This window comes from Drosophila eugracilis, unplaced genomic scaffold (assembly GCF_018153835.1).
Source record: "Drosophila eugracilis isolate 14026-0451.02 unplaced genomic scaffold, ASM1815383v1 contig_1781, whole genome shotgun sequence".
In the NCBI taxonomy this organism is placed as follows: domain Eukaryota; kingdom Metazoa; phylum Arthropoda; class Insecta; order Diptera; family Drosophilidae; genus Drosophila; species Drosophila eugracilis.
This window is the reverse complement of record NW_024572623.1, coordinates 1,713-127,098: the sequence shown is the minus strand read 5'-3', so window position 1 is coordinate 127,098 and position 125,386 is coordinate 1,713. Positions and strand designations below refer to the sequence as shown.

Genomic DNA, 125,386 nt, shown 5'->3' with positions numbered 1-125,386 from the left:
GCAGCAGGACAGCTGACGCCAAGGGATCGCAGTTCTGAGGGTTGGTTCCGGGCATACCTACACTGAGAAACAATCCTGAAGAATGTACCTCCAAATGTGAGGGAAGAGCGTCAACACAACTTGTATAGGTAAGCCATGGATCGGGATATAAGTTGACTTTGAGACATTTTGGTATCAGCATTTTCTCGCAGTACAGGGATCTGTAAGATAAGCAGTGACAAGAGCTCCTCTGTGTGGGGATAATGATAATGCCCTGGCAGCTTAAACCTGCCGGGCTATCACTCTTCCGAGTGAAACGCGGAAGCTGGAGACCCAAGAAGAACTGGTACCGGCAGTCTGAGATCGGGGACAAGGAACCTGTGACAAAGTCAAGGCGGCCGTTTAGGGCCTTTATAGAGCCACATTTGGCCAATTAAGAGCAGCATTTCCATAAATGTCCAGCGGTTGTTTACTGATCTGCCCCAAGAATCCAAGGGACCGAGCCCATAAATGCGGCACTCAACGGGAAACCAACCAACTGGATCGAATCCAAGTGGCTGCGAAGGTCGCTGAACGACCTTGCTTGCGGTCGCCTTCTTTCCACCTGGTATGCCTCCTCGAAGCAGGCGAAGAAGCAGCTTCTTAGGCGTCTGCGTGTCGTCATTTGGCTGGTTTTATTGCCCCTCGGGGACTGGATGCCTATATATACATTGGACTGGAGAGTGGCCGGTAAAATTTCCACTAATGATTGCATGCGCCAGTGCCAGGTTGCAGTTGCAGATTCGGATTCAGTTTCAGGCCCCGGCTATTTTTAGATATGTAAGACAATCAGAGTTCGGGCTTTGGTATGCTGTCTTATCGCAAACCGGCAATCAGCCCAAGTTCGAGTCCCCCTTCCTGCGATTCTGACCCGGCTGCATCGGCAACGCGATCTGCGTGAAGAAATACAGCACATGACCATAAAAATCACGAAGGGAATGTGAGCATCCAACACCGAGGGTGAGATACTCTTGGAAATCAGTTTACCAAATCCGGTTCATGAATTACACCTCAAACTCCTTTACACTTTTCTACCAATCAGATTAATATAGAGTATATCCCTTTAAATGAATCAAAATACGTATGGTACGGTAATCTTATAGTAAACTTAAGACAAAGTGTGCCAAATTGTGATTAACTTTAATCTTCGTACAGAGAACTGCATACTTTGGTATATTATTCCCAAATAAAGGAAAGCAAAATCTCATTATTGTATTCCTTTGTAATCCTTCACAGCATTTTAAGTCTATTAACAATTACTATAACCCTATCCAAGGGTATGGGAAAAGAGAATGTGCCTGGGCAGTTGCAGATTTAATACGAAATGCCAGAGAGGCAGAGACAAAAGTGCTGGGAATGGGGATGGGGATTGGGATGTGGATGGAATGGGATGGGTTTGGAGCTATAGATGGGGACACGGCCGTGCCCTTTCTGCGGTCAGCTGCCTGATGGACATCTCCCGAGAGGAGGATCTGGCTTTCGAGTCTCAGATGGGTGAGGAACTGGTTATACCGTTGCGCTTAAGTGCGGCAATTACCAGGGGAAACAGTTCTCTTCACCTGGGCCTTTGCCTTTGCTGGAGTGAAAGAACTTAACTGAAATAAACCATGATGAATGCCAAGCGAACACGTTGCCATTCCATCGATGCACGGAAAAAAACTGTTCGGCTTTTCATGCTTTTACTCGTATATATATCACAGACATTTTCTTACATCTTTTAGTTTTATTTTTACCAATTATAAATCAATTTCCTGTTTTGTTGTATTTGCGAATAAATAAATTCATATCACTATGTTTTGCGGTGTGTACTTCTCGCCTTCGGGGGCGTAGAATTGCGTGTCGGCAATAAATTTGAAAACTACACGACCGCCGATCGTTATGACAGGTTGAACGGTGCCACGCCCCCGCCCCCATGTCCTGGTTAGTGGCTTTTTAATGCGGTGGGCGTGGCGCCGAAATGGGCATTCTGACAGCTTTCGAGGAGGCTGTCCACTGGCTTCATTAAAGCCCCCAATTTCGAGCTGTATCCGCATCCACATCCACATCCCCATCCACTTGGGATGTTCAGCTTCCTTTTACTTTTGCCTTGAGCGGCTGGCAAATTGCTGGCCCATTGATCTGGCTTACAAGAACCTGGACTTTTGTCTAGCCCAGAGAGTCCTGTTAATTATCTCGATCCCATGGAGCCAGCCATAGCTCCCTAATGAAGTCGCCCCCATGCAGGTGGAGACGGTGAGCAGGCATGTTTTCACAATTTACGATCCATTTTATTCAATATTCGAGTCGAGCGGGGATCGCTGATCGATCGCCGTTCGGAAATTTATGACATGGCATTATAATTGACCGATTTGTCATTATAATTAGCGTGTACACAGCCCAGACACTGCGATCGGGGATCCTAATTTATGCATATTGGGGGGATTATTTTTAGAGAGGGCATGTGGTGATAAAACACGAAACATTGTTGCAACGAGCGGAAGAGGTACTTCAGTTTATCATTTCGCCATTAAAATGAAACGATACTAAAGAAGAAATTAATTCGAAGGACTCGTTCTTCATAGGGTCTGAAAAGGGTGTTCTATATTTTCTTTGTTTCGGTTTTCTTTGATAGTGTTTTATAAATTTTATGCAAAAATTTAGTATTTTTAATCAACTAGATTGATATATATATTGGACATATCAAAAGTATTCAAGAATATTTTAATAAAGAATTTTATTAACTCTTATATTAAAACCAAACTTATGTTTAATATTAATTAATGTATTAAGCTAAATTTGTATTTTGATATCATATACCTTTAAAACTTACATATTTTATATCCAAATGTATTTTACACGCGTGCTGCACATTTATCTACATGCTGTTCTATGAGTTGTGCTTACAGAGTCTAACAGATTGTCTATGTCTAAAAGTATGCTTCATTTTTTCATTTTAGTCGCATGTTTCGGTACAGTGGAAGTTCCTAAATATAATGCATTTTATTTGTCAAATCTAACTATCTACCCATTTTTTGTATTATTTTATGTGGCGTGATATATAAAAAATAGATAAATATCAACCATAATTCAAAAATTCAAATTCAAATAAAAAGCCAAATCTACTATTTATTTCAGAATTTGTTCACCTGAAAATCAGTAAATATTGCATTATGGACATTTAACAATTTGTTAATCGATAAGGCCTATGAAGACAATACTTGTTGTGATGAAAGAAGGCAATTTTCCCCTTTAGCTAAAGTGGCATCTTCTTGAAAATATTATGAATCAAAGAAAACACTCTTAAACAGAAAAAGGTTAAGCAAAACGCCCACAAAAAAGTGCAACACCGGAAAGGAAGATTAAAATTACCAAAAGTCATGAATCAAGCTGAGAAGTTAATTCAACGGCTCGAGAAAAAATCGAAAAAGGACTGCCCCGAACACCGGTCCGATGCTCAGACAATGAAGAATGCAAATCATTGCAATGCCCATGTCCTGCGAATCCTGCCAGTCCTGCAGACTGCAATCGATTTGGAGCACAACTAATTATTCGCCGGCAATTAGCAGGAAAAGTATTCCGCACTCAACACTTTACTAATCTGCAAGTGTCAAGCGGCCGCAAATGATGGCGACGACAAAAGGAGTTGACAAGCAGGACATTCGGGGCAGGACTCCGGGCACGGGTGCGGGTCCCGGAGGGTTGAAGTGTGCGTTCTGGGTAAAAAAGAACCGAGGCAGCCGCACCGGCAGCATCGACCTCGAAATTCCCCCGAACTGCAAGGGTTGCTTCCCTGCCACACTCAAGAAAAGACGAGTTAGCGCTTCATGTTGCCTGTAAATTCTAAACTAATTTAGTCATATTTAATATTTATTAAATATTTACAGAAATATGTTCTTTTTATTATATTTGGATTTAATTTGATCAAAAGAATTTGTAATTCAGCATGGGGTATACTTTTTCTAAGTGCACTCACTGACTCAGACTTAAAGTGAAAAATGCGGACTCAGACGACAACAGGTCTCGACATCGAGGCACACAAAGGATGGCGCGGCCTCTACCTTTTCGCATAATGAAATTCAAGTACCGCTCGGTGCTCCTTTAACGTTTGATATCAAAGGACATTCGATCGGGCATGCAACATGCGCTCATTGTCCCGCCGTTGTTGTCAGTTTTCTTAAGCGTTTCTCGTATTTATGCCAAAGATTACATGTTGATCTCGCATATCTTTCATCTCGACGGACTGGGTTCCTTTATTCGAGCTCCGATCCTGGAATCCTGTGCGTGCTTCCCATGTCGCTGACACTCGATACTCGATGGCAGCCGAAATCAAAATGCCGTCAGTCAGTGGCCCAGTCATGATCCTGCATTAATTGGTAGACAAATCACAAAACAAGTTATCCTACATCGTTAGAGAAAATTAAATTAAAATATAGTAAAGCGACCGAGAGATACCTCCTACTTTCTGAAGTAAAATAATCTAAAAATTTTGCTGTGAGTTTTTAAAAACTCAAAAGAATGAATTCGAAACTTAGCCTTTTCTAGGAGTTAAATAGATAAAATTTTGTTCCAATTAAACAGACACTTGATTCCAATATACCTATCTTTTTTCGCAGGGTGTTATTATACAACTTTCACATTAATTCATGGAGAAAGAACATTTGGCCATCTATCTTCCATGGAAATCTCCCTTCGATGACAACTCACCCGCTTCTCTGGTAGTCCATTGTGGACTACATCTCTCCAGCTCCAACTCCACCTTCCTCAGATCCCATCGAATCGATAAGCCATGCCCAGGATTGCCCCTTTTCGGCTACCTCCAGTTAGCGATTTGATGAGGGTTTCCATAGGTTTCCCTGCTTCTGGATAGATAATAATTTTATGACTGAAACAAAAACATATTGCGCATGCTAGATTGATCGCCCACTTGTTCGAGTTCCTAAAAAAGGGCAAAGGAATTGAAATCCTTTCTTTCACTTTTTCTCCTATTTTTGCTACCCCTTTCTCTGCTCAATTCGTAGAAGTGGTTCCAGATTCGCTATTTATTCAAAGCCTGTCTTTCTTCACTACCATTTTTTGGGAAAAATATAGAATTTAAAATTTCCCGCATGGCTGGAAAACCGATTGTTGGATCTCGTTGGGAAATCTTAGGCCATCAGGTGCATTGTGCGTAATAATGGGCCCTGAATTGCCGGCATGCCGTATTCAATTTCAATCAGCCGTGGATCCTTGAGTGGGAGCTTACATCTCTCTTCCCACGGACCTGAAAAAGGCGACGATGTTTGTTATTCGATGATGACTAGAGGAGCCAAGTGTAAGTGGGAAGGTTGAAGGTTAATGATCTCCCCAGACCAACGAACTCGCATAATTACAATGGAATTGATGGTAGATGGGTAGATGGGTAGATGGGATAAAGAAACAACCTAAAGGGTTTATTTATGCAATAGCATAAGTCTAAGGACTGTGAAAATCTTATTTATTAACGAAACTCGATTTCTATTTAACAATAATCTCTTAAATGATGAATCACAAAGTTATTTTACTAATAACTAAATAATTATTAGAATATTCAGCTTCAGATCCATCCGATGGTTCCAGCTAAAGGTCTGCTGTTCAGGGTCCGTCCAGGGTCCATTCGGATCAATGCCTGTCCCAACGTGCTTCCTGAAATTGGTTAAAAACTCTAAGTACTGCTTTGCCGTGTCTAAAGATGTCGTAGTGCTTCTCTGGGGGGATGTACGAAGGAATGTTCTTTGGCAAATCAATTTGTTGCTGTTTCGAGCTCCACCAGAAAGTTACCGGCAAGTCCGGCTCCAAGTCCGAGGAGCTGTTGGCTCAGCCTGTCGATGACATGCGGCGCTGGTGCTCCCTCGGGCAGGGGATACGGATGCACGATAGTGACTCCCATACTTTCGGGTAATAAATTAAAAGTTAGTTTTTCATGAACTTCCGAAAGTTAAAGTGAGACCGAACTCTAAGTAACTGGCAGATACCAAGACAGCTGTAGGGAAATGTCATAAAGTCCTACTAATCAAATCAAAGAGAGTTGCCGCTTTTAACGCAACTATCTCTGGAGATCTGATAAGCACTTTTAGCCGGAAAAGTGGGACAGATTCGGTAAGACCTCGAAGATTGGCTCTGCTGATGGAAAAGTGAAAACATAAACACATTTCGCCTGCAGATTTTTGCAGGAAATGTGTATAATTTCTCGGCATATCGGGGAATGAAATCGGAAACTTTTGCCAACAGTTTCGGGCGTGAGAAATGTAACGCAGAGTACAAAGCCCAGATATTAGACTACTTCTATCTGCAAATGATCTGCGTATGACATAATCTTAGGGCTTAAAGATGCAAACGAGACGTGGCCTGGTTCTTGGCCCTCGACGTCTTCTCAAAAACAAAAGGCCAGCAGCGAACAGGACATCCTACTTAACAGCAGCGAGCTGGGACTCAATTGTAAAAAAGGCAAACAAAAAGTCCTTAAGTTATGTTGGCTGGCAAATGTTGAGCGCGAAACAAAGAGGCTCCTCTTCGCCAGGACCACAAAAGGTCCTCAAACTGAGACTCGAAACTAAGGTACTGGCACTTATGCAAGGTCCAACTAGTACACAAAGAAAAAATATTGGAAAATAAAAAAAATACACTTTACTTTGGTTTTTACTTTTCATTGAGAGGGAAATACAATTTCTCCCCGTGCAGGACACAACAATCAAAACTGAATTGGAAATGGAAGCAGCGACTTCATCACTTGTTTCCTCTCGCTCTCCTGTTGCATAAATAATCCCGGGGGCATTCAACAGCCTGAAATCGGAGAAGTTGGCGGAGAATCTCGCATCGGATATCGGGTTGTAGTGGTCCAAATCTTGGAGGTGTGTCCCATTGTCCTGGCCGCGTTTCCGTGGCAGCCACGAATATGAAACCTATCGGGATTCCAACGCTCATCTCTGGCCGGATTTGATTTTGCACGTGCAGGTCTGGGAACCTCGGAACCCCGAGAACCTGGTTGTCAAATCCCGACAAAAGTTGCTCAACTTTCTGCCGGCATCTCCTCCCGACTTGCGCAATTTCTTTCCAAAGACATTCGAGCACTTTAATTTCATGTTTGGGATTGTTCGCATGATTTCTCAAGATCAGATTGCTTATCTGTGATTCAATTTGCTGGTCGTGTACGAGTACGTTATTATTGCGCTTTTCCTAGGCTGTTTGTCCTCTTTAGGGTCTAATAGTCCACTTCCTGTCCTCGGGTATTCCTGGGGTTCCATTTGCACTTCAGTTTGACGTGATTTGCGAGTCGCTTCCTGTGGATCTCGTTCCCGGGGAAGGATATTCAGAGTTATCTCCTTCGCTCCCCTGTCTGTTTGCACTTTTCAGTTTGGGTTTGACATGCTTTTTGCTTTTATGAACTTTGCCGTCTCGCTCCGGCGGAAGTCGTTGTCAAAGGATTCCATTTCCGCACTTTCTGGGTGCATTTGCATATTATGAGCGCCAAAAAGTCTGATTGTTTGTCTTCTTGGCGCCAAAAAGGATAATTGCTAGTTGTCATAGGAGCATACGGTTACAGTTTGGGAAAGAGTTAAGCCCGCCAAAAAATTGAATTTATTATGATTTTCCGTGTTTCTTTTAATGGGTTTTCATATCTTGATTTTATCTCTACAAAATTATCAAATTTTTACAAAAACTATATTCATTTCATTTATTTTTTTATTTATCTATTTATCATACTATAAATTATGAGAAAAATTGCTTAAATTAATTAATAGAGTGTTCTTCGAAGGCAATGTTCTGATTTGAACTAAGCCTGATCCCGGGATATACAAGTCCATAGTCTATAATCGTGGACACCAATGGTTCTAAGGAGTTGGTAGGGATTAAAGTGGGTGTATTGGGAATTAATAAAGGCTAAGCCGAATATTTTTCTAGGATGCGAAAGCCTAAAAATTCCATATGACGACTGTCATGAATGTTCTTTTGCATTCCTAAGGACATGTGTAGAACTCGACCGACATACTCGGTGCACCAGATAGAGGCAAGCCATAAAACTGGAACAAAACAATCACCTAATGACATTTCGGGTCTTTCCCATCAAAAGTCTGGCGCGATTCATAATGACCGAAACGCAGGGCCAGGGGTAGAATATCTGGGGAAATAACCAAAGAACCATAGAAATAGGGTCGGTCATCCCTCCCAGAGTCTGTTGCTGAATGAATTCGGAGCGTCGGCGGCAACTTTTGGGCCGCATAAACGAGCAGCGGGAATTTTCCACCTCCAGCATGCAAATGAAGTGAATTTCCCAGCTATTTAACCCTTTCCCTTCGTTCGAACTGAGAAGTGCCATTAGCCGTGTGGCGTCTTAACCCTTTCCCTCGCCGTCGGCAATTCATAAAAACGCATCGAAAGTGGCATAAAAATCGAAGCCAACCCAACCGGTGGCTACCTGCATTCTTCGAAGACAAAAAGGTGCTAACTCCTCATTAAGACGAATAATCGCTACCTAAACCGAAACCCCTAAAACCCTTTCGCTTTTCGTCCTGAACGAGTATTGCTAAAAAGTCGCAAATTTTCCGGGAAATTTTTTATTCATTTTTATTCATTGCCGACCTTGAATGGCCGGGGGGTTGGCAGTGGGTGGCTACCTAGCCCAGGTACAACCCAAGAGTATATGGACTGCAATATTCCGACCTGCCGATGACTGCTGTTTCAATTCTTGTGGTGGATTTAGCGCTAATCCCCCGGATTAGCGACTCACCGGCGTCCCGAGTTCATTAAGTAAGGGAAATGATAGTCGGTCTCAATGAAAGAAAAGGGGAAATCACTTGAACTTCCTAAAGTCGTATACTAGATGAATGACCAATGTTTTATGGCCCCAATCTCAAGCAAACTTTATCTCAACAGGAATTAATAATCATTAGTTAGAATTCATTATGAACTTTCAAATTACAAAATTTATTCAAATCGTGGGAAGATCGGACAGATGCAGCCTCCTCATCTGAATATTCATGAGTTCCCACAATTAAGTTCTCCCGCTGCCCATTGAATGGTCAAGCCAATGTCAAAGAATTGACATGTCATCGTCATCTGGTTTAGTAGAGCATCCTCCCCGTTGAAAGTCCCGATAGTCGGACTAATGATCGGAATAGCAGCACACGCAAGCGAATTCCCATGCAGGCCACCTGAGTTCCAATTAACCACCCCCTACAAGGGCAGCATCATCCGCAGGGGTTGACGAGTCCAATTAGAACCCATAGCAACCCCCGGCGAGTGTTGATATCATGTCAAGCATTTTATTGATCAAGTTACGCATCCGAAATACGAATCGAAATATAATTGCTCTTTTTAAGTGTCTATCATATATCAAATGAGTTGCATTTGCATCTCCACCCTTCGGCTCTCGAGTTCTGGGCCAGGAGAAGAGTGTTCCCACGTTCCGTGTCCTGGATCAGGATCATATGGCCTTAGGCGTTGGTGAGTAATCGCACCAGACTTACAGGATCTTGCTTAACATTATTAAGTACTCGGCCGATGCTAGGACCTCGACACAATGTCTTTCTTTTGAATTCGCTGATCCCGGAGAGAAAAGCTTGATCTTGCAGCATCCCGATCAGCGAGCCTTTTCCAGGCAGCGGCACTCCTGCGATCTGAGATCCGTAATCTTCTTAAGCGGCAAGCTTAAGGCGAGGAATCGGTGGGTCCTCCGGGCCTTGCAGATTAGAGGCACTGGCCACTTGAGTACTAACGGCTCTCAAAAGGCAACCCCTAATCTGGCTTAGCCGAGGGAGCTACTCTGTCTATACAGAGGGCTCCCATTTTAGATTATTTTTAAGTTGGATTTTAAAATTAAGTTATTATTATTCAAGAAGATCAATAAAAATTACCAAGACAAGTGGAGTTAACTATCAGGACTATCCTCGGGAATAACTGCTTACTTTTAAATTAAGAGCGAGCATTTTCTTCCACTTCTATTGCTTGTTAATTCCGAATATTTTAAGTTAACAAAAAGATTTACATAGTAATATTATTTGAGTATGTAAAGTAGTGTGAAGAATAGCTTATATTCGTATGTTGAAACTACAAAAATTAAACGCCTTTCGAACTTCGATTTGAACTCTAAAATGTTGTCTATATTTTAATAAATTTGACTAAAATTAAGGACAAAATGACGTTGAGAAATGCATTTTCCATAGGTACAACAATGCTCATGGGAAACTATGCCTTTGAACAAGAAATAAGCAAGTGGTGTTAATAAAATCAAAAGCCCAGTTTGTGGACAGTAAAGAAATCAGAAAAGCTGTATCATAGTCAAACATTTGATTCAATTTAACTTCTATGTTTCAAAGGCGTTTAATTCAACGTTCCCCCAGAAACATTGCATAATAAAAACCTAATTACTGAATGGAAAACAATCAATAGTGCGCATTATTCAACCCCTGCTGCAGTCGCCACTCGAGAAGGACTCGCTTGGGAAGACTAGAGGCGAACCCACAGGTACTTCACACAAATCACAAAGCGGCAATAATGGCAGCGCCATAAAATACTCGGCCATGGATATGGAAGGATGTCCCCGCCGCTGTCTTCATTAACAACTGTCGCAGGACAGGCAGAGATTCTCTGCTCACAGAGAGAGAGAGAGAGGGTAGCAAAGGACTCTGGGAGAGCAGGTAGCGAGTGCTGCGGAAAAAGGCCATAAAACCCAAAGAGTTGAGAATGGGAATGAGCGACGGCTGCTGCGTTGCTTGCTCAATGAATTTTTCGCAATGGCAGCCTGCCGAAGGATCGAAGGATTCTCCGGGGGAGAGTGAGAGAGGATGTGCGAGAGAGCGTTAGAAGCAACCCTCACCCGAATTTCGACCAATGAACGCCGCGTTCCACTACCTAAGGGTGATCGACTGCTCGATGAATGGATTTGGCCGGCAGGACTATTAAAACGCCGCCGGTCCTCACAGCAGACAACACAACCCATCGTGATCTCAGCGAGTCCACATCGGAGTAACCAAGGATATATCGAATATATCACCAAAATACCACAAACCAATACCAATCTAATTCGAAAAGCATATAGTCCAAGGACATCCGTGCTTAGTGCCAAGTGCCTAGTGAATATAAATTTGTGAACAAGTTTTTATAAAATCGCCAAAATTACGCCCCACATCGGTATGCAGTCGCCATCGGAGGGTTCGCCAGACATGATGGATCAGAAATACAACAGCGTGCGTCTTTCGCCGGCGGCATCGAGTAAGTATACCCAAAAAAACTATAAAAAATACAATCAAAAAAGGAATTTATCTTCCTGATTTGCAAGTCCAAGAAAAACTCTTTACTTATACAATTTTCCTTCTTTCTTTGATTTTCCAGGCCGCATTCTGTACCATGTGCCCTGCAAGGTCTGCAGAGATCACAGCTCCGGCAAGCACTACGGCATCTATGCCTGTGATGGCTGCGCTGGATTCTTCAAGAGGAGCATTCGTCGTTCCCGGCAATATGTCTGCAAGTCCCAGAAACAGGGACTCTGCGTGGTGGACAAGACCCACAGGAACCAATGCCGGGCCTGCCGGTTGAGGAAGTGCTTCGAAGTGGGCATGAACAAGGATGCCGTTCAGCACGAGCGGGGACCTAGGAACTCCACTTTGCGTCGGCATATGGCCATGTACAAGGACGCCATGATGGGTGCCGGCGAGATGCCTCAAATACCCGCCGAGATCCTGATGAACACGGCTGCCTTGACTGGCTTCCCTGGAGTACCAATGCCCATGCCTGGATTGCCCCAGAGGCCCCATCATCCTGGCCATATGGCCGGCTTCCAGCCTCCGCCATCGGCTGCCGCTGTCTTGGATTTATCCGTGCCACGAGTACCACACCACCCGGTCCATCAGGGTCACCATGGTTTCTTCTCGCCCACCGCCGCCTACATGAACGCCCTGGCCACTCGGGCTCTGCCACCAACTCCTCCTCTGATGGCCGCTGAACACATCAAGGAAACCGCAGCGGAGCACCTCTTCAAGAACGTCAATTGGATAAAGAGCGTAAGGGCCTTCACCGAACTGCCCATGCCGGATCAGCTACTGTTGCTGGAGGAGTCCTGGAAGGAGTTCTTCATCCTGGCCATGGCCCAGTACCTCATGCCCATGAACTTCGCCCAGCTGCTGTTTGTCTACGAATCCGAGAATGCCAATCGTGACATCATGGGCATGGTCACCCGTGAGGTGCACGCCTTCCAGGATGTCTTGAACCAACTTTGCCACCTGAACATCGACAGCACCGAGTACGAATGCCTGAGGGCCATCTCACTCTTCCGGAAGTCCCCACCTTCGGCCAGTTCTACCGAGGACTTGGCCAACAGTTCGATACTGACTGGAAGTGGCAGCCCGAACTCCTCGGCTTCCGCTGAGTCCAAGGGTCTCCTGGAGTCCGGAAAGGTGGCGGCCATGCACAATGATGCCAGGAGTGCCCTGCATAACTACATCCAGCGCACCCATCCCGCCCAGCCCATGCGCTTCCAAACCCTCTTGGGAGTGGTGCAGCTCATGCACAAGGTCTCCAGCTTCACCATCGAGGAGCTCTTCTTCCGGAAGACCATCGGCGACATCACCATTGTGCGACTGATCTCCGACATGTACAGTCAGCGCAAGATCTGAGAAGCATATAGAGTAGATTAAACGCCGCACTCGAAGTGCCTTCCTAGTGCTGGGAACTGTGATAATCTCGGAAGAAGCGCTTTGGACAATATCGAATCAGTGAACTCAACGCTTACACATCTCCAGGAGTCGAGCCTTAAAAACATGTCAAAAAACAAAACTCACCTCATTACCTTACCGGATTTCAAAGTAATCTTAGCTAACGTCTCTTAGACCATCCAGATGTGTTTCAAATTGCATTCGCAAAAGTTTCAACTTTGCCTGCCAATCACGGAATAGTTATAAACATCTTAGCTTTAAGTGCATATCATTAGTTTTAAGATTTTTAAAGAGTTTTATTCAAAATAAACCTAAAGGTTTTCGAAATGAATATTTTTTGGTCTTCTTTGGGAGAGGGTTAAAGTTGGTATGGATATAGGAAACAGAGGAGTAATTTAAAACTAATACACTTTATAAGGTGTTAAGTAATATATATAATTTCAAATTTCAAATAGGTTTCAATATGCCATGTTGAACTACAAGTTCAAAAAGGATAAAAGTAAACATATACCCGTTTTGGTAGAAGATGTAACATCTTTTTCGACCTTAAACTTTTTATATAAATGATTTTCCGTTCAGCATTGAGAAGAGTAAAATCCTTAAAAACACAAAATGAAAACATCAAAGGTAACTTAATTATTTACCCAACCTCTGATATCTTCCCAATTACCACACGAAGCTGAAAGTGTTATGCCAAACATGGAATCATGAGATTACACACTGAATTATCGTACATTTATGGCCATTTCGTGATGCTTTTGGAATCTTTTGAGACGTCAAAAGCAACCGCACAGACCAACCCAGTTAATCACAAATGAATTATGCAAATACGGGAACAAAGAAATATTAGATCGCAGATGGAAACGGGAAAAATTAGCATAGTTTTTCCGCATGAGCAGACCAAAGTCGGGATTATTTTGGGCACCTGGAGGAAGGATTGCAATGGCCGCTTGATATCTCTTCTGCCTCCCGCCCTGAATTCGAAAAGTTAAAAAGCAAAAATTCACTTTTGTGACTTTGTCGAGCGGTGTTGGATCGTTGAATTGCTGCTAAGGATCGGGGTGCAGAGATCTGGGATCGGGGCCCGCTCTCCCGGAAGGACAATTGAATCCTTTCACAATGGCCAGCCAACGTGCAGCCGGAGGTAAATGAGTTTTCGCTGCGAAGGCTGAACAAACAGTTGCCAAATTGTTCGAATTGCGTTGGCCAAAGTAAACAGAGATGAGTGTATTCCACTGACACACATCCATCGTGGCCATGGCGATGAGGATGTGCAAAAACCTACCCTAACCGCTTCGAGTCCAACCACGGCACCCAGAACATCCTCCGGGGATTGGGATTGGGAATTAAGCATGCTTCGTTGGTGCTGCCATTTCGACTTTCGGCAAGGACCCTGTGTCCCGGCTTCCCGGTTCACTCGGATGCTGTTGAACCCGGGGTAACAAATTGTGATATTTCTATTTCCCTGCGCTGTTGAGCCCTTTTAAGTCCTAATGGCCCTTTATTATCTGCCTTTAGACTTTTAATAGACTCAGGCACTAGGACAGAAACAGAGGAAAACAGAGGAACAGCACCCAGGTCCTTTCAGTGGATGTGCGTTGGCCTAATCCTCATCATTCTGTCATCAGTGACGTTTTTCTGCACATTGTTGTTTGGCCATTGTTCGGGTCTTAATTTGCAGTTTTCTCTTCTAGTTTTTGCACTCTCGGCGAGCAAAGGATTTTCACATTTTTTCACTTTTTGATTTCTATAATGTCCCCTAAAGAAGGAGACCATCTTTGAGGTGTCTTGGACATTGGGTGTGATACAAACTTGAGGCTTAATTTAGGGGATTAAAGTAAGCTAAGTGACAACTTTAAAACTAAAATGTATATCTGAATTCGAATTAGAAATATGAAAAGTTCACTTTCTTTAATCAGAACACCCCAAAGAAAGTCAGGCGCAGCTTTAGCTTAGTCCCCAGTTTCATCGGAGATCAAGTCTTTAGTCCTTTTGGAATTAATCTGTACTCTGAGAGGCTTCTTCTGTTAGCTTAGACTTGGGCTGATCCATCTACAACTGGAAGCCGACTTGGACTAGGACTTGGACTATCTCGGGGGACTAACTTGTGCCTCACTTGAACTGCTTTAAATCCGCGAGCTTTACCTGGCGAAAGGAGGTGGGAACTGGCTCATCTGGGCGAGATCTCAAGTGGCCACCGATCTCGAAATTCTGGGGAATTTCGGAACAAGTAAGTTGGAATCTGTGGGATTTTGTATAACACGTTTAATTCATAGATCTTCGTTGATTAAGTAATCCCCGCGAAGGGCTCAATGGAGGCGACCGTCGGCCGATTAGCGCAGTTCGCGTAAGCGGGTTGTCCCGGTTTCGTACCCGAGGGCAGGTGTGGGCTAACAGGTTAAAGGTTTCGCAAGCTTAACCCACACAGCAGAGCTCTCGCTCCCTCCTGCTAGCTCCCTCCCGCTCTGATCCTTATCCAGGCGCAATTACCTAGCGAAACAAAAATATGAGTATGCAAATAGATTTTAATGGGCAGGATTACCCTTTTGCTAAATGCCCAAATCCTGGCCGGGCGGTCTGCTCACCGCAGCTCCTTTGTTTTCAAATGTAATGAGAATGTCTCTAAGCCAAAATATTAAACATCCGTTTGAGCCTGGCCAGAACACACATAGCTTGGTATATACGAGTATATTTGCAAATCCGGCTTCCGATTGTCCTCGTTGTTTGTACCTGAAGTCAGGACGTCTCTCCTCTCTCTCGTCCTGCGGCAAGCAAAAGTCAAAGCGGCGTTGTTTTTGTAAATTGAGTAGCTCGATTTATCGCCAGATCAATTTTCTATATCTGCCGCTCAGATAAGCGGGTATATAATTGTTTCTGTGGCTTACGCACTGCCAACTAAGCCTCCTCCTTGGACCTGCCTTAGGTTTTGGTTTTGGTTCTGGTCTTGGTCTGAGCCTTACTTAGTTCCCTTAAGTTCTGCTTAACTTACTTTAGTGGGCAAATGGCAAATTTTCGGTGGAAAATTCTCCGGAATTCTTTGTATTTGCATACACATCCGTGGCGGCATTGTCTTTGACGCTTAGTCGCATAATTTGGCAGACAAAGCGGTCAGAAAGGGAAAAGGAGGTTATGCACTGAGGGAAATATGTTATTGAAAAATACAGACATTCGTTATACATTTCTGAAATGGAATTGATATCTCCTTATTTTCACTAATATTCTGATTTCTTAGTCTTACTTAGTAATATTCTATAGTTAACTTGGTTCGATAAGAACTCTTCGATGGAAATCCGAGAAGCAAAGACGAATTAATCATCAGACAAAGTACTTCCAATAAACCAGCTGCTTTCATCAGAGAAAGGGGAAGTCCTTAGCAAATTCTCGTGGCTGTCTTAGATCATCAGAACTGATCAATGCTATCCAAAGCGATTAGGACAAGGACATCGCGTTGCAGGGTCACCGAAGCGTGGCCCAATCCAAAGTACTTTTTGCACTGGTCCCTCTATTGTGTCTGCCCTTTTTTTATGCCCCTAAGTACTTGATGCCCGAGTCTAAGTCCCTGGAAATCTTTGCACATCCTTTTGATTGTTGCCATCTGAGGACGGGACAATAGCCGTGGTTTTGCGACGAGTGGACCTCCTGGAGGTGAGAAAAATATTAAGGGCAAATCCGTTGAGCCGCCGAACCGACGATCCGCCGAGTCGTCGAACAAAGTCCTCAATAAATCTGAAGAGCAACTTGCGTTTAACCTCAAGAAAGTAGCAATTGCCCGCATTATTTCGATGATCGAAGGACTCCTTTGTTCCCGCGACGGAGTTCACTGGAAACTCCGCTTACATCGGCCATATCGACAGACTAACAAGTGTTATACGATCTGCGACAGTTTGCTTCGAGCTGAGGGCCTCGGTTCAAGGACTTGCAATCAAAAGCTGGACCACCGCGGCTGCTGCGTCTTGTGTGTTCTTGTGCGATCCTAAATTAAATAGGGGTTCGTCCTTGTCCTCTGAGAAACTTCTGCAGCAGCAGGAATCAACGGAGGATCTGTCTCCTGTGCTTCTCGTCCATCGGAAGTGGTGGAAGCTGCATCTGCGGAAGGAAATTTGCCTCCGGGGCGGAATCACTGCGCAGTCTGGTAATTGAATTTGTTGCCTTTCCATTTGATGTTTTCTTTGCATAACAAAGCAGACCGCTCGATGGCCTCCGGGGCCTCGGAAACCGATTGCGTAGATAGTTTCTCGACGGGGTTGTATCTTTCCAGGGAAAATGGCGGACAACTGGCATTTGAAGGCGTTGCCCATCATTTAATTAAGCTGTCGCACGAAGCTCTCCCACTTCCAGTTTTCCTGGTCGGAAAAGTTCGAAACTTTTCAACTTCCGGTCAAGAAAGCAGGTGGCCGGTCATCAGGTGCATCCCCGAATGAAGCCATTATTACGGGGTCACGCGACGTCCTAAGCCTAACGGTCCTGGGAACTTGGCAACTCTTCGGCTTCGAAGTTGACCAGCAACGGTGAAAAGTGAAAAGCCGTCGCGTCATCCTCGGCGATGGGAGGCCATATGTCATCATAACGAAGTCCGATCAACCCTGAATGGGCTACTGAACTAGCTATAGTGGCAATGATGCACATGGAGAAACTAAGTCTGACTAAAAAGTGACTAATAATAGATCTTAACTAATACTATTATGTTATTAAAATCATATCATAAAGTAACTACTTTTTTTTTATAAAAAATCGTTACATTTCTCACCACTTTTCCACACTACCGAGAGCTCCCTTGAAGCCTTCGATGTAGGTTTCTCAGTGTAGCCGAGACCCTTACAACCCTGCCCTCGCATTCCGCAACAGTTCGATGAGAGCTGGGCAAATATTGGAACAGCTCACAGGAAGGACCTGAGAGGAAGAGAACGGAGGCGAGGCAAAGGTCTCGCCACTCGAGAAATGTAACAAATCGACTTTGACAAAGCTTCGACCTCAACCTCGACCTGGGAAATCGCGAAGTCGCCGAACACAAACTGTCGCTTTCGATTTCTGGATTCGGGTTTGAGTTCTGGGCACTTGGAAAGTTGTCGAGTGGCCACTTAACACTCGAAATCGGGAACGAGCTTGCTACACGTCACTCACACCATCACCTCATTAGAGCTCACCGCGCTCCCAGGATGCAAGGATATGTGCGCAGGATGTGTGGAGCGCCTAAAACAAAAGGGGTAGTTAGCGATTTCAATTCGCCAGCGAAACTGCTACAAAAACCAAGTTCTGCGGCTCGAAACCGAAATCGGGATATTGGCAAACCAATTTTCGAGGGCTTTTGTTTCGCTGAACGACGCGAGTAAGCCACAAAGGATCAACAAGGCTCGAGAATTATTTTGTAGGACCAGCAATCGAGCCACTCGAGTGGGTCTGGAGTGTTGGACCCGGCGATTGTAAATTAATTTTCCACCAGCAAACTACTTTGTCATAAAAATATATTTGAAAAACAATACAGGAAATCTTTTGCGAAGGGAATGAAGCTGGGATACTCTTCCGGATCGATCTGGTAAGGGTAGACTTACAGATCTATACAAAAGTTACATTCGAATTTAAATTACAATTCTTTTGGCCTTCTTTGTCATCATCGAAGAAGTTGTTTTTATGAAACTTTTTTAAGGCTGGTCTGAATATGTTATTCCGCTTAGCTTAACACCCAATTAAACTTTCAGTTCAAAGCAAGAACAAACCACATTAACCATTCTATTTTTACAAAGAAAGGGCATTGAGATTTGGGCGACAATGATCGAGTGGTAGCCCGAATATTGGTTGGCTGTCCACATTTTTGACGCCAGCTGTCGACGGCAACGGCAATAGCAACAAAATCAACTTCAATTTCGTTTTCAATCTACTGAATTTCGGCTTTTTATCGAAGCCATTTTGTCAAATAAAAGGGATTTAGCCACTAATCCGAAAATGGGACAAGTCCGGGCCACGGAAAAGAGATGCAGAGGGCGATTCAATGTATCTGCGGCTGCCTAACGAGTCTGCCGCCCAATTGGTGTCGATAAAAAACGAAAACCGAAAAAAACCTAAATGAGACACAAAGCAGGGCGCGTGATTTCTGACATCGCAATTGACAACCAACAACCGAGAGGAACAACAGCTGCCGAGCGAGGGAGAAGGCGAAACGCTTTCCATTTGCTGCAGGAGATTAGGGCCGAGGACCAGCTAGAGCGGCAGGCACATCCACATTTAAGCGCTTACATGGGAACTAATTTCTGAAGTGCCCTCGAACACTTCATAAAATATTTGCATCGTCTGCGGCAAGCGGCTGGCGACAGCGACAACCCGCTGCGGGGATTATCACTAGCGCAAACATGGCGACAGTCAAAACCGAAGCCTATGAAGTCCGAAAAAGTATCTAGCGGATACGCTAGCTGTGACTGACTCGCCGTGGCTTGTCAGCTTCACTGGGATTGGGTGACAGTGGTTCTTACTGCTTACTTCTGTGGGATAATCATTTATTAATATCATTCTTTTTGCTATTTCTATATTAAATTTGTATATTAAATTCTTATATGGCTAAAATGTGTTGGTTAAAGTGAGGTGAAGGTCCCGAAGCAAGGGTACAAAATAACTGATATTTATAAAGAAGTAAGATTTAGTCATAAACAATATAAAACTGTAGTTTAACGATAGCTTCCATAGTCTTATCCCACTGTGCTTGCTGTGTCTTTGGCCTGCGCGTGCTGGGTTTCTCCTGAGCAGCTTAAAAAACGATAGACGGACGGACTCTGTTTACCCTGCGGATCACACTTGAGCCCCGGGTCCGTTGACAAAACGGTTAAGCCCGCGTTTCGAAAGCGCCGGTCCATGACATATTTCCAAAGGGGGAACAGGCGCGCGGGGGCTGGCAATTATAATGTGACAATGTCACGTGAACAGCGGCCACATCCTGATGTCCTGCAGCCGAGGAAAAGGACATATCGCTCATCCATATGAATAGCAAGCGGTAAAAGGGTGCCTAAATGTTCGGCAGAGCCGGAACCACTCTCTGTGCGCTGGCCTGTTCAATTTTAATGAGAGAGCGAGCGAGGATGAGCAATGAACTGTTGGCCAAAGTGCAACTGTTTCGACTGGTTATGTCGTAGGACTAGTTCCTCGAGGGGTGGGTCTGCCAACAACCCCTCCCCAACTCCTAGCTCAAACTCATTTGCACCCCGCGATTTGTTTTGCCGGCTATGTAAATTGTCACATTATTGTCATAATTCTCAGCCCTGGGAAATGGAAAAGCCATCAGCAGGAAAACGCCCATCGCATAATTTGTGCTTTGTTGTGGTTAATTGTCGTCCTCACATCCCAAAGGCGTGAGCGTATGCGTGAGATTAGTCCTGAATGGGCAATAATGCTCTAAAGTGCCGCAAAACACTCTCGCTACTGGTCAACTTAGGGTCTTAAAATATGGTTTGAAATTCATCAAAGTTGGGATAGGTTGGCTTAGATAATAATTTCGTTAATGGAAGAGGGATTACTTAGACAGTCCTTGTTTACTCACTTACTTAGGTTGCATCTAAGTATCATCCATGTTTTGATTAAGAAATTTATTTAGTTTCCCATAAAAACAATCTTAAGAACAGATCAAATTCAGCACAAATCCAATTTAACGCAGGCGAACCTGAGAAGTTTTTTGATTTCCTAAGAAAATACTTAAGAGTGCTACCATCATTGCCTGGAAAACCTACCATCAAGCATCTTTCATAACAGTTCGCCCCTATCGATGACGATCATCTTGAGTAACCGTCCGAGCCAATTAACTCGACGCCAATGATCTGTGAAATCGCGCAACGCAGAAGCCGCCGCCCGAAATACAGATCCAGATTCGGAATGCAGAGCCCTGATCCGTAAGATCCAGCAGAAGAACTCCGATCATCTGGGCGGATTCTGCGCTTTGGTCTCTGACCGAGACCCGGAATAATTGAAACCAATTAGCTTGGAAAAACCTTTTAATTGTGAGCTCAATGCCCGGGCTAAGTAAATATTTTCATGGGCGCAGGACAATGTGCGGATGTGAGAACATGGCAATGACCAAAATAATCCTGCTCGGCAGTAGGAGATATTGTAATGCATTTTCCGAGCGAGAGAAAGAGAGTGGTGAAAGAAAATTGCCAAATAATTGCCAGGAAAAAAGCAAGACAAAGGCAGCTGGGAATAAAAAGAATCAAGACAAAAAATCAACCGCAGGCATTGTCCGCCAAATAAAGAAAGAAACTGAAATTCTGGTCTTGTCTTCCTTTTTGGCCAACTGTCGATGGCTGTCAAAACTCGTGTGGGCTGCTGGATATATTGTTGCAAAATATTGCAGAGGCCCAGGAAATATTAACGGGGGATCTCTCTATTCTTGTTGATTTATTTGCTTTTTGATTCTCAGCGTCTTTGGCAGCAGTTAATTGGCCCGTTGTTGTGTCAGCCAGGCTAAGGATCAGCCTTAGAATAAACAAATTTACATCGGAGATTTGCAGACTCCAAATTGCGACAGTTTTATGTAATCAGGAAATGATTAGCCATGGGAATTCTCCTACACAAAAGCCAACGTTTTGAATGGTTTTTGTCTGCTGAGCTAATAAAAATGGCAAATTCCTCGGCTGTAATTAGCCAACTATTCGAAATGTTTCGGTTTCCAAATTCGCTGCTAATTCTACCTTAAATGAACCCAATGAGCTGATCCGCTCTACATGCTGCTTAAGCTTTGTGATTGGCATATCATTACCGCATGCCGATTTCGGTTTCCAATCCAGCTGAGTACACGAAGAGAAAAGCCTACTGAGTACTGATATTCCTGGAAATAATCTGTTTAAAATGAAAACTTATGCAAGCTTAAAGCAAACTTAATCTGTTATTGCAGTGAAGTTAATAGATTAATTATACTATAGATTGCATAAATTAGCCACTTAAAAATCTAATTAAACTATGATGTCATGCAGCTTTAAGCTACTTAAGCCTATTTTCTCAGTGCCTGGGTATTGGATTGTCTTGAAAACTCCGCAGCAAAAGTGGCAACAAAAACAGAGTAATAACAGAAAAACAAAAACAAAAAAAAAAGGTAGCAACAAACGGTAGGCTAATTAAGCACTTTGAGCCGCCGCCGCAGACGTGGCCAACATCTAATCACCTGTGAAAAAGGAGCCGAGACACTCGAGTCGAGTGGCCCGAAAGCGAGCTGAGTGGAGGTGAGGTCTAAATATCAAATCGATTACCAGTGAGCCCGTCAAGTGGACGTATTTTTCGATAATAATTTAGTGCCGTGTCATGAGAGCGGAACTGGGCCCCGTCCATGGTATTTGTTTTTTATTCGAGGCTCTGTTTGTTTATTGGCTGTCAAATTCTTGCACTTTGACGTTTGACATTGTCCCACAAACGGGGCACAATCAACCGGAATTCAATGGCCATTTTTCAGGGGATTGTTTGAGTGATTCCGATTTGTCGAAATGTCGCCGCTGCCAGTGCAATTAATCGCTCACTTGTTTGCATGCCGCTCCGAAAATGCCTTTGGATACTCGTACAAACCCCCTCTGATGTGACATTGAAACCGCGATTATGTATGGCTATCATAAATTGGTTAATAGCATTTTGTCAGCGCTGGTTATTAATGTGTAATGTGCGTTGAATCATGAATCATTTTCGCCAATGAATAGATGTCAACATCACTTTAATTGTCTCATTTGTGGGCTGACCTTCTCGCCTTCCAGTCACGTAGCTGCTGCTGGCTTACCAGATATCATATTCAAATTATTGCAGATTTTTCTTGGTCTTCGGATAAGTGTTGCCGTCTTGCCTGCAAGTGGAAAAGTTTTTGTGGTCGATTACTCCTTCCCCCCAAAAGTGACCAGTACATTCTTGGGCCCCATTATTTCAATCTTTCGGGTTCAATGCACCAACTCCTTCGACAAGGTCAACAATTTGGGCGGCTCCAAAACAACTTTCGAAAAGTGCAACTGTACAGTGGCATGCCACATTTCAAGGACAAGGGCAGGCAGTTAATTCACAAAAGTCACGGGAAGCAGAAAATTAATCTGTGATGAAGCTGGCAGGATAATGGTATCAAGATGAATTCTACTCAGCACAGAGTAAAAGTATGAGATTACGTTCAGAATGGACCATTAAGGAGTCATTTTAAAATTATTTCGCATAAATAAACAATTTGAATCCTTTGGATATACCGTTTTAAGTACAAAAGTCACCTTTCTTTCTCTCAGTGAGTGGTTTTCCGCTTCCTTTTCCACCTCACAAATATTTGACGTCACTCCCCATCCGATTTGCATATTCGCACACTGCGCAGACAGCCAAACCCAGTGATCATGCCCCCGAAATGCGGAAGACTGCGAATGCGAGTGCAGTGCGAAAACCGCTACGCATACGAAAACTCGTTTTCCACCGCCCCCTCGGCCGCCCCAAGAGAAATCACGCAATGATACAAGTCGAATGACCTTGATATTGCCAACGGGCCAATGCGTGTGTGTGCGTGTGGGGAAACTGGTCCAGTGGCGCTTTAAATGCCATAAACCACGTTAGTTATGCGACACTTAAATGGCTTAAATGGCGGCTGACAACTGATTTCTGATTTCTGGGCAAGGCTGCTAAGCCGGGGGAAAAGTCAAACGGTAAGCGAAACCTTGTTAAGGAAAATGAAAATGAAATTTCAGCAGATGCGCAATTAGCGGGCACTTACACGGAAGATGGGAATATATATCATGTTACACATTCATCAAGGATGAGCCATTGGAAGTCGGATTTGGATCGACAGTAGTTAGGAGAAATACAGAGGAAGAAATAATGGATATATTCCCTAACAAATTCCGGGTTTTTGAAGGGGGAAATGTTTCTGAAATGTTGAAATTTCTACAAAGAGAACTATAACTTGAACTGTTTTTCCAAGAACTCATTCTGCACAAGTACTCATAGAACTTATATCCTGTGAAATGTTCTCAATTTTCCGCAGTGCATTGGTAGTTGTCTGAGTGACTTTTGCCTAGGTTGTAGGGTCATCCATGAATCAGCTATCAAATCACCATCTCCCCATTTCAGACTCCTTATTCCGCTCACTCTCTCTCACATTTTTCCAGCAGGAATAAATGGATCGTATTTCCCAACAAGTTTAGCGAGTTTCGGTTTTGACTTCTGATGGAAATGGAGATGTAGATGGTGATGATGGCAGCGATAAGCATTTAGCATTAAATTTTTGTTAACCTTCCGCGCGGAGTTGACTCGCTCGATTTCAGAAAACGCTCGACTGCATCTTGAATTACAAATAATCGCAATTGTCTGCCCATCTATCTCCCAGCTCGTTTCGCTTTGTTCGGGTGGTAGTTTCCTACTCTGGAATCCTGACTCAGACTTTTGGGTTTTTGGGTTCGAAAAACTCTGGCAGCTGAAATAATTGAGAGACAACGTGGAATTATGGCAGCATGGCTGTGGACGTAGCAAATGCTCTGCTTTGCATGCATCCCCCTCCCTGAGGGCTGAACCCTCATTATTTGTTCGCCGATTGCGATTAACTCGGCCAAAGTGAAAGCCCGACAAACAAAACGCTGAATGGGACCTCTTGCGTCTCTTTCTGGCCAACGGAGACGGCGGCGCAATCAAAACAGAAATAACAACAACATCGACCTTCTGATATAACGCCCTCCCCCTGAAATCCTGGGTGGCAGTATCGTCGCATCAGGCAAACGCCTCGAAATCGAAATGGAAATCAAAAAGGCAGCAGCAGAGAGGCCAACGGATAAAGGACTCAGCGGCAGTACAGTGATCGCTCGAAATGGCAAATATTCATGTTACTTCACTTAGAAAACTGTTTATAAATGGTTTTTGTGTTTTAATGAGGAATAGAAAGTGTAAGATTCCCTAGAAAAACAATCATAAAACTTAACAAAGAAAGTAAATTTAAAATATATGAAAACCAAACCAATAGGTCAGACTAATATTAGTATACTTATAGATCTATGAACTTAGTAACAGATTAACCCTAAAAACCCTTATTTTAAGTATTAACAAATTATATCACAAAACTGTTTTCGAGTGATCACTGTAGCTGCACTGTTTCAACCCTCCGAAGGGCACACCCTCAAGCTAATCCGGCCATGCTCTGCTGCTCAACTTCACCTTGGATCCGCTGGTCTTGCTCTCGCCTCCTTGCCATGGCGTTCAGATATAGGTATGTATTCCCTGGCTATATGCTATAGCTGCTGTTCTTGTTGTTGTCGTTTGTCAACTGATTTAATTTCCTCCTCCTTTTCACCGCTCTCTGTTCTGATTGCCGCCTCCTGCTGCGAGAGGGCGTTCTCGGTTTTTGGCCACACAAACAAGCCCGCCGGATAATGACCATGGAAATGACGACGATGACGATGGCGACTTGCAAAAGGGCAAATAGCGGTGTAAATGAGAGTGTTGCTACTCGAGATCTACGACCACATGCGGCTGCTTTGTCGGCGAGAGTGTGCCAGTGTGTGGAAATCGCTCATTAAAATATGGAAAACCGATTTGCATACCTAAATGCTCTAATTCTGTTTACCTACTCTAACATGCTGAGAAAATGGACATGTAGCATGTGGGAAATTAAGAAAATATGTCAGAACCTATGTAAAAAAACTCGTTCCTTTTCCCTTAAATCCCAAGACCTCTTTAACTTACATTTATCAGTCTTTTGATATAATTTATTAAGAAATAAATAATAAAGTTCACGTGGCCCTGTCTTGGGGTTGCAGATCCGTTTCGATCGTTAGATCATAAATAATGCCAAAAGTTCTCTGCAAACATTATGCAAAGTGGGCGGCGGGGGCGTGGGAGAGGCGTGTAGCATGTGGGTGGCAGCCAACTGTTTTGTCCATAAACAAGCCCAAACAATGCCAGACATTTCAAACACAATAAATAATTGAAGCCAGCGCGGAGTCAACAAGTCAAACACATTGCAGAAACTCCGGCGATTGTTGCCAAGCGCTTTTGGCCACACCACAAAGTCCAGCTTTTCAGTGCGATCTAGATATAAATCAACGTGGCCATGCACATGCAGAATTCAAATGCAAATCCAGCTAAGAGCCAAGCAACGGCTTAACAACTTTGAGAGGGGAAGAAAACAACGCTCATTTGGCGAATTTCCCAAGATCTGGTGGATTTTCTGAAGAGGGCGACCGCCCAGATATTCATCACAATCGACAGTTTTTCACACTGGGAAAATTAAGCTGCTCTAACTGCTTCCAATTAGTTGTAAGTTTCAGATTTATACATAGCCTTAGCTTAAAACTAGTAAAAGAAAATGGTTATCAGAAGTATATATCTTCACTATTTTATGACTTTCGTGTTGCACCCATAAACATATTTCAGTGAAAACTAGCGAGTTTCTACTTCAGGGCAAGGTGGCTTACATAACTTTTTAGTTTTTTCTTTTCGGCAGAGAATGAATTTTAGGCTGCTATACTTATAATCTAATCTTTAGGGATTGTTTCTTTACTTTATTAAAATCTGCTTTTATAAATCTCTCTATATTTCGTTCTAAATATTTACTATTGAGACTAGAAAACGATATGCATCATAATCAAGAGATATTAAATAAACCCTCCCCTAATCCTCATTTGATTAATTTTTCCCAATTACTTTCCGGCATTTTCGCGTATTACCAAATTAAACTATTCCATCATTCCCAGCAGAACCAATTGATAATTCCTACTCTGCGATAGATCCCCCGCAGATGAGGGATACCTGGGCACCGGGTCGGAGCTGGAAAACTTTTGAAATAATTAAAAAATAGTTTCGTCTTGGGCTTGGGCCCGCTGCAGCCAGATAGTGAGTGCATGTAGTAGCATATATACGTATATATATATAGAAAGCAAAAGTTGGCGCTCCAAGCGAAAGAGATCGAAACTGGTAAAACGACTTGGCAACACGACCGCGATACCAATACTCGCCCAAAGTTGACTTATTGGAGCACTTAGCTCGATTCTTGTTATTGTTACGCCGAGTTGGCCGAGTTGTTGTTGCCGTTAACGCTATTAGTACCAACACAATTACATGGCTTGGAGTGCCTAGGCGGAGTCGATCGGCGATCCAGCGATCCAAGGTTCCCGCTCGGACTATAAAAAGCTTGGGCGGCGCCGTTGCGGAAGGCAGTTAACTCCACAAATCCGTTGCCGTCGGTCCCATTTCCCAAACAGCCGACTTGTAAGCGTAAAGGCGCGTGTGAATCCCCCTACGAGAAAGAGAGACCAATAGTGTGCAGTTTACGCTTGACAAGGATATTCCAAATTCGAAATACCAAAATGTTCAGATTTGTGAGTTGTGTTTCAAAGATTCGGAAAGTTAAGAAGGAACTAAGAGCAATGCTAGAAATTTCCTAAATTTCAAAAAAACTGTGCCAATGTTATCCTTTTTAAATAATATTCTTAAATAGTAATTAAAAAGTGAATGTCTCATCTATTAAAAGTTCTTTACAAAATATATTTCTAAAGTGACTTTTCTCTGGCCTTGCATTGGCCACTTTTCTAGAGAAAAGAATCTTATAATCCAATGATTTCCTAATTTATTTTTAATGATTGCCTTAAGATTCTGGACACGTAATAACTTGTGAATTCCCAACAGCTTGCATTGACCACCCTGGTGGCTTTGGCTTCCAGCCAGCATTACCACCAGGACCCCAAGACGGCGGCCATTATCAGTGAGCAGCGTTACCTCTCCGGAGATGGAAAGTTCGGAGCTGCCTATGAGCAGGAGGATGGCATCAACTTCAAGGAGGAGACAGATGCGGACGGTACACGTCATGGCAGCTACAGCTATGTGGATCCCTCTGGACAGAGGCGCACCATTTCCTATACAGCAGGCAAAAATGGGTAAGGATTGGCTTGAGTCGAAGTCATGCAGCAGAGATAAATTTGAAATATTTTTCTTAAATAGCTTCCAAGCTTCTGGAGATCATTTGCCGCAGGCACCACCTGCACCACCACAGCCCGTGCCCACGGCAGGATACCAGCCACAGCAGCAGTACCAGCCCCAGCAATACCAGGCTCCTGCTCCCCAGCCTCAGTCTTCCTTCCGCAGCAACGATTACGGAGATGACGGATCCTACGATCCCCGCTACAACGACCCCTCTTTCGGGCAGAACCAGCAGAGCTACCAGCAACCCGCTCCTCAGCCCCAGTACCGCCCTGCTCCCCAGCCCGCCTACAACCCGCAGCCCGTGCAGCCTCAACAGCAGTACCAGCCACAGTACCAGCAGCCACAGCCCCAGCAGGCGTACTACACCACCACCACCCCCAACCCACACCGCTTTTCGCCACCCGGAAAACTGTCCCTGAACCGCACGCCCGATGGCTTCACCTACTCCTTCAACAAGGTCTAAGGTCTAAGTCCCCCATCTCTAACCCAGACATGTTGCATCTCCTTCATTAGGGACCCTCTTTTCTTATATAACCTCCCCTATCACAACTAGATCCTCCCTTCTCTACTCTTTTCTCTTCTTGACTCCATCAAAACTCTTGTGTGATATGTTTAAGAGCAAATTGTAACTATGTATCGTACTTCCTATATGCGTACTGTTTGTTTGTAATTTATAATCCTACACAGAGAAATCAAACGCCGCTGCCGCTGGCTGTTGCCAATATAAATTTAAAGCTATATTCGAAATATCATTCGAATATTTTTGAAATATAAGAAAAATCTAAAGACATTTGGGCTTTTTCTCTGTGTTATTCCCTTACAACTACCAACTTCCCGTTTAATGTTTAGAGAAGCGAAGCCAATAAACTTCGAAGATGTTGATCCAGTTTCAAATTTAATTTATAACCTGTAGTATCTTGGGCCTTGGGACGACTGAGCAATTTGTATCATAGCTGTAAGTAAGAGCAATATATGTACGAAGGAAACCAAGTTCGTGTCCTGCAGTCTTTTGTTTTCGGCCAGTGGATTTTAATTGAATTTCCAGCAGATTTATCTAAACACCTCGGGCGGTGAACGCCCACTAAATGCTGCATTACACAACCGACTTTCGTACATGCAAAACGAGTTTCAGTTTCTGTTACGATTCTTTGTGGCCAACAAGGAAAGACCTCAAACGGGTTTCGCCTATTTGACAGTAATCTTGGCCAATTGTGCAAAATTCCAATGAAAATGAAATCAGCTCGGCGCCTGAGCCGGAAAACCATGTCCCAGTGGGGGTGGCTCTGGCTTAATAGGGGATTGGGGCACTAAATCAATGGTACCAATGCTATTGAGATCCGTCTGGCTCCAGTTGAGTTAGTGCAACTTAATTACGTCCAAATATTTAACTCACTTTTATGCTCCATCGAACGCAAGAATGCAGCTAATTCGCTGTTTCCTCTCACCTGTTGGGTTCTCAACGGAACCTATAGTTAAAGGTGTGTAATTACGAACAACTTAATCCGAGCACTTAATGGAAGAAGGAGCTCAATTTACACTTTAAGATTTCACAAACTGATATTTAATTATTCTTTTTTATATACAATCATTTTATAGTTCTTGAACAGGAGTCACTCATTATTGGAAATGCAAATTTCTTGTTTAATTAATCTACACCTGGAGAAATAATATTATATAATATAAAAACCCTTAATAAAATAATATTAAATATTTGAAAATGTACATTTTATTGGGTTTCTAGAAACCTATTAGTATTTTTTAAATGCATTACCACTAAGTAGGATAAGGTACGAAGTAGCATTGCTATTTTTCCCTCTGTACTTTCCACATCCACCGGTTGGCATTCTTTTTCACCACCAACAACGATTACATTAACAATATTAGCAACACTTTTCAGAGCTTAGCTTTCAAGGTCAGTTTTGTTGTGGACCCGAGAGTCCGGCTCGGAGTTTGAATTTCTGCCTTTGCTGGCTTTGGGGTCTGGCTTCTGTTGAAATTGCTCAGTCAATTAAGAAAATCAATTCGGTTTTGTTTCTCGCAGCTTATTGTTTTTTATGATTTCTTTCCCGCCTGCCTGTGTGCACCCACCTTTGTGGCATTCGCAATCGATGGAATTGGCTTGCTCAATTGCGGATTTTCGTTTGGTCTTGCGAAAGAGGTAAAAGTCAAGAATTTGCCTGGGACCTGGACAGGTGTATCATGGGTGTGTTGGTTCTGTTGGTTGCTTTATACGGCTATTTTTATGAATAACACAGGTTTATGATTGACTCGATTTATTTTTAAAATGGCAAACGCCGCCAGATTTTGTCGCGAGATCTGGGCTCCATTTATGGGCTGCGGGTGTGACGAACCCAGCATTCAATTAAATTGAAGAGTAATTAATACTCGTATATTTAATTAAACTGGCGGGTTGCCGCTTGAAAACAACAATTAAAGTATATTTGGCATTGGCTTAAGTGATTTCATATTATTTTAATATCGTAAGATTAGAGACTGAGTCTACTTAAGTGACGAATTCTATTCATCAGTCAGCAGAAAGTCAAGACACAAAAATATTAGCTAAGATCTGAACCGTTGGTGTTTAGGTCTTGCAGAAAACCGCTGGATGGCGCCTCTGTAGATTGTGTGGGATAATATATTTGTGCTGGGAAAGCATTAGATTTTAGCTTAAGCTAAAAGATCGATCCATATAGAAGAAGGAAAGATTTACTATTTACGATTACAAAAAAATATTCTATAATCAAATGCCACTATAAAACATAACGTATGGTATAATGATAATAAGAAAATTTACCAGCGTCATCTATTTCTCAGACTTCCCTAGTTCCCTAGTTCTGAGCGTTTATACAGAGAGACAGTCATGTCGGTCAGGTCCCCGATTATTTCAGTTTTCAATAGTACCGTAATGGAAATATAACTCTGGCAAAAATCTGGGCTTCAATTTAGTTCAAAAAATTTCAATTTTGAAAAGCTTAAAAATCCCTAATTTCCCTCGCCAAATCTCATGAATGATAAGGATGGCTATAAACAAATGACTAGATTTTACCGAATAAATAACGTAAATGGTCTTTTATTATTTACAAACTATGCTGTACAGTTAGACTAACCTACGTTTTCATATCTTTATATTTTAAAATTAAATTAGTAATTTAGTAACGACTAAGCGATCCTTCTCATACGTTGATGACGAGTGCCGTGGATCGGTACTTTCGTTTGGGTTTGATGATGGTCTTGGGCGGCCGGTTGAGATCTCCGCTTGGAGGGCGCCGACGAGATCGGGAACCCTTTGGCGGAGAAGGTGGCGGGTGCTCGATGTACTTGCCGCGCAGGTGTCCCGGACCGGAAAAGTTCGGAGGATACGCCTCGAAGTCCTCGATCTCAAGATCTGGCCGGGACTCACGCTCCTGTTCCTGCGCCTGAGCCTTGAGGAATTTCTGCAGCTTGGGATTGTTCAGCAGCTGGACTTTGATGGCCTCGTCAAGCAGTTTTTGCTGATCTTCCAGGTACGCCTCTATCTGCTTCTTGGAGGCAACATTCTTATAGCGATCGTGACTCTTGGGTCGATGCACAGGCACTACTTCGTAGTCATCGTGCTCGGGCTCATAAACACTGTATGAATTGCTGCTAGAGGCGACGGTTGCTTTGGGGGGAGGCACTAGGTGGAAGGGATCGGCTTCCGCTTCGTATTGCACTGGATTCCATTTTGATCTTTTTGGAGGGGGACCGACATCCTCACCAGATCCAATGTGAACATCAGATCCATAACCAGTGGCCTTATGAATATCCGATCCATAGCCCGAGGCCTTATACGGAATGGCAGTTACGTATTTTGGCTGTTTCTGGTAACCGGAATTACTGGACTTCTTGGGCACTGTGATGGGATGCTGGACTCTGATCTGGGTGCCAATGGTGTACTCCCGACTGTCCTGCACGGATGACTCCCCGGAATATTCGGCGGAATTGTAGCGCTCACCGGAGTATTCATCCTCTTCTTGCTAAAGGTATTTAGTTAGTCTTTTTTTAGTCTAGTCAAATTTAAGGTTGGCTTTCGATCCTCACTCACCGATCCATACGGTCTGTAATGACTCTTCTTGGGATACTTCTTGCTCAAGGGCCGGTGCTTGCTCTCATTGGTCTGCAGATCCGAACGCAGGTATCCAGCAGGTCCTAGTCTCACGGGTCCTGGCAAAGAACCCGAGCCATGCCCAGATCCCGGGGCCATTGCACTGAAATAGCTACGCCGATAATAAGACCTCGGCGGTCTCAGCCCAGAAGCGACCGTAATCAGCATTACCATCGCGGCAGCCAAGAACTGTAGGGTAAGAATCCATTTTAGTCTAATCGAAGATGTATTATTCCGGGGTAACAGCTTACATTCCAGCACGCTTTCATCTTGAGTGGGCTGTTTTCGGGGGGATTATGTCGCAATGAAAACTCTCTTCAACGGTATTAACCACCAGCGTGGCCCCAACGAAACTGAAAGTTCGGCCAACGGACGCAACAGTTTTATGCCAGCTTCCTCGAACCTGCTGCAACATGTTTTGCAATGGCAATCGCAATTGAAACCTGCCAGGTGAGCTAGTCAGTAGCAGATCGAAATCTCCGCTTCACGCATGGACTTGCTACTCACAACACGGAGTTAAAAAAAAGAGTTTACAACTCGCAAAGTGAGGCATCATTTGCATTTCCACTAGGAAATAGAGCGCCAACCCATCGGATGGGGCAGCTAGAAGGGGGCACGGGGCATAAATAAAATGTTTCTTTATGGCTGTAATTACACATAACGATGGCCATTTGCTACTCCGCAGATGTAACTGCGGCGGGGGTTTTGGCTTTGGTTTTCGTTTTAGTTTTAGTTTTGGTCTGTGACTTAATAGGAAAGTAAGCAAATTAGATATGCGATGAGGATGACAATAAAGTTAATGGGCACAGATTGATAGCTTTTTCATGTCGTGTAATTTACCACAAACTTGTAGATTTATTAAGAAGCTGCGTATAAAATTCAATAAGTTAATAGCTGCTGCTTTTAAAAATCAATTCAGTAGAGTAGTTGACTTTGGCATTAGAGAGTTTTAAAATAAAAAAGATTTCATAGTCATATCACATCCAATATAGTTTATTATATCCCAATAGGTTCGTTTCTCTGCAAGAGGTTTTTTATATTTTTTGGAATCTAAAAACCACAACATTCTTAATAGGAATGTGTGCTCTTTGAACTACGAGTTTCTTCAAGTGCATGAGGTCTACCGGCACGAGCCACACACCCACTAAAAAGCAGAAGAGTCGGCTTATCGACTTATTTGAATCAGTTTCGTCTGCAAACTGGTTTCCACGAGTATTACCCAATAAACGCTGCAATTTTCTTCTCTCCGCTTTTGGCCCGAAGTTCAGGTTCAGCCGGGGCCAAAACGAGCCAGGAAATGCTAGCCAGCTGGCTCAGCTTTTTGGCCTTTTCTGCTTTTTTGCCGGCACGCTTGGACTACTTTCTATCGGCCAGGATGCGCGATCGAAATGCGGAAGATATATACTATATGTACGAACATGAGCGGAGGCAGTTTGTCTTGTCCCGGAGCTGGTGGAAGTGGAAATGGAGTTGAAAATAAAAATGGAAATGGACAAAGAAACGACAATGGATATGGACAGGGCCTTGCGTAACATTTCACCACGCTTCATCTGCACAATTATTTGCCGCTTATCCTGTCTCTGGATTGTCAAATTGAGTTCCCATGGCGGCTTGAGCTTGGCCGGCAATTAAAGCGATGCCTTAATTAAATCTCCGACTAATGCCGCCTTGATTGAGCCCCTGGCATATGACGGATAATTGCTGCACTTGTTGCAATTCGCTGGACAGGCAATGGGTGGCACTCCACTCCCCGTTTTCAAGACAAGGTCAAGCTCAAGTTCAACACGCGTGACAATTGCCTCCACAATTGTTGCAACTTCAGCTCCGCATAATTTGGCTCTTCCTTGTGGAACGACTCAAAAGCCGACCGCCAACCACCGACCAGTCGCGACTTAAACTTGCACTTGGACTTAAACTTGACTTCGACGAGCTGGTTGAGTTTCCGCTGCCTCCTAACAATGCCACCAAAATGATTTTTTTTCCTAGCTATCTGCCCAAATGGCTGAAAGTTTTGTGAAAGGAGCTAGGGGCAGGGACCTGCGAATGGAAATAAAAATGGGCATGGCCAGGTGAGCCGCCCAGAGCAATGACTTGATTGGCCAGACCAGCAAATTGCTGGGGATCTGAATGAGCCGCTCGAAAGGGTGCCTTAAATTACATTAGTCCGGGATATTAATGTCCCGATCAGCCGATTTGCCACGCGATTAGATCTAGCTCTGAGTGCACACCAATTTCTTGTTATTCATAACATTTTGAAGTCGATTACAGACTTATCAATTGATTTGAGGCCCGAAAAGGTATATATTTACCGAGCACGTGATTTATGGCTTCATTTTATTGATTAAAGAGAGTGCCTTTCGAAGTTTCAGCAAATGGGGGAAACTCAAATAAAAAGCTACCATTCACCTGCTAACAATCACTTTTAAAACTAAAACTTCGAATTGTTTTCCGATTAAAAGTCTCTTTATTAGTTCAACGTCTTAGTCTATATATATATTCTAAGATTATGGCTTAATTGAAAGCTTCCAATTCGAAATTCATTTGGTTATGTATCAGTTTATTAGCATAAGTCTCTTATAGCAACTTTAGATTATTCTGCGTTGGCTTTAAAGCCTAAATTAATACATGATCGGCTTGCACAACAACAGCAGGCTCACAAGTTAGTCAAGATCAAGGTTTGTTTACGCTCACCCAACCGCACACAAATAACAAAAGCCGACTCATTCACTCGCATGTGGGAGAAGTCAAAGTTAAGCAGATGATCGCAAAAGTAAAACTAAGAAACTGGAAAACTTAAGCGGAGGGTGAGTCGCTGCCGTGCCTAGAAATGTTGCTGCTGTCGTTGGAAGTTGCTGTGGTGCTGATGCTGCTGCTGCTATGGCAATCGCAGTCGGCGTTTTACTTATCTGTTGCTTTCAATTAGCATTGCAAGTTGTTGCTGTCAGCTTAACTACACTGTGAAAAAATACTTCCTAATTGAGCAAATATTTCCAAAATAAATGTTGCTAATTAAAACTTGAAATTGCTCTTCACAGAATTACGGTTTTTCGTTGCTTACGATTTGTGTCTGCCCATGATGACAGCATTTCTCTCAGTGCAGGTGCATTGAAAAACATGTAACTCAGAGCTCTCAATCCGGCAGACCCACGCTGATTCTCTGTCCGGCGGAGCTGCGCCGCGCTTGCGCAGTCGACTGAGATGCCTTACCGCCCACCATCAAAGCGTCGCCGCTGAAGCAGAGGCTGCTGCGCAGGTGCTTGCGGGGGTCAGAGGGCAGGGGCTGGTCGTCGTCGACCATGTGTGTGTTTACCGCCGAGCTCTCTGGCAATTTTGGCAACATTTTCCTAGTGCTGGCGTTGGCCTGATAATTATTATTATTATTATTTAATGGCTTGGCCCGACTAGTTTCCATAAAAGAGCGTTGATGTTGCTGTTGGTTGTGATGTTGCTGCTGTGACTGTTGTTGTTGCTGCTGCTGTCGACTTCCTGTCGGCATATTTGGCTGCTGACGAGGGCGACTCTCGAAAGTGGGCTCCTCACGATCTTCCCGGTCATCGTAGTAGGCATATTCCGCGGCCTCTTCGTTGTAGGTCACATGTTTTTTGGGCAATCCAGGACTTCTGGTGAGTTGTAATCGCCTCACCCGGTTTTCCAGGTAATCATAGGCATCCTGATCTGGTGCCGATTGCTTTAGTATCTTTTTGGGCTGTGGCAGTGGCAGTGGGCGTGGTCGTCGCCATTCGGGGCTGTCATTGAGAGGCTTTTTGGTGACCTTGGGTTCTAGTTCGACACTGAAACTGCGCACATTTCTCTTGACCTGCAGCTTGGGACTGTTCTTGGAATTGAGTTCCACTTCTCGTTTGTCATTAAGGTCAATTTGTGGTCTCCTTGCATTATTTTGAGTGACATTATCGGCTTCATTCACATAATCGTAGAACTGGATCTTAGAGCTATAAGCCTGCTGGCGACGGCTGGAAGTATCCTCAGCTTTAGTATCCACTTCCTGGGGTCTTACTTCAGTTAGCTTGGGAGTCAATTCCCTGCGTAATCCCCTCCCTAAGGGTGGTCTTTTGCCAGGATTCGACTGAAGATTATCATAGAACTGTATGGATGAACTGGCGAACTCCTTGTGAAACATCCGCCGCGTGTCCACTTCGGTGGGGGAATCCTGAACGGAAGTAATCCTCTCCACAGGCTTTTCCAACTGCTGGCTGTTCCTTCGCTTCACTCGATTTTCCACTGCGGAATCCGCTCGAGAATCGTCTGGCCAGAAAAAGTGCGATTCTTGACGATTGCACACCTTCACCGCCTGGCGTTCCACCATCTTGGGCGGCAGACCCGTGTAGAATTTTCCGTTCAGCATGATCACTCAATCTTCACCGGATTGGTGGTCAACTCGACTGATCGGCGACTGCTCCGCAAACCGACTGACACAAAAAGAATCCGCCGGAGGTTGAGAGCAGAGATGTTGGCGTCGCCATCGGCGTTGTCATTTGTCGTAGGCGTTTGACTTCGAGTTCGAGTTTACTCAGGTGATCAACCAGGGCCCAGACTAATTTGCGATTCTTGCGAAAAACAACTCGAGAAGTGAGTAAAAACTAGGGGTTAGCAATGCCGCAACTATTAGATACTCTAACGTAAGAAAGCTTAGAAATATTCATGATTAATATGACTTATAAGAATCGTTTTAGAACCCTTTTTAGCAGCTGGGATTTATGAGCCATCATAAGAGGCTTGGTATACCCTATAGCTCTATTCATTCATATTTTTACCGTGAGATGTTGCAGGATCTTCGAAAGAACCATCTTACCCCATTGGAAACTCTTCGAGTGACTTGTGTTATTAACAACAAACGCAAACAGCATTTCGAGGCAGAAATTTATTTGCTGCCATTGCAGCGTGGACGTCGGCAGCGAAGTCGACGGCGCTGCGACAGAGACGAGTTTCCATCTAAGGTCAAATCGCTGAATTTTTCACTTTTGGAACAAAAAGTTGCTTTTCGTGAGCTCAGCGTTGACCAAATGTTTTGGTTTAACTTCGCTTTTGGCCAGTCTGTATGGACCAAAAAGCGAGAATGCCGCCAAAGTTGGCCAGCCAAGAATAATAAACGACAACAGCTGCCAATTATTGGGTGCTTTAATGGCTTCAATTCGTAGTGAGTGTCACTTGAATCATGCTTGGTATGGCTGACATTGCGTATACGTAACATTACATGATTTAAATGAGACAGGGACTCATTATTCTCTCACTGTCGCTAGCTGATATGATAAAAACGAAATAAATTACAGACTTTAAGGTGTAATAAATATATGTATTAAAGTCAATGTACCTACCATAACTCAAACCCATACGTTTAATAAAATTCCTTTAATTTTATTTAATTAAATTAAATTTATTTTCGCTTGATCTTTACATGGTTTGCCATTGGAATCGAGTGGGAGATGTGTGGGGAGCTTTGCTGATCGACACTACTACTGCTACTTTTGTTTTTCATTTCATAATTATTTTGGTTTTTGGTTTTTTGGTTTACCTCCCAAGTTGCGTTTAGTCGAAGACGTAATTGGAGTACGTAATTAGCTTAATGTACAAACAATGCCATAGAAACACATACAATATCATACACGCTCGGTTGAATATGGGTCTATGTGGGATGCTACTGCTGGGGGTCTGAAAACTGCATCGGAATGGCATATATATCTCAGTGTGGTGGCTGCCTTATGTAGATGGGTACTATATACTTGCTGCGGGGATATGTTAGGTTGCTTAGACTACGTTTGATTTCGAGTTGACTTCGCTGACACGGGGGATCTATGCATTATGTATATCTGACATTTACAAACTTTGGTTTTGCTGGGTAGTGTTAAACATATACTTAGGTTCGCTCTCGGCTGCTTAAGACTTTATTTACAAATTGTATTTATAGCTGATAGGCATCGAAGCCTTTCTCTTCGATGGTGTTTACTGCTGTTGCTGCTGTTGTTGTTGCTGCTGCTGCGGCTGTTGCTGCTGCTGCTGAGGGGGCAGCAATTGCATCGGCGACATTACTATGATGTTGGTGGCTCCACCGGCTGCATGGCCGTAGTCCAGAGGCTTCTGCATCGCCTCCACATCCAGATCCGGGGCCCTGGTGATCACGCAGTACTGATTCCCATTGTAAGTGACAATGGGCATGCCGTGTTGCATGTTGCTGGCGCTGGCGTGCTCGCTCAACTGAGCCTGCATGTAGGTAGCGGCCGTTGGGGAATTGGCAATGATGTGCGACACCGGCACCGACACCTGGATTTGCAGGGAAAGGGGTAAACGGAAGGGTAACAGAATACAGAATGCGGAAATTGTGAATTTTCTACAGTTTTTGGTGTTCAATGTTGCTGTTGGCTGTTGGTGTTGCTGTGGTTTTCAGTTCATTTTTGGTCTTGTTTTTAATAGGTAGTTACTTCTTGGCTCTGGTTGTTGCCGTTGTGGTTGCTACTACTATTGTTATTGTACATAGGCGCACTGGACTGTTGCTGCTGCTGCTGTTGTTGTTGTTGCTGTAGATGTTGCTGGTGTTTTCTGGCGGCCTTCTTTCCATGGGCCACGTGTTGCTGCTGTTGCTGCTGCTGCTGCTGCTGTTGTTGGTGTTGCGCCTGCTGAGGATGTTGCTGCTGCTGCTGCTGCTGATGGCTGGCATTGAGTATCATCTGGTTTTGTATGATTATCTTCTGCTTGCGTGCTTGGGCCTCCATTTGAATTTGATTTTGATTAGCATCCATTTGGTAGCTGCGATTATTGTTGCTGTTGCTGCTGGTGGTCTTAGCAATGACTCCTGCCGCCGCTGCTGCTGCTGGTTTTGTTGACTCTGCGACTAGCCGTTCCGGCTGTCAATACTGTACATAAAAGAGAGAGAAAAAAGAAGGAGTTAAATCCACTCCAGATGCATCCATTAATCTCTCCTTGGCTTTACTTGGGCCAGGAGTGTCTACCGACATCTTCTCACCTCCAGATGACTCTTGGCGTGAATGGACCACTCGTCCCGACTCGAGAACATCCTGCCGCACAGTTCGCATGTCCAGGACAGCTGCTGTTGGTGGTGCGGTATGATGATACCGGGAATGGACGTCGGGGCTCCTTGAGCGGATTGCACTATAATATTCTGGGCGGCCACCTGGACAGCCTGTTGCTGTAGCTGAAGCTCCAGGCTCTGCTTATTGTCCTCTGGCGGAGGATCCGGCTGCTCCTTCTTCTTCACCATGTTGTTCAATCGCTTTCCGAGCGGTGCAATATTCGTGGGTGTCACGTGCTTGAACTTGTTCATGTGGATGACCAGTTTGTCCCGCCTTGCGAACGCCTTATTGCAAACCTGAAAAGAGGGATTTCAGAACGAGGGTTAGAGATTGACATAGGCTAGGGGTGCAGGGGCTCGAGGGCAGCTTATACTTCACAAATATAGGGCTTCTCGCCGGTGTGGATGCGCATGTGGATGGTCAGCTTGTCCTTGCGGGCGAGTCCTTTGCCGCAGACCGTGCACTCGAATGCCTTGTTGGTGGCTATAAAAGCAGAGAGATTATCGATTAAAATTTATACCACTTTTTATGTCTCATCCCAATCGATTGGACATTGGGTTAAGACCTCAATTTGGTGTAAATGAAAAACTTATTTTTAATGCTTTGTTAGTTCTAACTTTTTCGGAACAAGATGCACGGCTAAACCCATCTACCAAAACAAACGATCACTATCCTTTTCCGGTTGATTTCCAAAAATTAATTTATGATCGAACTTTTCATTTTTTGATAATATAATCTTATTTGCGAAAAATGGCAAAATCTGTATTTTTGGGGTTTAGATGCAGATTGACTCGGAATTAAAAAACAAGCTCAACATTCCATATTTGGACCAGTATTGGCTATGTTATGGGACAAATGCTGTTATTTTAAATGGAAAGTAAGGGAAACCGAATTTCGCATTTTCGACAAAGTCAAGTATACGTCGTTTAGAGCCCAGATTCTTGCAGTTTGTTAGCTCTAACTTTGTCAAAACAAGACGCATAGGTAAACCAGTGACTGTTTTTTGCAGCTCACAACCAAAACTTTAAGCCCCTATACTTGCTTTTGTCATTACTGTTCTGATTTTTTGTTGCGAGCTCTGATTTATTGGCTGAAAAATCAGGAAGCCTATTTTTAACAGAAATTTGCAATAGTGTGTTCGGTTTTAAGCTCTAGCTCGGTCAAAACAAGCCGTACATCCAAAAGAACAACTGTTTTGTACCGGTAACGACCACCACTTACCACCCCTATCACTCGATTTTCGATTTTGAGAAAATCAATTTTCGGCTAAATTTCGCATTTTTTATAAGGGGTACCATCATCAAAATTTTCGAAAAATGGCCGAAAATTAAGTTTTCCCGATTCGAGTGCAAATCGATTGGCAATCTTGGCAATCAAATTACAAGCCCTACGAGGTATTACATTCCATATTTGGACCATTTTTGGCTGTGCTATGGCTACAAAACTGATTTTTTGGGGCCCAAAGTCAAGTATACGTCGTTTAGAGCCCAGATTCTTGCCCTTTCTTAGCTCTAACTTTGTCAAAACAAGACTCACGGCTAAAAAAGTGACTGTTTTATGCAGCTAACAACCAAAACTTTAAACCCCTATACTTGCTTTAATAATAACTGGTCGGGTATTTTCTTGCTAGCTCCGGTTTAAGGGCCGAAAAATCAGGAAACCTATTTTTAAAGGAAATTTGCAATACTGTGTTCGGGTTTATAGCTCTAGATCGGTCAAAACATGTCGCACAGCCAAAAGAACGACTGTTTTGTGCTGCTAACGACCACCACTTACCACCCCTATCACTCGTTTTTCGATTTTGAGAAAATCAATTTTCGGCTAAATTTCGCATTTTTTATAAGGGGTACCATCATCAAAATTTTCGAAAAATGGCCGAAAATTAAGTTTTCCCGATTCGAGTGCAAATCGATTGGCAATCTTGGCAATCAAATTACAAGCCCTACGAGGTATTACATTCCATATTTGGACCATTTTTGGCTGTGCTATGGCTAAAAAACTGATTTTTTGGGGTCCAAAGTCAAGTACTCGTATACGACGTTTAGAGCCCAGATTCTTGCCCTTTCTTAGCTCTAAGTTTGTCAAAACAAGGCTCTCGGCTTAAAAAGTGACTGTTTTATGCAGCTAACAACCAAAACTTTAAACCCCTTTACTTGCTTTAATAATAACTGGTCGGGTATTTTCTTGCTAGCTCCGGTTTAAGGGCCGAAAAATCAGGAAACCTATTTTTAAAGGAAATTTGCAATACTGTGTTCGGGTTTATAGCTCTAGATCGGTCAAAACATGTCGCACAGCCAAAAGAACGACTGTTTTGTGCTGCTAACGACCACCACTTACCACCCCTATCACTCGTTTTTCGATTTTGGGAAAATCAATTTTCGGCTAAATTTCGCATTTTTTATAAGGGGTACCATCATCAAAATTTTCGAAAAATGGTCGAAAATTAAGTTTTCCCGATTCGAGTGCAAATCGATTGGCAATCATAGAAATTAAATTACAAGCACTACGAGGTATTACATTCCATATTTGGACCATTATTGGCTTACTTACGGGAACAATACTGTCGGATTGAGGGGAAAATAAGGGTAAACCGAAATTCGCATTTTCTACAAGGGGTAACATCATCAAAATTTGCAAAAAATGGCAAAAATCGTACATTTTAAACTGTGAATGCAGTTTAACTAGGAATTAGAAAATAAGCTCAACGAGGTATGGCATTCCATATTTGGACCATTGTTGGCTAAGTTATGGAAACCAAACTGTTGTACTGAGGAGAAAATAAGGATAAGCCGAAGAAATTCACGTATTTGTTAAAATTTTAAAATTGGCAAAGTATTAAAAAAAAATCACATTTTGAACTGTGAATGCAGTTCGACTAGGAATTCTGATCATTATTGGCTTTTCTATGATCATAATACTGATTGTTTTAGGCGTAGAAGTAGGAGAGACCAAATTTCACATATTTTTTAAGGGGAAGTACTCACACTTTGAGGGATTCGTCTTGCGCACCCCCGAGGATGCCTGCTGCACCTGTTGGAGTGCTTTAAGTCGACTGGCAGGGTGCATGGAGCCCCCCTCGACGTAGGGCTCTGTGAAGGGGATGAGGTTCGGCTTGGGGATGTTATAGGTCAGCTGCTCCGCCGCAGACCAAGTGCCCAGGCTTTGAAGGACCCTGACGCCTCCCTCGAAGCCCATCCCATCGTCCGGAACTGTGAAGGTGCTCTCTCCCGCCGCCGCAGCTGCCACACTCGAGGAACTGATCTGTGGCACCTTTATTGTGGCCGCATAGTGTTGCTGTTGTTGTTGTTGCTGCTGCTGTTGCTGCTGTTGTTGCTGTTGCTGCTGCTGTTGCATGTTGCCGTTGTTCTGGCTGTTGTTGTTGTTGTTGGTCGTGGGGGAGTTCTGCTGCTGGGATGTCTGTTGCTGCTTGAACTGAATGGCCGCCTGGGCCATCTGCTGCTGCACCGCCATGTGCGCCTCGAGATATGCGTTCTTCTGGGCAACCGTCATCTTGTCCATGTTAACGGCGCCGTTCTAGGAAGGTAACATACGTTTTTTAAGTTTATTTTTGAAAACACAAATAAACAAACTTAAATAATAAATCTTATTATATCTAAAGAGCTGCAAGGGTATTCCAAACTCCGTTAGTCTTGTCACTATCTTATCGTCCCAATCCCATTCCGTTCCTGAAACCGAAGCAATGCCACCCCTAACTGTAAATCGTGGGGGAGTGTGGTGTGCGATTGTGCGAGTGTTGCGAAATTTCGCCAGCACGCCGTCGACCGAGGCAGCGACTGAGGCGTCTGCCACCCTCTTTGCGGAAAAGCACTCGACTCGGTTCGACTCGGCCTGCCCTTGCGCAAAAATTTGTGACTTGAGCTTTTCCCAAACCAACTTTCGGTTTGCCACCCCCTTGTGGTTGTGTGTGTATGCCGGCCGCTTCTTCCTCTTCCGTTTCTTTGGGCTTCCTCTTCTGCTTCTTCAGCTTTTTGGCACCCAGGTTTGAGGCTTTTCCGTGTCTGCCCGGATTTATTTTTAAGCGCGCTATAATTTAGACACTACTTCTGAGTTTGAGTTTTTCCCACCTTTTCCCGCCGACACTGCACTATGTCACTTGACTATTTTTAGTTCTTGGGATTCAATTTGGTGCCCGTTTGTAGCTTATTTTAGCACTTCCTTAACCCACCACCGCCCCTTTTCTTTGGCCTGGCCATTGACATTTTCGTTCGCGTTTTCACTGCCAGTTGGTGGGGTTTTCTCACGTATTCACGTATTCGCTTTGACTTTCGTTGCGTTTTCCGCTTACCACACTTGAAAATCAATACGAAAATGGTCTCTGCTTTTCCGATTTTCCGCTTTTCCTCGACGCGAATTCGGTGGAAATGCTGAGCCGCCAAGGATTCGCCGTCGTCTACTTCCCAGAGCCTATTGTTTGTGTATGTATTGCGAAACCGAAACCGATTCACTTCTCTGCCACTTTTTTGACTCGACGTCGACGCAAAAGCTCCGCGGCCTCACACCCCTCAATTATTATTATTTTGAGTAATTATTTGTTATTTTGAAGGGAGACGGGACGCAGGACGCAGGATGTGGGATGCGAGCAGAGAAAAGGCAGACAGATACCGACTGTCGATTTGCTTTTGCTTTTTGGATGAAAAGCGGAAGCGGTACGGTACGCAAGGCGAAAAGCATTGCATACCTCACGGCGCCCGAGCGGAAGATAAAGCTTTTGCGCTCTCCCGCTCCCCCATTCCACTCCCACTGTTCCGGTGGTGGTTACTGGGAACAGTGGAACGAGGGAACGATCCGGCATTGAAACACAACTGCAGCAGCAACAACAACTGCAGCCCCAACAACCTTTTGCAATCCCAATTGCTGAGGTGGCTCAAAGGGACACAGTGGTAAGGTCACTGGCTAAAGTTGCCTAAAAAATGAAAAACGCAAGATCCGAATAAGAGTTACGAAAGAAACTTGAACTCATTTTCGAGGGCTTTTAATTAACCATATAGTATATATCCATTTAAAATATAGTTTTACTATAATTTTGCTTAATCTCTAAAATTGGAACCACTGTGCAGCTCATTAGTGAGCACTCTCCTGCGACAGGTAGATTATCACCTATGTTTTAAAGATGTACAGTTTAATTATAAGCTAAGATTCAGTTTATGCTTAGTATTATCTTAAGTGAAGTAAATAAATAAGCTTTAAAAATGCAACTACCATTTTTGATCAAAGTTAATAAAAGATCGATAAAACGCCAATTTATTGTAATTAACCCACGCAGTCTATAGTTATCCCTTTAATTGGGTTAATGGCAGCACCATTGCAGGGCATTTTGCACCGCGAAAAAGTGTGCCACATGCAACACCCACTTTTCCGCTGAAAGTTGGCCCATAAATTTATTTTGATTTCATTGTTTTATTGTTCTACGTTTTTTTATTGGCCACTTGAAAGGGAGAAAAAACAGTGCCATTTTGCTGCCGGAAAGTTGGAGGCTAAAAAGCTGTTGCTCCTGTTGATGTTGCTGCCGTGTGGGATGCACTTTCTGGGGGCAAAAAACTGCAGGGCCAGCATTTGGAACCCTCCTACCGAAATTCTGAGAGTGCGCAATTGCCATTCGAAGGTGGTTTCCACTGGTGCTGGTGCAGTTGTCGGTGTGGCAAAAATTGCGCGCTTTTCTGACCATTTTTTCTATGCTACAACAAACAAATATTGGGGCAACAGGTGTACTAGGAAACTGAATCTATTCGGCCTGTTCTTCGGCTGGAGGAGCTTCCTCAGCTGGAGGGGCTGCCTCTGCTGGAGGAGCTTCTGGAGCCGGAGGGGGAACTTCTGCAACTTCCGCAGGAGGAACCACTTCTGGAGCTGCGGCAGCTTCGACTGGCTCAGCGGCACCTTCCTCATCTGACTCCTCCTCTTTGGCTGGTGGTGGCGCTGCTTCATGAACACTCTTATCTGATTCGACATCCGAGACACCTGCCTCCCCTTCTTGCTCTTCATCCATGTCGAAAATGTGCGCCTCCTTGGACTCCTGCTCCTCCTCCGGCTGGATTTCCTCCAAAACCACCACCTCCTTCCACAGGATCTCCTCGTCTACGCAAACTTCTTCGGCATCATGCGGCTCCACTCGCTTATTCAGATCCAACTCCGAGATACAAGTCTCAGTCCTCTCGAATCCGCCACATGTGACACACGAAGAAGATGAGAGCAGCATCGAAGAGTGTGGTGATGTGGTGGACAATGGTGAACTGCTACTCTGGGTCTTTTTGGCACGTGGTTGAACACCCCTAGCACTGGGCTTGGGGGCATAGGTCATAGTGGTCTGCTGCGATTTGTCCTGGATGCCCACATCCGGCCTCTGTTGACACTGGTTGCTGATTTGCGGCATCTTTGGGTTGCTGCGCACCAGGTAATCCGACAAGCGCACCTTCCAGTTCTCCTGGCTGCAGTCTTCATTCTGCATTACATCGTAGATCTCCTGCATCAACGGCTTCAGCATCGGTCGATTGCAGAAGTTATTGTGGTCGAACATCTGATGGGGCTCATGAATATCTGAGCATGAGCCGATAAATTATACTCAGAACCGTAATTAGACGACTTTCTCATGCTAAAGATCGTACTTACAGTTGGGAAAAATAAAGTTTATCTCACGGGCAACGCTGAAACTATTCTTTGTAACGTGGATATTGCGTTCCAGATCTGATGCCGAACCACTAGCAGTACAACTCTGATATAGAAGGCACAATGCAATCGCAAAGTAAACTCACAAATAACAAATCATGATGTTGAGCAGGTCCTGAAAGCCGTTCTCCTTGGTAACTATGAATGCTTCAGAAACGCCCTTCGAAAGCAGAATGACCTCCAGCATAAAGCCCTTTTCATCGGCATAATCGGCATAAAACTCGGCCGCGGTTTCCGGGGAAAAGGCAATCCTTCGATTACCCTGAAGCTGGAATCCCTCAGACAGCAATTTCAAAAGCACCGGACGCCGCTTATGCAGATAGTCCGGCTTGATAATCAACAGTGAATTCTCGAACATATCGGATAGAAAATATATATACGGATCCAGGGACAATTCGGAATTTTCAATAAGGTGCTGCTTTGTCGGTTTATGTTTTCTTTATGATTTATAAGATCAATGTTCGTATTTTACACAGTTTTCTTTGATATCTTAAACTACACACACTGCTCAGCTGACTTCGGACAGATGGGGATATCGATACAAAGTTAGTGGCTGTGGATTTCGCTAATTCGTAAATTGAAAGTACTTTTAGGTTACTGCTTAGTGTAAGAGTTAGTTTTAGTTAAGTTTTACTTCTTTCAGCCGGGTTTGCGTGCGTATATAAAATCTGTTTCATCACAAATTCTCCTAACAAATTTAGAGCCAAAAACCGGGGAAACAGAAACGAAAAATAAGTAATTATGTTTCATTTACAGTAAATCGTTATAGAATGTAAACAGATATATGTAAAGATATATGCATATATAAAGCGTGGGATCGGCTCCCTACTTCTCCTCAACCTTCGGCTAATCCTGCTACTCCCTCTCGTCTTTCCCGCACATCACAATGCATCACTTAGGCTGTTGAAGATTGTATAGTTACATGGATATATTTAGACTTTGAAAGATTAAAGTTTACCTGAAATTCTGGCAAAGGCCAGCGAAGACTTCTCGCTATCGAAACACTTTCCGATTTCGGCGCAGATATGCGACTGATCCATATAGGATCGCTTGGACAGGTTCTTAATGCTGTTGCCATAGATGGAGATCATCTCAGAGCACTGTAAGTAAGAAAGACTTATAGCCTTTGTTATATAAACAAATATAATGGACTCTTACAATCTTGTAGTACTTGGCTGGCAAGGTCTCGCAAGCCGTCGATGTCATTTGCATGGCGGTTACGTCCTCGTCTTTCTTCTCTCGCAGGAAGGGCACCAGAGCCTGGGTAACTCCGTGGCACACACCGCACTCCACAACCTCATCGGTCACAGCCACGCTGAAGCAGAGTTGCAACTTCTGGCACACCTCTTTGGGTGGCACATCGCTTAGCAATTTCAGCACCGCGGAGGCATATCCGTCTACGAAGGCATCGCACTGTTTGCGAACAGTGGCTGGCAGACGGTTGCATACCGCCTCAATCGCTCTCTTAATGTCGTCTTGTTCGGTCTTGTTCTTCAGATCGGCCTCCAGTTTGGTCATGATGAACTCGCACAGGACGCAGGTGGGCGGCTCCTTAATGCTGGACATCTTGTCGTCCTGATGGGGCAGGGCAATCACATCGTACTTCAAAGCCTCATCCACTTCAACTGTGTTAAACAATTATTTTAGTTACTAAGAAAATAAAAACATAACAGAATACTCACGATCATACAGATCAGCCAGGATGCACATTCCCAATTCCGTGCAGATCAGCTTGGGGTCCATTTCCTTCAGTAGAAGGTCGGCGATCTGGTCTCCGAACTTGTCGATAACCTTGTGGCATTTTCCGGCGAGTGGCTTCTTCATCCTGTCACAGGACTCTTCCAAGATCTGCTTGATGCTGTCCTTAGTGGGGTGCTTGCCCATGCGCTTCTCTAGGGTCTTGACCAACTCTTCGCAAATTAGGCAATTTGGAGCAGCATTGAATCCTTCGTCGAAGGCCAGCTGAGGCGGTAGTTCTTCCAGGGAGTCAATATTGTTGGAGCTGATCTCCTCGCTGCTGGACTTGTCCTCACCATCGACGTCATCCTCCAGAGAAATACCCAAGTCGCTGAGAGCGTTTGTGGATTTCGGGCAGAGCTTGAGCTGCACACAGATTTCTTGTGGCTTGAAATCCGTGATCAGCATGTCGATCAGCTCGTTGGAATAGGTGTTAACGAAGTCCACGCACTCGACCTTCAGCTTGCTAGGTAGATGAGTGCAGAGGCCATCCAAAACCTTCTTGATATTGTCCTTGGACTTGTTGTCACGGATCTTGATCTGGGCCTGCTCGACGGCAAAGAGGCACAGTGGGCAAGTGGGCGAGTCCTGATCGTCGTCGACTGGTTGAGGACGGAACACTTCGACATCGTCTTTTTTGGGCAGATTCTTTGGGCACATCTGCATGATGGGGCACACATCCCGAGGATTCAGTCCCTGGACGAGCAGAGCAATCACAGCATCGCCATACATCTCCACAAAGTTACGGCACTGACCGGCGACTCCAGAAGGCAGTTTGGAGCAGATGTTCTCCACGCTGTGTTTTATTTCGTCATCAGTGGCTGGGGTGGCCAGAGTCTCCTGGATAAAGTGAAGCATGTACTCGCAGAGGGTGCAGAGCTCTCCGCCCTCGACCAAAGCTCCGGGATTGGCTGCGCCCATGAGGTGATCGATTGGCAGTTGCATGTCAAGGATTTCCTGTTGGCTGAATTTGGGCTCACTGGCACCCAGCTGCTTCTTTTCGTGTTTCTCCAGTTTCTCGATGGTAATCTTCACTTGGGCAGGCTCAATAACAGGCAGCAGGGGCATAATCGGTGCATCCTTCATCGAGGAGACGGAGTTCCTTTGACAAATTCCGATCATACAACAGGCTCCATTGGCATCCAGCTTGTTTACTAGAGTCTCATAGATTACATGGTAGTACTGGTCTACGATGCTGATGCACTCGTCCTTAAATCCGCGTGACTGTTTGCAGAATCCCTCCATAACCTGTTTGAACTCGGTTTCGGTGGTGTTGGCCACAAGGACATCACGGAGGTGCTTTACCAGCTGCTCGCACAGCTCGCAGGGAATATCATCACCGGCATCCAAAGCGATCAAGGTCTCCTCCGGCTGCTTATCCTCCTCGTGCTGGTGATATCTGGAGGCACACACTCCAGACACATGGCACACGGCGTCCGTGGTCAAGTGCTTGCTGACATGGTTGTAAATATCATTGAAATAGGTCAGCACAATGTTGGCACAGGCATCTGAGAAGCTGGAGAGGGATCCGCACATATGGAGCATCGTTTCCACCATGTCATCGCGGTCGACGGCCGCAAACTTGGATTGCATCAAGCGGGAAAGCAGATTGCAGTTGCCGCAGGAAAGTTTATTGGGCTGCCATGTAAGCTCGGTCTCCTCAGAGCTATCTTCATCCACGGCAGTTCCATCAAGGCCCGACTGAATGCCGGCCCTAAACATTTCATCGATGCGGGCACTGTTGCAGAGTCCGGCCACAGAACAAACTTGCTAGTGATTCAAAAAGAGAAAATCAATAAGATGTTGAAGAGGAAATGCAGTTTGCAAAAGATAAAAAACTCACGTCTGGATTCATTTGAGAGGCCAAGGCCTCGACCAACTCTGGCAGGAAGTCATCGGCAACCTTGATGCACTCCTTCTGGATCGGCTTGATCGGAATCAGCTTGCAGGAGCCCTCGAAGACCTCCTTCAGTTCCTCCTCGGTCTCGTTGCTTTTCAGTTGATCGCGGGCTTGCGTAACCATGTCCTTGCATATCTGGCAGATCGAGTCCGTGTCCACGGGAACTTTTTGGGTCTCCCAGACGGTTTGGATACAATGGCGGGTGGCATGACATTCCTTGGAGTTGCTGTAAAGGAAACCAGATATTACACATTTTTTCCTAAGTTAAAAGATAAACCCATATGAATAACAACAGCCGGACTGCAAGCTGAGCAAGCGGTTTCCGCCGCTTAGATCAAATGACCTGCATTCGAGTGACCAACTCGAAATCGACGAGTCAGCGAAGATCAGAGTCCACTGGAAAGGGAGCAGCCCTTGGCTATTTTACAAAGCACCCGCACCGCACATGATTATGTCTTTGGGGGGATTTCATTTGAGAACCATTCTTTTCGAACAAGTTGTGAATAACTAGAAAAGTACTTTACATTTGTTCTTACTTAATATATATCTTCTAGATTGTGCCTAAATAAATCATAAAAAGCCCACAAGTAATATTTTTGAATTGCCGAGATGGGACCGCTTGGTACCCAATCCTCTGTACCACAATCTCTGTATTTTGGTTCAACCCATGACATACAGTTTGAAAAAAAACCCGCAAAAAGCATTTACAGAAAGCGTTTAAAAAGAAGAGCAATATACCCGCCCTAGTAATGTTATTTATCCAATATCAATCGATTTGGTGATTCGATCAAAAAGTGCTAATTTGTATTAGCATTAAAAAGTGTGTGTGTTGGAATCAGCAGGAATACCAAACAAAAGCGTCTAGAAAGCAAGAAAAAAAAGCAGAGATAAGCACGGAAATAAACTGTTTGTATGTATGATATACCTGGAGGTATCCACGAATATATATTATATTGTTCGCTGGCTGCGCATTCACAGATATTGTTTTTTGAAATTTCAGCAGCAATGGCGACGTTTTTAATTTTCGCGGCTCTACAATTTTTCGCCGTTAATTGACAAACAAAGAAACAGTTAAGAGCCAGAAATGGCGGATTTTCCTTGGTATTTAAAAATAAATCAATCAATAAACAAAGGAATTATGACCAGCGATAAGCGATAGGTTCTTAACAAATATTTTCTCTTGCCTATGTATTGTTTTTATTTTAGTAATTAAGTAACCCCAGCAGAGGCTGTTTGTAAGTTGATCTCTGTGTTACATATGCACGTACAGTGTGGCTTCTGCAAACTGGCCAAATAGTCGACTAAAATTCTATCAAGCATCATGAATTGTAGTTTCTATTTTATTCTATTTTTAGAGCTCAGATAAGAACTTCGGAGGTCTGGTTTATTTCGGTGTAATATATTGACATGTTGCACTTTCCGATGTTCGCCTGTAAGCGTTATATGCCCGAGGGATTAGTCAGAATCAGTTGATAAGGAACAACTGTTGCTGCTTTCAACTCATTTAACGATGATAAATAAACCAATCATGTGGTTCATTCGTTTGTGAATGTGGAAAAGGGAAAGGGGTGTTCCTGAATAATCCCAACTTTGGGATTACTCATGCAGATAGTCGCGTCGATAAAGTTTTCCCCCAACGAGCGATTAACTTTGTTCGGCTGTCTGAAAAGTTTCGTCTGCATTTTGTTAATTTGATTTAAGGCGAATGCGAAAACAAAGAGAATGCAGAAGTACGGGAGGATATGTGGAAAAGAGGGAATTGCGAAAAATACACTCTGAGAAATAATTTGTTTATTTATAATAGTTTGCAGTTCCTCAGTTTGTTTAGATCGAACAACAAGGTATATATTTTCCCTTGCACATAATAAGTAAAATAAAGCCTAACAATATAAGATAGCTCTACTTTCTTAATGGCTACTAAAAAATAATGTCAGATTTGTTTTTCTAGCGGTATTCGAGTAAAAAAGAGGGCGCAATTGGAGCGGCGCTAGTGTTAAGTTTGCAATAACAGAGGTTATCAAGTTATAGTGCTATATAGAGCACAGTACGATTTGATTCGATTCGAGTGATAGTCTTATCGCCAGGAAGACAACAACAAAAGCGTCTGCAGTGCAAACAATGGGCAAATGGCAAACAGAGAATAACAATAACGCGATATGGAGAGGGGTTAAAAGGGGTTAGATGCGCCCCTTCGAGAACTTTTTCTACGCTGCCTTCGATGACCAAGCGATTTATCCGGTTTTTCCGTTGTTTTGGAACCACCCCATTTTCCACTCACCTGAAGTTTCCGCACCAATACGATGGTCCCCAGGTGCACTTGCTGGCTCCCAGAAGTTTTTGCTCGCCTCCAATGGGCGTGGCAGCGGCGAAGAAGCCTAGAAAACCGAAAACAAACAAAGAGGCGAACAGTTGAGACACACAGTACGAATACGCAATTAGCTATGACTAAACTATTATTGTAGTCCACTTTTTCGTCGCAATTCGCACTCACCGAAGGCGCAGAAAAGTGCCAAAACGGCCAAAAGGCCAGCTCTATCCATTTTCCCGGTTTTAAATTTACTGCTATAAAGTAGGGAAGTTTGTTCTTCTGTTTGCGATTACGGGTTTCTTTCTGAGCACAGATTGCAAATGCAATTGCAACGAAGTTGAATAAATTTTTTATTTGTCTGAAGTGTTACCAGATGGGAAAATGGCTTATATACTGAACGATAAAAATGCCATTGTAAAATGGTAACACTAAGTGTTAGTGTCTTAGAGAGATATCTCAGCAGAGCGCAAAACCATTTTACATTTGACAATCAAAAGTAAGCGAAGACTCGAACAATATAATCTCAATAACAGAGAGCTGAAGTTTCAAGCGAACTCGAACAATGTTTTTGAAGCGAATTCAAGGTAAGAGCTTAATAACTAACTCTACTTCATTTCATATCTTGCTAAATAAAACTTGAAATGCTGGCTAAAAACTTTAAAAAATTTTAAATAACTTGAAATACAATAAAGTTTCCTTCCATGACTAAAATGACACATTATTTCTATGTGTAAATTGAGTCCTTATAAAGAGTATAAAACTCCCTACTACATATAACTTTATATAAATTATTCACCCCTTTCCAAGTTGGTGGCAAAGAAGGAAATTATAGCTCTTAACCCATAACAATTTATGAAATCACTCACTCACTGACCAGGTGAAACCTTCGATACGCGCAAATGGCTTAAACGTATTTATAATCGATTGCAATCCGCAGATTTAATTACATATTGCCGCGGCGAAACTATGACAATAACCATCAGCGATGTTCTTGAACTTAGCGCGGTTATTAACACGCCCCCTTATGCCCAGCCCCATCGCTTAACCCCCTTTGCCCAGCAGCTCGACTCTGACTAGAAGGCACATGATTAAGTTCTATTGTAATTGTGGGTTAATTGGTGTGAGCCTGCCCAGATGTAAAGCCCGTATATCATGGCGAAAATGCATCCCTCTCGTAATTGTTATTCTCGCGATGCCTATCGGCATGTAATTCTCGATTTGAAGTGCGTATCAAAATCTGTGTGAGAAACATCTTGAAGACACATTGGAGAAGAATGCCAGACACATTCTCATGGCGATTGAAAGTCGAGGTCACCTGGTGGCCGTATCTCGGCGGTTTGGCCAACAAAATGCCAAATGCAAGCCCCAATCCGTCCAATACGGGTATAACTTGGCTATATCTGTGTCAAAACCAACGATTTGGCTGCTCAGGGGCTTAGAAGGAAACCTGAAACCTGTCGCGTTGACCGTGGATTGCAATGGCTGGCGTGCATTTCGGTTCTTGGACGGAGTTTAACCCCCTTAAATCCATCTTAAATTTAGAAGAGAATACATATAATCTATATGTAATCTATAAAGTAGTTGCTACGTGTATTTAATAAAATCACAGTGCTTAACTTACCATTACTTATTAATTATGATATTCTTGTCTTAACAGATACAAATCATTCGACCGCAGAGGGTTAATTTCAGCTAGGCACTGCACTTGACCATTGACAGTGAAGTCTGGCAACGAGACTGATGTTATGGCAATTAAGTGGACCGCCAAAGAACAATCAAGTTCAACTGTGAAGGGGAAATTTAGCAATTAACTCGCTTATAAGTAAGAGCCGTAAATCATTTGACTAACTTAAACTTGAGAGTAGTTAAGAGCGGGCTCATTCTCAGCTTTATATATCTTTTTTAATCTTTCATAAATTTGTTTAATTTCGAAGTTAACAACAAAATGATATACTGGTCTTACACAACGTTTTTCGTGCTCCTTAATTTAAAAACAAATAAAGTAAACAAACCCTTTTTCCAAACTTTCAACTTCAAAAATCAAGCCCGAAAAGAATAAAATCCATCCAAGAAAGTGAAATTTGAAGTTTCCGGCAATTCACACGCTGGCTGATAAAATCAAGGGGCAAAGGTAGACTCTGTTGCGTGACCCGCGGAGAGATTGCTACCAACTCTAATTGCCGCGATTGCAAAGTGCGTCACATAAAGCCCGTCTAATGGCTAATTGTTTTATGGCCACTCCAGCTGACCTCTTGGGCAACTTCCCTTCCCATTCCCATGCAATCTGGCCGCAACTCCAGTTACTCTGGGGTAGTAGGTAGGTAGCTAAGCTAACTACTGGAGCTACTAGCTCACCATGCGGAAATGAACTTGACCTTATCGAGGGGCTAAGAGACCGCTAGCCAAAGCCAAAGCCAAAGCCAAATGCGAGCTAATCAATTCAGCAACAACTGCTGGCCATAATTTGTGAGTCAAATACTGGCTATTGGCCATAATGGCAATAAACGAACGGAACACCGCACCACCAACAAAAGCAAAAGCAGAAACAGTTGAAGTTTAAGTTAAGATCTACAACTCTTTTATTGCTGGCTTTCGGCGAAGGCTTCTCGACTTCTTCTCCTCTTCCGCACGTAGTCCATCCAGCATCCAGATCAAGTTCAAGTATAGATATAGACATATAGATGGACTAAGTAACGCAACTAGAAGCGTTAGAGCCATCGAAACCATGCTAGCTTTGACCCATTGAACTGCTTTGCCTCAGCTAAGTCTCTGCTTTGATGCTTTTATTGAAAACAAAACACGTTTGGCACGCTTATTTCTATATGATAAAAAATTATAAAAAATGAATGAACAACACACGCAGGCAAAAGCCCGTAAAATGTCAACAACCGTTAACCTGTAATCAATATGTAATATGGAAATAAGGAAAAAAAAACAAGCCTCCTGCTAAGTAAATTTATTATTGCACTTAATTAGGAATTATTTATGCTCGTGCAGCACTGAGACTTTTGCTCATAGAAATCAGAGTTGGTCTCACCTAAGTGTTAGTGAGTAAATATTTTAGATAATTTTTATTGAAATTCATTATTTAGTTCGGGACGGCGCGAACGCCATTCCCGGCTACCAAAAATAACACGCACGAGTTACTCACATTAGGAATAATCGCAGAGGTCAACTCAACCGGGGTGCAATGGCCAAGTCTCACTCCGGAGGAACCGCCTTCGTGATCACGGTTGACCTCTACGCCAGGTAAGTATGCTTTCCTCTGGTCGGCTCTAGGGTGTCCATGAGGGAAGTGCTAGAACCAGTTGGGAATTGTTGTGAGCTCAGGCAAAGAAACAAAAACTACCCTGATTGCATCGGGGTACATTCTGGTGTAGATAAATCAGAACCTCTTGATTTTCGTCTTACAAATGATTGTTAGTTAACCGCTAACCCTCTAAAGATATGTCGTTACATAATTATGGAAATTTCTTGTTTGAAATTCTATTATTATCTCGGAATTCCAACCTTCTCTTCTTGTTTTCCTGCTCCATTTGAAACTTGCCGAGCAGGAAGATGAATGAATAAAAATATATAATGCCCTTGATCTTGAAAATGATCGAGGCAGAGGCCGGCTAACCTAGCCCTCCGCATAGAGTCATTCACGAAGCTCTCGCCTATTAGCACAGACATGCGAGATGCTCGGACTCAGATTCGGAGTTGGATATCGGATTTGGATCCGCTGCAGATCAGTCACGGATCAACTGCACGTAGGCATATTAACATGGACAACAAACATTCGCCATGAGAAGACCAAACAAAACAAAGAAGACCATCACAACAAGCAGCAAGCAGAGTCGAAGGGGAAGCCCCTGAGATACTTGGGTTTTTAAGAGCGATGTTCTCTGTGTTATGCTCTAATCTGCTGGGGAATTGCATGTCTATATAAAGTAAACAGAAATACGCAGAATTAGATGATAAAATGGTTAAATGAAAACAGAAGTGGTCTTGAGCAGTGACTCGGCACTTTGGCCAATCCGCTTTTTCCCCCCCCGAGAAGCTGTTAATTCTTCTTTAATTAAAGAACGAGTCGAGTCGCTCGGCGGTTTCTTCCACTTCCTAGACTTTATTTTCTGACTGACTTGTGGTATCGTAATCACTCGGTTTCCTAGCCGCAAATAGTCGATTGTAATGTTCCATTGATTCGCCATAGAATATTGTAACAGAAAAGGTTTCCTATGTGGTCGGTCCCTGACCTTTCGATGAACTCTTCGTCTGTTTGCTTCAATGATATGCAAAAGAGTGTTTAGAATTTCAGATTGGGGACTTTAAGTCCGGTTCTATAATTTATTTCACGTGCTTAAAAAACACTTCTTGATTTCTGGGATTATGTCACAAATCTCTGGAGAGGCCGGGAGTATTTAGTTATGCATCAGTAAGACAAGGTTCTATGGGTCTCCGAAGAACAGGTTCCGTGGCTTACAAAAAATAATAATAAAACGAAACCCAAAACGCAGACGGCGAAATAATATTAATTTTGTTAACTAAGAACCCCAAACGAGTTACGCTGGTTCCACCTCGATCATCGCCACCAAGAAGGGGCACGAGTTTGATCGGCGACGGGTACAAGGAAGCTTCCCCCTAACCTTGGGTTACATTTAGCACGCGGCAGACAATGAGATCTCGATCTGCGCCTCAACCGATCGCTAATTGTCTAAGAATCTTCTGACTTCTGACTAACGAAGGTTGCACTCCAGCTATAACTATGATCTGAAACCCTCGAATTAAACGCTCCCATTGTGAAGTGTCTGCCAGCGACTAGCTAGCGGACATGACAGTGCGTTATAGCTCGTTTTAATTGCACTCCCATAATGAGATCCGAACTTGCAGTAAACGAGCGGTCGTAGAATGGAGCGCTTTATCCCATTTGCAACCTTCTTGCCAAATCTTAGCCAAGGCTGTCTGGCTTGATCTGGGCGTAGCCTAACCTCCGATCTAGTCCTACAGCTTTGTGGAGTCGTCGAAAGGGTTGACATGTAGACGCCCCTTCGATTGACGGAATGTGAAGAGATCATTCAGCTTTGATGTTTGCCATTCAGGCACAAGGGCGCGCTATAAAAGCGCTATGTCGGAAATTATATGAATTAATAACTTTGACATGACGAAGATTAACTGCTCTGCAAATTCGTACCGCTTGTATGTAAATTTGAGCAGATTTTATGCATTCGATCGTAGGAGTATCATAGTAACTAGTCTATTAGGAAACTAGTAAAAGTTTAATTTATTATTTCTTTGTTTTTAACTTTAGTTTATATTGGCTTGGCAACTTAATATCTTCAAGATAAGACAGGTTTGCTCTATGATTTCATTCTAAAGAGATTAAACCTTCCGCTGAACAAGAACAGAATTGGTTCAAGTTCAATCTAAATGCTGCCATTTATTAGCATAGAAACCAGTCGAAAACATTAATGCATTTAAAAACCGGTATAACAAAACAATACATTTCCTCTTGTGATCATAGAGAGCTTTCTTTGACATAAATTAAATCCCTTCAATGAGCTGGAAAAGTACACAAACCCCACTTACTCGTAAACCCAACTGCATCGATTTGTAGGTCTCAAAAACCGCCGAACAGCCCAGTCATCTAGGCAACAATGCGACTGCATGTCGCTGTTTTGGCCACCTTTTTGCCTTCACTTTGCATGTGTGTGTCTATCACTATCACTATGGCCCACTACACACACATGCTAACCCGGCTAAGAGATCGAGATACTCACTAACACTGGCGCAGCCCCACAGCCTCAGATACAAAGCCGAGTTCGCGAGACGAGAGCTCGAAACCCGAAACGCTTGGCCCGAAATTTTTTAGCACTTCTTTTTAAATTTTTGTGCAATCTCGGATTTTCGGTTAGTTGTCTATCGGAGTTCGCAGCGTTTGAATCGCCAGTTAACCGGGTCCGGTTCGAATCTCCGTGCGATAAGGATATATCGTGTAGATCGAGAAGAGTGCTGTAGTAATAGACGAAAGACTGAAAGAGACTCTGTCGAGATGTCCTCGAAAGTGATAACCTCGTTGATGGCCGAGAGCATTCTGCTCTCGAAAGTGGGCCAAGTGATATCCGGTTACTCCCCGATCACGGTTTTCCTGATCGGGTCCATCGTAATATTCCTGGTGGTGTACAACAAGCGCAGGTCCCGGCTGGTGAAGTACATCGAAAAGATCCCGGGACCGGCGGCCATGCCTTTCCTGGGCAACGCCATCGAGATGAATGTGGACCACGACGGTGAGTTTGGGTTCCACAAGTTCTTACCTCCCTCTCGCGTTAGTGGGTGCTCCAGTTAGTGATAATGACCCTGAGTGACGGCGGGCTCTCTGATTGCTAGGGCAAACAGTCGCCGAGCAGGTGCTAATTTCTGTGATCAGCTCCCAATGAGGCATCCATCGAAGTGTTTTGGTGATCGAAATGCCCGCTCAAGCCCTAGTGTTAATGAACTTTACTTTCGGATCTTCACTTTCGTTGCAGAGGATAGTAGGCCAAAGATCTTGGCCAAGTTCGTGGTCCCATTAGAGCAGCCGCTAATTGATTTATAGAACAGCCTCGGCAAACATTTTGAAATGCAAAAACCTGTTGGAAATTGGATTGCAATAAGCGGGTGATTTATGCATTTCTGTTCGCCTTTGTTTCTTCGTTCGCTGATAATTTAACATAATTTAATTAACAAATTTTGTATTTGTTTGCGATACGCCACATCACGTCGGATGGAGGCAAACAAACGCGAAAAAGTCGCTGCCAATTGGCCGTGCAGCTTTGGCACAATTCTAATGAGTTTCGAGTACTGGAAAGTTTTTGAAAAGAGGCAACAGCCTTTGAACCCGTCCCAGATTAACTTGGCTAAAATAATATGCTTTTTAAATGCTTCGCTGGCTTGCAAAACAACCCTAAAACGCACAAATTATAGCCCGAATTAGGTATGATCTTGATATAAGGCCGGATCCGCCGACTTTCACCGCTCGAAACTCAAATTGACACGGCGTTTCACACGCAATGTACTCGAATTTGTTTTCCGAACTGAAAAACAATTACCAAATATGAAGAATCGACGGCGAAACAGCAGCCAGAAGCCGCTCATAAATCACTCACCGAACAAGCCCGACAAACACTTGACGAGTGATAAAAATAGCCATAAACTGTGATCAGACTTGGCTCAGACTTAAGGCCCAGAAAAAGAGGAAAAGGTCCAAAACGCAGACAATAGAAGCGGACTTGATCTTGACACTGAATGGCAGAGCTTCCATCATAATTGGACCCGGCTTAGAGGTTCTCAATCGATCGAGGCGCCTGATTAATTCGCATTCCGCGGATCCAGCGTTTTGCAACCTCCCCCCTCGAAGACAAAGCAAATTAGCATAAATTTAAATGCGGAAGCGCCAGATACAAGACACAAGATACAAATTCGGCTCTTGGAGATTGCAGTGGAATCGTATAGGAAATGGATTTGATAAACGTATGAAATATTGCTACTCACTCGCTGGGTGCTAAATCCCAATGGATTCGATTCGTTTCCGTTTCGAGTTCTTTGTCTTTCTAATTGACTTCGAGATCGTAAAGCCCAAATCAAGTTTTGGATGTTTATCGCTGGGTTCTTTGGGGTCTATTGAAGTCGCCCCATCTAGCCCAATTAGCATTTACATACGCAGGAGTTTCGTTGGGCATTTAAAAGATTTACAGCCTGTTTTAATAAGCCCAAGAAGAACCTTAGAAACCAGTTCCATCAAGCAGAGAAATGGCCTGCTAATTCGTGACATCTCCGTCCGAAATTCTGAGGTCGCCATATAATCAAATGACTTGCTCAAGAATATTTCTGCCAAGGCAATCCAGCAATCTGGCAAGCTGCATATAATTTATGGACCGATTAGCAGCCACTGGGTTTTATTAATTTTTTATAATTTAATTTAAGAACGAATCTCGAAATGGCCGCTCTGTGTTTGCCTGCGCAATTACGAGGCTTTTGTTAGATGCTAAAAACTGAAAATTAAAATGAAATATGATGTTGCAGCAACTCTGGCTGAAGGTCAAGCGGTTCTTGATCGTATATTTTCCAAGATACCTCGGGCTGTTGAAGAGGCAGCTCGCCAGCATTTGGAGTGGAATGATGTGGAGTGTTGCCAAGGCTCAAACGGGTTTCCAGTTCTGACTTTTCTAAGTTTTCTGAGTTCTATTGCCAACAAAACGGGGGTCATGGTTTTATTTTCCTAACCGTTGGTGGGTGTTTTTGGGTTTTCTGTCTCTCCATCTGGTAACTGCTTTTTAATCTCCACTACCAATGTCAGCCAAGAAAATTGTCATAGACGCAAATTATTTCAAATTGCCAGAGTAATTTTGAGTCTACGCCGCTGACGTATATCTGTGAATATTAGATGAAAAGGGAAACTTCCCTAGGCTGGGTAGCAGATATACACCTGGCGTAGAGTAAATAGTTTTGTTTTCATAACAGATACCACCTCTTTAGTATCAAATTGCACATTCTAAGGTGTGTCAGCTGGGCTAAGGTTTAGCCACACATTTTCAACGCTGATCTTTGTTCTGGACACAATAATATCACTTTCCTTTTCTACAAATAATTGTTCATGTCACCTACAAGCTAATAGCCTCAATAAATTAACATATAATTAAAGTAAATTTAATAGATAATTTGTTGTCTCTACGCTTAATAATAATTACCTAAAAGACTACTTGAATGACCGACAAATAGACCTGCCGAAATGGTAATGAAGGGACCCATCAACCGGCAAAAGAGATTGCATGAAAAGTGCTTTGTTTTGGTCAGCTCGCAGTTCGCTGGCAACTTCCATCTCCCAACTTCCGATGAAAGAGCGACGCTGGGCAGTCGAACTCAGCTGCGAAACGCCCCGCCTGAGAAATGAGAAGTGGTCGCGAAACTGCGATTCGCTTTTCGGGCGGTGGGGTTACATAAAATCATTATTAGAGATTGCTGAATGGCCGCGCATCGCTGTTTGCGTTGTGTGTTTCATCTTTTAATTAATGCAACACATACGGGCTGCGACACCTAAACATGTTTACATGGTTTTATCTATGAGTAACGTGCCTCCGGTCGGGTCTGTTTTGGCCAAAGTTTCAGCTTCGGTCTCGGACTCGGACTCGGCTGAGAAAAGCCCCGGCTTATTAACTGGGCCACGAAGAAAGCAATTGAGGCGACCTTCAAGGGGTCGGCGAAGGGGCAGCAGCGAAGCGAAAATAATTACCGCGATGTCTGGGAAATACGAAATAAAAAACGAATTTCCTTCAAATGAATGAAGCCAAAGTGATAACAGAAATGCTGACGCAAATCGTTCTCCCACCCATGTTGTTCGAACCATCCAATAAACTGGTTTTTGGCCAACTCCTATTATTTTTGCAGAGCTATTTAACCGCGTCATCGGCATGCAGAAATTGTGGGGCACGCGAATCGGAATCAATCGAGTTTGGCAGGGAACAGCGCCACGAGTGCTTCTCTTCGAGCCCGAAACCGTGGAGGTAAGTCTTTCCCTAGGTTTCCTTATGCTTATCAAGGCTGATTTAGTATCGTTTTAATTTAAGCCCATACTGAACAGCCAGAAGTTCGTGAACAAGAGCCACGACTACGACTATCTGCATCCGTGGCTGGGAGAGGGTCTGCTCACCAGCACCGACCGCAAGTGGCACTCCCGCAGGAAGGTGGGTATACAAGACTTAGATAAATAGAGTCCTTTTCCTAAAAACTTCTATTGCAGATCCTCACGCCCGCCTTCCACTTCAAAATCTTGGACGACTTCATTGATGTGTTCAACGAGCAGAGCGCAGTCTTGGCCAGAAAGTTGGCAGTGGAAGTGGGCAGCGAGGCGTTCAACCTGTTCCCCTACGTCACGCTCTGCACCTTGGACATTGTTTGTGGTGAGTGTCAATGCCGCCGAGATCGGGTATATGCTGCAGATCGGGTGACATTATTCGTGGCTAATTGCATACGTCATTCTGTTACAGAAACCGCCATGGGTCGCAAAATATTTGCCCAGAGCAATAGTGAATCGGAGTACGTGAAGGCGGTCTATGGGTAAGATATTATTTATTTCTTGAAAGTATAAGATAATACATTATTCTGAAATCAAAAGAACTTCCTGCCATTGATTGATATTGCTAAATGGTTTTGTTGTGATTGAAAATGTTGGCCATTACTTATAATCATTTTGCAGCCATTGGCTTTTCATCTTTTTCAAGCTGCCGCTAAGTGTGAAAGATTAGTTGATATGTTTTCGATTGCAGTCATGAAAGGCACATAAAAATAAATATCTGAGCAATATAATCATGCCTCTATTATATTTTTAATAGAAATTGGTTCAAATTGTTATTAGCCATTCAAAGCCATTTCCTTTTGTGTGTCTGATTGGTTAACAAATTGTTCGAATTACTTCTGCACTTCAAAATTAAATCACTGTCTGCTTTATAAAAATTGTTTATGAATATTTCGTGCAACACAAATGGCTTAAATGGCTATTGATTGAGTTTGAACCAAATTGTTAGTGATCTAGAGCAAAATTTCAATATGAATAGTTTCCCATAAAGCTATGGTAGACAGTAGTGCGTTTTACTTTTTTAAAGTTTTATTCAACTATTGAACTTGTTGCAAGTTGACATAAGTATTCGGTTTTGGGATTTAGCAAACTTAAAACTACTTAAACTGTTTTGTATATAAAATTCACAATTTGTCTATCAATCTACTTTATTACTGCAAGCCTAGAATTATGCAATAAAACATGTTAGAGCGGTTCAGTCATGTAACCGTTTTCGTTGCATACTTTTAAGAACTACGCTATATGTGAAATTCAGCTTCCTGAAATACAGAATACATCTCCTCTTTCTATAGTCTTATTGTTATCCAGATATATACCATTTGCTTTCCAATCGTGACCCATAACCCAGTAAATTTCTCTCTGTCTGCATTAATAAAATATATCATAAAACACGGCGACCACTGGGAATAATAACATCAATGGCAGACGCAACTCTTCCTCATTTGCCGAAGAGTTATCAGCGTTGTGGCAGCAGTTTAATATCGAGAGCTGTCAGAACAGCTGTCAGCTGAAGAGACACCCTTTAGATACACATGTCCTTCCACCTCATGAACCCATTTCCCCCCCATTTTCACCCACTTCCTGCCCTGTGCGTGAGCCAGTGGGTGGTGGTGCATCCAAGCGCAAAATATGCGAGATTAAGATGTCAATGGGACGCTTGAAGTGCTTCCAAGCTGATAACAGACAGCATCAGACCCACACTTCTACGCCAGCCACGCCCCATAGAACACACCCATTGAACAGTTGACTAACTTTCAATTTAACGCAACACTTTCCCATTTCACATACACTCTTTGACGAAAGTTAAATATTACTAAATATTTAATATAATACAAATATTGTGATTATATCCTTAGAATTGGATCGATTGTGCAGAGTCGTCAGGCGAAGATTTGGCTGCAGAGCGACTTCATTTTCAGCCTGACTGCGGACTACAAGCTCCACCAGAGTTACATAAGCACTCTGCATGGCTTCTCCAACATGGTGATCCGTGAAAGGAAAGCTGAGTTGGCCATTCTCCAGGAGAACAATAACAACAACAACAATAATGCCCCCGATGCCTACGACGATCTGGGTAAGAAGAAGCGTCTGGCTTTCCTTGACCTCCTGATCGACGCCTCTAAGGAAGGAACTGTGCTGTCGAATGTAAGAACTTGGGATTTCAGTTTTGAAATATATAACTTATATGGCACTTTCTTACCCTTCTTTAGGAGGACATTCGCGAGGAGGTTGACACTTTCATGTTCGAGGGCCATGACACCACCTCGGCGGCTATTTCCTGGACGCTTTTCTTGCTGGGCTGCCATCCAGAATATCAGGAGCGCGTGGTGGAGGAACTGGACTCGATCTTTGGGGACGACAAGGAGACACCGGCCACCATGAAGAACCTGCTGGATATGCGATACCTGGAGTGCTGCATCAAGGACTCGCTGCGCCTGTTTCCCAGTGTGCCGATGATGGCGAGGATGGTGGGCGAGGATGTGAATATTGGTAAGCAGGTTTTAGAAGAATTTGTGAAATTTGAAGCGAAATTTACATATTTTCTCGATTTTCCTGCTAAAACAGGTGGAAAAGTCGTTCCCGCTGGAACTCAGGCCATCATAATGACCTATGCCCTGCACCGCAACCCGAGAGTTTTCCCCAAGCCGGAGCAGTTCAACCCCGACAACTTCCTGCCGGAAAACTGTGCCGGACGCCACCCCTTCGCTTACATTCCCTTCAGCGCCGGACCGCGTAACTGCATTGGCCAGAAGTTCGCCATTCTGGAGGAGAAGGCCGTGATCTCCACGGTTCTGAGAAAATACAAGATTGAGGCCGTGGATCGCCGGGAGGATCTCACACTGCTGGGCGAACTAATCCTTCGGCCCAAGGACGGCCTTAGGGTCAAGATTACCCCAAGGGACTAAGGAGCTGCTTCCCTTGAAACGAAACTCCCCCAATCGCTTCGTTCCAAAGTACACTGTAAATAATTAGAGTTCGCCGGATTAGTAGGTCTAGAGATTAGTTTATGTTAAACTTTGTAACCCCTGCAATACTTCTTAGCCTAAGAATAAACCTCATCGAATAATTTTGTATATCCCAGAGTTTTATGTGATAAAAAGAAAACGTTTTCTAGTGCACCATTAGCCATTAGGTGATTGGATTATAATGAAAAGATCGCTTTACGGTAAGAAGATAATAAAGATCGATTATTTAGTAGGCCAGTCAGAGGCCATAATTCAGGAAAGTGTGTAAAAGAAGTCCACGGTGGCCCTGTTAACTCCGTATGCAAGCCAATCCGAGTGGAATTGGTAGTCGCCTTTGGGAAAGTTGAGCACGCCGGACATTTGCTGGTTCATAAAAGTGGTAGGGAGCTTATCAACAATGAGATCATGCTGGAAGTAAAGGAAGGTGTGTTACTGATCACAATAACTAAGTCTAAACTTACATCATAGGGGCAAGTGTGGTTCATGTTGGAGTGCTTATTAAAGAGTCCGTGAAAGAACCCAAAAACGGGATTCGACTTGGGGTACTTCAGGAGTTTGCAGGCATCGACAGTGATGTTGTAGAGGAAGGGCTTGTAGCCATTGAAACGCTTAAGCAAAGCAAAATTAACCTGGAAAAGATAAATAAATAAATGATTTATATATTGATTCAAATTAGTTTATTACAAACCATCACTTTCGTTATGGGAACTTTGTACAGCTTAACTTTCAGCGACAAGTACTTAAAGCTCCGATTCTGGGACTTCAGGTGGCAGTACTCAAAGTCATCAAAGTCCTTGTCCCAGGAAGTGCACTTGACATTCGTGAACACCACCAGTGGAGCGATCTTTAAAAGCAAATATGAGTGTCTTTTGGTATTTCTACTAACTATAGACTTTGCTTACTCCCTGGATCAAATATAGGATCAAAATGATTTGACACAGCCTTGTACTTGTATATTTGCACATTGTCAGAAGCTATAAAGTTGCTGGCTTCAAGAGATTCGATCAAGCACTGCCTAAATAAAGTGTTTTGATCATAGTAACATCCGATATAAATGTACAATAATGCCATTTTAATCTGACATGGTCTATTGGAGCTGGTGATGGGAAGCATTATGAACGAATATTTTGATATCATTTGCAGGGTAATTGCTATAGTTTATTTCTTGTTTTGATAAAAATATAAAAATGTAATGTTCTTGATGACCTGCAGTCATTCAGCCATTACACTAATAATACATTTATGAAAGTGTAAGATATACTTTGATATTAGCACGATTGATTCCATAAGCAATCCAGTTCGATTCGAAGAGGTAATCTCCGATGGGGAAGGGCAAGACGTCAGTAAGGTGGGTGTTTACGTAGCTGACCGAAAGTTTTTCAACCATTAAGTCATGCTGGGAGGACAGAAAACTAAAGTCAGATATAAAACTTAAGTTTACTTACATTAAAGGGACAAGAGTGGTTGAGATTGGAGTACTCCTTGAACATGTTATAGAAATACTGGGCAATGGGGCTAGACTTGGTGTTCCTCAGAAACCGACAGCCGTCCACAGTTACATTGTAGAGAAAGAGCTTATAGCCACTAAATCGCTTCTTCAATTCTAAGTTAACCTGAAACGAAATCAGCTTAAAACACACTCACATCAATCGAGCCTGTTAGTATACGAACTTCGGTTTTCGTAATAGGTTTTTTATGCATGATCGCTTTCACGGAAAAGTACTTATACGTGCGATTCACAGACTTCAGTCGACAGTACTCGAATTGGCAGAACTCTGGGTCCAAATCAGTGCAAACAATGTTGGTGAACTCCACCTTAGACGTGATCTGAAATATAGTTATTAGCATTTTATTCGTTTACAGGATCGTCACAACTCTTTAAATGTATACAGAAGAACTATGAGTTCTACCCAGCGAAGGCTTAAGCTCATGTTGTGCCTCGCAGTTAGGCTTTCAATGGATGTTTCGGTTCTAGGCTTGTAAATACAATAAACAAGCTGGGTCATTGATTTCAGAATTACATTTTTGATTTAGTCTATCTATGAGGATCAAATGAGGTTGCTCGTTAAATTGGAATTAGACGTCCGATCCACGTTTACTGGAAATGCCTTTATTGATTCCACGACTAACTTGTTAAAGTAATCAATAACATAAAAATGTTGGAATAAATAATGTTCATTCAGTAGATTGCAGTTATAAAGAGCGAATGTTACACAGAAGAACCCTTTCCGAAGAGTTAGTATTTCAATTGATTTGATTTTAAATTTGCATTTATTAAGGGGAGAATGTTTGGTGCTATCCCCATAACCACTCAGGTGCAATTAGCTGTTAAAAAATAATTAAAAACAATCTAGACTCGCCGTTATGTGAATATTACAATGATCTATACTCAATTTTAAAAATATTGATAGAACATTTCGAATTTGTGAATTTCGGGAATCCCGCGTAGTGGAGTATTATAGAGTCAAAAAATACTTCTTTCCGGTTCATGACTTTATCATAAGTATTAGTTTAGTCAGAACTATCCACATTAAAATTAACGATGATACTTTTCATAGTTTCTAGCCACCGAACATTTTAATTGTCTGACGAAAGAGTACCGTAGACCCCAACCTCTGCCCGAACTACATCATCCGCCATCCATTTGGAGTGGAAGAGGTAATCTCCGTTAGGAAACGGCAAAACCTTCGTGAATTTCGTGTTTACAAAGTCGGTGGAGAGCTTGTCCAAAATGATATCGTGCTGAAATGAAAAGTTTTCTGTTAATAGCGGAACTACTAGCTAGTGTTCCAAAGGGTTCCACTCACATCAAAGGGGCAGGTGTGGTTCATGTTGGAATGCTCTCGAAAGAGACTGTGAAAAAAGCCGAAGACTGGATTTGACTTTGGATATTTTAGAATTTTACAGGCGTCCACGGTGATGTTATATAGAAAGGGCTTGTATCCACTGAATCTCTTGAGCAAGGCAAAGTTAACCTGGAAGTGGACGCATTCAATGAGTAGGAACCTGCAGGCTGTGACCTTACCTTCACTTTGGCAATGGGGATCTTGAATAGTTTGACTTTAAGCGATATATATTTGTAAGTACGATTCACAGATTTAATGCGGCAATACTCGAAGTCAGCGAAATCCTTATCCAGGGAAGTGCATTTGATATTGGTGAATTCTATCTTGGCAGTGGCCTATGAAGATAAATTGCTTAACTAAAAATATTCCCTTCTGGATAACTACTCACACTTTTCACAAAGTAAAATATTAAAATGCATAAAAGAACACCCTTCGAGTACATTGTTACTAATGTTGCGAAATTTTATCAGTCAGACTGTGCCGGTTCGATGTCTGCCACAAAAGAGTTACCAGAAAACCAGAAATCAGCCAACTATCCAGCAGCAATTATGTACACGAAACTCTTATAAAGCATTTAAAACAATTTAGATTAGTTTGGGTGATATGACTCATTATTTTTATTCTGATATTAAGTTATTAAGTTGGGCCATCAAACACCTCATTGTGATGCACGAATTTATCCTTCATGGAGTCCTTCTTCCATCAGGATAATGTGGCATAAACCGATGCAGTTGCTCGAAGAATGCCATAGGCTATCCAGTGGGATCTGAAGCGGAATTCGCCTTCAGGAAATGGTAGGACCTCCGTCACATGTTTATTGATAAAATTGGTAGTGACCTTGTCCACCAAAAGATCGTGCTGCAATGAGACAAAATATATGGCTTTAACACCGAAAAAGAAGTTCAAAACTCACATCGTAAGGGCAAGTATGATTCATATTGGAATGGGCTCTGAAGAAGTCGTACATATACCCGATGACGGGGTTTGATTTCGGGTACTTTAAGAATCTGCAGGCATCCACGGTGATGTTGTAGAGAAAAGGATTATAGCCACTTGACTTCTTGGCCAAGGCTAAGTTCACCTGGAAGAAATCAGCTTTCTTAAGCCTTAATATATGACCACAGCTTTTATTTACGCACTTTGATATCGGTGATGGGAACTTTAAAGAGTTTCACTTTCAGTGACAAGTATTTGTAGCTCCTGTTGATCGACTTCAGAAGGCAGTACTCGAACCCTGCGAAGTCGGGGTCGTGGGAAATGCATTTAATGTTCGTTAACTCCAATTTTGAATGGACCTAAAGGGGGCAGATGTTAACGTGACTCTTAAAAGAGTTATTGGGATTCCTCTTACTGACGTTAGGGCGCCAAGGGCCACAATGACCTGCACCTGGAGAATAAAGCCAACTCGCATTTCGAGGGTCAGAGGCTAAACTTAACTGAAAAGCAAACATTTCATGGCTTATGGATGGTGGTTATTTCAAAAACAATTTAATGTTTTTATGAAAATTGTTTTTGATTAGATCCAAAATGACATTTAAACGGCGTATTAAAGCAATTAACTAAATTTTTAATTGGAGCGATCAGTGACCTGGAAATAAGCACTCTCAGTCTAATGGCCACGCAGTGGATATCATCGAATGGCGCCATTCGTCTGCGCTCCTTCCCTGCCTTTACGAACTATGTACGGACATCTATGCGAGTGCCTGTGCCCTTTTCCATAATTTCTATTTTCTTGTATCGGATTTTTCCTTTTTTGCGAAATGGAGCGGCGCCAGAGCTTAGAGGCAACTTAAGTGGCTCAGAGTTTGTAATGCACAAATAAATGCGACGGGCAAACAAATGGGTGGTGCGGTGGCCGGCCATTGGTGGTAGGTGTCTATATCTAAATGGATATTATGCGCATATTTCCCGGGTCGCCGTTAGATAACTCGAATCGGAGCAGGGAAAGATAGATAGCTGGCCAGATAGATAGTTCGATAGATAGACAGATAGCTAGATCGATAACCGGCGGTGATAAGCGACCAATGACGACTCCTCCGCCGGAATGGGAATGGGAATGGGAAGGGGCAAACAATCAATTAGAATGGCAAAATCTTCGCAAATGCAATCAAAATCCTCGGAACGCAAAAGGGCTTAAAAAGTAATTCCCGAGCTAGAAAACTGTGGCCAGGTAAAAGGGTGATCTACGCTGGCTGGGTGAAAACGGGCGGAGAAGTGGCCCTGAAATCGCGAGGATCCCTATCGAAGTCTGGCGAAAAAGTCACCCACTTACGAGGCGGGGCAATAAATCGATTGCCACTGCAACCGCACTTTTATACGCGGGTTTATGCATTTACAATGCCAGCGATTATTGTTTGCTTTAGTTTACGGCCGGACTTTAAAACCAATCGATCACAATTGGCCAATTGGCCAGTGACCGAGTCGGTTATGTGTGTCATGTGAACGGAAGTTTGGCCAGCCAACTATCCGGAGAGTCTTCCGTACGGCATATGCTATCCCAGCCCCTGGGTAATTATGCGTACTCCCCGTCCCTCTCCTTTCCGGATGTCACTTAACCGGATTGCGCCTGCGACATCAAAACAAATTGCACTCCCTCGTGGATAGCACACAAATCTGATTAGAAAAACATTTACAAACGCAAATCGCAAGTTAGCAACGACGTTATCCTGTCGCCAGAAGGGGGAGGTCCGACCCACCCTGACATAATTTGATGTGTGAACTTTGGCCGGCGCAGGACGCCCGGGGATGGGTCTAATTTGATTGACGTCAACGCGTCCGGAAATTGTGGGAAAAAGGGAAGGCCGATGCACTGGGAAAAATTGTGATCAACTTTAGAAGATGCTGAAAAGGATTCTGAATAGTTTGATAAAGAAAAAAAAGAAACGTCATATTTTTATTTTTTTTCTTTTTATTGAATCAATCAAAGTTATGATTACAGATCCTAAAACTAATATTTCAATGTTTGGGTTAGAGTCTCTCTTAATGAAGTAATTAATTTCTCCCAGTGCGGGCAAAGGAAAAGTTTCACCACGGACCACAAGTGGCAGAAGAGTCTATCCGCTTGTGTGGCAGGTAGAGTCCTGCTCCTGTTGCCGTTTCTTCTGCGAGTCCGTGTCCTGGCCAATGGAAATGATATCCAAACAAACTCAATTTGGTTTGCTGCCAGCGCCTTTGATAGATTAGCACACAAAGCGAAAGAGGCGCGACTGGAGCGGCACGTGACCACCAGTTTCGGGAGGAGGATGGAGAATGGAGGATGAACTAGTGGTGGTGCAAGGACACTGGCAAACTCGAATTCGTATTCCATTTGGGAGAGCATACAAAATTGATTTGGTTGTAGCACAAGCAAAATATTTGCCAGAGGCAGGCAGCCATTAAACAGCTGCCTCTGCTGGGTTGGCGAAACTCAGAAATTGGGAAATTCTGGCTCCTGGTTCTCCACCAAGGACACGTGCCGGGTGGTGATGGGCGGATGGGTGGTTGGTGCACTTGCCAACGCCGCTGTCACGTGCCACAGGCGGCAAATTAAACAAGGCGCAACATGGGAAGCAAAAGTTTAACAATGCAGAAAATTGAAAAACAATCAAAAAACCCAGCCGCAGAGAGAGGAGAGCAGTGAAAGTTAAGTGCCGGCATGCATCCGAGGACACAGGATCCAGGATACAGGAAACAGGACATGGGATTGAGGATACGGATACAGTCTCCTGTTTGCTCAGAGCGCGCGCTGCGTTTCGTCTCACTTTATTTGGCCATAATTAGCTTAATGCGCGCAACAAACAAACCGGAAAAGGCCAGGGTGGTTGGGGAGCGGAAGAGGAAGTGCCCGTCGTGTTGCCATCCAAAAGCGAGCTGGCCATGCATGTCCTTGCCTGGCATTTAGCCAGGCCAATGGCAATGGCAAAGCAAACAAATGTCCCAGCAACATGAACCAAAACCAGTCCACAGAGTGCCAGAAAAAATAGCCCAAATTGGCTGCCTGAAGGTCGATGGGGCTAATACCCTGCTGAGCGCAGTAATATTTAAATCGACTTCAAATGCGCTTTTACAACATGCTTTTCCCTTTATCTGTTTGATAAGTTTCAATCATTTCTTAGCTTTATTTTTGATTTAATTACTAGTTCATTTCTGCCATTGACTACTAGTTCTAAAACTTGTTTAGGCGGACTACTTTCAGTAATCAGAAAGGTAAACTTTATTTTATAATTTTAATAATTATACATTACATCATAGCTTCAACTATGTTAAGAGCTCAGAAGGGTACAACAACAATCTTAAGTATTTATTTCTACTCTCTCAACCTACTCCAATCTTTTTTCTCAAAGTCAACCGCCAAGTTGATACGCCCCGAGGGAGGAAAATTGTCAGAAAAACGGAAACAAGGCAAACAGAATGCACGGAAAAAATTAAAATCATTAATCCCCTTAAAAGGTTCTTAATCTGCGGCTGCTGCTGCTGAATTTTGTTGCTTCATTTGCCGTCGTCGTTGAGTTTTTGCCAGCCATTTGTGGATCGCTGCTTCTGCATTACTCATACGCAGCGTTGCCAAGTTGGGCACCCCTCCCTGGCTATCTGCATGGTTTCTCCAAGTTTTTTTTCCTATAAATATATTGTTCTTTTTGCTGTCAATGAGGTGGCCGTTGGCTGTCATCGCCCTGCGACATCATCATATGACTCTGAGTCAGCCGACAATCAGCTGCCAATTTTGATTAGTTCTCCGGTTAAGTGAGATTATGTTCGATCTTCGGCCAGCAACGACCCTGGTCGGTTTGGAGCCACATGCAACAGTTGTCGATTGCCACCTCCGTCAGCGACTGCGATCGTAAATTGAGCAAACATGTGTGGCTGTGCAATTGCATTGCAAGTTTTATGGCTCTCTCCAGGGCCCACTATACACATATATATATATATAGAGATATTTTGTCGCATATATACTTGTGCGATTTCGAGTACGAGGCGAGGGCAAACAGTTCGCTTTATGACTGGCAAACCCCCCAGCCGAGGGGCAATGCAAAACCCGGCGCAATCAGCAAAATGTAAATAATTTCACAGCAACCCAAAATCGAACAGAAAGCAGTTAGACTGGAAAACAGGAAAGCAGGAAAGCAGGCGGCAGCAGCAGGCAGCGGAGCGTCTGAAAAGTGGCAAAACAAAGTGGCAAACCTGACGCAAATAAAATAATAAATTTTATACAAAATTGACAAGCTGGCTTAGCCGCAGCCACAGTAACTGATAGCCGACCACTTTCGATGGAGCTTGCGGTCGGGGGAAAACTGAAGGGCAAAGGCGCTGTAGTGCTGGCTACTCACGGACAGCGCTGCAACGCTTCGACAAACAATAAACAATAAACTATTAAAAATTAACAATAACAGTTCAGCGAAATCCGTACAGTAGCCAGTTCGGTTGGTCGGCTTACTGTGGGCTGTAAAAGTTAAGCATTTAATGGCGAAATTAAAGGCAGGCGAAGGCTTGCGCTGGTCAGTGGTCACGGCTTTAAAGAACTTTCGAAAGTGGATAAAGATACTTAAGAAGCTTATCCAAATAGTAAATCAGGGCACATTTTTAGTTTAAATTATAGCATTTCCTAACACATAATTAGGGTTCCTTTCCTTTAAGAAATTCATAATTTGTTCGGCGTGGACTTAACCTCCCACTCCACCCTCGCGAAATCTAATTAATTTCACCACCCCAAAATTTTGACAGGGGAGGTTAGATAGGAAGATACATAGATGATGTGGTGCCGGGCCACCCTTGTTTGGCGACTGAAATCAGAGGGAAAACAAAGGGAAAACTTATGTTTCGCTTCCATCTACAACTGCACCTCCCGCCCGTCCTCACGCCCGCACGCAGTCAAAGAAAAACAAAGCTCTAAAAAAGAAAACAAAAATAAAATAACAAGAATTTAAATTGAAATTATTTATTTTTGCATTTCGAAAGCGTTCGCGCGTGTCAAGGATTTCTCACGCGCACCAGTCAGCCCGCGAAATGATGACAAACCCCGTGGCACGGAGTACAAGTACGATTTTGCCACCCCTCGACCTCACCTTCCCTCCCTCCGTTGGGCGGCAAAAATACAGCGCCGCGCGCCTTTGCTTTTTTAATTTGAAAATATAAAAATAACAAAGCGCTCACGCGTATTCAAATGTCAAAGTCTGCCGGAATCCCCTCCTTCACTTCTTTCCCCACCCGGAAAATATGTTTTTGCATTCCTGGCTTCGCGGCAAGTCTCTTGTAAATCAGTCACCGAACGGGGATCTTATCTGAAGAAGCCCCAATGATGGGAAACATTTATGGTGAGGCTTCACATTTTCATTGGCTTTTGCATAAGGTATCTTTAAAGGAGAAATTTGGTAAAAAATATTCCAATTTTGATAATATAAAAATGTCAAGGGATGGTTATTTTAATCAGATTAATTGGCTATTAGTCAAAGTCCATGTAACATTGCTACCTTCAGAGTGTGAGAAAGAACATGTAAATTGGGAAATAGAAAACCCTTCTTGTAGACCCTCATATTTCATACCCCTTTTCCGGTCAAGGTCTGAAGGTCAATGTCGCCCTGAGAACTTTTCCGAATCTATTTTCCGCGTGGATTATCACCTCCGTTATGTCAACAAGATAACCCCGAATCCCCTCGAAGCAACAGCTGATCAACGATGACAACATAGCTGCACATTGAGGTGGGTTATATTTCCGTGGGATACCAACCCCACTTCCTCCCCCGAAAGCGGCGACAAATGCAGTAGTTAGCCCAAGACATCATCTCTTAATCCTTAAGCACACGCAGGAAAAACTGGGAACCGAGTACCGCCGTGGGAAAGCCAGAGGAACCCGGCACCTGCCTGTCCAAATTATGGAATATGCAATATGGTAAATACCTCCCGAGTGTGATGGATAAATCTGTAATCACACATTCTTACCGCTCCGCTACATCAACGTCGGAACTTCGTCGGGGAAGCCGCCACTCTGATCCGCTGGCTTACGCCGTTGAACCACCGGACTAAGGCAGTCCAATAATTTCCACGTCCCCACGCAGCGGGCCAATGAGTCGGACATATGTATGGGCCGAGGAATATGAATCGGCGGAGGTGGGTGGAGTGCACTGGGAGAAATTTAACTGAACAGGAACAGAATGAAATTGGGAGGAAGTCAATCATGTCCTTAGGACTATAACTTTAGTCCTTCTGTAGTAAGAAGGCTTATTTCAAAGGGATATTTTATACTATTAATATCCTTAGATTTATTATTTAATGAAGTTTTCATGTTAATTTCACCTTGGAACTCCAAAGATATCGTACGCCCATTAATTCTACTCAGTTAGTTAGTCAGATCTACAAAAATTTCAACTATTTTAATATCAGCAAATTGTGCTATAAATTTCTTTGCGCTTTATCTGATGGTTAATGTCAGTTTCTCAGTGTACGAGTAGACTTCATGATCGCTGGAACCAAGCGACAGTCACATCGGAGTCGATGGGTGAGTGTATAGGTATATGTGGTGTAGTCAGCCCACTCTCACTCCTGCTGTCAGCCACTCCCACAGCCGAACACCACCCACCACCTACCGCCTACCGCCTAGCACCCCCACCATTGCCAGTGCGGCTGCTGTCTTTCGGGTGCTATAAATCATAAGCAAACATTTTGATATTGTAATCCCCATTTTAATCCGTGCGCATAAAAAGCCAAAAATCAAACTTTTCGACATGGGCGGCGGTGTCTGTGATGTGCCTTCTGCATTTGCTTTGTTAGTTTTTCTCGCTCGTTTGGTTCGTGTTTTTTTCGCTCGTTTCCCCAAAAAAATTGATGGATTACCTTGGCCCCCCATCCCGCCATCCCCCCGAGAACCAGGTGATAAGAATTCTTCAGCTTCTGCTCGCCGCTTTCCGCTGCCGGCGATGATGATGTGGCAACTGTTGCTTTTGTTGGCCGCCTTGATTTATTAATTAATTATGTGCGGACGGAAACTGCGTCATTACGCGGAGTGTCGGGGTGGCGGAGTGTCGATAAAATGGCTAATAGGGCGCGATAACTTCGATTCGGCGGGCGGCGGGAGATCATTGGTCGTCGGCCCTTTTCAAGCGGTGCGGCGGCAACAGTTGAAAGAGCCGTTGGTGGAGCCACCCACAGCCGCTCAGGGTCTTCCATGTTTGATGTGGAATTTTGGTAGTCTATTTTTGTGGGTGGCTCCATCGCCATTCCCAGATTCCTTTGAAGTCGTTCCGCCAAAAGGTTGAGCAATGCTAAATGGGTAAAAGAGCTACTAAAGTTAGAGGTAGAATTGGGTTAGTTGGTTTCTGACAGCTAGAAAGTTCCTAGTGATGTGTGGTTGAGGATTACTTAAGGAAAATAACAAACCATCGCCTTTTGAATCTTACAATTTGCACTGCCTTCAACATTCCCTTTACAGTTTAGTAATACGAACTAAGTTAAGTTTAAGTGCCTAGATGCTGTCTGCGTTTAACTTGAAATCAACTAATATATGCATTCCCGTTTCCGTTGATCCTTTGTGCCGGAAATGACAACCCATTTACATCATTTACCATTTCCCATTACATTTACGGCCACCAGCCGATTGATGTCTGTCCATCGGGGGATAACTGCACCCTTAATTGATTATGTCTAGCTTATTATCTCCCGAGTCCAATTTCCATCTCTCGTGGTTCAGAACTCTGCCCCCCGACACCTCCCCCTGCCCTTACCACTCAACTCAAGGTGTAATTACTATGGGGAACAGCTGATTCTCCTAGACAATGTCCCAAAATTGGTCCCAAAATCCCAAGGAAGTGCAACAGTCGAGAGGGGAAGTCCTTTCGCTCTCTTTCTCGATGTCCTGGGGAAATTGCGTAGCCGACCTGTGCGCATGTAACACATAGCACATACAGAGGCGACGCCCCCAGACTATGGCACGCCATCGGGGGGCGTGGCTAGTGAGCAGCGAGTACCCAGCGAGTAAGCCAATCGGAACGGAGTGAATAATCAGCGAGTTCTCGGCGAGTGGCTGGAGATAAGCGCGCGGGGAGGGAAATACAATATCCGGAGTCAGGAGTCCGGAGTACGGAGCGAAATGTGCGTGAGTTTTCCGCTCCTTTTTTCCACTCCTTGCTTTCCGTTCTCGGCATTTTCCGCTCCTTTTTCCACGTGCCGTGCATAAATCGGCCAGCAATCGATGTAACTTGCGCCCAGGAGGAGTTCCGAACAGATGTCATCATATTTTTCTGCAGGTTCCGAAATTATGCGGCTCCTTTGGTGTCGCTTAATTTGTTTTTCCCACCCTGCCGTTCCCTTTTCCTCCCCTCCCCTCCACCCACCTTTTTTCCAGCTTCCTTTTTTTCGACGTGTGCCAGCGACTTGGTTACAAGTACTTTACGGTAATGGAGGATTTTCGCTTGAGCATCCTCTAACAGAAATTAATTTAAATCGATATGCGGCCAGAGTGGCGCTGTCTACGTGGCCATGGGTGTGCCAAGGGGGCGGTGGGTGGTGAGTGGTGGGTGTGCGTGGCATCCTGGCCTTTATTAATTAGCATCGTAATTTATTTTGGCGGTTTGATTGAGCTGAGGTGGCTGAAACTTCCCGGCGATGCGGATATTCCGTGTATCTCTGGCATTTCCAATGGCAATGTCAACAAGGACATGCCACGCAAACTAATGCACTGAACACACACACACTGACGCACTTTTTTCGAGGATGAGAAAACCCTTGCCATGTTTGCAGAGAAAGAAATGAGTGATGATCAGTCTAAGCCTTCATAAACCAGAAATATTCCCCAAAACTTCTAGTCTACGACTGCTAGTTTGAAGTTAAATTTGATCTCAGAGTTCTTCCACTGAAAGGGCATCTATAGTTTCCAATATCTTCAAAAGTAAACCTATTTTTCCAGTCCCACATCTCAGTTTTTCTCGCAGTGCACGTGTGTTTGTATAGTTTATTGACTGCTTGAAGGGAAGTGCTTTCCATAGAGAAACGGAGAGATTTTTCGCTAAGGAATGTAAGACTGGCCGCAAATCCTGAAAATTGACTTCGTCCTCAAGGACAGCGGGGGATGTTCGTGAGCTGGGTGGGGGTTGAATAGGGAGAGGGGCAAAGGGGCCAAGGGGGACCTGGGGGTAAACAGGAAAGGGAAATCAATGCCGCCATTTTGCGAAAGAGTTGCCAGAGAAGCCGCTCGCTACCCGCGTGGTTTTCCACCATCATCATAAGGCATACAAAATTAGTTCAGTCGGCTGGGGATTTGTGAGCTGGGAAATGGGCAGTGAAGTGGGGAAATGGGGATGTGGATGCGAGTGTGAGTGCGAGTGTGGATGTGGAAATGGGAAAGTGAGCCCGCGTCTTTGTTGCTGTTGTTGTCGCATCTCCCTACGCACCATCGTATTTCATTTCGTCATGTTTCGGGATTAGGCCGGATTAGTTTGGCGACTGAGCAATGGCTCCGAAATGCTCTGAACTTTTCAACTGCGCTGCCTGTGAACTTTTCGGTAGTTGCTTAAAAAAAGCAGAAGGAAGGCGGCCGGGGGAAGGTCGGAAAATGTGACGACGCGAATGTGTGTGGATGTAAATCTGAAAGGGGGAAGCCCATTTCTCCGGATCTCTGACACTTTTGCGCGCCTTGGCATTTCAATTTCTTGAGGTGCGTGCGACTGCTCGAATGTTCGGCATTAAGTTTTCCTGTTGCCAGCATCAAAGGATGATGAGTTTTCCCCCGCGCCGCCTGCAATCCGACACTTAAGAGATCCCCCCAAATGGCAGACACACTCCCCGGCACGTAGTCCCCATTTGGGTAAAAAAAGAACGCCATTTTCTTTTGGGTTCGCTAGATAACAGTAGATACCGCGAAAATACTCCCCTTCCCTGTTCGATATCGGGAAGTCTAAAGTCTAATTTCGGTTGCCCCTCTAATTGAAATTCGACCTGCCAAATTCCCACAGCTCTGGACTGGAAATAGTCATCAATGTAAAAGTGAGGAGATTAGGCCAAAGGACACAGAGAAGGATGTGTAATTACGTCGTCATAAACTCAATTCCCAGGGGGCTGAGAACCCTTTCAGCGGGCAGCAGTGAAAGTCGGACCTTGCACCACAGGTGGAGATTGGAGAACCCTTTCCTTAATCATTACATTGGGCCATGTCATCGTCACTCAGGTGAATTTCTCCCCTTTGAGTGGGCGGATCGCTGGAGTGCCGCCCTTCTAACATTGTGCCACATTTATGTAACCCCGCGAGTGCTGGACGGTGAGTTCAAAGCGCCTTCACCGCCGCAGCAACTCGAGGAGGTCTGACCAACTCGAGTGGCTTTTGTTTTTCGAGGGCCTCCGCTCAAGGCGATTATAAGCTGAAGTCTATCTGCAATCTGGGTTATGCCAGTCTGAAAGGCAACGGAATGTATTGATAATATGGTGTGAATTGGTTTCCAAAGAGGGAAGTTCTTCTAAGATTTATTTTTATTTAACATATCTAAATCGAATTATAACATATATAAGTACTTATACAAAAAGCAGTTGAAATGTCTAAATTCTGCAAAGACAACACATTAACTTTCTCAGTTAACTTTCCGAGCTTCCCAGAGACTTTGAGTTATGACTTCCATGACCATTGGGAATGATGTCTGATTAGTTTAGTGGCAGATCAGTTGCGGAATAAAAGGCCATAAAGCTAGCATCATTTACATCCGTTGGCCTATCCCCCGTCCCCCAACTCCTTCCTTCCGACTTTTCTTTTCCCCTTTTTCCCAGCTAAACCCATTCCCACTCCAGCACTCGAGGCAGAAGATAAAACTGCCGGGAAAGGCAGGCAAATGCGAAATAAAAACGAAAATTATGAACTGCACAAAAGCTGTTGTGAATTTTAATAAATGCTGCCCTCTGCCTGCCTGGTTCTGCTGCTGTTTCTGTTTCCGTTTCTGTTTCTGCTGCCTTTGAAAGTATCTTTGTATCTGCGGCTGTGTTTCTGGGCCGCTGGCAGAGCGAACAAATCAAAAAGGGGAAGTCCCAGGGAGGAGGCACAAACGCAAGGATACGTCAAAAGGAGCAGTTATTTATTTATTTGCGAGGGGGGTGCAGGGGTTTGAGGGCTTCGCTTCCAGGGGTTCCATGGGCTTCAGGGGGTTAAACAGGAACAACAATGGCGGGCTAACGCAGAATAATGGGATAACAAAACGCCCTTGACACCCAGTAAAAAGACAGCCAGCCCTCAAAAGTGGGCAAAAGTAGCCTTATTATTATGAACACAGCACGTAGCAATTGTCCAGGGGCGGAGGGGAGGGACGATGCGAGAGGGGGCACCGAAGGGGGTTCGGGACAAAGGACAAAGAACCAGAACCAGAACCCCGAAAGTACAAATCAAACCCTCGAGAGCAGCCAAATAATAATATAGCGTCGAAGAGCGAGAGTGAGAGCGAGAGGAAGAGTGGCGCGAGAGGGAGAGCACAGCAATGGCGCAGTGCAGGCTCGAGGGTGTGAGTGAGAGAGAGCGAGAGAAGCGACATTCGGGGTGTGTCTTGCAGATACTCAGGGCTATCGCACCTCTCTGTCGCACTGCCGACGCTCAACGAGCTCTCGCTACTCGCCGGACGCAGACCATCTCCCTCACACCCTCTCGCTGGCGCACGGGGAAAAAAGAGAGATAAGATAGCTGCCAAAGAACGGGGCTCCTGCGCTCGAAATTCCGAGGTATTGCGTTCAGTAGCCGCGAGTTCTCGTCGCCAGCACCACGTTTACCGTTAGCACTGGCCCACCCACCCCGGGCACCCGTGCACCCCGCAGCGACCGTACAACCACCCAGAAGCACTCGCTGCAAGCGATACCCACGATATACACGCATCCAACAGATACTTTTCCGAATTCGTTTTCAATCCAGCTACGTCCTGTTACGGATGCAGACGCGTCGCCTCCGTTGTGATACCAGAAAAACCAAACGATACCAGGAGCCGAGCAGCAGATACCCAAGATTCGAGTGCCACAGATACTTAGCCTAATTACGCCGCGGATTAAATTATTAAGACTCTTAAATCCGCCAGGATTTGCCGATCAAATCACATCGAGCGAATCGAATCGAATCGAATCGCATCGCATCGCATCCAATCGAATTGAATCCAAATCATATCACAGAAAGTGCCGCGAGTGGCTGTGTGCGCGTGTGTGTGCTTTTGTGGAAACGGCAGCGAGATTAAAAACATATCCCCGAGTTACTTAAAATTAATCACTAACATAATCACTGTGATTTTTATTATTTGATCTGCGACGTCAACAACGCGTGTGCGAAAACTGTTTAAAGCTTAACGTTTTGGGCTCCATTAAAAGCCGTTTCGCATTTGATTAGCAATCTGTTGCAACATCAGCACAAACCTACATCGGTATCCCCGAGATTTATAGCCCACGCTGCCCACGCGATATATCCGAAAGAATTTCCGAGATTTTCCCAGATCTCCTGCGATTGAAATGCTGGCAATTTGATTTATTGACGGCCCACGACTTCTGCTCCGGTGGAAGAGCCATCAAAGTTCGCCTTTGACATTCCGGATCGACGGAACCAGCGGAGCCAGCGGAACCGACGGAAGTTCGTTCCCACCACCTAGTGGATTAATCTAAATTTCTCTCCCATCATTCAGAGGTGAGCTTAGATTTCAATACCTTGATCTTTAACTTTTTATATAATGAGTTTTAATCAGCTGAAAGTGTCGGTCGTAACTTTGAGAGGTGAATGATAAACAGGCCAATATATCAGAAGTTTCTTTTATGAATTCCCAAACAATAAGTTTAAGAAATTGCCTCTAATAAATATATCATCTCTAATCCAATCATTTGCATAACTCAGAAACATGTTGTTTAAAATACTATAAAAATTTAAGGAATTCAGTTAGATCGTCCAAAAAATCAAATTTATAAATAATTAATAGCAAATCCCTCAGCATTCCGTCTTGATCTTTTAAAAACGAAAGTAAAGCTGCCCCAAATAACACTAAACGCTAAGTGTTAGGTCACCGCAAACAGAAGTTTCCCCGTAAACACCGTCCTAGGAACTTAAGACCTCCTTAATGACAAAGTCAATTCGGCTGATGCTAAGGGAAATAGGCTAGCTTTCCAGGGAAGATCACCGAAGCTTCCCATTGAGAGCCTAGAGCTCCGCCAATAAACCGCTTGTTGGTCAACGAATTAAGTTTACGGGGCACTCTCACGCCGCGCATAAATCACGGCGGAGTGAGACCTGGACCCGGATTGCCGGATTGCGGCCATAAAGGCGAGATCTCGGCCATCTCGTACGGGGGCCTCTGGGCTTCTGGGCAGGTATTCTGGCATTATGAATACTGCCAAAAAAAAGCGGAGGAGAACCCGGCCATTGACGTCACCTGATTAGCAATTAGCAAACAAGGCATGGAAAAAACCTAAGTACACAGTGCTGGGATCGCCGGGCAGCCGCTAAACTCGAATTAGAATAAAATAATAAAATTAAATAGAAATGAAAACATGTGGAAAGCCTTGGCAAAACATCGGAATCTTGCCACCTTCGCGACGAAGAGGCCGTAAACCCACGAGATCCGTGCGGCCATAAAGTGGCATAAAATAATTCTGGCATTCTTTGTCTTAGGGAATCATTATGTAAATAAATTCTCACTTCTGAAATAAAATGACGAGGCAGAAAAGTGAAAAGTTGAAAAGCTGAAATGCTGAAAAGCTGAAAACACACGAAATAGAGCGAAGAATATTCTTTGGTGGAATGGAAGCAATGGCTGGCACTTTGAACTGGCAAGCGGGCAAACTGAGAAACGGGCAACGAATTATTTATTAGACGCTGCGGCAGATAATTTAGCCAGAAATCGAGACAACTGCGGCAAAAGCTGGGCAAATAACAGTATTATAAATATCGCCATAACGACAATAAATGCAGAAACTTTTCATTTCAACGGCTGGCCATCACTGCCATGGTGACCCATCAAAGTGCGGCCCATAAATTGGCTTCAAGTGAAATTATGTTTATCACGAAGGCTGCCTATTATTGCTGTTGAACAACCGCAAATGGATTTAATATTACAGCCGCACTAATCCACTGGGGATCAAGTGGAGATCAAGCGGCATTACTATCAACGGGCATGAATTATCAACGAAACCGAAAGTGACAACTCAAGCCAAAGCATTCCAATTAAATTTAATTAAATTCACTTCACTGCGAATTTATGCTGCCCGCCCGCTAGATTTATGAAATTCGAATTCGTATTCGTATTTGATTTCGTTCTCGGTCTCGTTCCGAATGCCTTTGAATGCCTTTAGTTTGTTGTGATTGAGATTAGATAACCATTTATTGCAACGTTTCGTTCTGTTTCTGTTTCTGTTTCGTTTCGTTTGCTCAGATAGCGGTGGTATAACATACATATATACGCCGGGCTCTCCCGATATCGGGCAAAGGGGCCTAGGAACCTGGAGAGGCGTTCCCTCCCTTTTCGCTAATTGATTTACGATCGTTTATGGCTATTTTCGTGCTACTGTCAGTGGGCTGTTTTTTATTTTTAACGAATTTATTGGACGCCCCTGACACAGTTTATCGCTCCACTAGCTGTCAGTTGCTGCTAGTTAGCCTTTCTACTAGCCAACCAACCGCCTTTCCCCAATTTCGATTTGCCAAAACCTCCCAGTGCCCAGAGTACGTGCAATCATAACAATAACAGCGGAGAAATGCTCGCAGAAATGTAAATATTTTACATCGATAAGGTTGTTATCACCCGGAGCCTCCCTCTCCGCCGCTCGCCAGTCTGCTGATAGCGGTGTAGGTGGCTGGGTGGTTCGGCGGTACGGTTGTCAGCCTGTTTGCCCCGCGCCCCACAAGATCCCCCCGAAGAGCTACAGCTCCAGCGCTCAGCCATCCCCACAATTTACGACGCCAAGCGAGCCAGTCCCGCTCTTCCACTCCGTTTGCCGGCGGCTCCAGCATCCGTGGTATTAACCCCTTGACGTGTTTGGTGTTAACTTGCCATTCGGCTGGTGTTTGGGTTAAGCTCCCTGTTTGCCTTCGCCGTTGAGGCGATAAAAAGCTCCACCAGTTGACTTGCCTACCAGGTAGCCAAACGCTAATTAAGTCTCAGTAGGAATGAACTCGTATGAGTAACTTAAACACAGGAGATATCTGGAAACTACCAAAGAATCTGTATAATCTATAAATAGAGAGGATCAAGTTAAATAAATACATAAACTTTATATAGATTTCATCTTTCTTTTGGTTTTCCTACCTTACAGATCTAAACTAAAGGCTTACGAGGTATTAATTATGTTTTTAAATCACTTAAAGGAATATATAAGATCATTTTCTCTGACTAATCAGATACTAAGCGATACCTACTCATAACCTACCCCATTCTCTTCCAGCTTTTCGGGCTCTGGCAACGGCTGCATCTTGGATTTGCTTTCACCACAGTTGGAAGATACCGGCCTCAAGACGACGACTTTCCTGCAGCACTTCAAGGACGTCGTCACGACGAAGTTCACGGGGAGGGACCACCACCTGCCGCCGCTCCACCCCGCCCACCCCGCTCACCCGGCGCACCAGCAGTCGGCGCTGCATCACCACCACCACCAGCAGCAGAGCTTCTCCACCATTTTTCCCACGTATCTTGGTATGGACCGCTCCTCCGCCGTCGGCGGTTGCGGCGGGGGCGGCGGTCTAGGAGTGGGCGTGGTCACTAGTTCGGCCACGGCCCTGGGACCGGGTGGTCTGACCAACGGAGGCGGTGGAGTGGTCAGCGGAGCACTAAACGGACTGGAGGCCATGTCGGCCGAGTCCACGGGCCTTTGCCTGCAAGATCTGGTGAGTGCTGGGACAGCAAACGGAGCAGGATCCGCAGGATCGGCAGAGAGTGCCACCACCACTAGCACGGCACTGAGCAGCGGCAGCACCGGAAGCTCCACGGTGAATGGAGGCGGAAGCAGTGCCTCCGGAACGGAGCACCTGCACAGCCACCACAGCCTGCACGACTCCAGCTCGTCGGTCAGCATCTCACCCGCCATCTCGAGCCTGATGCCCATCAGCAGCCTGACCCACTTGCACCACTCTGCGGGCCAGGACCTGGTCGGTGGCTACTCGCAGCATCCGCACCACACGGTGGTGCCGCCGCACACGCCCAAGCACGAGCCGCTCGAGAAACTCAGAAGTAAGTATCGAATAATGCAGGGGGGATTTTGAAAGAATAATAAGTTAAGATGAGTGATTATTTTCCATATCTTTTAGTTTAATATCTTTAAGAGGTTTTCAAAGAGATTCTAAAATGTTTCGACGAAAGACTGAAAACTGTTTGAGGCAAAGACTTCTTCTGATCAGAGCCATTTTGAGGAGACTTTCCCCACGTCCAAACGTATTTTTTTAGTAGTATAATGGGAGACTATTTCGTGGGCAATTTGTAGTGAAATTTGTGAGGGACATCTCAGGCATTGACAGCTAATTAGTGGGCTCATAACTCAGAGTAGAAGACAGTCCTCCCTACCAAGAAGATCCCATTCGATCCGAGCCATCAACAAGTGTCCACATTCTCATTGCTATTCATACCCAAGGCACTTTGCGGGCTTCTATTTCTTGCCTCTGTCAGAGGCAGCTGTTGTCATTTCAATATGCGATTCGTTTTGGCCATCATTCACGCTCCGTGCCAAAAGCTCGCTCCCTGGGCCACTTGTCGCTGCGCCCTTCCACGTCCCTCATGCATATTCATAATCATTGTGCAATCATTAGCGGATAATCTCCTCAGCAGCGTTACAAAGGGAGCAGCCAAAAAACAAGGAGGCTGCAGATGGAGTGGGAAATATCTAAACAAATTTCAATTTTGTGCGCATGTCACGGCTAATTGAGCACCCTTCTGGCGTAGTGCCGAAAGCAACTCTCTACCCTGCTCCCTGCTGCCACTTCCCTTTGGGTGATTCGTCCCCTGGAAACTCGATATGTGCATTGTAGTCAAGTGTTTGTTGTTCCGATTGCTCTAATTGTTATGGGAATTTGAACTCGGAGGAGGATGTGGCATCGGAATGGAGATGGCGATGTGAGCAGTGCCTCGGACTCAAGTGCCCGATATGCCAAGTCAATTGGTTCTGGGGAAGATTTTGGGTAGAAGTCAGGGCACTCCAGATGGGCACAGGGAACCTGTTGGACTGGGAAATATATCAAGATATCCATATCTCTTTCATATATCCAGATTCTGTCAAGGCAGAGGTAGATGTTCTTTAGAAAGCTTTAAAAGAAGAAGGGATCTGAGAGAGATACTTCCTGCGCATATGAACAAAACTTATATGAAAATGTGTGAAAAGAAGTTATGTAAGATTCGTGGCAAAGTTTGGTTGCCCCCCGAAAAGCAGTTCCCTACGAGTTTTCCACTTTTCCATTTGCATAAGAGATTTGTCTGCCCTCGCCTAGAGATTTGTTGGCTGTCGCCCTGTCAACTCAACTCTGCCCCTTCGGGGTTAACAGCCCCGGCAAACTTTGCACTTGTCTGCATCCCGGAATGCCTGGCGTGCCTGGCATCCCCAGAATGCCCGAAAAGAACCTCAGTGAACCCATGGCCACAGATGTCCTGCCATTTATTTGCGTGCCAAAACAATTTAGCACGAAAATGGCGAGCATTTAAAATATGCACGACTGCAGTTATCCTTTGACACCCGTACAAACACGTAGCTATTGGGAGCTGCAGGTGCGGGCCACGTTAACAGCTCGGAGCCACAAATTTCCACTCCTGTCCGCCAGTTTTCCCCTGTTTTCCCCCATTTCCTCTGCCAGTTGTTGTCGTTATTGTTTACGCTCTTGTTTAAATAATGGCCACGCAACGTGATTCTGGCCCTGCTGCCGGCAGGATTTTCATCAGACTCCTCCAGAACTGCAGCGCTGCAATCGGATTTTCAATTATTGGCCAATTTAATGGTCAGCCTGCAAACACCCACACGCAACCCGTTCTGCTATAGATACTCGTATTTATTTATGTGTATTTATATGTGCGGCGGAGGTAATAATTTTTTACGATTGCACTTTTTTATGGGCCGGGCCGTGTTCCACCTTTTAGTTTGGAGTCGCCTCTTTGGTTTTATTTTCGGTAGATCATTTTATGGCTTCGGTGCGTGTTTTTATTTCGCTGGCGGTGCTCAAAGGATTTCAAGTTCACGTTCTACACTAATTTGGCCCAGCGGAGAAAGACTTTTATTGTTAGGATGTGTAACTCTTTAATAGCTCGGGATTGTCGCCTAAATTATGTTGTCAGCAGCTGCGGGGCTGGCAGTGGGGCTGGCTCCGACCGACCTTGTCCCTTCGACTCTGCATTTCATATTTCACCATCGCGGCAATTAGGCAATTATCTCGGCTGTATCAGTGACTATATCAACACATATCCACTGGCATCTGTTTGCCCTGGGCAAACCAAACAGAACCCGAAACGAAACCGAAACCAAAACCAAAACCAAAACCAAATCAGAGCAGTTTACATTTCTTTTTTGGTTACTCGGCAAATAATAGAATGTTTTCCTATTCCTAGTTCTTTTTGTTTCTGTTTTTTATGGCCAGCTAGCTAGTCCTTTGCTTGTTTGCCAAGTCGTTGCCACAGATACGAGATGGAGAACTACGAGTATTTGCCCATGACGATGTTTGTGGCTGATGCCGTTGATAAAATTATGAAATTACTGGGCTTCAGTTCGGGTTTCTGGTGAAATCGTGCTGTTATCTGCTGTGTCTACACACGAATGTATCTGCCCATCTTCCCGCTAAGTGTTAATGGCACGTGCAGCCAGCTCTAAAATGAAAACACAGAAACACAGCAGAACAACAGAACAACATAAACAAAAGCCCAGACGAAGACCCCGCCTTGGGAGATATCCTCCAGATACACACCTAATGTGCTGGAGGAGGAGGGGTCCTTCAGGACTCCAGGACACCCGTACCTTGGCTACTTTAAATTCCGCACCAACGCTTGTATTTGTCAGGCCTGGTCTTTATGAATATAAATACCTTTTATCGATTTTCCGCTCGGCTCCCTGTTTCGCCGCTTAAAGCCTTAAAGGATATCCTCCTGCGGTCTGCGAACAGTGCATTGACCGCAAATCTCTGCGAAATTGCTCGCATATGTCATCGGGCACTGGCAAAAACAAGGATCACATACGAATGGGAAATGCAGTCACCCCGAGTGCCACATAAATTGCATTTGCTGACCGCTCAGGACAGCCTGCACTGTGGCACAGTGGTTAATGAAGAAGACTTAAAAAATGCTAATAAATATTAGAAATTCTTATCTAAGTGAAGTTAATTCAAATGCTGCTATGAATTATACTCAGGAAATATTTTTAAAGTTCAAGATATCTTCCTGCTTTTCCACCTGTTTTGCCCCACTGTGCCCTATAAAAGACTGTAACTACCGCAGAAGTTGCCATTTATCAATCCATCTGCACAGCTCTATCTCTCGCTTGCTCCTGGCTGGCACTGATTTCGTTTATATAAATTATAATGTCATTATGGCAACCAGCCACAGAATCCTCAACCCTCAATCACCATCCCCAATCCTCGCCGCTCCCCATTTCCTCGAGGCAATTACCTCGTTGCAGAAGTTCGTCGGGAAAACTTCATTCCCTATCCTTTTCCGCCTCTTTTCTCATTATCCGGGCATCGTGCAATTTCGTAAAAATGTCGCATTAGAGATTATCTGAGGAAACAAACTTGTCCGCCGGACAGGACTCGCAGGTCCTCCGGTCTGGTCCTTTGGCCAGCTTTTTGTTGGCTGACCCAATGGCAGGGAAGGAATTGGAGCTGACAGTCGGGCAAATTACTGGCCAAAGTCATTGCAGTGGAAAACTACAAGCCAGATAGAAGGGGGAAATCTAGTCTGGACAGAAAAACAAAAGCCCTGCCCTTTTTTGGGGTCCTTCTCCCTTTTGTCTTATCTGCAGCCTCGACTAATGAGTCGGGGTTTTTGGCCAGGACTCTCTATCTGGCTGTGGCCATTTGGCCATTTGGCCAAGGGTTGTACTCCATTCTTGGGACATGTCAATGTGATTCCCGAGATTTTTATGCGACTGCTCTCCAGTTGGCCAAGCTGGTCGAGGTGGTCAAGTGCCTGGAGCTCATTATAGGGCCATAACATACGGCCAGGGCCATTGTCTCGGCCAAAGGATTAGTCCTGCGAGACATAAAAGTTAAGTTGCACAGCCGTTGGCTAATTTTCATGACTCCGAATTGGGCTAATTTGCAGCGGGGGTTGCTTACGGGATTTTGCGGCACATGGCCAGCACTTTCCACGGACATCAACACCTCGAAAGCAAATGTGGCATGAAATTGGAAAAATATTTTCATTTGCGGTGGAGGGAGCAGCGCAAGTGTTTAACCCTTTGGTTGCCCGGCGAGTGGTTTACCATGAAAGCAACTCTCCTTCGGTCCCATTTCCGAATCCAATCTCAATTCCAATCCCAAAGCCCAGAACCCAAAACCAATCCCCTTTCAACTGTCACATTAATCGTTTGTTTTTGGTCACCAACTAAACGTTGCTTATGCTTGACATTTTCCTTTAACCATTTCCCTCCCTTGCCCGGGCATGTCCTTTGTTGGCTCGTCCTTTTATTTTTGTTTGTTTTGGTCTGCTGAGGCTTTCCCTCCGCTCCGACTGCTGAGGTTTTCCTCTGACAGTCTCCGTCTGCGTCTCCTGCTCCGGATAATTTATTGCCCCGGCTGCCGTGTCGTGTGTCAAAAGTTTTTATGTGGAAATCTGTCTATGAATGAGCCGTATGTGTGCAGGATGCTCCAGGAGACTGAAGGAGAGAAAAAAATACGAATCATTTTCGAATTTTTGTGCAGTTTCACTCGGGCGGGCAACCCTCGCTTGATTAATTGAGCCCGCCCCTCCTCGGGGAGTGTTTGCCTTTGACTTTTGTTTAGGATCATCACAATAGTCGCCAAGTCAAATAAATTTCACATTTACCATTTACCATTTACCATTGCTCATTTGTTTGCTCAGCGGCTAAATGCCGCTGCCGCTGCCACTGCTACTGCCACTGCAAAATGGCTGCCGTAGAATTTGGAAATGAAAATGTGAAATGTGAAATCGAGGAAAGCAAAAGTGACGCCGACACTTGCTGTCAGAAAACACAGAACTCTTGACATGTGCAAAATGCTCCCGACAAGCAACGCCCACCTCTATTGACACTTGCCACTCACCCGATCCCGATACCCACTCGAAAACCTTGAAAACATTGTAAAACTCGGGCGACAACTGGCCGACAAATGTCACCGCCAGCTGACAGACGGCGACAATTTTTCCGACCTGTCACAGGCGGGAAAACAAAACACCAATACCAGCATGAGCAGCACCAGCCACAGCATCAGGAAAATCAAAATCAAACTCAAATTAGTCGCTGGCCAAAATGCTCGGAAATATTTACACAAATAAAAATCGCCGTGCTACGTGATTTTCGCTGCGTTTTTTCGAATTCTCCGTATTTTTTCACGGTTTGTGTTTTTAGAGCGTGTCGTTAGGAAAATATTTTTACGATACCTAGAATGGGCGATGACGACCCATTTAGCTCAGGTCGGAAATCGGATTTGGGAATGGGAATCTGGGAGTCTGAGAGTCTGGGAGCAGCGGCTATCTATTAAGACTCATTCAGCTGTGTCTTCCAAATCAAAGGTTCCAACGAGGCGTTCAATAAAAAATGAAAGTGGAAATGAGGATGCAGTGGAATTGGTGCGGAAAGAGTCGTCTCATATAGCAAACTAACTTAATTTGTTAATATCTGAAAAAGATTTTCAAGCAGATTCGATTTTTGGAGGTTTGTGTTTATACGGCTGGTCACTGATTGGGTATATAGTGGACTTATCTGAAAGTTATAAAGTTAAATCCTTTGATCAAACTGCTATTTATCTGCCACCTTGTTTGTTTAGAAAATTTCCGCCCAACATCCGAGGCGCTCATAATAAAGCAATGAAATTTTAATTACCCCAAAACGCACTCATTAGAGGCCATAAAAATACTTTCCACGGAGACATTTTCTGGGAGAATTTTCCAACGGCATGTGAGGCTGCTTTCAGCGGCATAAATTATGCAACTGGCAATAAACTAATTGAGCCATGGGCCACCTCCAAAGGGGATGACATTTGTGACTCCTAGAGGTACCCAGGCCCCCACTTCCCCCGCCCCAAGAAGTACCAGACTAATTGTTTCAAATGTCTCCGCGGGTGTTTCCTCACTTTAAAAACCACATTAAAGTGACAGCATGTGAGAAAGCCATAAATTACCAGCGGTATGCAAAGGAAGTGGCCAAGAATACTTCGGAGGAAGTCGGGACACTGGGACCCTGGGACCATATGGGAGCACACCTTCTCCTTCGCTGGAAAACCCCTCGGAAATCAATTGCCAGGCCCATAAATCTGTGATGAAATCGGTTCGGGGTGAACCATGTCAATAGCTGACTAATTAATATCGAAATAGCCGTGACTAACTGCGGCAATTATTATGTGGCGAGGCAGCAAATTACTTGACTCATTTGGCGCCGCTAGATTTATGGGGCCAACAGTCCGGCCAGGGCGTTCCCCCTGATTAACCTTCCCCTTGGCAACTCTTTGAGCACGAACTGAAGTTCCTACAATCCTGCCCTGGAAACAATTAAGTTGGCCTCCTCCAGGAGCAATCCGCTTTTTAATCGGACTAACCAAGAGCCCATTTCAGGCTGCGGTGTCATAAATCGTTTTATGAGCTCTTTTACGGGCTCTTCCCTTCTCGTCTGGGAAATTGCCGAGAGGGGAAAGTTTTTCAATGGCTTGAGGCTTTTCACGGGGGTGAGATAGCTCTTAGCCTTTTAAAAGTGGCTTACCTTTTGTGTTAAGTTAGTCAGAATTACCATTAAGTTTGTAGTTGGAAACATAACTTAATTTCCGATATGATTTAAGAGTGAGTCAGGATTAGGATTAGGGACTATAAACATATATATTTTCTATAACATTGGTAAAACATAAATTTTTTTGTAATTTTCTCTTGCCTGCGCTGGCTTGTTCTTTTCAGTTTGGGCCGAAACCGGCGATTTCCGTGATAGTCATAGCTCCATGACCGCCGTAGCAAATAGTTTGGACAGCACCCACTTGAACAACTTTCAGACGTCATCGACATCTTCGTTATCGAACCGGAGTCGGGATCGCAAAGATGGTGAGTAGAAGTAGGAGTAGCTGGTACATCCGTAACCCCTGCCCAGAAATGAGTATTCCCAGCCCGTAGCCGCTATCTGCGGGCCGCCATCGATAAGGAACATAATTTATAATAATTTCGGAAAGCGTGGCCAACGATTCCACCTTTGTCGGCGAAATTTACTCGACCGGGTCCGTTTAGTTTTCGATTAGACTGCCTTTGATTTGCGACCTCACGACGACAGCGACAGAACCAGAAGCAGAAGCAGAATCGAAACCGAACGGAATGATATTTCACAGGGGCAGTAATTTAGTTTATTTGATTAAGTTTTCGGCAGTTTCGGTTGTGGTCTCGCTTCCCGGGCCCTACAGCACACTGGAAAGCACAAAAAGCACGCCGCATGATCGATGACATTCGGGAACATACATTAACTGGTTATAAATCTGTTTGCCGGCGGCCTGCCTTTGAAGTTTTCGGGGGTGGTGGGTGGCTAATGGCTGGTGTTTGCTGGCGACGCCTGAAGGTTGCATGGCAATTAGTAACGGTGCTCCGCTGACGCCAGAAACCAGAAGCCGTTCAGGAGACCTTTCCCTTTCTAGCTGCTTATCTAACTGCTTACTGCTTATGGCTGGCTACTAGCTGCTAACCCAGGCAAACCCAGACAGTGGCCGTAAAACAGCTTAGCTCATGCAACATGCATGGCAAAACATATTAGACAACCGATCTTCAGATTCTATATTCAAAGGGGGGAAGTGAGATAAGCTTATATATAAGTTTTAAGTGACGGAGTAATAAAGATCACCTTGGCTTCGCGTAATATTAAGAAGGAATTAGGTAATATATACTTTATATTTTTACTAATCCTACGATACCCTTCTTCCCCTCAGGCAATCGCAGTGTGAACGAGACCACGATCAAGACAGAGAACATATCAAGTTCAGGACACGATGAGCCGATGACCACCAGTGGCGAGGAGCCAAAGAACGACAAGAAGAACAAGAGGCAGAGGCGTCAGAGGACGCACTTCACCTCGCAGCAACTCCAGGAGCTGGAGCACACCTTCAGCCGGAACAGGTATCCGGACATGTCCACCCGCGAGGAGATCGCCATGTGGACCAATCTTACAGAGGCTCGCGTCAGGGTGAGTAAAGTTTTTACATATTTAAACTAATTAGAAAGGGGAAGTTCTTAAATATTTTTAAAATAATTTGAAATTGAAAAATGAGAAGAAGAGAAGAAGTTTAGCCAAGGTTTCAGTTCGAATCATTTCCATTCTCCTGAACCTGTTCCTTGCCTCAGACTTCACACCGACATTACCGCGCTGATGCTCGAATTAATTGCCGGCCAAGCCGCAAACGGCAAACAAACGCGGACCCGGCAGGCCGGCCACATTATGCGGCTATTATAGTCCGGGCCCCAATTATATTACGGACCGCAGGAGTCGCGACCGCAATGCAGCCGCACAGACTCGTAAATATGTCGCCTCGTTTGGCGTTGGCTTAAACCCAATATGGCCAATACGGCCGTACGGACAATATGGCCAACACTCGTCCCAAAAAGAACAGCCGATTTCCCTGCGCCACCGGGGATTTATGGGCGGCATTGGGGGTGAGGCAGGTCGGGGTGTTGCCATAAATTGCCGCAGCTAAAACTGCAGTTGGCAGCGTTTGCAGCATTTGCTGTTTGTAAACCGCGGGCTTATCGAACGGGCGACCTCAACTGAACCGAACTGCATCGCCTGGCGCGGAATCGGAGTGTTTGCTCAATATCCGTTCTATTGACACGGCCCGGGGCATTTGTCCACGTCGAGATACAATGGTAGTGGATGGTATTTGGTTAGCAAGGTATGTTATGTGGTTTCTATCTCAGAGAAGTTGGCTTAAAAATAGTCAAACTGCGAAATACTCTTTGCTGACAACCATAACCATAACCTTTGGTCATGATAGGATACTTTATAATTAAGGCAAGCTTGATCTCTAAGATTATAAAGAACACCAAAATCTAAACCCGATCTCTCACAAAAAGACTACTACCTATGTAAGGTAACCTCAACACCCAACTTCTTCGAATGAGAGTGCGTAACCTGGAAGAAGAACCAACAACAGGGGCCGGGAGCTGTCCAAGATATCTTGGCCACACAACAGTTGTAATTGTTTGTAAACACGATAGTTAGTTGGGCAAACAATTGGAGTTGTGGCGCCAAGCGGCAAATACTCCCTGATATCGGAGGTATCTGTAGCTGTATCTATTTCCATTTCCATTTCCACTTCCATTTCCATGCGCCGTGGACGTCAGGACGGAAAGACAATCAGCAGACAGCCGGCAGATATGATAGACAAATGATCGATGATCGCCGGTGATTGCTGATGGTGATCGGGTTTGTGATCATTGTCATTGGACGTATGGCGACATCAGCGTGGCATTAATTGTACAGCTAGAAGTGGTTGAGCCGAGGGCAATGGGAGCTATCAGCGGAATGCAATTAGCCGGGAAAAGGAGACCATCTGCGAGGAAAGGCCAACACTTCATGGTTTTCCTATGCAAATTTCCAAATACCCGCGCATATGCGCAGAAAATCCTTCGTTCGCCGAGTCCCCCGTGCACTTGACAACATTTATTAAGAAATTAGCTGCGGCCCAGAATGACAGGAGAATGGCAGGGGAGCCGGGAACGATGTCAATCTAAACATGTGTTCCTCGCATAAAGCAGCTAAACGCATAAAATATTGATACAGTTTGTTTTATGGTCCATTATATGATGATGACAAAACGTTCGGTTCGGCTAGCTCACTTTTCCGACTTTTCCACCCCTCCAAAAATGCAAAACAATGCCCGGACTATTTGTCATCGCGCTCCGAGCGAGGGTTGTTTAATGAATTAGAAAACCGCACACGAATTAATGATGATCGCGATCATGCCTCTGCGCCTGTCTGAGGGGTGGCTCACATTTGACTTTGACTCCGGATGCCCATTGTAATAGCGGAGGCAATAAAATTTATCAAATATACAAAAGGATTACGGGCCAGTGCAGCTACGTACCGGGATGGGCCGTATAAATCTGGCCGGGCTTTAAACTGTCAAAAAAGAGCAGCCCCGTCTGAAGGGAAGTTTCTGTTTCAGTTTCTTCTTCTTCTCGGCCCTGATAGCTACTAATCCGGGGATTTACATGCGCCGGCAATTATGGCAATATGTTCGCCCCGTCTGTCCCATTGTCTCCTCCCCCCTCTCTCCATTATCCTCCTTCCTATCCACTTTTTAATGTGTCAAATAGAACTCACTTTTTAATTCAATTACCAGCCAAAAACAAGGCCCATAAAAGCATTTGTCGCTGCCCTCAATCGGAAACAGAATGCCAGTAGAGATGGAGATGGAGTCGGTCCATGGGGTTGTATCGACTGGTTTTTGCGAGTTCCTTTTTATGGTCAGGTGTCGCCAATGGCCCGGAAATGGGAACAGCATTTGCCAATCGCTGAAAGTGTATAAAAAAGCCATTGAAAGTGGCCACAAAGGAGCCACAATATGCTGGCATGATTGCAGTTCGATTGGTTCGATGTGGTGGATAGATGCGAGGGGATGTAACTGAAAAGTTGAGAGGAAACATTGCTTTTTATGGGTTTAAAGAATCGAACTTATAGATGTGGAACTTGAGATATGAAGTTCCAAATAGCTAACGGCAAACTATAATGACCTCTTCAACCTTTTGACTTTATTTGCGCTTGTAATGGCCGTGATTAGGCTACCTTTTTGTTCACATATGTCCGTTTATCTGCCGCCGTAGTTGAGCATCGGACCAATTAATGCCGGCGATACTCCGGCCGGAGTGTAGCGATATATCTGTGAGGCTTTACAGGCAGTTGAGCACACAAAGAGACAGCGCCGCGTGGAGTAGTTCACGTATCGATGTTATCTGGTAATTTTCACTTGGACTCAGCTATCAGCCGGAGAGAAGAACCCCGGAAACGAGAAACGAGGAACGAGAACCCGTCCTATATCACAAATAAAAAACGTATTTAGCTGCAATTTGCGGCCATCAATCATGAGAGCCCGCACAAAAAATGAGGCCCTAACTTCTGCCACATGGCCACTTTTGGCCACTCATAAGCGACGTCGTTTGCTTTTTACTTTTGTGTCCACAATTTACCTGATGAAGCGTTGCAAGAATGGCAGGAGTGGCAGGAGTTGCCGTCGAGTGTCATTGATGCTTTCATCAAAACCAATTAGGATTTTCCACAGGACTCTGTGCCGTTGGGCGGAAAATTGCGCCGTTTTTTCCACTCTCTCATATTTCACTTTTTCACTTTTGCGCAGAGTCGCCAGTTTTCCCTTTTTTTCCTGCAGGCACATCAATTTGCCATCAGCATTTTCCATTTTTCCATTTTCCGTCTCCCTGAATCCTGTGTTTTTTGCAACTTTGCCAACTTGCTAAATGATACGTGAAAATGACAGCTGACGAGATCGATGACGTTAGTTTTGCATCCTTGATGATGCAGGAGATCCTTGAGCTCCTGATACCTACACCGATGATGATGATGATGACGATGGGGCTGAGCGATGTACCTTGACAAATTGACACATTGCCTTCGGCCAGGGGATTTGATTTAGGTCCTGGGAAAGCTGAGAAAATGGGAAACTCTCACTTTCGCCTGTGCTGGCAACCAGCTCATGCGATTTCAATTAACTGCCGCGACTAATTAGATTAAGGCAATTGCCGCGCTAAATTTGCTTGGCTGGCACGCGGCCATAGTTTTCCACTTGTTAGTGGGCTCGGAATGTCTCAATTTGAGTTTTCCCAGGCGAACAAACAAACACTTTTTGCATAGATCAACGCGTGTCGTACTTTAGTCACGGCTGTTACGGGGTTGGGGCAGTTTACAGGACGCAGGACATCCAGGATGTGCAGGAGGAAAGTGTGTGAGGAGAGGGTGCATTGGTGAGGAGACCTGCATTGGCCATAAATCTGCAACCCCGCAAACTGGAAACCAACGACCAACGCGTTGATTTAGGGACAATGTGGCAATGCGGCAACAAGCCATGAAATTCGAGTTTGCCGCTTTAATTGCCCCGACCAAATTGTATCTCTATCTGTGAGAACCTTTTGTGCCTCGAATGTATCTTAAAGCCCGCCGATCCGAGAGCAAGAAACCCATCAAAATGCTGCCAACGTCTGCGCAGCTCTTTGTCATTTGTATCTGTATCTGTAGCTGTATCTGGGCACGGGCGCAGTATCTTTGTCCGCCCCCAGCATCCGTATCTGTGCAAACTTCAGCCATAAATTACAAAGTTGCCATTTTGTTTTTATCTTCTTGGAGCGCTTTTTCTCTGCACTTTCTGTGTGCAAAATAATTTTGATTTATTTTTGCGCCCTCGCAACTTTTTCCCCAACACTCCCAGCCCCTCACCCGCTCAACCCCTCAGCTCCTCAGACTTTTCGGTGGTGGCAAGCCGAGTTTATTTATATAAAGCTCTCCATTAAAAAAGGCAGCCACGGGCTGACTGCGACTGTGAGTGGGACTGGGATTGGGACTGGGAGTATTTATGTATATATTTGTATATTTATAATTACTGCACATGCGTATTGCGGGGAGCGCCTTTTGGGGGAAGTTTCGCTCGTCGGCGCAGATACATAAATTTTCAAGTAATAAATTATAAAAGAAAATGGCCGTCTGAGGAGCTAAAAACTGCGAGAAAGTTGCATTTGGAACTTAGAATTAAAGTTTATAATTGATATTTTATTTAAAGAACTTTCACCTATTAGGAGAGACTTCCAATATAATAACTTCTTACTTTACCTTAAGGACCCTTTAAGTATCCAGAAAACTAATCAGTATCGCCTTCTCTTTTATCCCCAGGTGTGGTTCAAGAACCGACGGGCCAAGTGGCGCAAGCGGGAGCGCAACGCGATGAACGCGGCGGTGGCGGCGGCGGACTTCAAGTCCGGATTCGGGACGCAGTTCATGCAGCCATTTGCGGACGACTCGCTGTACAGCTCGTATCCGTACAACAACTGGACCAAGGTGCCGTCTCCACTCGGAACCAAGCCCTTCCCGTGGCCAGTCAATCCACTGGGATCCATGGTGGCTGGGAATCATCACCAGAACTCGGTGAACTGCTTCAACACGGGCGCCAGCGGAGTGGCGGTGAGCATGAACAACGCCTCGATGCTGCCGGGATCGATGGGCTCGTCCTTGAGCAACACATCTAATGTGGGGGCGGTGGGCGCTCCCTGTCCGTATACAACTCCCGCCAACCCGTACATGTACCGCTCCGCTGCCGAGCCCTGCATGAGCAGCAGCATGAGCTCGAGCATCGCCACCCTGCGGCTGAAGGCCAAGCAGCACGCCTCCGCCGGATTCGGCAGCCCCTACTCCGCCCCCTCGCCAGTCTCCCGGTCCAACTCCGCCGGACTGTCCGCCTGCCAGTACACCGGAGTGGGCGTCACGGACGTGGTCTGAGAAAACGCCCTCGGTGCACTGCTCAACCAGCACCAGCACCACTTGCAGCACTTCTCGGGCGGATCGGTGGGCTCCGGCGTGTCCAACGGGATGCACGGACAGCACGGCGGCAACATGTTGCAGCACAACAGCAATGCCAGCAGCCTCCTCCTGGACCACTCCGACTTGGGACTGGTCGGCGGAGTGGCGCCCAATCACCCCGACGAGGGCAACCACAGTCTGGAGGGCAGCAACAAATCCCCCATGGAGGCGCCTCTGGCCAACAACAGCAACAACAACAACAACAACAACAACAACGACAACGACGACGAGGACGTCATCGATTGAAAGCCCTAACTTAAATCCAACTAGCAGGCAGCCTAGCCCTAAGCATTCATAACTAATTTTAGATGTTTGCCTAACTAAAGATACATAATACGGATGAAGACAGTAGCGAGGAGGAGTCCCTATCCAAAGATACAATTTTTTGAAGAACAATAACTAAATTTATTTGCATTGAGATTAATGCCAACTTCGTTCGATCGATCCCTAACCAGGAATTAAGTGTTTTTGTAAATAAAAGCAAATACGTAGATGTAAGGAGCGGAACCCTAACTAATCAAGCCAAATAGCCAGCCCAAAGAACATATAGTCACTCCTAGTTCCACTTTCAGTTCCCCGTCGTATATATCGTATATATATATATAAACCAGAAACGTATCAGATTGTAAACAGCTAAGGCCGCGCCACTAAGGAAGGCCAAACTAAAGGAAAACCAAAACGAAAACTATATCAAGATGTAGCAGTTTTTAAGGAGTTGTCTAGTCGTATAGAGATCCCCATATGGCATATACTACCGTCTGTATATGTACATGTAATCCCCACTAAAGAGCCCGTATAAATATAAACTATTTAATAATTGTACACTTAATATTACTAGTTATAGAAATTGAATCAAAAGAACAATAAAAATATGGAAAAAAAGCACCCACACCGCGGCACAATGAATTACGAGGGCAAATTGCGGTCAACCGCTGGGATAACGGATGGCTTTTTCCCCGCTGGGAAAGCGGCGGAGTGGGAAATGGAAAAATTAAAAAATCAAATTGTAATTTACAGCCACCGGGGGGCAGGGCGGGCGATACATGCCAATCGCTTTTTTTCGGAAGGGGGGAACTTAATTTAAAGCAGCTTTTCCTCCCCCCAAAAAGGAGCCCTGCTCTCCCGCTTCCAGCTCTTTCGGGTGGTGGTGGTGGGCAAGTGCTTAATTCCAAGGTGGACCTGGTGCAAAAAGATCCATCCATCAATTTATTCATTACAGCGAAATTATGTCGCATTTATATGCACCCCGCCGACCACCGCCTAAGTGACAACCCCCCGGAAAATCACCGCACAATAAAAATAATAATAAAAGGACATCCGCGTCGAGGGGTTGGTTTTTGCTCGCTCCTGGTTCGAGGCATCAAATTTGAATTTCATATGCTGCCCGCCTTGATTGAAGGCGGCTAATAAAGTGCCCGAAGAGGGAAAATCGGGGGAAATGGGATTTCCCGCAGCGTTAAGCGTCCATTTAGGGGGAGGTGAAGGGGGCCAAACTGCGACCCGGCGACCATTTGATTTATTTTATTCCCCTTTGCCCGCTGTTAATGTTTTAATAAGATTGATTTTATTGCCGCCTCCGAGCGTGGGTGGATTTGGCCTGCTGGGGAGTCAAAGGGTTAATAAGTTGCTCTCCAGCTGTTTTAGTAACTCTATTATTGTCTCTATTCCGGCTTCTGCCTTTCAATTTGGTTTGAAATTGGCAGATCTTCTGGCCAAATTAAAGACATTGGTGGAGTTTTCGCTTCGTCCTCGCTATCAGCATTTATGTTTCGGCACACACACATACTCGCGTAATTAACTTTTCGGCGTAATTAATGCCGAGCCTAATTATTGTTAATCAAGCTCAGCCCGTCAACCAGGCAGGGCAGACCAAACAGGCCGCATAATGGATGAGCCGCAATTAAAATCAACTTCCTATATATGTTTATATATATATGAGAGTATATATATATCTTTGGATGTGGGTGCGGGGAAGCACAGCGATAGCAACGTGAGTCACGCAGAGGAGTATTGTTAAGAAAAACGAAATGATGTGCTGTGATGGGAAACATATAAATGCCTAAAGTCTGTTCATAACCAACTAATGTTTTGGATACAAAATTCTAGCTGAGACTTACCACTTTGAGGTAGTACCAGTAAAACCTTAAAACCTATCCTAAGAAGTTACAATTTCAGATAAATTTGTTGAATGATATCTTGCCTTCTTCTTATTTTTATAGCCTGCTTAGTAAGTACACGAATTAGAAAGTGTTTCATCTTGAGATCTTTTGGCATCTCTGAAACTTGTTGTTGGCAAAAGAAACGCCATCTTGAAACAGTCTTAAGACACGACGCATGCTGTCAGCCATTATTTGCCTATCCCACCCCCTGGATCTTGTATCCCTCAGCCATTTGGAGCCCCCTCACTTCGCATAGAGACAATCAGAGAACCAGTCGAGCAACCAGGCAAGTTCTGCTCTTGTTTTACTCGGAGCCCCAGCTCTTGGCTGATTCCCCATCATTTACTTTGTCAGTATGCGGCAGCTTCATCATTATTATTGCTGGCCCGCTTCTTTGTTTGCAACATACAAACTCGTCATCGTAATCATCTCCATCTCCATCGCCATCCAGCCAGCGTCATCATCATCATCATGGTCTCCATCTTGGGGCTGCTGTATTTTTCCCTTAGGTACTTGTCTTTCTTAACTCATTGCGTTGGCAATAAATCTTCGACGCTCTTATCTGCCAGGCACACAGTTTGGGTTCGGATTTGCCCCCCAGCCCCCAGCCCCCAACCCCCTGTCCCTGGATATCCCCATTAACTGACTTTCACTTGGGCCATATGTCAGGTCTTATTGCCCGTCTCCTCGAGAAGGATCTGTGTCTGTGGCACCTGCTTAGACAAAGGGTTTTCGGCTTAATGAGTCGACGACTATTTAAATTTCAATTGCTGAGCCGCTTTTACGGCAGCAGCTTTGGGCCTCATTAAATCGGCTGAAATATTAACTAGGGAAAGCTGAATAATTGTTCTCTCTCTCTCAATAAACAAGGCCCAGAAACGAAGATAATAACACTGAATGTCCCAGCTGCTGGCAAAAAATGATGGCCATAAAACTCGTCTCATATTTGACTGGCCTTTATTTATTTATTTCAAATTTACTTGTTGGCCATTTTATGATGCCAAATTTTGACCTAAATATCATAAAAATTGTAATCAAAATGTTTGCCCAGTTTATGGCTGACAAGAAGAAGGTCAGATGGGATGCTGGGTCAGGAGGGGAGCGAGGGATTCTAATAACGTCTAAACGCGAGTCCGGCCAAAAGGAAAGAGCCGGAAGGAAAGAGAAAACTGAGGCCGAGGGCTCAACGCTTATGGCTTTTTAATGGTGCCGTGTGTCGGTTTTGTGGCAAATAAAATGGCGCACATTAAAAGCGGGCCACCAGGAGGAGCTGCCCCGCCAATTGCAGTGGCTCCCGCATCCTGAACACCGACCTCTGGTCCCCCAGTCGCATATTGGGGTCATGCATGGCAGCCCCGGGTAAATAAAAAATACATAAAAATATTTTACGAGGCCCGAGGCCCGGGAATAGAAGGAATAGCTGGAGCCCAAGGAGCTGAAAATTATAGGATAGGATAGTCCACGGCAGAGGGGCAGGGCAGCAGATTGCAATAAAAATGGCGGCAAATAAAATTGACAATATTGTCATGCGCGCGATTTGATTTTGATGCCAGTGTGTGGGGGCTTTGGCAATCCTTGGACTTGGCAACAAAATGAGTAAATTTTAATTTACTTAAAAGGCATAAATAGCTCAGGGGAAGAACAGGCCTTTTGTGAGGCTGTTTAATGATGGCTTGTCCTTGCTTAAAATATGATATGATAATCAAGAAACCCATCAATAATATTCAAATAAATGATTATAAGAAAGTAAAAAGAAACTTTGTTAGATAGAACTCGAGAGAAACTGCCTATAAACACTCGGTAATAAACGCCTCTTTGGTTTTCTAAACCCTATAGTTATTTCCCATTTAATAAACTTAGTCGCGAGTCCTTACTTTTGTTTTATCTGCGATACTAACTTTTTATAGAGCAGCCTTGGTGTGGCTGGAATGTGCAGCAAGTTGTGCGCAAGAGCCGGCGGCAAAACGCTGAAAGGTTTGCCCCTTATCAGGGTGCCCCATTCGGGGAGTCCCCTGCCACGCTCGGAACCCCACCCCCTTTGTATCTTCGAGAGTGTGGAGCCAATGATTATTCCGGTTTTGTCATTTCAATTCGCATTATCCTTTGCACTTATTTACTACTTTGTGCGCTTCTGTTTTCCCCTGCCCTCCTCCCTTTTCGTGCCCTTTTCCTTTTTCCCAACTGTAACTGTAATTGTGCGCTGGTGTGGGTGGCTGGCAGGGCAGGGCAAAGAAAGAGGGTGTGTTTGTGTAATGGCGGGTTGCGGGTGTCCTTCCCCGCCCTCTCTCATCCTGCCGAGCAACTCGTATTGTCATTGTGCAAATAAAATATGTCACGAATCGCCCACTCCTCTCGCCGCATTGTGCTTTTTCGGTCCACCCCAGAAAAACCGAAACACGCCCCCTGCTATGTGTGTGTATCTAACCTTTGTGCCCATTGTAGTCCTTTGTGCAGGACTCACAGGACTGGCACAATGGGGGCAAATGTTTTGGTTGCTTACGAGCATCAAGAAATGAGAATCGCTTTTATATAAACTTGGCTGAATGAGGATGGGTGGTTGATGTGGTTAAGAGGAGTCAGCCAGCCTTGATTCTGCCTCGTGCACAGGGAGAAACACTTTGAGGAAACTCTTAAGTAAACGTTGGTCTTAGCTTGGAATAATAACAAGTGTCTGAAGAGGTTTCTGTGATAAGTACTTGCACGTTCCTAGAGTTTTCTATATATATAATGTACTAAATTTAGTTTTATCTAATCAAAGGATTCCTGTTACAAGGTATTTAAATTTCACTGCTACCAAATACCAAATTCTTTCACTTTGTTTCCCCTTTCCCCGCAAATTCATTCAAACGCTTTTCACTTGACAAGCCAGGGAAATAAACAAACTACACAGAAAGCCAATGCCAAAGCCAAATCCAAATCCATGATTTCAGCTGCCAAATCCTTTTCAAAGCTGCAGCCAGGTGAAAAATAACGAAATATTGTATTTTTCATACATTTTTATCAAATATAAATACACATACGTGTGGGAGGTGGCTGAGTCTGCCGTAGTGTGTGTGGGCCACCAACTACACAAGTTTATAAAAGACACTCGCTCGTCTGCCCTTTCGTTTTGTGTCTTTGTGTTGAGTGCTTTTTGGCTAAATGCGAAATCGATTGGAAAACAATTTCCAATTTTTAAAGAATTATCGCCGCCATATTCGCGCATGCTGTACTAAATCACACATAAGCAACCTCTAAATCTGCTACCCAGGACCTCTCGCCCGCTCCCTTCCCGCTACACACATGGGCAACCTTTTCGCAAAGCTTTTCCTTTTTGGCTCGTTTATTTCCTTTTTATTTTCCCTTTTCCCAGCTCCGACAATATTTTCCATTTCATTTTCTGCGCGGTTGGCAGCGCGTTTAGCTTTGGCTGCATGCCTGACTGACTTTCAGTTATGCTAAAAATATATACAGTTATACAGCGGAGGGCATAGAAATAGATACAGATGGATATTTAGGTATCTTAGGGGTTAAGTGCATCTATCCACCAAATACAACTTTATAGTTATGTGATTTGATTTCAATTTTCAACTTAACACCAAATTAAGTTCTGAAATTGTCGCTGCTATATGCATGTCATACAGGTGTACCCTTATGTGTGTTATCTCCACCGCAATAGCAACTGAGTGCGAAGAGGAGGGAGCTGGGAAGGACTGCCAACCCGCAGCCATTTAGTTTTATGTGCCCCCTTGGTTGGGTTATTGCACCTTTGACTCGACTCCAGCGCCATCTGAACGCCACTCCACCTTCGACTGGAGGTGTCACCCTGGAGGGCACATCCACAAAGCATTCCGCATGTGAGAGCCATTTATTATTATTTGCTTTCGGCAAATGTGAGCCGAACTCGGCCGCAAGTATTTCCTAATCAGGTTTTAACTACTAATAGGATTTCCGAGGTGGCGAATCGTAATTTACATGGCTTTGGCCCGAGATACCCAAAGAATTGAATTGGAATCCAGAGCAAAGCTGCCGCTAATGTATTGCAGATTATGCCAAATCCCTCGGGCACTTCCCAGCCCAGCTTCCACATCCTTGAAGTCCTGGGGCTCACACGTGCCCTAGCACTGAGTGGATCCAATCGAGACTCCACTCAGGTCCCTGAAGCGCCTGAACCGCTCGGCTCTCCTCTGGCGGAAGTAGCGCCTTAACTCAAACCCCACATTGCACACCACCAGGCCCATCATTACAGCAAGGATAATCCCGGCGAAGATCATCAGGAACCAGTGGAAGTAGCAGCTCATGGTCACCGGCTTCCGTAGCCAGGCGCTCCACGACGCGGTGCACTGCTCCTCCACACATCTTCCACGCAGATTCCGCACACATCCCTTGGCACAGCATCCGTTCGGACTGAAGCGGCCGCAGGCCGTGATTTCGGTGAAGGGATTGGAGCAGTTGACCGTCCCATTCTCCGCCGATATTCCCAGGATGAACTGGGCCAACAGGCAGCCCAGGGTCAACATATTGGCCAGCATATTGTAAGACATTCGAAAGTCATGTCTCAAACTCTATAGAATTTTGAAAATAATCAGCAAAGTTTGAAGAATTAGCCAAGGCTGACTGGATTTTCAAAATGTGTTTAATTTAAGATCGTTCATGGATTTTGAAGATATTCCAAAAAGCTTTCTTTATCAGATTTTCAAGTCCTTTATATATAAATATTATCTTATATAATTGTTTATATTTAAGCTACAAACTCGGTGACTTTAATCAAGAGATTATGTAACATCTTACTACTTTTCTTTGGTTCTTGCTTCGAGAAAAGCCTTGGCTTTTTCAGCTCTCTCCTCCGCCTCAACGGCCTCCTGTTCCTGCTCCTCCGGCTCCTTTGGCGTGATGTACTCCAAGGGATTTTGCTCTCTAGGTTTCGGGATGAAAGGAGCATGTGGCCAGACGGAGGGCTTTGCCTGCAGCAGCCACAGTTCGTCCAGCTGGCTCTGGAGATACTGGACTGCCTTCTGATGACGATTGGCCATGAAGTAGGCACAGCCCAGCCAGGTGAAAGTGATCACGACCACACAGGAGAGGATCAGGAGTTTGGTGGGGATGGATTCCAGAGCAAAACTTATGGAATTTGATGTCGTCTTCGGTTGCTCTCCCAGCACTTCCCCGAACAGCAAAATAAACCAGATTTTCAAAGCGAACTGGGGTTCCATGGCACGAATTTTGAGGAACTGAAGCTTGGAGGCTCGCTGGAGATGGCTTTATAGGCCGCGCTTATCGCTAAGGAACAGCGGGGCTTTCCCAGAAATGTTCCTGTGGGACAAAGTTTAACGAATCGGCAATTAGTGAGGCCTTGAAGGAAGTACATAAATACAAACAGTTATTTCTTATAAAATATATAAATATTAAATAATATATTAAATAATAATGCAGGGCAACTACTAATGAGACTACAAAATATTCCTTAAGGTAGACTTATCTAGCTAATACTAGTGAGCAAAACACATTTCATTTTCTTTTAAGTTCAACCCACTGTCGTCTCGAAAACAGTTTCATGCTTTCATCTGAGAGCTGTTATTACTTTCAGTTGATTATTGAATTCCGCAGGGCTCAATGATTGCGGCTGCCTCTTTGGGGGAGGGGGACTGGCAACAGGATCTTGATTGGAAGTGCCACATCAGCTCGAAGTGACTCGGAGTGGCTCAAAGAGACCGTAAACCGAATCGGCATGACAAAGTGATTCTAATGTAATTCGTGATTTTGCATAATTATAAAGTTAATAATTAAAATTGCTGCGTGCACAAAACCGAAATGAAAACATTAAACTTTAATGATGATTTCGGTCTGCCCAGGTGCATTCGGCATTTAGCATTTACGGGGTGGTGGGGGGAGTTGCCTGGCATCGGCAAACAACTAATACTAATGCGTAAATATTAGCAAAGCCACCCAACCCCCCCGTAAATTTGAGACACATATGCAGTGCGTTTGTAATAAGCAATCAATTATTATTATTGAATTTCGGGCATGGTCAGGTGCAAAGAGGGGGCGGCGTGGTTAGAGGGGGCTGCCACCTGGCAGCTGGTCAACGCCACTAATGCGTCTAATGAGAATTTAAGCACACTTCAACCCTCTCGGTCCGATTTGAGCCCAACCCCTCCGGAATTTCGGGCATTTTGCGTGGATTTGCACAGCCCACACGGCCCCCAAGTACAGTTGTGCTCGGCCAGAATGCAAATGCAAATACAATTACATTGCGAGTCCGTTTAGCGGCATTTCGGCTTTGCTTTTCATACATTTTCCAATTTCCAATTTGTTAGTCCGAACTGCACAAATCTGTGATTTGCGGTTGGGCTCTGGATTTTTCGGAGAGTGCAATTCAATTTGAAGTGGACGTAGGGTGGACTTACTTCGCAACCTTATTTATTGCTTATTTTAATATTGTTAGTTATTATTAATATGAAGTATTTTTAGATAGATAGTAAGTATTATTGTATCAAAGATTCAAAACTAAATGATTTAGGATACCTTTTCCAGCAGAGAAACCAATTTGATTCCAAAAACATATTATAGGGAAGTATCAAGAGCATTTATATACTTGTAAGCCCATTGAAAACTGGATGGCCTTTACTATAAGTGGATTCCCGAACTCCCCCGCCACGGCCCGCTTAGCTGGTTTCCTGGCCATGTGACCCTGCTAAACCGACATCGTTAATGATAATTTAATTATTGCCCGGTATTTCGGGCTTTGCGACTTACGCACTCCTGCGAACGGGAATCCTGCGGCCTGGCTAATTGCAGCAAATCTGCTTTGGGTCAGTTAGTCGTCCTTATTAACTGATAATTGCAATCACCCGGCTTTGGCCGCCACCAGGTGGGCAGGCTACCACCAGCAGCCTCCTTTGGAGGGCTCATAAAACATAAACCGGGCAAATCCGCGAATATCGCCATCCATTCCGAAGATACGGGATACGGGTTACGGGATGCAAACGGTGACAGTTCTGGGCGGAAATGCGATAGGAACTTAACTCGCAAATGGATCCGGATGGGGCATTGTAATAATAAAACAAAAGTGTCAGCCAAAGATATCGCCGGATATGCGGAATCCATATTGAAAATTGATTTAAATTTTTAATAGGCAGCAGGCATCAGGCAGCAGCGGCGGCGCTTTGATAAAAATGCCAGCACGCGGCAATCGAACAATCGAACAATCGCACAATCGCGGGCTTACCTCTTCGCAGGAAGATATATCCGGATCCGGATCCGGAGTGTCCTGACGGGGGCTCTAGTTAAATATGGAAACAATATCGAAATGCCACCTGAAATCGGCTGAAACTTGCAAGTGAATGCCAATGCCGAACGCGATATGAATATCTATATGGCTATATGGCTATATGGCGATATGGCGTCGCTGCCTGCATTTATATTTGTTTTCGGAGCTGTCAAATCATATTTTAATCTGTTTTGATTGCTGACTTTTGTGCGAGGGATTTGGCCCGGCTGCAGCTGCCACAGCGGAAATGCAGCGGAAAATATTGCATTTTATTTTATTTATGCAGAAAAACGTCGGGCGAATTTATATGGAAAGCTCGTTTGCTATCCTCTACTCTCCCCCCTCTCCACCGTCTGATTTTTCCGCATTTTCCGCTCGTGACTCCAGTGGCTGTGTGCGTTTTCCATTTGTTTCATTTGATGTGCCAGAGTTAAGCAGTAAAATCCACTTTTTACGAGTTGTCCCCGGATTCCTCTGCCGGCCACTCCCACTCCGCCTCTCTCCGGGAGCTTTGTGTTACTCATACGAACGTAAGAAAAACCAGCAGCACGCATTCGGTCGCAGAAATTTGTCAATAAAATATGGCAGCCTAGAGGTGGGCAGATTTTCGGAATATATTCTGAATAAAAATCTGCAATCAAAACACAAATGCAAGTCTTTAGTCTTGAAAGATGCAACTACTTTGAAAACCTAAGCTTGGCAAACTCTACTTACCTAATTTGTTATTATTTAGAACCATTTTTAAGAATCATATCATAGCATATATATGTTTTAGTAACTATCACTGTAGTAATTTTCTAACTAGAAGTTGCAGGGACTTGATCTCCTCTCTAGCAGGGCCATTTCCTCCCGTCTCGGACTTTCCCCAAACCCCTCTTCGAGCAGCTTTGGCAGTGACTTAAATTCACATAACCATAGATGCTGCCACTGGTCCTCGTCGCCGTCCTCGTCCTCGTCCTCGTCCTTTCCCTGCTCCAGCTAGATTGTCAACATATTAGCTTCAAATTGCTAAAGTTCTGCGACTTTTGCTGTTGCCTCATTTTCTCACGCACGCACATTGTTGCCCAGCTATCCCCCTCTCTTTCAGTCCACACACTGTCTCTCTCTCTGTTACACAAGCCCTGTCTCTGTCCCGCCGCCTGTGGGCATCATTGTTTAATGTGGTGTTGCCAACTATTTTAGCCAAAAGCTCACACGGGTTGCGCGGCCGGGTGATTTGCTTGCTTAGCTTAACGTGGCCCGGAATTCGAGAGTGAGAAGGAGAGGAGGGGGGCCTCCGGCCGTATTCCTGGCCGTGTCCGGCATCCAACGTCCGACACCCAACCATCCGGCTGTCCGCTCCCATCTCCGGCGGAATGCTTTCGCTTTTGGCGTTGAAGCATTCGGTTGACATTCGTGAAATCTCTTAAAATCCCGAAGGTCGTTGCCAGGGATTTTCTCAGATTTTGCTAGATTTAAATGAATTAGTTGCTTTGGCCTGGGCTGGTCGATTGATTTTCTGACCTTTTCGCTTTTTTCTGGCCCGCATAGGGGGCTTTCCTCCTGGGTGGAGTAGGCCAAATGCAATTTGGCTTAAGAGCAATTGCAGCCATGACTCACCATTAGCTGCAGCTGACCCCCGAACCGCATAACTCGCTCGGGAAATGAGTACAAATGGGGTTCCGCCAGGATGGGATGGCAAAATAATATGGATGAGGCCAAATTAGATTCGCGGCCAATGGAGAAAAATGTCCACTGCATTCTGCAAGTAATTAAAATATGAGAAAACAGTTTCACAGCTCTCCGGCATAAAATATTCCGGAGTCAACAAAGGATGTGAAGCGCCTGCACATCCTGTTGGTGGATGGGGAGAGTGCTCCTTTGCTCCGGCTGGTCAGGCTGTGGGCTTAAAAAAGCATCAAATTTCATATTCAAAATGGCACTTTACATGTTCAGCATAATTTATAAATGCACGCAGCGCCGGAAGAGCAGGACCGCCAGAGCCGGCTACAACAAACATGAAATGTGCTGCGGTGGCAATATTTTTGAAGCAACATTGTCGCCACTCCGGAAAAGGGGATCGTGCAGAGGGGGAGACGTGGAAGGAGGCAGGCCAGGAGCAGGACATCGATGGCAGCGTTGCTGTTGTCATTCGTCGCCTTGTGTAGCTGAGGGTACAACGCCTATGACGTCGGGTTTGAATCGACTATGGTAAAGGAAAAGGATATAAAAATATATACATTATATATATATCAGTTATGTTCTTAAAACTAGAAGGTAAAGGTCAGACCTTCAAGTCAACCTACCACTTAAAGTTAAGGCATTCCTGCTTCGTGGTTCCAGGACTTGCGGCCAGTTTATCCTGGTGTGGACGTTGCAAACAGCAAACATGCCGCAGTCCTGTTCCTGCCAGCCACTCCAGCCTGCCCCACTCCCAACTCCCCTGTCGTTCAACCCTTTGTCCAAGGTGTGTGATGATTTTAATGGCCTCCGAGGAGGCAGGAGGGGCAGTTCGGAGCGGAGCCAGGCCAACATGTTGAAAGGATTGCTGCGAGTTACGCCATGACCAGGCCTACACAGTGTCCTGCCACCCGTTCTCCAGCCCGGCCATGTCCTGCCACAGTTGATTGGCTGTTATTTTGGGTGTTGACGCAGCCGGAGGAGGCGACTGTTGAAATTTGCATATCAAAAACGGCCAGGACATGGCCTCTCTCTCCCAGTGTGTGTGTGGGTAATGTCCTTTTGCAGGATCTGGCTGTGCCAGCGGCTCTATGAATTTATGAACATAATATAAATTTATTTTTGCAAACTTTTCATGTTTTTGTTTGGGCCACCGAAAATCTGCATGCCACACCCATAGCGGCCCCTCACCGCCTGCCCACCAGGACAACAAAGGGATTGTTGTGTCAGTTTGCATACATGTGCAAGGATGCACACATCCTGACTGCCTCTGTGTGTGTGAGAGAGTGTGTGGGCTGCATTCAGCTGTGTGCTTTCGAGCACGTTCCAAGTTTATTTATGCGTATGCAGAATACTTAATGAAAATTTAAATGTAAAAGTTACTCGTAGATTGCAGCCTCCGGAAAATGGAAAATGGGGAATGGCAAATGGAAAACGGGAGGATGTAATCGGTCAAGAGAGGAGATCCAGTGCACCTTGGGCCCCTGCGAATACCTAACCCATTCGAAATTCACAAACAGCGAGACACTCGCAGTAAGCCCTTCCAGTTATGAATCTCCATTCGGAACGCCTTCGAGATGCAGAAAAATATTTGAAATTAAATTGAAAGGAAAACTTTTCATATAGCTAAGCCAAATCTGATCCCCTGAGTCCGGCTTCGAGCTGATTATGCTAATGCAATGCCACCGCATGCCCTGGGAGACGCCCTTACTCCTTTTAATGGAGCCGACCATTCGATTTAGATGCAAATTCATCACAAAGCCGGACCCAAGAAAACAATAAAACTGACCAAAGCCGCAGTTAAACTCGGCAGACTCCTTTTAAATTAGATTTTTTTCAGGCAAGAGTAAAAAGTTTCATAAGCTAACGCCACCCATACCCACACCCACTTGCAGAGCCTTGTTCCTCCCGAAAAACATAACTCACAAATCCAATTGCCATAAATAAAAAGACGGGGCAAAAAAGTTTGCCGGGCCAGTAACTCCATCAAATGATGTACAAGTTAACACATTTGCTGAATAAATCTTGTTCAGAAAGTCTAAACGGCGCACGAACCATTCTCGCAAGTCGAGTTATTCAAAAATCGCTTCTAAATTGGCCACCCCCTTCTATATCCTCTTCCGCCGGCTCTTCCCTGTTTTCTGTTTGTTGTTTTGGCCATGCAGCTTTCGATTGTGCACATTTATCTTGGGGCAGCTTATGCGAAAAGTTATGAAATATGCGCACGAGCTTCGCACAAATTGTCGGCGGGGGAAGGCGAGAAAGGCACAAAAGGGAAAAGCGGGGCGCACTAGGAGGGGATTTCCCGCTGGAGAGCCCCATGAAAATCGTGCTGAAGGCTGCCGCCTCGTTTGCTTTACGACTGTCCGCGAATGCACTTGACACTGGTCGCAGGATAATCAAGTTTGTTCGGGATGATTCCCTGATCCGGAATATTGAGCACACATCTATCTATAAAGAGATTTTCCCTTTGTTAGAGGGAGCTATCCCCTGGAAACTGCACTACCACCCACCCTCCTGTGAGTGTGTGTTAAAATTAAATAAAATAAAATTAAATGTATAAAAAATTAGGTTAATGTCTTGGCAGCAGCATCCGCAGAAGGAGAAGCGCCTCTTATTTTATTGCTATGTAGATGAACCAACACAGCAGAACAGCAAGGGAGCTGAGCAAGAGGGGGTCCTGCGGCAGGATGGACGTTTACGCACACCCCAGGCACATACGTACACTGGGAGAAATGTACTTAAATATATGGGAATATCTTCACTTCATTTTATGATGATCATTTAAATGTTGCTTGTAGAATCGATTACAGAAAATTTATTTCTTAAAACCTAACCTATGTTATATAGTTTTTCTCTGAGTGCACCCTCTGCAGCGGAATTCCCCGCCCCAATGGCCGCAAAACAGGCGACTTAAACAGGACTTATGGTTATCTTCGCATTTTATGGATATTGCGCCCAGCCCAGCCCAGCCCAGCTTTCCAATGGCATTCCCTCTGCCACGGGGTGGCTGCCACGAAATAAATGAAGTTACTCGCTGCCATATGTTTGCTAAATGCTGTATGTAAATGTCGCGGGGAAACACTTTAATTTCGGCAAAGTACAAGGAGGGGGGAGGGCAAAGACGTTCGCGGCAAGGACATTCGAGGCATTAACTTAATGGCGCGAATGGATGGAAAGCGAAAGTGGCAGGGAAAGCGGGAAGAGCGGGAAAGCCTCGCTGAACTTGAGACAAATGAAGGCGACATCAACTGCAGTCGATGGCGGGAAATTATGAACTGCAGCGGGGAAATTCCAGCCGAAAATAAAACGCGCCCTGCTGCAGCGAGTTAAGCCCACTTAAGCCCACTTTGCATGTTGCATGTTGGATGTGCTGCATTCACCATGCAGCCGTTGCAGCAGTGGCAGCTAAAACATAAAACAGCTCCAGGCACGGGACACAAAACTCGGATGCCGCTGCACATTTGTCGAGCTGGCTAAGCCCACTTAAGCCCTAAAAAACAGCGGACAAAGACGGAGACAGCCGGGAAAATCGGGAAATGTGCAGGGAAGGCGGACGGCTACGTTTTTGGACTCTTGCCGTTCGATTTGACTTATGGGTTCGTTTGCTCCGCTGTCCGCTATTAATAGAAGCGCCCTCGTAATCTGCCCATCATCCAGAGGAGATGCTGATCAAGTGGAGTGGATTTCGCCGAGGTGGCAGGTTCCGCCGCAAGATGACAAGGGGCACTGGAGGAGAAGTTTGTGTTTTGACGGAAAAATGAAACAATAAGTTAATATAAACTTTAAAAAGGAAGTATTTGTATGTATTGCTATTTAGTATTCCAAGCTAAGCTGCTTGCTTTACTTTAAGTGCAATTTCTTTAAAATCAGATATCTCAAGGAAACTGAGAGATTTTTCCGAGTGAAAACCCGCGAGTTCGATGAAAGTTATGAAGATTTCCCTGTCCGATAATTGGCCTCAATTTCACGCCCCGCCAGCCCACTGCCCTCGCTCAATTGTTTCATTTGAAATACGATCGCGGTGCCACAAATAGACGGGGGAAAATTAGAATTTTCCCGGGATGGCTTGATTTTTTCAATTTTTGGGTGAAATTGAAGCGTGACGTGGAGCAAATCGGGCCACGAGCTGCTTCATTACGCCCCTGAGTTGTTGGGTAATTAGAAGAGCAGGAAGCGATTGGCTCGCCAGCCGGGGGGGATTTGGGATATTCAAATGGGTTCCGTTCCGTTCGGTTATGTCCTGGGCTGCTGGCAGGGATAACAAACAAACAAGGAATTAAATCGTGTCAATATTTTGTGCGTTTTCTAAGCTGGCGACACGCTCCGTCGGCTAGAACGTGAGTGGTTCTGGCGGAGAATCACGTCGCACGTTGCCGGAATATCCAAATTCCAGCTCCCGACTCCTCCATTCCGGTTAAAGATACTCCCGAAAGAGTATATCCTCAAGCACAGCTCGAGTGCCACCATTAAAATGCCGTTCTCTGCGCCATTTTGCCGGAGTTCACCCCCATCGAGCAACCCCCCTTTTCTCGTCAGGGGTGGGGTGCTCCCCCCTTTAATTATGATTCAGTGCACACAAACTTTTGTTGCGTGCCCGCTGCTGTCGTTGTTGTTGTTGTTGCTTTGTGCTAACTTTTCAATTCCTAATTATAATTAGAGAATCGGTTGTGTTCATAAATATTAAAAAGGGTCCTTCTCTGTCCCTTTCGCTCTGGCTGCCAGCGACATTGCATGAATAATTAACTCAAGTCGTTCGAAAGGGGGGTGTGTAGGGGTTGGGGCTGGGGTGCCGGAGCCCCATTTGCCAACTCCTGCCAGCGCCATTTTGTTTTGCCAAGAGGAATGCCATGTAACAACAGAAGGAGCAACAAAGGAGTTGCCGAGTGGGTGGTGGGGGGTGTCATAGAAGGGGTTGGGAAGGGGTGCAAGGGGCACGGCGACACGTCATGAATTTATGAATTTTTGAATTTTTAATGTAATTTGTGCGACGCAGCGTTCTTCTTCGACGACTCGGACAAGTTCCCCCTGTGGCACGGATCGAAAGTGAACCCCTTAAAAATAAGCAAGAAATATTCTCTCAGTGACTTTAAATATTTGTAATTTCTTATTGCAACGATTTCCCCTCCTTAATTTGGCTTTGCAAACATTTTTAGAAATCTGATCCTACATATATTTTTGATTCTAATATTTCTTAATTTTGAATTCATAAAAATTTTCAAAATGTCTTTTTTCTATGTTTTGTCAAATTTCGGTTAATCTCGGCGTTGGCAAGTGTTCAAAAAATGTTTGTTTATTCTACATAATATTCATTACGCCCTCTATTGTTGAAGACGTATAACTGCATATTTTACATAAATCTCACAGGTGCTAGCATCGGTTAAAATGGTAACAGCGCCCTCTGGCTTTCAGTAAAAATTGCAAGCGAAGACACAAGCTCCAACTTCTACGGCGAATTAAGGGAAAACAAAGCGAAAAAAAAAAACGAAAAAAGCAAAAAATGCGAAACTCGGTTTGCCCTATTTTCCCCTGAATCCGACAGTGCTGTTCCCATACGTAACTCAATAATGGTCCAAATATGGAATGTAATACCTCGTAGGGCTTGTAATTTGATTGCCAAGATTCTCAATCGATTTGCACTCGAATCGAGAAAACTTAATTTTCGGCCATTTTTCGAAAATTTTGATGATAAAAAAATGCGAAATTTAGCCGAAAATTGATTTTCCCAAAATCGAAAAACGAGTGATAGGGGTGGTACGTGGTGGTCGTTAGCAGCACAGAACAGTCGTTCTTTTGGCTGTGCGTCTTGTTTTGACCGATCTAGAGCTATGAACCCGAACACAGTATTGCAAATTTCTTTTAAAAATAGGTTTCCTCATTTTTCGGCCCTTAAACCGGAGCTAGCAAGAAAATATCCGACCAATTATTATTAAAGCAAGTAAAGGGGTTTAAAGGTTTGGTTGTTAGCTGCATAAACCAGTCACTTTTTTAGCCGTGAGCCTTGTTTTGACAAAGTTAGAGCTAAGAAAGGGCAAGAATCTGGGCTCTAAACGTCGTATACTTGACTTTGGACCCCAAAAAATCAGTTTTTTAGCCATAGCACGGCCAAAAATGGTCCAAATATGGAATGTAATACCTCGTAGGGCTTGTAATTTGATTGCCAAGATTCTCAATCGATTTGCACTCGAATCGAGAAAACTTAATTTTCGGCCATTTTTCGAAAATTTTGATGATAAAAAAATGCGAAATTTAGCCGAAAATTGATTTTCCCAAAATCGAAAAACGAGTGATAGGGGTGGTACGTGGTGGTCGTTAGCAGCACAGAACAGTCGTTCTTTTGGCTGTGCGTCTTGTTTTGACCGATCTAGAGCTATGAACCCGAACACAGTATTGCAAATTTCTTTTAAAAATAGGTTTCCTCATTTTTCGGCCCTTAAACCGGAGCTAGCAAGAAAATATCCGACCAATTATTATTAAAGCAAGTAAAGGGGTTTAAAGGTTTGGTTGTTAGCTGCATAAAACAGTCACTTTTTTAGCCGTGAGCCTTGTTTTGACAAAGTTAAAGCTAAGAAAGGGCAAGAATCTGGGCTCTAAACGTCGTATACTTGACTCTCGACCCAAAAAAAACAGGTTTTTAACCATAGCACAGCCAAAAATGGTCCAAATATGGAATGTAATACCTCGTAGGGCTTGTAATTTGATTGCCAAGATTCCCAATCGATTTGCACTCGAATCGGGAAAACTTAATTTCCGACCATTTTGCGAAAATTTTGATGATGGTACCCCTTATAAAAAATGCGAAATTTAGCCGAAAATTGATTTTCCCAAAATCGAAAAACGAGTGATAGGGGTGGTAAGTGGTGGTCGTTAGCAGCACAGAACAGTCGTTCTTTTGGCTGTGCGACTTGTTTTGACCGATCTAGAGCTATAAACCCGAACACAGTATTGCAAATTTCTTTTAAAAAATAGGTTTCCTGATTTTTCGGCCCTTAAACCGGAGCTAGCAAGAAAATATCCGACCAATTATTATTAAAGCAAGTAAAGGGGTTTAAAGGTTTGGTTGTTAGCTGCATAAAACAGTCACTTTTTTAGCCGTGAGCCTTGTTTTGACAAAGTTAGAGCTAAGAAAGGGCAAGAATCTGGGCTCTAAACATCGTATACTTGACTTTGGACCCCAAAAAATCAGTTTTTTAGCCATAGCACGGCCAAAAATGGTCCAAATATGGAATGTAATACCTCGTAGGGCTTGTAATTTGATTGCCAAGATTCCCAATCGATTTGCACTCGAATCGGGAAAACTTAATTTCCGACCATTTTTCGAAAATTTTGATGATGGTACCCCTTATAAAAAATGCGAAATTTAGCCGAAAATTGATTTTCCCAAAATCGAAAAACGAGTGATAGGGGTGGTAAGTGGTGGTCGTTAGCAGCACAGAACAGTCGTTCTTTTGGCTGTGCGACTTGTTTTGACCGATCTAGAGCTATAAACCCGAACACAGTATTGCAAATTTCTTTTAAAAATAGGTTTCCTGATTTTTCGGCCCTTAAACCGGAGCTAGCAAGAAAATATCCGACCAATTATTATTAAAGCAAGTAAAGGGGTTTAAAGGTTTGGTTGTTAGCTGCATAAAACAGTCACTTTTTAGCCGTGAGCCTTGTTTTGACAAAGTTAGAGCTAAGAAAGGGCAAGAATCTGGGCTCTAAACATCGTATACTTGACTTTGGACCCCAAAAAATCAGTTTTTTAGCCATAGCACGGCCAAAAATGGTCCAAATATGGAATGTAATACCTCGTAGGGCTTGTAATTTGATTGCCAAGATTCCCAATCGATTTGCACTCGAATCGGGAAAACTTAATTTCCGACCATTTTTCGAAAATTTTGATGATGGTACCCCTTATAAAAAATGCGAAATTTAGCCGAAAATTGATTTTCCCAAAATCGAAAAACGAGTGATAGGGGTTGTAAGTGGTGGTCGTTAGCAGCACAGAACAGTCGTTCTTTTGGCTGTGCGACTTGTTTTGACCGATCTAGAGCTATAAACCCGAACACAGTATTGCAAATTTCTTTTAAAAATAGGTTTCCTGATTTTTCGGCCCTTAAACCGGAGCTAGCAAGAAAATATCCGACCAATTATTATTAAAGCAAGTAAGGGGGTTTAAAGGTTTGGTTGTTAGCTGCATAAAACAGTCACTTTTTTAGCCGTGAGCCTTGTTTTGACAAAGTTAGAGCTAAGAAAGGGCAAGAATCTGGGCTCTAAACGTCGTATACTTGACTTTGGACCCCAAAAAATCAGTTTTTTAGCCATAGCACGGCCAAAAATGGTCCAAATATGGAATGTAATACCTCGTAGGGCTTGTAATTTGATTGCCAAGATTCCCAATCGATTTGCACTCGAATCGGGAAAACTTAATTTCCGACCATTTTTCGAAAATTTTGATGATGGTACCCCTTATAAAAAATGCGAAATTTAGCCGAAAATTGATTTTCCCAAAATCGAAAAACGAGTGATAGGGGTGGTAAGTGGTGGTCGTTAGCAGCACAGAACAGTCGTTCTTTTGGCTGTGCGACTTGTTTTGACCGATCTAGAGCTATAAACCCGAACACAGTATTGCAAATTTCTTTTAAAAATAGGTTTCCTGATTTTTCGGCCCTTAAACCGGAGCTAGCAAGAAAATATCCGACCAATTATTATTAAAGCAAGTAAAGGGGTTTAAAGGTTTGGTTGTTAGCTGCATAAAACAGTCACTTTTTTAGCCGTGAGCCTTGTTTTGACAAAGTTAGAGCTAAGAAAGGGCAAGAATCTGGGCTCTAAACGTCGTATACTTGACTTTGGACCCCAAAAAATCAGTTTTTTAGCCATAGCACGGCCAAAAATGGTCCAAATATGGAATGTAATACCTCGTAGGGCTTGTAATTTGATTGCCAAGATTCCCAATCGATTTGCACTCGAATCGGGAAAACTTAATTTCCGACCATTTTTCGAAAATTTTGATGATGGTACCCCTTATAAAAAATGCGAAATTTAGCCGAAAATTGATTTTCCCAAAATCGAAAAACGAGTGATAGGGGTGGTAAGTGGTGGTCGTTAGCAGCACAGAACAGTCGTTCTTTTGGCTGTGCGACTTGTTTTGACCGATCTAGAGCTATAAACCCGAACACAGTATTGCAAATTTCTTTTAAAAATAGGTTTCCTGATTTTTCGGCCCTTAAACCGGAGCTAGCAAGAAAATATCCGACCAATTATTATTAAAGCAAGTAAAGGGGTTTAAAGGTTTGGTTGTTAGCTGCATAAAACAGTCACTTTTTTAGCCGTGAGCCTTGTTTTGACAAAGTTAGAGCTAAGAAAGGGCAAGAATCTGGGCTCTAAACATCGTATACTTGACTTTGGACCCCAAAAAATCAGTTTTTTAGCCATAGCACGGCCAAAAATGGTCCAAATATGGAATTTAATACCTCGTAGGGCTTGTAATTTGATTGCCAAGATTCCCAATCGATTTGCACTCGAATCGGGAAAACTTAATTTCCGACCATTTTTCGAAAATTTTGATGTTGGTACCCCTTATAAAAAATGCGAAATTTAGCCGAAAATTGATTTTCCCAAAATCGAAAAACGAGTGATAGGGGTGGTAAGTGGTGGTCGTTAGCAGCACAGAACAGTCGTTCTTTTGGCTGTGCGACTTGTTTTGACCGATCTAGAGCTATAAACCCGAACACAGTATTGCAAATTTCTTTTAAAAATAGGTTTCCTGATTTTTCGGCCCTTAAACCGGAGCTAGCAAGAAAATATCCGACCAATTATTATTAAAGCAAGTAAAGGGGTTTAAAGGTTTGGTTGTTAGCTGCATAAAACAGTCACTTTTTTAGCCGTGAGCCTTGTTTTGACAAAGTTAGAGCTAAGAAAGGGCAAGAATCTGGGCTCTAAACGTCGTATACTTGACTTTGGACCCCAAAAAATCAGTTTTTTAGCCATAGCACGGCCAAAAATGGTCCAAATATGGAATGTAATACCTCGTAGGGCTTGTAATTTGATTGCCAAGATTCCCAATCGATTTGCACTCGAATCGGGAAAACTTAATTTCCGACCATTTTTCGAAAATTTTGATGATGGTACCCCTTATAAAAAATGCGAAATTTAGCCGAAAATTGATTTTCCCAAAATCGAAAAACGAGTGATAGGGGTGGTAAGTGGTGGTCGTTAGCAGCACAGAACAGTCGTTCTTTTGGCTGTGCGACTTGTTTTGACCGATCTAGAGCTATAAACCCGAACACAGTATTGCAAATTTCTTTTAAAAATAGGTTTCCTGATTTTTCGGCCCTTAAACCGGAGCTAGCAAGAAAGTATCCGACCAATTATTATTAAAGCAAGTAAAGGGGTTTAAAGGTTTGGATGTTAGCTGCATAAAACAGTCACTTTTTTTAGCCGTGAGCCTTGTTTTGACAAAGTTAGAGCTAAGAAAGGGCAAGAATCTGGGCTCTAAACGTCGTATACTTGACTTTGGACCCCAAAAAATCAGTTTTTTAGCCATAACACGGCCAAAAATGGTCCAAATATGGAATGTAATACCTCGTAGGGCTTGTAATTTGATTGCCAAGATTCCCAATCGATTTGCACTCGAATCGGGAAAACTTAATTTTCGACCATTTTTCGAAAATTTTGATGATGGTACCCCTTATAAAAAATGCGAAATTTAGCCGAAAATTGATTTTCCCAAAATCGAAAAACGAGTGATAGGGGTGGTAAGTGGTGGTCGTTAGCAGCACAAAACAGTCGTTCTTTTGGCTGTGCGACTTGTTTTGACCGATCTAGAGCTATAAACCCGAACACAGTATTGCAAATTTCTTTTAAAAATAGGTTTCCTGATTTTTCGGCCCTTAAACCGGAGCTAGCAAGAAAATATCCGACCAATTATTATTAAAGCAAGTAAAGGGGTTTAAAGGTTTGGTTGTTAGCTGCATAAAACAGTCACTTTTTAGCCGTGAGCCTTGTTTTGACAAAGTTAGAGCTAAGAAAGGGCAAGAATCTGGGCTCTAAACGTCGTATACTTGACTTTGGACCCCAAAAAATCAGTTTTTAGCCATAGCACGGCCAAAAATGGTCCAAATATGGAATGTAATACCTCGTAGGGCTTGTAATTTGATTGCCAAGATTCCCAATCGATTTGCACTCGAATCGGGAAAACTTAATTTCCGACCATTTTTCGAAAATTTTGATGATGGTACCCCTTATAAAAAATGCGAAATTTAGCCGAAAATTGATTTTCCCAAAATCGAAAAACGAGTGATAGGGGTGGTAAGTGGTGGTCGTTAGCAGCACAGAACAGTCGTTCTTTTGGCTGTGCGACTTGTTTTGACCGATCTAGAGCTATAAACCCGAACACAGTATTGCAAATTTCTTTTAAAAATAGGTTTCCTGATTTTTCGGCCCTTAAACCGGAGCTAGCAAGAAAATATCCGACCAATTATTATTAAAGCAAGTAAAGGGGTTTAAAGGTTTGGTTGTTAGCTGCATAAAACAGTCACTTTTTAGCCGTGAGCCTTGTTTTGACAAAGTTAGAGCTAAGAAAGGGCAAGAATCTGGGCTCTAAACGTCGTATACTTGACTTTGGACCCCAAAAAATCAGTTTTTTAGCCATAGCACGGCCAAAAATGGTCCAAATATGGAATGTAATACCTCGTAGGGCTTGTAATTTGATTGCCAAGATTCCCAATCGATTTGCACTCGAATCGGGAAAACTTAATTTCCGACCATTTTTCGAAAATTTTGATGATGGTACCCCTTATAAAAAATGCGAAATTTAGCCGAAAATTGATTTTCCCAAAATCGAAAAACGAGTGATAGGGGTGGTAAGTGGTGGTCGTTAGCAGCACAGAACAGTCGTTCTTTTGGCTGTGCGACTTGTTTTGACCGATCTAGAGCTATAAACCCGAACACAGTATTGCAAATTTCTTTTAAAAATAGGTTTCCTGATTTTTCGGCCCTTAAACCGGAGCTAGCAAGAAAATATCCGACCAATTATTATTAAAGCAAGTAAAGGGGTTTAAAGGTTTGGTTGTTAGCTGCATAAAACAGTCACTTTTTAGCCGTGAGCCTTGTTTTGACAAAGTTAGAGCTAAGAAAGGGCAAGAATCTGGGCTCTAAACGTCGTATACTTGACTTTGGACCCCAAAAAATCAGTTTTTTAGCCATAGCACGGCCAAAAATGGTCCAAATATGGAATGTAATACCTCGTAGGGCTTGTAATTTGATTGCCAAGATTCCCAATCGATTTGCACTCGAATCGGGAAAACTTAATTTCCGACCATTTTTCGAAAATTTTGATGATGGTACCCCTTATAAAAAATGCGAAATTTAGCCGAAAATTGATTTTCCCAAAATCGAAAAACGAGTGATAGGGGTGGTAAGTGGTGGTCGTTAGCAGCACAGAACAGTCGTTCTTTTGGCTGTGCGACTTGTTTTGACCGATCTAGAGCTATAAACCCGAACACAGTATTGCAAATTTCTTTTAAAAATAGGTTTCCTGATTTTTCGGCCCTTAAACCGGAGCTAGCAAGAAAATATCCGACCAATTATTATTAAAGCAAGTAAAGGGGTTTAAAGGTTTGGTTGTTAGCTGCATAAAACAGTCACTTTTTTAGCCGTGAGCCTTGTTTTGACAAAGTTAGAGCTAAGAAAGGGCAAGAATCTGGGCTCTAAACGTCGTATACTTGACTTTGGACCCCAAAAAATCAGTTTTTTAGCCATAGCACGGCCAAAAATGGTCCAAATATGGAATGTAATACCTCGTAGGGCTTGTAATTTGATTGCCAAGATTCCCAATCGATTTGCACTCGAATCGGGAAAACTTAATTTCCGACCATTTTTCGAAAATTTTGATGATGGTACCCCTTATAAAAAATGCGAAATTTAGCCGAAAATTGATTTTCCCAAAATCGAAAAACGAGTGATAGGGGTGGTAAGTGGTGGTCGTTAGCAGCACAGAACAGTCGTTCTTTTGGCTGTGCGACTTGTTTTGACCGATCTAGAGCTATAAACCCGAACACAGTATTGCAAATTTCTTTTAAAAATAGGTTTCCTGATTTTTTCGGCCCTTAAACCGGAGCTAGCAAGAAAATATCCGACCAATTATTATTAAAAGCAAGTAAAGGGGTTTAAAGGTTTGGTTGTTAGCTGCATAAAACAGTCACTTTTTAGCCGTGAGCCTTGTTTTGACAAAGTTAGAGCTAAGAAAGGGCAAGAATCTGGGCTCTAAACGTCGTATACTTGACTTTGGACCCCAAAAATCAGTTTTTTAGCCATAACACGGCCAAAAATGGTCCAAATATGGAATGTAATACCTCGTAGGGCTTGTAATTTGATTGCCAAGATTCCCAATCGATTTGCACTCGAATCGGGAAAACTTAATTTCCGACCATTTTTCGAAAATTTTGATGATGGTACCCCCTTATAAAAAATGCGAAATTTAGCCGAAAATTGATTTTCCCAAAATCGAAAAACGAGTGATAGGGGTGGTAAGTGGTGGTCGTTAGCAGCACAGAACAGTCGTTCTTTTGGCTGTGCGACTTGTTTTGACCGATCTAGAGCTATAAAACCCGAACACAGTATTGCAAATTTCTTTTAAAAATAGGTTTCCTGATTTTTCGGCCCTTAAACCGGAGCTAGCAAGAAAATATCCGACCAATTATTATTAAAGCAAGTAAAGGGGTTTAAAGGTTTGGTTGTTAGCTGCATAAAACAGTCACTTTTTTAGCCGTGAGCCTTGTTTTGACAAAGTTAGAGCTAAGAAAGGGCAAGAATCTGGGCTCTAAACGTCGTATACTTGACTTTGGACCCCAAAAAATCAGTTTTTTAGCCATAGCACGGCCAAAAATGGTCCAAATATGGAATGTAATACCTCGTAGGGCTTGTAATTTGATTGCCAAGATTCCCAATCGATTTGCACTCGAATCGGGAAAACTTAATTTCCGACCATTTTTCGAAAATTTTGATGATGGTACCCCTTATAAAAAATGCGAAATTTAGCCGAAAATTGATTTTCCCAAAATCGAAAAACGAGTGATAGGGGTGGTAAGTGGTGGTCGTTAGCAGCACAGAACAGTCGTTCTTTTGGCTGTGCGACTTGTTTTGACCGATCTAGAGCTATAAACCCGAACACAGTATTGCAAATTTCTTTTAAAAATAGGTTTCCTGATTTTTCGGCCCTTAAACCGGAGCTAGCAAGAAAATATCCGACCAATTATTATTAAAGCAAGTAAAGGGGTTTAAAGGTTTGGTTGTTAGCTGCATAAAACAGTCACTTTTTTAGCCGTGAGCCTTGTTTTGACAAAGTTAGAGCTAAGAAAGGGCAAGAATCTGGGCTCTAAACGTCGTATACTTGACTTTGGACCCCAAAAAATCAGTTTTTAGCCATAGCACGGCCAAAAATGGTCCAAATATGGAATGTAATACCTCGTAGGGCTTGTAATTTGATTGCCAAGATTCCCAATCGATTTGCACTCGAATCGGGAAAACTTAATTTCCGACCATTTTTCGAAAATTTTGATGATGGTACCCCTTATAAAAAATGCGAAATTTAGCCGAAAATTGATTTTCCCAAAATCGAAAAACGAGTGATAGGGGTGGTAAGTGGTGGTCGTTAGCAGCACAGAACAGTCGTTCTTTTGGCTGTGCGACTTGTTTTGACCGATCTAGAGCTATAAACCCGAACACAGTATTGCAAATTTCTTTTAAAAATAGGTTTCCTGATTTTTCGGCCCTTAAACCGGAGCTAGCAAGAAAATATCCGACCAATTATTATTAAAGCAAGTAAGGGGTTTAAAGGTTTGGTTGTTAGCTGCATAAAACAGTCACTTTTTTAGCCGTGAGCCTTGTTTTGACAAAGTTAGAGCTAAGAAAGAGCAAGAATCTGGGCTCTAAACGTCGTATACTTGACTTTGGACCCCAAAAAATCAGTTTTTTAGCCATAGCACGGCCAAAAATGGTCCAAATATGGAATGTAATACCTCGTAGGGCTTGTAATTTGATTGCCAAGATTCCCAATCGATTTGCACTCGAATCGGGAAAACTTAATTTCCGACCATTTTTCGAAAATTTTGATGATGGTACCCCTTATAAAAAATGCGAAATTTAGCCGAAAATTGATTTTCCCAAAATCGAAAAACGAGTGATAGGGGTGGTAAGTGGTGGTCGTTAGCAGCACAGAACAGTCGTTCTTTTGGCTGTGCGACTTGTTTTGACCGATCTAGAGCTATAAACCCGAACACAGTATTGCAAATTTCTTTTAAAAATAGGTTTCCTGATTTTTCGGCCCTTAAACCGGAGCTAGCAAGAAAATATCCGACCAATTATTATTAAAGCAAGTAAAGGGGTTTAAAGGTTTGGTTGTTAGCTGCATAAAACAGTCACTTTTTTAGCCGTGAGCCTTGTTTTGACAAAGTTAGAGCTAAGAAAGGGCAAGAATCTGGGCTCTAAACGTCGTATACTTGACTTTGGACCCCAAAAAATCAGTTTTTTAGCCATAGCACGGCCAAAAATGGTCCAAATATGGAATGTAATACCTCGTAGGGCTTGTAATTTGATTGCCAAGATTCCCAATCGATTTGCACTCGAATCGGGAAAACTTAATTTCCGACCATTTTTCGAAAATTTTGATGATGGTACCCCTTATAAAAAATGCGAAATTTAGCCGAAAATTGATTTTCCCAAAATCGAAAAACGAGTGATAGGGGTGGTAAGTGGTGGTCGTTAGCAGCACAGAACAGTCGTTCTTTTGGCTGTGCGACTTGTTTTGACCGATCTAGAGCTATAAACCCGAACACAGTATTGCAAATTTCTTTTAAAAATAGGTTTCCTGATTTTTCGGCCCTTAAACCGGAGCTAGCAAGAAAATATCCGACCAATTATTATTAAAAAGCAAGTAAAGGGGTTTAAAGGTTTGGTTGTTAGCTGCATAAAACAGTCACTTTTTAGCCGTGAGCCTTGTTTTGACAAAGTTAGAGCTAAGAAAGGGCAAGAATCTGGGCTCTAAACGTCGTATACTTGACTTTGGACCCCAAAAATCAGTTTTTAGCCATAGCACGGCCAAAAATGGTCCAAATATGGAATGTAATACCTCGTAGGGCTTGTAATTTGATTGCCAAGATTCCCAATCGATTTGCACTCGAATCGGGAAAACTTAATTTCCGACCATTTTTCGAAAATTTTGATGATGGTACCCCTTATAAAAAATGCGAAATTTAGCCGAAAATTGATTTTCCCAAAAATCGAAAAACGAGTGATAGGGGTGGTAAGTGGTGGTCGTTAGCAGCACAGAACAGTCGTTCTTTTGGCTGTGCGACTTGTTTTGACCGATCTAGAGCTATAAACCCGAACACAGTATTGCAAATTTCTTTTTAAAAATAGGTTTCCTGATTTTTCGGCCCTTAAACCGGAGCTAGCAAGAAAATATCCGACCAATTATTATTAAAGCAAGTAAAGGGGTTTAAAGGTTTGGTTGTTAGCTGCATAAAACAGTCACTTTTTTAGCCGTGAGCCTTGTTTTGACAAAGTTAGAGCTAAGAAAGGGCAAGAATCTGGGCTCTAAACGTCGTATACTTGACTTTGGACCCCAAAAAATCAGTTTTTAGCCATAGCACGGCCAAAAATGGTCCAAATATGGAATGTAATACCTCGTAGGGCTTGTAATTTGATTGCCAAGATTCCCAATCGATTTGCACTCGAATCGGGAAACTTAATTTCCGACCATTTTCGAAAATTTTGATGATGGTACCCCTTATAAAAAATGCGAAATTTAGCCGAAAATTGATTTTCCCAAAATCGAAAAACGAGTGATAGGGGTTGTAAGTGGTGGTCGTTAGCAGCACAGAACAGTCGTTCTTTTGGCTGTGCGACTTGTTTTGACCGATCTAGAGCTATAAACCCGAACACAGTATTGCAAATTTCTTTTAAA

The 125,386-nt window shown here is 44.0% G+C and overlaps 13 protein-coding genes, 1 non-coding gene and 1 pseudogene across 16 annotated transcripts; 4 read left to right on the top strand and 11 right to left on the bottom strand.

Moving 5' to 3' along the window:
* Nucleotides 1-10,963: 10,963 nt before the first annotated feature.
* Nucleotides 10,964-12,883, top strand: LOC108113490 (protein tailless). The gene is made up of 2 exons (XM_017224076.2): nucleotides 10,964-11,223; nucleotides 11,344-12,883. The coding sequence occupies exons 1-2, from the start codon at nucleotides 11,145-11,147 to the stop codon at nucleotides 12,621-12,623; spliced, it is 1,359 nt and encodes a 452-aa protein (XP_017079565.1). The 5' UTR covers nucleotides 10,964-11,144; the 3' UTR covers nucleotides 12,624-12,883.
* Nucleotides 12,884-26,797: 13,914 nt separating this feature from the next.
* LOC108113508 (DNA translocase FtsK) lies at nucleotides 26,798-28,447 on the top strand. Its single transcript, XM_017224100.2, has 3 exons — nucleotides 26,798-26,947; nucleotides 27,255-27,502; nucleotides 27,567-28,447. Exons 1-3 carry the CDS (start codon nucleotides 26,936-26,938, stop codon nucleotides 28,009-28,011), a joined length of 705 nt encoding a protein of 234 aa, XP_017079589.1. The 5' UTR covers nucleotides 26,798-26,935; the 3' UTR covers nucleotides 28,012-28,447.
* A 2,274-nt stretch (nucleotides 28,448-30,721) lies between these two features.
* Nucleotides 30,722-32,013, bottom strand: LOC108113496. The gene is made up of 3 exons (XM_017224082.2): nucleotides 31,923-32,013; nucleotides 31,612-31,860; nucleotides 30,722-31,543 (listed from the first exon to the last, which is right to left on the bottom strand). The coding sequence occupies exons 1-3, from the start codon at nucleotides 31,938-31,940 to the stop codon at nucleotides 30,722-30,724; spliced, it is 1,089 nt and encodes a 362-aa protein (XP_017079571.1). The 5' UTR covers nucleotides 31,941-32,013.
* Nucleotides 32,014-34,207: 2,194 nt separating this feature from the next.
* LOC108113507 (myb-like protein U) lies at nucleotides 34,208-36,082 on the bottom strand. The gene has a single exon (XM_017224099.2). It carries the CDS (start codon nucleotides 36,032-36,034, stop codon nucleotides 34,802-34,804), a length of 1,233 nt encoding a protein of 410 aa, XP_017079588.1. The 5' UTR covers nucleotides 36,035-36,082; the 3' UTR covers nucleotides 34,208-34,801.
* Nucleotides 36,083-37,053: 971 nt separating this feature from the next.
* LOC108113500 (putative uncharacterized protein DDB_G0271606) lies at nucleotides 37,054-43,511 on the bottom strand. 2 transcript variants are annotated; one of them, XM_017224088.2, is made up of 6 exons: nucleotides 43,021-43,511; nucleotides 41,699-42,248; nucleotides 39,088-39,197; nucleotides 38,648-39,010; nucleotides 38,106-38,528; nucleotides 37,054-37,947 (listed from the first exon to the last, which is right to left on the bottom strand). In XM_017224088.2, exons 2-6 carry the CDS (start codon nucleotides 42,231-42,233, stop codon nucleotides 37,630-37,632), a joined length of 1,749 nt encoding a protein of 582 aa, XP_017079577.2. In that variant the 5' UTR covers nucleotides 42,234-42,248; nucleotides 43,021-43,511; the 3' UTR covers nucleotides 37,054-37,629. The 2 variants fall into 2 exon arrangements, with proteins under 2 accessions (XP_017079577.2, XP_017079576.1); XM_017224087.2 differs by lacking the exon at nucleotides 37,054-37,947 and having other exon boundaries at nucleotides 38,425-38,537.
* Nucleotides 43,512-43,642: 131 nt separating this feature from the next.
* Nucleotides 43,643-45,753, bottom strand: LOC108113499 (fibrous sheath CABYR-binding protein). The gene is made up of 3 exons (XM_017224086.2): nucleotides 45,482-45,753; nucleotides 45,339-45,427; nucleotides 43,643-45,266 (listed from the first exon to the last, which is right to left on the bottom strand). Exons 1-3 carry the CDS (start codon nucleotides 45,751-45,753, stop codon nucleotides 44,458-44,460), a joined length of 1,170 nt encoding a protein of 389 aa, XP_017079575.2. The 3' UTR covers nucleotides 43,643-44,457.
* A 69-nt stretch (nucleotides 45,754-45,822) lies between these two features.
* LOC108113498 (prosaposin) lies at nucleotides 45,823-51,704 on the bottom strand. Its single transcript, XM_017224085.2, has 7 exons — nucleotides 51,524-51,704; nucleotides 51,311-51,407; nucleotides 48,976-49,258; nucleotides 47,078-48,902; nucleotides 46,554-47,020; nucleotides 46,354-46,495; nucleotides 45,823-46,295 (listed from the first exon to the last, which is right to left on the bottom strand). Exons 1-7 carry the CDS (start codon nucleotides 51,570-51,572, stop codon nucleotides 46,291-46,293), a joined length of 2,868 nt encoding a protein of 955 aa, XP_017079574.2. The 5' UTR covers nucleotides 51,573-51,704; the 3' UTR covers nucleotides 45,823-46,290.
* Nucleotides 51,705-54,432: 2,728 nt separating this feature from the next.
* LOC121529720 lies at nucleotides 54,433-54,597 on the bottom strand. Its single transcript, XR_005993620.1, has one exon. It is a non-coding gene; the product is annotated as a U1 spliceosomal RNA (small nuclear RNA).
* A 2,656-nt stretch (nucleotides 54,598-57,253) lies between these two features.
* Nucleotides 57,254-64,003, top strand: LOC108113504 (cytochrome P450 4c3). The gene is made up of 8 exons (XM_017224092.2): nucleotides 57,254-57,606; nucleotides 60,743-60,858; nucleotides 60,922-61,038; nucleotides 61,095-61,254; nucleotides 61,342-61,411; nucleotides 62,786-63,074; nucleotides 63,140-63,419; nucleotides 63,495-64,003. The coding sequence occupies exons 1-8, from the start codon at nucleotides 57,372-57,374 to the stop codon at nucleotides 63,833-63,835; spliced, it is 1,608 nt and encodes a 535-aa protein (XP_017079581.1). The 5' UTR covers nucleotides 57,254-57,371; the 3' UTR covers nucleotides 63,836-64,003.
* A 144-nt stretch (nucleotides 64,004-64,147) lies between these two features.
* On the bottom strand, nucleotides 64,148-65,826 carry LOC108113483. Its single transcript, XM_017224068.2, has 5 exons — nucleotides 65,806-65,826; nucleotides 65,567-65,722; nucleotides 64,584-64,739; nucleotides 64,357-64,524; nucleotides 64,148-64,303 (listed from the first exon to the last, which is right to left on the bottom strand). Exons 1-5 carry the CDS (start codon nucleotides 65,824-65,826, stop codon nucleotides 64,148-64,150), a joined length of 657 nt encoding a protein of 218 aa, XP_017079557.1.
* A 646-nt stretch (nucleotides 65,827-66,472) lies between these two features.
* On the bottom strand, nucleotides 66,473-67,428 carry LOC108113484 (annotated as a pseudogene).
* A 15-nt stretch (nucleotides 67,429-67,443) lies between these two features.
* Nucleotides 67,444-68,152, bottom strand: LOC108113485. Its single transcript, XM_017224071.1, has 4 exons — nucleotides 68,093-68,152; nucleotides 67,881-68,036; nucleotides 67,655-67,822; nucleotides 67,444-67,599 (listed from the first exon to the last, which is right to left on the bottom strand). Exons 1-4 carry the CDS (start codon nucleotides 68,150-68,152, stop codon nucleotides 67,444-67,446), a joined length of 540 nt encoding a protein of 179 aa, XP_017079560.1.
* An 11,271-nt stretch (nucleotides 68,153-79,423) lies between these two features.
* Nucleotides 79,424-98,256, top strand: LOC108113505 (pituitary homeobox homolog Ptx1). 2 transcript variants are annotated; one of them, XM_017224095.2, is made up of 5 exons: nucleotides 79,424-80,338; nucleotides 83,083-83,864; nucleotides 90,720-90,860; nucleotides 91,727-91,980; nucleotides 96,688-98,256. In XM_017224095.2, the coding sequence occupies exons 2-5, from the start codon at nucleotides 83,333-83,335 to the stop codon at nucleotides 97,288-97,290; spliced, it is 1,530 nt and encodes a 509-aa protein (XP_017079584.1). In that variant the 5' UTR covers nucleotides 79,424-80,338; nucleotides 83,083-83,332; the 3' UTR covers nucleotides 97,291-98,256. The 2 variants fall into 2 exon arrangements, with proteins under 2 accessions (XP_017079584.1, XP_017079583.1); XM_017224094.2 differs by having other exon boundaries at nucleotides 90,705-90,860.
* Nucleotides 98,257-102,888: 4,632 nt separating this feature from the next.
* Nucleotides 102,889-104,097, bottom strand: LOC108113495. Its single transcript, XM_017224080.2, has one exon. The coding sequence runs from the start codon at nucleotides 104,051-104,053 to the stop codon at nucleotides 103,628-103,630; it is 426 nt and encodes a 141-aa protein (XP_017079569.1). The 5' UTR covers nucleotides 104,054-104,097; the 3' UTR covers nucleotides 102,889-103,627.
* A 180-nt stretch (nucleotides 104,098-104,277) lies between these two features.
* LOC108113486 lies at nucleotides 104,278-104,722 on the bottom strand. Its single transcript, XM_017224072.2, has one exon. It carries the CDS (start codon nucleotides 104,720-104,722, stop codon nucleotides 104,300-104,302), a length of 423 nt encoding a protein of 140 aa, XP_017079561.2. The 3' UTR covers nucleotides 104,278-104,299.
* Between the last annotated feature and the right edge of the window lie 20,664 nt (nucleotides 104,723-125,386).

Bases quoted from the DNA above. Each gene is read 5' to 3' on its own strand.
- LOC108113504 (XM_017224092.2), top strand. From the start codon at position 57,372: ATGTCCTCGAAAGTGATAACCTCGTTGATGGCCGAGAGCATTCTGCTC. The intron at 61,412-62,785 runs GTAAGATATTAT...TTATATCCTTAG, and splicing joins TACGTGAAGGCGGTCTATGG to AATTGGATCGATTGTGCAGA. The intron at 63,420-63,494 runs GTAAGCAGGTTT...CTGCTAAAACAG, and splicing joins GGGCGAGGATGTGAATATTG to GTGGAAAAGTCGTTCCCGCT.
- LOC108113486 (XM_017224072.2), bottom strand. From the start codon at position 104,722: ATGGAACCCCAGTTCGCTTTGAAAATCTGGTTTATTTTGCTGTTCGGG.
- LOC108113500 (XM_017224088.2), bottom strand. From the start codon at position 42,233: ATGGACAAGATGACGGTTGCCCAGAAGAACGCATATCTCGAGGCGCAC. The intron at 39,198-41,698 runs GTGAGTACTTCC...CTGCTTTTATAG, and splicing joins CAAGACGAATCCCTCAAAGT to CCACCAACAAGGCATTCGAG. The intron at 39,011-39,087 runs GTATAAGCTGCC...CCCTCTTTTCAG, and splicing joins AGAAGCCCTATATTTGTGAA to GTTTGCAATAAGGCGTTCGC.
- LOC108113495 (XM_017224080.2), bottom strand. From the start codon at position 104,053: ATGTCTTACAATATGCTGGCCAATATGTTGACCCTGGGCTGCCTGTTG.
- LOC108113498 (XM_017224085.2), bottom strand. From the start codon at position 51,572: ATGGATAGAGCTGGCCTTTTGGCCGTTTTGGCACTTTTCTGCGCCTTC. The intron at 49,259-51,310 runs GTGAGTGGAAAA...TTTCCTTTACAG, and splicing joins TATTGGTGCGGAAACTTCAG to CAACTCCAAGGAATGTCATG. The intron at 48,903-48,975 runs GTGAGTTTTTTA...TTGAATCACTAG, and splicing joins CCTCTCAAATGAATCCAGAC to CAAGTTTGTTCTGTGGCCGG.
- LOC108113485 (XM_017224071.1), bottom strand. From the start codon at position 68,152: ATGCGAGTTGGCTTTATTCTCCAGGTGCAGGTCATTGTGGCCCTTGGC. The intron at 68,037-68,092 runs GTAAGAGGAATC...TGCCCCCTTTAG, and splicing joins CCCTTGGCGCCCTAACGTCA to GTCCATTCAAAATTGGAGTT. The intron at 67,600-67,654 runs GTGAGTTTTGAA...GTCTCATTGCAG, and splicing joins ATCATACTTGCCCTTACGAT to CACGATCTTTTGGTGGACAA.
- LOC108113496 (XM_017224082.2), bottom strand. The intron at 31,544-31,611 runs GTGAGTGAGGAT...AAATACCTTTAG, and splicing joins ATTACAGACCGTATGGATCG to CAAGAAGAGGATGAATACTC.
- LOC108113505 (XM_017224094.2), top strand. From the start codon at position 83,333: ATGGACCGCTCCTCCGCCGTCGGCGGTTGCGGCGGGGGCGGCGGTCTA. The intron at 83,865-90,704 runs GTAAGTATCGAA...TTGCCTGCGCTG, and splicing joins GCCGCTCGAGAAACTCAGAA to GCTTGTTCTTTTCAGTTTGG. The intron at 91,981-96,687 runs GTGAGTAAAGTT...TTTTATCCCCAG, and splicing joins TTACAGAGGCTCGCGTCAGG to GTGTGGTTCAAGAACCGACG.
- LOC108113483 (XM_017224068.2), bottom strand. From the start codon at position 65,826: ATGAGCTTAAGCCTTCGCTGG. The intron at 65,723-65,805 runs GTAGAACTCATA...ACTATATTTCAG, and splicing joins TGAGCTTAAGCCTTCGCTGG to ATCACGTCTAAGGTGGAGTT. The intron at 64,304-64,356 runs GTAAGTTTAGAC...CTTTACTTCCAG, and splicing joins ACCACACTTGCCCCTATGAT to CATGATCTCATTGTTGATAA.
- LOC108113490 (XM_017224076.2), top strand. From the start codon at position 11,145: ATGCAGTCGCCATCGGAGGGTTCGCCAGACATGATGGATCAGAAATAC. The intron at 11,224-11,343 runs GTAAGTATACCC...TTGATTTTCCAG, and splicing joins TCTTTCGCCGGCGGCATCGA to GCCGCATTCTGTACCATGTG.
- LOC108113499 (XM_017224086.2), bottom strand. From the start codon at position 45,753: ATGTTCGAGAATTCACTGTTGATTATCAAGCCGGACTATCTGCATAAG. The intron at 45,428-45,481 runs GTGAGTTTACTT...TTGTACTGCTAG, and splicing joins AACATCATGATTTGTTATTT to TGGTTCGGCATCAGATCTGG. The intron at 45,267-45,338 runs GTAAGTACGATC...GCTCATGCTCAG, and splicing joins AAACTTTATTTTTCCCAACT to ATATTCATGAGCCCCATCAG.
- LOC108113507 (XM_017224099.2), bottom strand. From the start codon at position 36,034: ATGCTGAACGGAAAATTCTACACGGGTCTGCCGCCCAAGATGGTGGAA.
- LOC108113508 (XM_017224100.2), top strand. The intron at 27,503-27,566 runs GTAAGGATTGGC...TTTCTTAAATAG, and splicing joins TATACAGCAGGCAAAAATGG to CTTCCAAGCTTCTGGAGATC.